The sequence below is a fragment of the Bos mutus genome, chromosome 5 (assembly GCF_027580195.1).
Source record: "Bos mutus isolate GX-2022 chromosome 5, NWIPB_WYAK_1.1, whole genome shotgun sequence".
NCBI classification, from domain to species: Eukaryota; Metazoa; Chordata; class Mammalia; order Artiodactyla; family Bovidae; genus Bos; species Bos mutus.
Window position 1 is genome coordinate 27064279 of NC_091621.1, and position 144179 is coordinate 27208457.

Genomic DNA, 144179 nt, shown 5'->3' on the forward strand with positions numbered 1-144179 from the left:
TGCCGCTATTGCCAGCTGAGCTTAGCTGCAGCCTTGAAATTCTTAACACAGAGGCAGCCCCTATCACTCAGTTAGGATTGACACTTAAGAGCAAACATTAGTCATCTGTAATTAGCATTCTATGTGAAGACTGAAATGTTAAAATATTACGCTCCTTTTAAGTGAATATAATCCGCTAAATATTTTCAAATTATCTTTACATCTAAACCTTTATATATTTTCAAAGAATCCTATAAGGTCAGTAGGTTAGGTATTTTTATTTCCTTTATAAATAGAACTGAGGGGCCCCAGGGTTTAAAGTCACACAGCAGAACTCTGGTCTCCTTATGCTTGTGCGTGGTTTCCATAAACCTCTGCAGGCTACGAGAGAGGTCAGAACCACACACCAGACACTGACCACAGCAGCTAGGGAGGTGGGGGCCTGGGTTAGCACCAAACCCGAGCAAAGATGAACTGCAGGTAATGAGTAATTCGTTACTATTAACAACTTTGAAAATAAATAGTGGAGAAACAGATGAAGCAGAGTTCACAAATATCATAACAAAAGCCATCATCCTTTTCAAGGTCAGGGCCTCTGGATGCCAAATATGTTTGTTGGTTACCGTAGCAACCATGACTGGCCAGCTATCCATTTGACCTATTCTGAAGTACTAGCTTTTTATTCGGGACTCCCAAGCTTGCAAAGAACAGAGTGCTCAACTGGCTTTCATATCTTTTCACACTTCCTTGTCACCTTCTCTGCAGTTGTACACAGGTTCAGTGACCAAGAAAAATAAAGCATTCACGTGACCGCCACAAAGTAGAGTACAAATTCCCACTGCTGTTCCATCCATTAGAAGTAAGCAGCTTATTCCATTGGCTATGGAGCAATTCTGATTGCCATCAGAGATAATGTGACCCCTGTCCTTGGCAAGCCAATTAATGGAAGTTCCATGGTAGGAAATAAGTGGAGAAAACTCATATTCCCAAAAGACTAGGCATGGCACTTGAAAATAGAGAAGACTATCAAGGAGATTAATCTTTCTGTAATGTTAAGGACCATGTTACAACATCAGTGAATGGGAAATTCACCTTCTCTTCATTCTCCCTCCCCACCACACACCACTAACTGCTCCACGTGCCCGCCACCCTCCTAAGGCATTCCCCTACAATCACATACCTAGAGGTTTATGTACCCATCTCTCTACCTTTTTACTCTAGTTTTGGAATAAAATGCTGTCTCACTGAACAATAAGCAAGTAAGCTGGCACGGGGGGAGCCATTCTCTGGCCAGAGAATTTCTTCTTCCTGATGTAGCACAAGAATGACCCTGGTAATAGATCTGTTCTACAATTTCTAGGTGCAGGGATGGAGTGGGAGTAGGGAAAATATAGAACACTGGGGTTGTGTTGTCAATCCCACCTCATTTAAACCTTACATTATCCTTCCCACCCTCCTACCCTAACATCACCAGATCCTGGAATCCAAAGCTCTGTTTCAATTAAGGGCAAGAATGTCCTTACTTTGCCTGGATCACTCCTCCTACTGCTGACAGATGAGATCCTAAGACCTTCAGATACACTAGGAGAGAGTAATTATGCAATAGCACACAATAATGTTGAAAGAGCATGGGCTGAAGTCAGAACACCAGGATCAGAACACGGTACTGGCCCCTTCCACTTGTTAATTATGTGTATGGACTCTGTGTCTAATTTCCTCTGCAGGATAATAATGGCTATCAAGTGTGATGTGCTCATGTGAAATTAACATAGCACCATGGTGGAATACCATCACTGCCAATTATAGATGCTAAAGAAGTAAAATGAGATGAGAAAAATAAAGGAAGTCTAGCCAAATAAAAGAAATAATACAGCAGCAAACTGCTTGTAGGGTGTGCCTAAGTACCACAAAACCCAGTAACAATTAGGTATCCTATTAAATATGTGCCAGACTGAGTCTGTTGCAAATTTAACTCAATTACAATAATCAGATTTATGCAGGGCCCTTTGCTCACAATCAAAAGAGAAAAAGAATCCCCTCCATCTCCATGCCCACTCCAGGAAGTGAGGGAAATGGCATCTCTAATGTGCCTTGTGTTACAGTCTCCTGAGTCTGCCAGTTGCCCAATGTCCACTCACACCATCTGTTTTATTCTGTGCTACTTACACACCTTCCAACTCTGTCAATTCCATGGATTCCCAGGTTTGGGCAAAGGGAAATAGGGATCCCTGTCCCTGTCTCTCAGGGACAGCTGACAACATGGCTTCCCTGAGGAGAACTGACTAATGCTGCACGGGAATGGCGGGCCTTCCCTAATGGGAAGGGCAAGGCAAATGGAATCCAAGCACGTAAGTGGGTGAGGAGGTAGTTTGCCCCGAAACGATCAGTGACAGGCAGAGTTACCCGTGGAAGAAGCCAAAAGCTGTGTCAGGTGTTGGGATTGCTGAAGGGAGAGAGTACCAAAGTCACAGGATTCAGAGGCCAGAAGGAAAGTGCCCCCAAAGGAGGTCATTCGATGACAAGGGCTGGGAGGCAGCAGGCCTTTCCATTAGCAGAGCTCTCGAAAGCTCTCCTTGTGGGGAGCCTCTCCTGCGCTTACAGGGCCTGACTCCTCACAGCAAGACTCAACTAGACCCCAAACAAGTCTAGTAGAAATGAACCAAGCTGGGCAAAATTTCCATTCCATCAGACCAAATGGCAGAGTTCAAGGGAAAGCCATGATTCCACATTCATGTTAAGACCACAGAAATATAAAGGATGTTCCCTCAGATTACCAAATCTGTATGGGATCTACTGTCATCTTAAAAATGGCAGCCAGCTCTGGACTCCACTTCAGGAGTGAGGTTTCCCCTCTCACTAGAGGAAATATGGACATCCAAACATAAGGACATATGTTAATGAGGGGAGTGTAGTCTTACGTTTGTTGCCTGGTAATGACTGGGTCCCAAAACATTAGGCTTGGAAGGAGTCTAGTCCTCCACACCCAACAGGGAGAATATGGGTCACAGGGTGAGGAGAGATCTGTGCAAGAACTCACCACGTGAATTATCCCCATCCTACCCTCCCCACCACACACAAATATTTTAATTATACGGGCCGGAGGAAGCACAAACTGGAATCAAGATTGCCGGGAGAAATATCAATAACTCAGATATGCAGATGACACCACCGTTATGGCAGAAAGCAAAGAAGAACTAAAGAGCCTCTTGATGAAAGTGAAAGAGGAGAGTGAAAAAGTTGGCTTAAAGCTCAACATTCAGAAAACTAAGATCATGGCATCTGGTCCCATCACTTCATGGCAAATAGATGGGGAAACAGTGGAAACAGTGGCTGACTTTTATTTTGGGGGGCTCCAAAATCACTGTGGGTAGTGATTGCAGCCATGAAATTAAAAGATGCTTGCTCTTTGGAAGGAAAGTTATGACCAACCTAGACAGCATATTAAAGAGCAGAGACATTACTTTGCCAACAAAGATGTGTCTAGTCAAGGCTATGGTTTTTCCAGTGGTCATGTATGGATGTGAGAGTTGGACTATAAAGAAAGCTGAGCACAGAAGAATTGATGCTTTTAAACTGTGATGTTGGAGAAGACTCTTGAGAGTCCCTTGGACTGCAAGGAGATCCAACCAGTCCATCTTAAAGGAGATCAATCCTGGGTGTTCATTGGAAGGACTGATGTTGAAGCTGAAACTCCAATACTTTGGCCATCTGATGCGGAAAGCTGACTCATTTGAAAAGACCCTGATGCTGGGAAAGATTGAGAGCTGGAGGAAAAGGGGACAATGGAGGATGAGATGGTTGGATGGCATCACTGACTCAATGGACATGGGTTTGGGTAGACTCCGGGAGTTGGTGATGGACAGGGAGGCCTGGTGTGTTGCGGTTCATGGAGTCACAAAGAGTTGGACGTGACTGAGTGACTGAACTGAACAGAACTGTGCTAATGCAGGGAGGCATATCTCAGTATCGTGTCAAAGCAAAGCTTTTAGTGGCTTCCCGTTGCCCTTGGAATGATATCCAAACTCCTGACCACAGCCTACAAGGCCTGGCATGATAGGGGCCCTGCCTGCCAGCCAAATGTCATTGTTTGGTGTCACTGGCCCCTTTGCTCACCCTGACCCAGCCCCTCTAGGCTGCTGTCTGTCCCTTTTCCCTGCCTCAGAGCCCTCTGCACCTACTGTTTCCTCCACCTGGAGCCTCTGACACCACCTGCCTTCACCAAGGGCTCTTTCACATCCTCAGGCCCCAGTTTAACATATGCTAAGAAGTTATCCAGGAAATACTTATTGAGAACCTGCAGTGGGCCAGGCTCAGCAGTGAACTGCAGAATCCTTGCCCTCCTGGAGCTTACATTTGAGACCAATAGTAAATAAATAAACCAGACACTGAAGAAAAGAAAGCACAGATACAGATAGGGGCTAAGTAAGAAGGAAGGTGATTATTCTACCTAGAGATTTTTTCCAATATTCTCTGACTCGTTCTTTGCTTCGTTTACAGCGTCCATCACACTGTGTAACTTTCAATATATAGGTTTGCTTGTTGTTTTTAATCTCTTCCCTAATAGAATACAATTCTGTGAAGGCAAGAACTACTACTGCCTTATTTTCTATGTATCCCAGCACTTATGGTTGGTGTAGTAGGTGCTTGATAAATTTGTTGAATAACTGGGTAACAAAGGAAGGAAACGGGAGGAAAGGAGGAAATGAGGTGAAAAGTAGGAACTAGAGGGAGGACAAAGGAATCAGAGAGCCAGGAAAAAGACAGAGAGTGGAAGGGGGTCTCAGTGGATATTGCCCTCAGGTGGACCATAAGTTATTCATGAGTGAGCGTGTACTATGTGTGTGTGAGAGAGAGAGTGTGTGTTGGTGGAAGTGTGGGAAATGAGGGTAGAGGTTGCCTTGAGTCCATCTAAAGGATTTATAATAGAATAAACAGAAATTTTAAAACTCTCTCACTTCCCTGAGAGGAGTAAACAGATGCTCAGAGTGATTATAGAGCCTAGTGGGGTCAGAATTAGGCAAGTCTGCATTCCAAAAATAAAACTGAGACACTGCCCGGGGAAGAGAGTGAGAAGAGGGACAAATGTTGTCCCTGTGTCCTTAGGGCTGCCTTTGGGAGGTACACGTTCTTGGAAAGCTTTTAATGGTTGAAAAGGAAGTGACTTTGGTGAGGATGAATGAAATGACTGCTCACATAAATTGCTGGTGGGAATATGAAGTGAAAAATAACACTTTGCCAAAGCAGTTAAGCAACATGTATTAAGAACTTTAAATGCCTATTGACCTTAACATTTTACATTGGATGTTTTAAGGAAATAATTCAAAATACAAAAAGGCTTTAAGCCCAAAGATAAACAAAGATACTTATAACAAAATTATTAACAAATTGTGGCAGGAAAAACAATCTCAAATGTCCAAAAATAGAAATTAATCAGGGTACATGCACCTGATGAAATAGTATGTGGTCATTAAAAATAAAGTTTACAAAGCTGGAGTAAAACTGAATATAATTTCTAAAATGTTAAAAAGTAAGATTAGAATCTGTATATGATATGGCCTCTAACAAAATTTACATGATTATGGAAAATGGAAAGCACAATATGATTAAAGCAAAGGTTAAGGGGAAATATTTCTAAGAATGTAAATAATAGTTCCATTTAAATTCACTTCAACAAATACTTCTTGAGCTGTGTGACATGAACAAGGTGCTGGGCTGTGCTTGAGAATAAAGAGATGCCCTCACAGAGAAAGGCTAAATACCACGTGGAGCCTCAGGATGGGAAAGATTCTAGGGAGGACCACCAAACTCAGATTTAGTAGGAAAATTGGGGAGGATGTTTCAGGGTATTTGTTGTTGTTCAGTCACTCAATCCTGTCCGACTCTTTGCGACCCATGGACTGCAGCACACCAGGCTTCCCTGTCCATCACCATCTCCTGGAGCTTCCTCAAACTCATGTCCATTGAGTCAGTGATGCCATCTAACCATCTTGTCCTCTGTCGTCCCCTTCTCCTCCTGCTCTCAATCTTTCCCAGCATTAGGGTCTTTTCTAATGAGTCAGTTCTTTGCACCACATGGCTGAAGTATTGGAGCTTCAGCTTCAGCATCAGTCCTTCCAGTGAATATTCAGGACTGATTTCCTTTAGGATGGACTGGTTGGATCTCCTTGCAGTCCAAGGGACTCTCAAGAGTCTTCTCTAACACCACGGTTCAAAAGCATCAATTCTTAGTTGCTCAGCTTCTTTATGGTCCAACTCTCACATACATACATGACTACTGGAAAAACCATAGCTTTGACTAGATGGACCTTTGTTGGCAAAGTAATGTCTCTGCTTTTTGATATGCTGTCTAGGGTTGTCATTGCTTTTCTTCCAAGGAGCAAGCGTCTTTTAATTTCATGGCTGCAGTCACCATGTGCAGTGATTTTGGAGCCCAAAAAAATAAAGCCTGTCACTGTTTCCCCTGTTTCCCCATCTATTTGCCATGAAGTGATGGGACCAGATGACATGATCTTGGTTTTTTGAATGGTGAGAGTTAAGCCAACTTTTTCACATTCCTTTTTCACCTTCATCAAGAGGCTTTTTAGTTCCTCTTCGCTTTCTGCCATAGGGGTGGCATCATCTGCATGGCTGAGTTTATTGATATTTCTTCCTGCAATCTTGATTCCGGCTTGTGCTTCATCCAGTCCAGCATTTCGCATGGTGTGCTCAGCATATAAGTTAAATAAGCAGGGTGACAATATACAGCCTTGACGTATTCCTTTCCCTGTTTGGAACCACCCCATTGTTCCATGTCTGGTTCTAACAGTTGCTTCTTGGCCTGCATACAAGTTTCAGGAGGCAGGTCAGGTGGTCTATATTCCCATCTCTTTAAGAATTTTCCACAGTTTGTTGTGATCCACACAGTCAAAGGCTTTAGCATAGTCAATGAAGCAGAAGGTTTTTTTTATACTTTATGTAGTTTTATATAGCAGAAGTATTTTTATACTTTATGTAGTTTTATATAGCAGAAGTATTTTTATACTTTATGTAGTTTTGTAGAGCAGAAGTATTTTTATAATTTATATAGTTTTAGGGGATAGTAGTATCTAAATTCTGCACCAGAGAGAGAAAAGATGAGAAAGATAAATACAGACAAGTGAACAGAGGAAAAGACCCAAGAAAGGTGGAGAGGATCCCAAGCAGAGTGAACAGCTTGTGAAAAAGACCAGAGGCAGCAAGAGAAGATGTGGCTTGTTTAAAGAATTAAAGGAAATTCCATTTGGCACTAGTATAACGTGATAGGGCTCAGAGGATAGGAAGCTGAAGAGACAAGCAGAGCCGATGCTGCTGAGGAGTTTGGACACTGAGGGCAACAGGAAGCCTTTGAAGTGTTTTAAGGTCTGTGTTTTAGAACGGTTTCTCCCTGGCCCTATGACTAGATTGGAGGGAAAAGTGCAGGTTTCAAAGCTGTTTCCCTAATCTAGGAGAAAAATAAGGATGGTTTTGTATTGAGGTAGAGGGATTATGGATAATTTTTCCACTTTTGTATTTTTCTGCCATTTTCAAACTGTATTTAACAAGCATGTGTTATTTTCATTAATGGGAAAAATAAGATGTTTAAAGGAAGATGAACTTTATGGTATTCTGCCTGAAAGTTCCTCCGAGCCTTTGGGACTGTCTGCTAAGCCCAGAGCCTGTGTCCATACAAGAATCCACACCCACATGCTGACCCAATGCCCTGGGAACCACCTAGTATCTCTACACAGAGAGGGTGGAATAGTCCATCTTCCAGGGACTCAAGGTATTTTGGGCAGAAATTGTAACAACATAGAAAAGAGAGCAATGGCTTGCGTTTCATACATAAAACCCAAGTGTTCATTTATTCACAAATGCACCTACAATGTGTTAGGCATGGTTTGAGGCACTGAACAAAATTACAAAGTCCTGGCTATAATACATTCTAGCAAGCAAGACTGGAGAAGGCAATGGCACCCCACTCCAGTACTCTTGCCTGGAGAATCCCATGGACCAAGGAGCCTGGTGGGCTGCCGTCTATGGGGTCGCACAGAGTCAGACACGACTGAAGCAACTTAGCAGCAGCAGCAAGCAAGACAGATCACCTACAAATACAAATCCAGCTAACTGTGTTCCCTATGTGATAAGGGAAGAGCCCTGTGCCCTCTTGCTACTTATTGGCAAGAATGGTTTAGGAAACAGAAATAACTGCAGGTTTGCTGATTCACACCCATGCCAAATGGGGCACCTGTTCACAGAGACCTATGCTGCTGCAGTTTTTTGTGACTAAGTTGAGTAACAGACCTTTCAGTATCAATTTCATATGTATGTATGTACATTTACAGATGTAACTCATTCCTCCAGTCTTCCCAGACAGTGGACACAAATGAGGTTACAATAACAACTCACATTTTATTAATGTGCTCTCCTGACCACTAAGGAGGCATCTTGGCAGTGTTTTCTTCCATGCTTCTATTGGGGGCATCCAAGGGCACCTCATGTGTGTTCACAAACAGGCTTTTTATATTCTTGTACCCCAGCCTCATCAGGGTTGTATGCTACACAAGCATCCGTTTGGAGCAGTATCTCATTGCAGCCCTCCATAAGAATTTGCTTCCCTGCCCAGGGAGCAGTTTTCAGAGATCCCCAAACAGCAACTGTTGAGGTAGAAAAATTCTCTTCAGAAGAGGAAAATAGGTAAAATGTCCCTTTCCCTTCACACTATGAAAAGACCCAACCTGAGCCCATGTTAAGTGTTCAGGACTCTGGAAGCCAGAACTCAGGAAGTGATTAACAATGTCTGGGTGCACTCTGAGGAGCATTTTCTCACCTGGTCCTGGCAGGTGAGATTGTTGATCGCCATTTGTCTCAAAGTTCAGTTCAGTCGCTCAGTCGTGTCTGACTCCTTGCGACCCTGTGAACCACAGCACACCAGGCCTCCCTGTCCATCACCACTCCCGGAGTCCACCCAAACCCATGTCCATTGTGTCGGTAATGCCATCCAACTATCTCATTCTCCACTGTCCCCTTTTCCTCCTGCCCTCAATCTTTCCCAGCATCAGGGTCTTTTCAAATGAGTCAGCTTTCCACATCAGATGGCCAAAGTATTGGAGTTTTAGCTTCAACATCAGTCCTTCCAATGAACACCTAGGACTGATCTCCTTTAAGATGGACTGGTTGGATCTCCTTGCAGTCCAAGGGACTCTCAGGAGTCTTCTCCAACACCACAGTTCAAAAGCATCAATTCTTCTGTGCTCAGCTTTCTTTATAGCCCAACTCTCACATCCATACATGACCACTGGAAAAACCATAGCCTTGACTAGACACATCTTTGTTGGCAAAGTAATGTCTCTGCTTTTTAATATGCTGTCTAGGTTGGTCATAACTTTCCTTCCAAGGAGCAAGCGTCTTTGAATTTCATGGTTGCAGTGACAATGTGCAGTGATTTTGGAGCCCAGAAAAATAAAGTCAGCCACTGTTTCCACTGTTTCCCCATCTATTTGCCATGAAGTGATGGGACCAGATGCCATGATCTTAGTCTTCTGAATGTTGAGATTTAAGCCAACTTTTTCACTCTCCTCTTTCACTTTCATCAAGAGGCTCTTTAGTTCTTTTTCACTTTCTGCCATAAGGGTGGTGTCATCTGGATATCTGAGGTTATTGATATTTCTCCTGATTCCAGCTCACTCAAAGAATTCCTTGTAAAACAAACAAACAAAAAAAACACCTTTATCTTCTGCTTGTAGACCCCTCTCCACTGACCACAAACCTAGTCCACAGGCTGGTCTGGGAAGCCCTGTGGTGGCCTCCTCAGTGCCTCTTACCAGCTCCAAGCCCCATGCACAAATCCCCACTCCAGCCAAGCAACTCAGCTGGGGCCATTCAGGGTCACCAAGTAGGCCCAGATGTGGCTAAATCTCAATTCAAGACAGGTAAGATGTAGAAAAATCCATTCAAAAAGATCAACATGGTTTGGGAAAGGATTAGGATAGAAAGTCCATCCTGTACCACTGAGAAAGAAGGGATAAACAGAGAGGAGAGCAGGCTGGGATCAGTAGTCTGCCCCTTAGGACAATGAGCAGCAGGATGCAAATGGCCAGCCCAGGGGAAATACCCTCCCTCCTTCCATCCTGCCTTGCTATGGGGCCTGCTACTTCTCACACATGACCTTCTGGTTTAGAAGCCTGCTATGGAGAACAGAAGGTCTCAGGGAATCAGTAAGTGAAGACAGAAGAGATATTGCCAAGAACCATCTCTAAATTTTAATTCTGGGCTGTCATCCAAATTTTCTTTGACTGCAAGTTTTGCTTTGTAGAGGTTCAATGTCCTTTCAGATGGCAGCTTTGGGGCCCTACCACCATCAGTTCTGATGCCACTGACTGAAGTTAGTTATTTACACAGGTAGACCTCAGTCCCCTCCCTACCTGCAACAAGCCAGAGATTCTGAAGGAAACTCCCAAAGACAGAAACATTAGTCTCAAAGCCAGTTCAAGTGCTGCTGCCTCCACGAAGCACACCTGGAGCTCCCACTCCATATCCAAATTCCTTATAAACTTTCTTCTTCCTATAAAGTTCTATAAGGCTGTTTTCTCCCTTTGCCCTGTGGTGCAGTGACTTCTATGCTTTTATTTCCCAAACTGACTTCTATGACAGTTTAGCACTAGGGGCTAAACTCTCTGTGACAGATGCCAGACTGTATAGCAGTAGCCCTCACAGCACCACACAGAGTCCGTTCTGTAACAGACAGCAGATAATTAGCCAAGTACATTCCCAGGAGACTACTTACAAAGGCCATTTTCCTTGGCCCTAAAATGGTAGGACCCAAGTTGTAGGGAAATTTTATCCAGTCTATTGTAGTCCTTATGGACAAGCCACAGAGGCTGTGATTCCTTGACTCAGCATGAGGGCTCCTCAGTCTTTCTGTGACTCCAGCAAAAGTGGTCAAGGATTTTCTGACACTGTCTTTTCTTCAAGTCCCTGCTGTCATGTATTATGGTAATATTTGGATGTTTTCCACAAAGGGATGATGACCTACCCAGAACTGATAACCCAGCCAGTCCAAGCATCTATGACATAAAGGCCTACATCTGTTCTGGTTGGTCAGGGCTGTCTCCCTGGCCTTCCCCACACATCCCTAGGGGCCAGTTTCCCTAAACTCCCTCTGAATGCTCCATTGCCTTTGTTTATCCTCTTCCCTCAGGCAGACCCATATTCATACCTTGAAGTCCAGCTGAAGAGTCACCTCCTGTGTGGAATCCCTCTGACCTCTCCTTATAGCAGGGAAAACATTCTTTCCTCTCCCTTCACCAAGCCCTCTGTATCCATTCTCCTACAGCACTTATTTTAGGCTGAAATTGCTTTCTGTTTCCATCTCCCCCACTTATGTAAGCTTACATTTCACTCATCTTTAGCAGATCCAGTAAGCACAATGCCTGGCAGGAGAAGGAGCCCCTCAGCAAACATTTCTTGAATGAAAGAATGGGCATGACCCTTGCAAATGTTTTCCAAAAACAGAAAGCAAGGAAATCCCCCAAAGCACTAAGATTAAAGTTATTATTTTGTTATCTAAATCATGTCTTGCTTTTTAAAGTTAAAAATAATAATGGCTAATATTTATCAAGAACTTGCTAGCACATGTTAAAATTCAAAGCAACCATCTGAAGTAGAGATTATCATTACCTTGTTTTACAGAAATGGAAACTGAGAAAGATTAAGAAGTGTGTCCAGATTCACATAGCTGGTAAGTGGGAGTCTGTTTGGTTTGAAAGCCTGCTTTCTCAGCTACCACACTTTCCACACAGCCCTTCCAATACGAATTACAGTATGAGCATTTTCCTATATCTTTAAACTGTATTTAATGTCTTTATAAAGAACAAGTTTCTACACATGATTGTAGTACCTTGCTACTCAAAGGGTGGTGTGCTCACCTGGTCACTTGTTAGAAATGCATATCTCAGGTTCCACCCCCAATCTACTGAATCAGAGTCTGTATTTAACATGACCCCCTAGTGAGGGTGTATCAGGGCTTCCCTGATCACTCAGTTGGTAAAGAATCTGCCTGCAATGCAGGAGACCCCAGTTCGATTGCTGGGTTGGGAAGATCCCCTGGAGAAGGGAAAGTCTACTCACTCCAGTATTCTGGCCTAGAGAATTCCATGGACTGTATAGTCCATGGGGTTGCAAACAGTCGGACTTTCTACTGAGATGTATGTGTGTTAAAGTTTGAGACGCACTGGTTTAGATCAGGAGTCAACAAACAACAATCCATAGGCCAAACCCAGCCCCTCCCCTGTTTCTGCACAGCCCATGAGCTAAGAATGGCTTTTATATCTTTAAATGGTTGAAATTTTTTTCAAAATGATAATACTACTTTATGACATGAAAATTACATGAAATTCACATTTCAATGTCCATAAATAAAGCTTAATTGAAACATTTTTTTTCCTATTACTTACTGCCCATGATTGCTTTGGCACTAATATGGCTAGTAAACTTGAGTAGTTATAACAGACTGTATGGGCCACAAAAATATTTGCTATCTGGTCCTTTACAGATGAAGTTTGCCAATCCCTTCCCAGCTCTATCCCGCATTCACTGCCACCAGCTCATAATGGGAGTAGGAAAGAGGGCAGCCAGCATTCGGGAAGACCAGAGAGGAAAGAGCATCATTAGGGAGAACCAGAGTTCAGTTGAGGCCAGAGGCTGCAGAAACTGCTGGAAGGGGATTTACCACTGAGTAGAAGTCCAGAGAAAGGGGTAATTGGGCTGAGTGTGTGGTGCGGTAAGACAGCGGTGGTTAGGGAGAAGAGGCACAGAGCAGTGAGAAGACCAGAGTACAGAACACAGCCGCTGTGAGGAGGGAGCTCCTCAAAGGTGCATGGGAAGGCTGGCCAAGGCCCAGGATGAAAGGTCAGGTGGAGCTCTCAGCTTCAAGGTTCCCCATGGAGTACAAGTGCAGTTGTTTTGAGACTGCTGCAAGTTGAAGGGTTGGGTGTGTCCTGGTTGTTGAAACTGGCAGACTTTTCTTGAGGTTTCCAAACTGTGAGGGTGAAAAGGCATTCTCATCCTTAAAAAGAAATTGTAATCTTGATGTGTATAGAGATGAAATTATCTCTCTGCACCTTTATCTTGAGATGGAATTTGGCTACCTAAGTAAGGAGCTTGTTACACATGCAGACTCCTTACCCCACCAGAAAGAGCTTCATTCAGTGGGAATCTGATTTTAGGATGACTAATACTTTGAGAACTACTGCTTCAGTGAATGAAAGAACTCAGGCCTCTGGAAGGAGTTGGCTTGAATAGGTCATGCTTCTGAAAGTGAACATTTATATGAATGAGAGATTGTTTCCTAATTTCTGATGGCATACAGGACATCAGGAAGAGGTAAGAGCATTAGAGAGGAATTGATGGGCTCTCTGTGCTAAACCAAGAAGCAGGAGAAATGGGGGTAAGTTTCAGGCACCTGGGAAACTCTAGGAAAGGCATTAGCTAGGAGAAGGCCTTGAAGGAGCTCAGGGACTAAAGCTAAGGGTTCTGATGCAGAGGATACCACCAAGTGAGATTCAGAGCACACAATGCCGTAGAGCAGAAATACCTGCCTCTCCTATGACATGGGGCTTCCCAGGTAGTGAAGTGGTAACGGATCCACCTTCCAATGCAAGAGACGCAAGATACCTGGGTTTGATCCTTGGGTCGGGAAGATCCCCTGAAGGAGGAATGGCAACCCACACCAGGGTTCTAGCCTGGGAAATTCCATGGACAGAGGAGCCTGGTGGACAGTCCACGAGGTTGCAAAGAGTCAGACATGACTGAGCGACTGAGCGCGCATACACACATGACTTGAGGATCTCAAGTAATTGACAGATGAGGATGCTCAGGGCTGAGTTACCAAAGGCAAATGGCAGATCTAATATGTATTTAGGTTATTTTCTGAACTTTCAAAACTTTCACCCCTATTCCACTGCTCCCAGTGTCTTTCACAACCGTCCCCTATATATTTATTTTCTCAGATGCTAGATGCAAATTAAATTATGGCACCGGCCCCTACAGAATCTCTGACACCAGGGTATATATGCAGGAGCAACTTATTTTTCACAAGTCACGAAATTAAAAATATCAGAGAGTGTGAATACAAGGCATTGTCTCATACATCAATAATTCAGTTTCCGAAAAAAGATGGATAGGGAGAAGAAGGTTAGGATAGGAAATTAGTGCTTTTTAAAATCTGCTTTAGACCTGTCGTGCAAAAGCAGTCATCTTTTCTGTTTTTCTGTGTTTCCATTCATTGAAGGAAACATGCTGGAAACAACCACATTTGAGGCACAGCATGAAACATCTGTCCAAACTGTTTTGGCTTTTCATTGAGACATTGGTTTGGTTTTTGCAGGCAGCACCTTGCTGTCATGAGACAAAAAAACATTCCCAGGCTCTTTAAGGTATTGTGTAGGGTTGCTATTGGGAACTGAGTGCACTTAAACGGATTCTCAGCCCACCCAGGAATATAGGTCTGACCCTTAAGGATAATAAGTCAGGGAGTCAGATCCAAGAAAGGCCGACACTCCCTGCCCAGTTATTTTTAAACCCCAGAGGCTGCTTCTGCATATGATATCACTTATGTAACTTCTTTTTGCAAGGACCCCTCTGCTTCCCCAACCCAGCTTCCACACCCATCCCACCCCATAGCATCAGCACAATGACACATGTGCTGCTCCACCCCACTGTGAATTTGGCAACAGACTAAGGATGTGGACATTGAGTAAATAAACACACAACAGCGAAATTGGCTTTTGTGCAACCAGCTTTCAGGAGTTACATTTTGTTCCTTTAGGTTTAAAATTTCAGTGCAATGGGATAAGAAAATTGCTCAAACTATATTGCAAAGCTGATTAGGAATTTCCATCATTAGAAGTACCATTATGTTATTTTGGGATAAAAGACTTTTTAATTTATACTGCAGCTTCCATGTATGAATATTAATCTAGAACAATCCTACTGGTTTCTATATGCTGGATTTATACATGAGTTTGATAAAAATCATATATTAAAACTTTTAAATAAATTCTAATAGTAATTAGTGACCATCCACTCTAAAAAGTGAGCACTAACTAATGGGATTTTGCTTCAAAGAATCTGGTCTATTAAACATGACATTAAATATTCATCTATTTAAAAAGCTGCAAATGTCAATGAAAGAACAAAGCTGTCAAATGCTAGGAGTGTTTCATTAAGAAACACTGATGGGATTTTGATGAAGTTGGGGACTCAGACAAGCTTTATCTGCCAGTGAGACAGCTATTCATATTTTTTTGTTGTTGTTAGCAAAATACCAGAAGAGCATAAAATAGCAATATGCTAACCTGAATTGAAATTTTTCCTTTTCTATATTTCTACAAGCCCAATCCTATAAAACCTTTATATAACTAAATTAGCATCTATTTTGATGGAAAGCTGTTGACATCGGTACTATAATTAATTTGATACCCATGGCCAGGCTAAGAGAGGACTAGAATGGATAATTGGAACATCTAGTCATTTAAAGGGTCATTTTAGCTGTTTCTTTTCATCTTCTATACAATTAAGTGTTTCAGATGTGTATGCTTTTGGCTGCAGGTAACAGAACATCCAAATAACAATGATATAAAAAATAGAGTGTTCCAGTTGTTTGACCCCGCCCCAAATTTAGTGGCTTAACATCTATTTACTCATGAATCTGCAATTTGAGGAGAGCTTTGGCTGCGTGGAAGTTGGGGGGGAAGGGCTTGTTTGCTCTCCTTGGCATCAGCTAGGGAAGCTTGAAGACTAAGGGCTAAAATCCTCTGAAGGCTGATTCACTCGTGTATTTGTCAGTTCTTGATGAAAAGAGAGTTCAGGCTGGGACAGCTGGGGCTCCCTGGGTATCTCAATCTCTGTGTGGTCTTCTGAAGTGGTTTCTCTAGCATGGCAGCTTCAGTGTAGACTGCTTTTTTTGTTGTTGTTGTACCAGGTTTTAGTTGTGCCATGTAGGATCTAGTTCCCTGACCAGGAGTTGAATTTAGGCCCCCTGCATTGGAAATATGGAGTCTTAGCCACAGGACCACCAGGGAAGTCCCTAGACTGACTTCTGACTTGTCAGCCTGAGGTTCTCAACTGCACAAGAGAGAGAGGGACTGATAACAAAACAGAAACTGTATCACCTTTTATGACTTGTGGAGTCATTCATTATCACTCCTACTGCATTCTATTTATTGGAAGCAAGTCATTAACGCTGCCCTGTATTCAAGAGAAGAGGAATCAGGCTACATCTTTGATAGGAGGAGTGTCAAGGAATTTGTAGCTACGTCTTAAAATCACCATGAAAGGATTTATTTTCTCCATATAATATCTATAGGGAAGCAGTTCTGTATAGGGTGGGGCTCCATGATGTAATAAAAATCAAGTTTTTTTCCTGTAATTCTGCTCTACCATTTTCAGTACACTGCCTCATTGTCTCAAAGTCACAAGATGACTGTTACAGATCCAAACATCATAACCATGTTTAAGACCAAAAAATAAAGAAGTAAAAAAAGTGGAAGAAGTAAAAAAAAAAAAAAAATCAGCTTCTAGCTCCCTTTTTCAGGAAATAAAAGACCCTTCCCAAAACCCTTCTCAGCAGAATTCCACTTACACTGCACTGGCTGGAACTCTGTTCGAAGGCCACCCCTTGCTTCAGGGGAGGTAAAAACAGTGACTATTCAGCTTCTCCAATCTCTATTGCAGAGGTAGGCAAGGGTGGAGAGATCTGAAAATCAGCCAAGCCGTGCTTTTGCCCTCTGTATCAGACCTATAAAACTCCTCCCATGACGAGAAGGAGTTTCAAAGAGCTGTTTCTCTTCCCTTAACCAAAATTAACAGTGAAATGACTCGAAAATGGTTAGCAGAGGGAAAATGCATCAGCTAATGAATGGAATCACTTTCAACTATATATTTCCAAATAGGATCAAAAGCTAAATGTTGAATTAAATGAATCATTTGTACAGTTTAACAGGAAGCAGAACTGGGTCATTACAGAAATATTTGCCAATAAGATAGGGAGGACAAAGAAGAGGCGAGACTACTAACTTCTGACAAAATGTTAAAGCTGCCTCACAGATTACCTTGGGTTCAGAGGCCCACGGCTAAAAATAATTTGGGAGCAGGGCAAAAAGGAACAATTACCTGATAACCCTAACCCAAATCTTATATCTTACTTTATGGAGCTTCTTTTTTTAGGCTTCTGTTGCCACTAGTGAATAAAAATAGGAAAATTACTGTGAGTTGATGGATTTTAGTTAAGCCAACAATTATTTGAATTTTAGCTTTAAAGATTTTATAACATTTAACTAAAGAAAAAAAAATTAAAACCCCTCTCTTTCCTCCTTGAAAGCATAGAGCTCCCTAAGTCTATTGACTTGTGCTATGGTGTCACACAAGAATAGAGAAATCGCACTACACAGGTATTTTCTGGTTACATACAAGCATTAACACATGACCCTAACAATAGCTAAGATTGAAGAATGAGACGACCAGATTTACTGACTCTGGTGGTGTCGTGAGGTCTTTTCTGGGTAAACTAGCAGACATTCATGAAAATACATGTATGAAAGGGCAAGAGCTGAACATGAAGAAAGAACATGCCCACAGTGAGAACATGCCCACAGTATCCCCTGGCATTAACTCCTAGTGAGTTTAGGGGAATAGTGAGTGGTTAATCCTAAAAAAAAAAAAAAAAAGGAATGGAGAATAAGAAACCTTCCCCTTCATAATGAAAAAATTCTGACATAAAGAAATTAAATAATTTATCCAAAGTGATAGGCCACATATGAAACAGAAAAAAAAAAAGCCCAAGCATTTACAAGCATTTACATTTATAGTTTAATTTGGAATAGAAAGTCATGCAGGTCTTTATTCTAAACAGTGACCAACTTGATCTAACACAAAATACATACCTCAAACAAAATCATATATTATGGGAGTTACCAATCCCTTTTATTATTTATAAGCTATTACTTTGTTTTCAATGTTTCTATCATCTGCAAAATTTAATTAAGAAGCAAAGAATCAGCTTATAGCAATCACCATTCCATATATTTATTACTCATATTCAAATTATAATCATATTATGATGACTCTTGATCCTCATAGAGTACAACAAAATAATAATTTGAACTTTTCCTTATTAAAAAAAAAGTTTAAAGACAGACTATAAGATACTTCTGATACTCCCAAGCATATAGCAAAATTCTAAAGTGCAGAAACTATCATAAACTTGTAACTCTCCAAAGCAACTGTCAAGTTCCAGGCTCAGGATAAGTGACTCATACTCTCAAAATTACTTTAGATAGTCAACATCTCTCACAAACTCATACATATTTTTCACGTATGAAAATATTTTGAGATAAAATATTTCCCACACTCATTTCTAACTAGAAATACCCACTGGTTTTGATTGAAAGGATTCATTAGATATTACTCAATTAGGTGACAACATTATTAGTCCCCATTAAACACTAATTTGCTTTTTATCCTGCAAAAACTAACACATATGTAAAATAGGCATTGGCCACTCCTGAAACGTACATCTGATGATAAGACAATAAGCAAGTTGATGGTAATTTGATACATGAGCTGTTGTTCGTTCCATGCCTCCTTTTCCACTGCCACTTTTGCCAGAAATGAAAATTAACAGCAAATGCATCTGTTTTCTACATTGTGTCCAACATCCTTATGTGTGGGACACACACACACTAGTTTAGATCAACAAACACTTATCAAGTATCTACTGCCAGGTACCAAGCTGGTATTGTAGACACAGTGCCAAAAGGGGCAGCCTCTGGCTGTCTTAATTCTCACTTGAGGTCATCATTTGCTAACTATATAGCCTCAGGCAAGTTCCTCAGTCTTTCTAAAACCTAACTTATTTATCTGAAAAATGAGAATACTAATAATACCTACTTCATGGGAGTTTTGTGAATATTAAATAAGATAATTCATATACAGAGCCTGGTATCTAGTGAGTGAAAAGAATTTTGCTATCATCACCACCATCATCATTATCACAGCATGATCTCTTAATCTTTATTTCCCAACTAGGGGAAAAGACACATAAACAGTTTTCTTTTTATGTTGTGCTGATCTCAGAGGACAGGTACTTCGAGGAATGTCTCTGAACTGAGAGCTGAAGGATTAGTAGAGTTAGCCAGATGAAGGAGAAAGGTATTCCAGAGGGAAGAGCTTGAGCAAAGTCACGGGAGCATATTGTGCACAAGAACTGGATGTGGTTTTCTATTATTAGACAGAAAGTTCAAAATGGGGAGTGGTCAAAAATGAGCTTCATAAGGAAGGTGAGAACCAAGTTATGGGAAGTCTTACACACCACTTTAAGACAAGTAGATTTCTTTCTGTAAACAAAGTTTCCTAAGCCAAGTTATATAAAACACTGGTGTTCACAGAGGTAATTCACGAGGTGTTCTTCAAAATAATAGCTTTACTGAAACTTGTGTCTGGAAATATTCTCAATGTTACCTCTGCTGAGGGATTCATAATGCATATATGAATTCAGGCTTACATATACATCAGCATACTGAAGGCTCTGAAAAGCCCTGCAATAAAAGGGCCTCATCATCTCAGGTTAACCTGATATTTTTAATTTATTTTACTGCAAGTCATCATTTTTACAGAATGCTGAGCTTTTTCTGGGTTTTAATCAGAATAGTGAATTAGACACTGTAGCTAAGTAAAATCACTCTAGCTACAGAGATGGATTTCCCCTGACTATAGAGTGTGAGTGAGATGATGATGATCCAAGGTGGAGGACATGTAAAGATTCAAGATATATTTAAAGGTAAAACTATCAGAAGTTTTACTGATAGAGTGCAGTGAGGGAAATGGCTGTACCTAGAGTTCTGGCTCAAGCCAAAAGAAGAGTAGCGCCACTCGCTTCAAAAGAACTATAGAAAAATGTGACATAGAGGAAGGAATGAGAGATAGGTAAGATAAAGAACTCAGTTTGGGACATGATAAGTTTGAAACACGCATGACATTTCCAAATGAAATTATAGGTGGCAATTAAGTCAACAAATGCTTGTTTAGCCCCAGTCTAAACCAGGGTCATCTGACAAATAATTCCCTGATCATCCTAGTCTAAACTTCAAAATTAATTTCAGATTCCATAATGCATTATATTAATTTTAACATCAGCATATTTACTTAGCATAATTTACTAAGATTAGCATTTGGTCATATTAAATAATTCAAAGTTTTCTTAATGCATTTCTAAATTAAAATATGCAGATGGACATATAAGATGAATCTCAAATCACTCAAGATAAATTAAATTCTTACTTAAAATATGGATCTGCAGTAGAACTACTGTCATAATTCAGATTGGTGTTACCAACCTATATAAATGAATTTATTTTTCATGTATGTTGTCATATATCATTTATTAAAACTGATACGTTTTCTTCCTATTCTAACCCTAAGCTGTATGAAAGCTTCACCTTTGTGCCCTGAGAGTCTGAAACAGTTGTTGACACACAGAAAATGTACATTAAAATTTGTTGAATAAAATTAATTAGAGCAGGTCACACTAGTAAATACAAAATAACAAATTTCCAACTCTACTCTCTCCCTAGTTGATCTCATCTACCTTGTTAACTTTCAATATGGTCTACAGGCTAATGACTTCCAAACTGTTATCAGCTCTACCCTCCCTTGAAAATCAGACTTTACTTTCCAGTCTTATTTGACTTTCCCATTTGAACATTCAACAAGGACCTTAAACATAATTTATCCCTGGTGACACTGCTAGTTGTCTGCTTCCATAATATCCATTCACCCCTTACTCCTTATTAAAATACCTTGTTTTATTTAGAGAAACAATGTGTCCAGCTAAAGAGCTCAGCTTCCCTTGCAGCTAGAGGTGGTCACCTGACATAACTTTGATCAATGAGATAAAAGTAGGGGTCTACTGAGGATCTCTGCAAAATTTTTTGCTTTCCTGACATAGACACCACCCTCTTCCTACTTTCAGCTTCCTCCTTCTCCCATCCAGAGTTCTGACACTATGCTTGGAGCTGCAGCACACCTGTTACATCAGTGGAAATGAAAGACATGATAAAGAAAGGCTTTCAGACCTTTCCCTTTCATACACATCTCAATTTCTAATGGCACCATCCATCTAGTAACTCAAGCCAAATAAAATAAAATCTAGGTATCCTTGATGCCTCCTTCTGGTTCTACCTCTAAACTATATCTTCAAACTCATCTTCTCTCCATTTCTGCCAAACAGCCAACCCATTGCCATAGCCGCCCACTGCACTCCCTCCTACAATCCATCTTCTACACCACACCCAGGGTGGTCTTTTGAAAACACATAGGTTACGTCACTCCCTATTTTAAAACCTTCCAATTGCTTCCTGTTTTGCTTATAATATCCACATGCCTGCCCATGGCTTACAGGGCTCTGCATGACCTGACCTCATCTTGTACCCATGCCCTTCTTACTATATTCAAGTTGTACCACCTTCACTTTACTCCTCAAAAGCATCAAATGTATTCCCACCTTAGGGCCTCTGTACCTGATGTTACCTCTGCTTCAAATACTTTTAGACCTGGCTCTTCCCATGATTGGCTTCTCATCATTCAGGTCTCAGCTCAAATGTCACCTCCCTAGGGAGGCCTTCTCTGACTACCTTATTTCCCCTGTGATTCATTATCCATACACCCTGTGTTATTTCCTTCATATGCTCATCATTTTCTGAAATTATCTTGCTTATTTAGTTGTCATCTTTTGTCTCCTTCTAGATTATAGTCTTCATGAGTACAGAAACTGTGTCTCTTATTCTCTGCTTCATCCCCACAGCTAGAACAATGTTTGGCACACAGTAGGCACTTGATAAATACTGTTTTTAATAAATGGATGAATTTTTTAAAAAACCAACATACAGTCTTGGACTCTTAGAAAACTGCCAGATTTTATGGTTTCAAAACATATGAATTTTCTTGTTTAAACACTTGAATAGCAAAAGAGAATTTTATATTTAAATAAAAGTTTATTCTAGCATATGAGTTAGAAATAACTGAATGTACTTAATCCTATTAACTATCCTCTATCATGTTTAAATATTTTTGCTTACCACATATAGTCTTGAACCTAGTTGTAGTAACATAATATGAGGTTAGATCCCTCATACAAGTTGCCAAGAGTCATGTTTTTATATGAAACAAGCCATTAGGAGTTTGGAAGGGGCCCAACACTCAAGTTCAAAGCTTCCAGATCCATTTACATGTGGTGGCGAGAGGGAAAGGCTGTCCTTCAGACCATTCCTATGGACAGCATAGAAAGCCAGGGATTTTTTTTTTCCAAACTCTTCGATTTCAATCCAGTGAAAATAAAGCATGTAGGAAAAATGTTCGAGGTTAATCAATATGGCCTCTGTAAGGGACAAATGCTTTCAAAACCACAAGGAGTAGGATATACATTTCTGATCACTTTTATTTCTAGATTTTTTTTTCAATAATTTTGAAGTTTTGGGGGATTTTACCAGTATTTTCATTAGTAGATTCTTAGTGTTGGAAGGAAAGGGAAAATAAAAGAGTTTTACACCACCACCCTTCCCGGCACCGCTACAGAGGCTGGAAACAGAGCAAGTTAAAAGGCTCAATGCCTGGAGTTCCCAAAGATGTTGTCATGTTACATCATGGACAACCCAGAACAGAAGAGGAGGGGAGCAGGTGCCAGGACAGGTCAGGGCACATACAGAACACCAGGTCCTAGGCGGCAATAAGGAACACTCACAAAGCAAGAACGTGCTCTTCCCTTGACTTCTTTCATTTCCTTTGTGTCTCAAAGTGTGATCCGTGAAGTCCTGGGGAACTCTGCAGGGGAATCCAAGAGATCAAAACTACTTTCATAATAATGTTTGAAGAATGATTTGCCTTTTACACTATGTGGACATTTATATTGATGATGCAAAAGTAATACTGGCTCAAACTGACAGTCCCTTAATAAATGTTGAAGAAGGAGCACCAAACTGTACCCAACAGACACCGTTTTCTTCACCAGCACAAACTCACAAATCAAAAGGTAAGAAAGCTAGTTTTACTTAAGACTGTCCTTGATGAAACATTAAAAGTCACTAATTTCATTAAACCACAACACTTCAGGATGGGTCTTAGTAATACTCTGACAAACTAGGACAGACACAGAGGAACATCTGCTCCATATTAAGGTGGAACCGGTATCGCCAAGATAAATGCTTGTTGTTATTATCGTTTGAGTTACAAGCTGAACTAACCATTTTTTTCATGAAACATCATTTTTACTTGAAAAAGCAACTTATTCAGATTTAGGAATTTGGCAGACATTTTCTTGAAAATGAACAAAATGAGCCTGTTATTTCAAAGAAAACATCTGGCAATATTTATTGACAAGTAACATTTAAGAAACTACCTCTTGCTGAGATTTGGGATCGTATCTATAATTATCCAAAAAAAGCTACTAAAATATTCCTCCCTTTCCAAATGCATACCTCCGTAACACCAGATTTTCTTCATATACTTCAATAGAAACATCTACCAGATTGAATGCAGATGCCAATATAAAAATCCAGTGTCTTTTATCAAGTCAGACATTAAAAATATTTGCAAAAAATATAAAATAATGCTGTGCTACTCACTGATTTTTTGTTTTGGAAAATAAATACATATTTTATAAAAATATGTTAATTTACCTATAATGGGTTTATTGTTTTCAAATGAATTAATAATATGTGTTTTTTAATGTCTTAGTTTTGATTTCTAGTATAGTTTATATTCATAGCTATAATCCCAAAAAACAAAAACTCTTTGGAATCCTCAATTTTTAAGAATATAAAGGAATCCTGAGACCAAAACTCGGTATTTAGACAGTTAAAATAGAAATTTCTGTCAGTAATATATAATAGAACTATGTCATAGAAATAGAAAAATGTGTAATAGAAATATATAGCAGAAATCCTACATTTCTAATAGCATAGATCATTTTCATTCTACTGCAAAAAAGAGGTAGCTTTTTTATACTGTTAAAGGAAAAATTCACACAGCAGAATCAAGGTTGCCACCTATCTTGTCCTCACAGTAACCAGTGGCTTGTGAGGGTCAAAGAGCTGTTAGTATGCAGTGGCAGATGGGCTAGTGGCACAGGAAAGAGCCAGCAATGCCTGGATTGGGAAATAAGAAAAGGTATGATGGGATAAAATGCTCCATTGCTTAATGGGCCTTTCTAATGAGGAGATCTGAACAATGAGAAATGTACTCTGATACAAGATTACTTTTTTAGATAAATTTGTGTTTTCTCTTCTGTTTTTCCCCTTTGAGGCCCTGATTCGTGTGAGTACAGATTCTCTGCTCTCTTGCCTCAGGGAAAGTTTGAGGTTGCAATATCTAAATTTCATTTTAAGAGGCATTAAGGAGAATATAGTTAAATCTAGGGAGGAATATCCCCTGTCTAAAATGAGAGTTTCTCTGGCTTGGTGGGGGAGACTAAGTCTAGGGCCGTCTGTTTCCTGCCTTACTTCCTGCCAGTACCCCCAAGAACCCAGCAGGACCTCAGAGAGACAATCAGTGTACCAAGAGGCAGACCACTGCCCAGGCTTCTCCAACCACAACAATGGCCTCCATGCACTAAAGATGGCACAAAGATGGCAGAAGGGAGGCCCTTAAAGGCTGCAGTGGCATCTTGCCAGTAACCTATGTGGCCAGATGGCTGATGCCTTTCTGGGCCCTAGGGTGTGTCAACTCTGCTTGAGAGCCTGGAACCTTGACACAGCCTCCAATGGAAACCCGAAGAACAAGGAGTTGAATTCCTCACTAGCCCTTCGGAATGTGAGGAGAGGGTCAAAGTTAACTACTGAATTAAAAGTAGAGAAGTATGAATATTATTTGGCAATAAAAAGGAATGACACAGTGACACATGCTACAATAAGGATGAACCTTAAAAACATGCTAAATGAAGTCAGTCACAAAAGGTCACATATTTTACAATCCCACTTATACAAAAGGTCCAGAATAGGCAACTCTACAGACAGAAAGTTGGTTAGTGGTTACCTGGAGCTGGGGAACTAAAGGGTAAATACTGAAGAGTGTGTGCGTGCAAGTCGTTTCAGTCATGTCCAACTCTTTGCAACCCTATGGACCATAGCCCGCTGGGCTCATCCATGGGATTCTCCAGGCAAGAACACTGGAGTGAGTTGCCATACTGTCCTCCAGGGAATCTTCCTGACCCAGCAATCCAATCAGAGTCTCTTACATCTCCTGCATTGGCAGGCAAGTTATTCACCACTAGCGCCATCTACGAAGCCCAAATACTGAAGAATAGGTGATTTTTTTTTTTTTTTGGAGAGGAGAGGGGTGATGAAAATATCATAAAATCTATTGTGATAATAGATGTACAATTCTGTGCCTATATCCAAGAATTGAATTTCATTCTTGAACAGGGTGAATTACATGGTATATGAGTTATATCTCAATAAAGCTGTTACCAAAAAAAAGTACAGAAGTCTGATCTCATGCCTATTTTACATACACCATGCTTTACAGTCATTTTATGAGGCTGCATCAAGGTGAAGTGGTAACTTCTGAACACACATATTGTACTGGCTTGGGCCCTAGTCGAAATGCCCACAGCACCAGCATTGCAGAAAGGTGTGGCACAGGGCAGATCGGGCTCCAGGGAACAGGGGAGGGGGCAACAAGTGGTCTTGGCAAGTGGTCTGTGTCCCAAGGGACCACACATGCCGCCAGAGCACCATCTTGGGGAACACTAGAGCAAGTGATATTCAGAGATGTGAGAGAACAACCAACATTAAGGATATCCCCAGCAGATTGCAACACCCCACCTCAGACAAGGGGTCCAGTTGCAGAATCTTGCCCCAGCACATGATTGTGATGAGGGCTGCAGCCCTGGAGAGACTGGGCAAGTTATCCAGGAAAGACCCAGCAGGGATTTAATTAGTAAATAATAATGTTAATAATATAAATATATAATTGATGCCATTTGTGTATGATAGTATGAACTATAAATCACATAAGCTCTAATAATAATGACAATAGCAAACACTAATTGTCAGGTACTGCTATATGTACTTTACATTTTTTAATTTACTAAATCTTCACAACCTCTGAAATCACTACTATTATCCTCCCCATTTTACAGATAGAAAATTGAGTCACAAAAAGATGAGGAAATTTGACCAAGCTCATTAGTAAGGGCAGAGCTGAAATTAAAACACAAGCAATATGGTCCCAGGACCTATCCTGACAACTCTACCATGTTGCGTTTAGGGTCGAGGCCCACTTACCACAACTGATTAACCAGGCCCGCAGGAACCAGGCTTGGTATTGAATCCCCTTCAGCATTGAACAAGAAATCTTTAAAGCCCTTCCCATAGAGGAAGGGTCAGTCCCAGAGCCCGGGCTGGGGCCGAGACTGCAGGGAGCCAGACAGGGAAGCAGGCAACCGCAGACACATCCTGTATTCTTCTTTTACAGTTGAGGAATCTGAGACTCGAAGAAGTTCCACAGTTTGCCTGAAGACTCAGTAAACAATGGAATCAGGAAAGGATCTCAGAACTCCTGATTCCAAGATGGAAGCTGTGAACTGGCTTTTAGAAATGGACTGGCAATGTCAAATAGTAAGTGAACTGGGCAGTGGGGTAGCAAAATGGTTAAAAACATGTGCTTAGTGGCCAGACTCCAGCTATGCCAAACACCTTATGATCTTGAAAGAGCTACTAACCTTTCCTATAAAACAGGTTTAGTAATAGTAGTAACAATATCTGCCTCTTGGAGTTGCTCTGGAAATTCTATGAAAAAGTTTGTGTGTAAAAATCTGATTGCCCAACATACAGTGAGTGACGTCACTCAGTCGTGTCCGAGTCTTTGCGACCCCATGGACTGTAGCCTACCACGCTCCTCCGTCCATGGGATTTTCCAGGCAAGAGAACTGGAGTGGGCTGCCATTTCCTTCTCCAGAGGATCTTCCTGACCCAGGGATTGAACCCCAGTCTTCCGCATTGTAGGCAGACGCTTTACTGTCTGAGCCACCAGGGAAGTCCAACATACAGTACCAACATACAGTAGGTTCTCAATAAGTGGGAGCTGTTTGAACAGCTGTTCCTCTTATCCTGCTCAGTGATGACAAGCTCTGAGGCAGCCCAGATCTTTCCCCTAAGCCATTTTACCTCCTTACACTTAATAGACTACAAGATGGCATAAACATAACTTTTATATGCACTGAGCATATATTCTGGCTCAGAATATCAGTGCTAAAAGGCACATTAGAATGTTGTTACTTTTCAGTCATGTCTGACTCTCTGCAACCCCATGGACTGCAGCACACCAAGCTTCCCTGTCCTTCACCATCTCCTGGAGCTTGCTCAAACTCATGTCCATTGAGTCGGTGATGCCTTGCAATCATCTCATCCTCTTTCATCCCCTTCTCCTGTCTTCTATCTTTCCCAGCATCAGGGTCTTTTCCAATGAGTCAGCGTTTTGCATCAGGTGGCCAAAGTATCAAAGCTTCACCTTCAGAACATCAGTCCTTCTAATGAATATTCAGGATTGATTTCCTTTAGGATTGACTGGTTTGATCTCCTTACAGTTCAAGGGATTCAACAGATGAGAAAATTGAGGGTCAGAGCAGTCACATATGTTGCACAAGGTTTTATAGCTAGTTACCAGGAAAGCAAAGCCAGATCTTTAATTTGCAATTTAAATTTTTTCAAAGCTGTTAGGAGAAGGTAGAAAAGAAGAAAACTTAAGAAGTGAAATTGTGATAGCTTCATGTAGCCCTTCAATCCTGAATGTAAGGCACAGGAAAAGACCTGCCACCCCTGAGAAAACCTTGACCACTAATGATGCTCTGGCCAAGCCTGTCCCCACTGTCAGCATGCACAGGTGAAGTGATGCTTCCCAGCCAGCAGGAAGTATTGCTTTCAGATATTCATCCCATATCAGCCCACCCTTAGTTGATGGTATAGTCTGTACTGAACAAAGGAAACTCGACCTTGGGTGATACACAAGAGAAGTTAACAAAGGGGTGGGAACCAGTATCTTGGAAAGCATATGGTAGGTATGGGATTAGTGTTAGTAAAAGGATCAAAGGAAAAAAAAAAAGTCCTTTTATAATTCTTGAGTGGATTGCCTTAACTTGCTAAAAGACTAGCTGAAAAGTGAATGAAATTAACAAGCAGGTGTTAGATGGGGATGCAGGGCATTAGAGACGGTATATTGAACTGAACAAGTAATAAAGAGCCTCAAGAATGAGGCTTGAGGAAAACAAATGTGTGTGCTTGCACATGTGCACACATATATATTTAGCTGAGAGTGCCTGTCTTCCCCCCTTTGCAGTTAATTTAAGAGCTGCCCTCAAAGGCAAATTAAATTGTGTCCACTGTGCTATTTACAAGCATTGAGGGAGGTCTGGGGGCATGATGGGAGAAGTGGTGGGAGTATGACAGGGCAAGGCAGTTAAGGATGAAGGAGCAGAGATTCCAAACTGAAATTGCTGGGTCCACCTGCTACACATTAATTATGCAACAATTACTGTCTATTTAGTGTCATTGCTGCATCTTTTAAGAAAAAGAAGTACATTTGGGAAACACTTGACAAATCTACTCACCAAAGAAAGAAAAGGTTAGAATTCAGTATATTTTTTAGCTACATATATTATGAAGAGAAACTAACTTGACCCCATTTGATAAAAACACAGTGAGTGACTACTGAGCAAAGAAATCAGCCCAAACATCAAAGTTTTCCATTGACTACAACCAGTGTTCTAGTCTTGTCTAATAGTTTTAAGTACCCAAATGATGTTAACTTGTGCACTGTTTTGCATTTTCAGTTAAAAAAGCACTTGGTACAAATATGTAAAGGAAAAATGCAATTAATATTGCAGACTACCCACTAGCATTATCCACTCTGACATTATACATTAACAAGATGGATCTCAAAGATCACAGGTCTTCCTGGAGATATTGCCTCAATAGGAGAACCACAAGGGTTATGCAAAAAAGAACTGTCCCCAAATTGAGGAACGTTGACACCAAATATATCTGTGTACTCCTTCTGATGAGTGATGCACACATGTTCACTTGTAACTACCACTCCAGAGCTACTATTCATTGCCTGCATGCCGGGGCCACCAGTTTTTCTATACATGAGGCTGAAGTTAGGTGCTCTGCTCAACTGGCAGTTTTCTTTTTTTGTGGAGACATCCTTGGGGAATCCCAGTTTTTGTCCATACTCTTATATCTCCTGGTCTTGAAATTTTGATGGTGCTTGTCCTTTTGTCTTCATGGAGCATTTGCAAGCTCACCTGCAATCTTCTCTAGCCTTCCTCTCCCTCAACTTTTTTCACAGATAATATTTTAGCTTGGTGGGAAACTATTGTTTGCCTAGGAGCTGCTGGGTTAACACAGTTTTGTTGGGATCTTCTGTGTTATGTTTATTTACATGTTTGTTTTTTTTCTGTTTACATCATGGTTTTGACCCACTTCAGTCATTTGGGGAACTTGTATTTAAATACAGACCCATGACTAGAGTTATGAGCACCACTTTCAAGATGTTTTTCTTTAGTCTCTTCCATATTTTAAACTGCCTTGGCCACATAAATACACATAGAAGTAACTGGAATGCAATTTCTGTATACCTCTACTAGCTATGTTGGTCTACCTCTAAGAAAAATGTTGTCAACTGTCTCTTGCTTAAGTAAACTAGGTAGGAGATCAGTAGCGGCTCTCACAAAAGGGGAGATGGAATTGGAGCCATCAACAGGATTAGATTTCACCACATTCTATTCCCTCTGGATCCAAAATGCCAACTCAATTGGCATCAAGTATCTTGGGTTTACAAGGTATGAGAAAGAACCAAAGGGTAATAACGTCTCTTACGAGAAGAGTGGAGATTACAGAGGGAGGGGACATGGGCACAAGTCTGTAGGCCTTGGAAGGGGGTTGTAATAAAAAGAGGGACTGAGGAGAGAAGGACCGACAATTTAGAACACCCTCTTCCCCAAACCTAAATCTTTTGAGCCCTTTCTTCTGTGTAGTACACGGGGAGAAAACTTCGGTTTAAATTGGCACTGCCTCTTTTCCTCTTCGGAGAAGGCGATGGCACCGACTCCAGTACTCTTGCCTGGAAAATCCCATGGACGGAGGAGCCTGGTAGGCTACAGTCCATGGGGTTTCGAAGAGTCGGACACGACTGAGCGACTTCACTTTCACTTTTCACTTTCATGCATTGGAGAAGGAAATGGCAACCCACTTGTGTTTTTGCCTGGAGAAGCCCAGGGAGGGAGGAGTCTGGTGGGCTGCCGTCTATGGGGTCACACAGAGTCGGACATGACTGAAGCAACTTAGCAGCAGCAGCAGCTTTTCCTCTTACACTGCATGGTTCTTTTTGAAACATATCTGATCCTAGGACCAAACTGTTATCAGGGCAAAAAAGAACAACCTCCAGATACTGCTGAACAGTGCAGTCTTTGCTGTAGTGATAAGGCAGCCCAGGGGCCCCCAGCCTTCCCCAAAGACCTGACTACAAAGTTCTTCCATCCTTCTCAGTGGAGAGGCTCAGTAAATTAAGCACTTCAGTGATCCACAAAATACTGAATCTTCCTGAATCTGCATGAATTTTGTCTTTCTGTTTCTAGAGCCCTTGGGAAACTAACATGTTGATTTGGAGGATTTCAGAATTCATGAGTTTCCTAAGAACCAATATGGAAGGGAGATTTATTTATCTACTGCTATTCTTTGGGATTGTAGAATTTCTGTGCCCAGGTTTTCTTAAAAAAAAAAAAAAACTTCAGAAAAATAAAAACCCTAAAGGGAAATATAGGAAAGCCTCCCGGACAAATGGCCATCCATAGGAATGCCTCCAGGACAAACAACCATTTAGGTTATACAAATGGAACATACTTACAGTATCTTAAATCTGATAGCGACTTAATCAGATGTAGGGAAAAGTGCACAGAACGGAATCACCAGCGGGATTTGCTAAAAGTGAAGATCCGAGGGGGCCATCCACTGAGATTCTGCAGTGGGGACCCCAAATCTATATGTTTCATAAGAACCACTGGAGCTTGTTGCAGGTGGTTCAGTGAACAAATTGTTAAAAGACATCAGCTGGCCCCAGGAGCCTCAGTTCCCACCTTCTCCTCTTGCGCTCCTTCCCTTTTCCTGCTCCCCTAAAACAGCTCTCATCAAGGCCACCATAACTCCCAGGTTCCCAAGTCTGTGATCAGTTCTCATCCACTCCTGCATGACCTAAAGGCAATAGTTGACCCAGCCGAGCACTCTCTCTCCTCTGAAGCATGTTCTCCACTTGGCTTAAAGGGCACTCCTCTCTCTTGGTGTCCCTTTCCCTTTCTATTTACTCTTTCTCAGTTTCCTTTGCTGACCTTACCTTTCTATTTCTAGATTTTGGAGTGCCCCAGGGTTTCAATGTATAGAACTTTCCCCTTCTCAACCTACACTCATTTCTTCAGTATGTTCACCCAGTGCATTGGTTTAAATGCTCTATTAATGCTGGGAATTTCCAAACGTGTGTTTATAGTCCATTCTGCTCTCCTGAGCAGTTATAGATCCAGTTGCCAACTCAGCATCTCCAGTTGGATGTCTAAGCAGTATATGATAATATGTACGAACACTCTGACTGATCCTTTCTCTCTCAAAACCTGCTTGTTCATCAATGTTTTCCAGCTTAGTAATGGGTAACTCATTTCTTTCAGTTGCTAAGTCCAAAAACCTTCAGTCACCATTGACTCCTCAGTTTCTTCATATTCCACATCTAAACCATCAGCAAATCCTGTCAGCTCTACCAGGAAAAACATCCAAATCCAACCACTTCTTGCCATTTCCAGTACTCTCAACCTGGTCTAAGCCATGATCACCACTGGGTTACTGCAGTAGGCTCCTAATTAGTCCCAGTCCCTGCTCCTCCCACACTCGGCAACTAGAGTGTGATCCTCCTCAAACAAAAGTCAGGTCACATCATGTCACTCCTCTGCTCAAAACCTTCCAAAGCCTTCTTGTCTCAAAGTAAAATCCAAGTTCCCCACAATGATCCACATGAAACTACATTGTCTAATCCAGTGCTACTTTCCCAACCTCATCTTGCCGCCTTAGCCTTTGCACTAGCTACTCCTCTGCCTAAAAGGCTCTTCTCCCAGGTACCCATGCTTGCTCACTCACCTCCTTTGGGTTTCTGTTCAAATGTCCTCTCTTTAGAAAGGTTACCTAAATATGGTAGGCAGTGTCTAAGATGATCTCCACCTCCTGGTATTCATCAGTTCAGTTCAGTTTAGTTGCTCAGTCATGTCTGACTCTTTGTGACCCCATGAATTGCAGCACGCCAGGCTTCCCTGTCCATCACCAACTCCCGGAGTTCACTCAGACTCACGTCCATTGAGTCGGTGATGCCATCCAGCCATCTCATCCTCTGTCGTCCCCTTCTCCTTCTGCCCCCAATCCCTCCCAGCATCAGAGTCTTTTCCAATGAGTCAACTCTTCGCATGAGGTGGCCAAAGTACTGGAGTTTCATATTTAGCGTCATTCCTTCCAAAGAACACCCAGGACTGATTTCCTTTACAATGCACTGGTTGGATCTCCTTGCAGTCCAAGGGATACTCAAGAGTCTTCTCCAATACCACAGTTCAAAAGCATCAATTCTTCATCGCTCAGCTTTCTTCACAGTCCAACTCTCACATCCATACATGACTACTGGAAAAACCATAGCCTTGACTAGATGGACCTTTGTTGGCAAGGTAATGTCTCTGCTTTTGAATATGCTATCTAGGTTGGTCATAACTTTCCTTCCAAGGAGTAAGCGTCTTTTAATTTCATGGCTGCAATCACCATCTGGAGTGATTTTGAGCCCCCCAAAATAAAGTCTAGACACTGTTTCCACTGTTTCCCCGTCTATTTCCCAAGAAGTGATGGGACCAGATGCCATGATCTTCATTTTCTGAATGTTGAGCTTTAAGCCAACGTTTTCAATCTCCTCTTTCACTTTCATCAAGAGGCTCTTTAGTTCCTCTTCACTTTCTGCCATAAGGGTGGTGTCATCTGCATATCTGAGGTTATTGATATTTCTCCCAGAAATCTTGATACCAGCTTGTGCTTCTTCCAGCCCAGCGTTTCTCATGATGTCATCTGCATAGAAGTTAAATAAGCAGAGTGACAATATATAGCCTTGACATACTCCTTTTCCTATCTGGAACCAGTCTGTTGTTCCATGTCCAGTTCTAACTGTTGCTTCCTGACCTGCATATAGGTTTCTCAAGAGGCAGGTCAGGTGGTCTGGTATTCCCATCTCTTTCAGAATTTTCCACAGTTTATTGGGATCCACACAGTCAAAGGCTGGTATTCATACCCTTATACAATTCCCAACACTTGCATGTGGGATGAATTTAGTGTCATGCCTCTAGCAAATAGAACTAGACAGTGGCAATGGATGTCACCTGCGAGAGTATGTCAGAAGAAGACTGTGGTCTGCATCTTGGGCACACTCATCTCTCCTTTGCCTGCTACTCTGTGGGAGGCCAACCACCATATAGACAGGCCCAGGTGGCAGGGACTAAGGGAGGCTTCCAGCCAATAGCCCGCAAAGAACAGAGACCCTCAATCCAACAGCCTGAAATGAACTGAATCCTGCCAACTCTTCCAGCTGACACACTGAATGGAATCTCTTGAGAGACTTGAAGCAGAGACACTAGCTAAGCCTTTCCCAGTTCCTAATACCCAGACACTATAAGTTAGTAAGTTTATGTGTGTGTGTGTGAAGCCATATGGATTGGGGTAGTTTCTTACTTGGCAATATACAATTAACATTTTGATCATCCTATATATTCACAAAATCCTGCTACCCTTGCCACCTAGTATTCCTATTCCTCTTACCCCCAGAACTTTCTACATAACCCTGAGCTCTCAAAACTTTGCACATTATCAGTTTGTTTAGTTCTGTCTCTACCCACTAAAATAAAAGCTCCATGAGGCAGGGATATTGGTAGGCTTTTTTCACTGTTATATTCCCAGCACCTAAAACATGCCTGGAACATAGTAGGCACTCAATAAAAATGCGTTGGGTGAACCAATGAACCTGAGTTAAGGGAAAGAGCTTCGTAAAATGGTGAAAATACAACTCACAAAGTTGTAGTGAGTGTTCAATAAGCAAAATACATAACACCTCTGGTTCTTAGTAGGTGATTAACAAAGTAAGGTTCTCCCTCCAAAAGAAACTTTCATCCAATGACATTAGTACAGACAGATAAAATTGTAGTATTTTTTCAGACTGGGATGCTTATTTGCATAATTCTTGGCAAAGAAGATGGGACAGCTCATTTAAACTAAGATACAAAGCATTATTAGTTCAGTGGCTGTTTTAATTGTGGGCATTACCCAACTTGTCTCCATTCTTCAGGATCTCTGAAAGCAAACAGCACTGCACTAAAATGTGAGCCACACCTTCAGTTTTCTATATTGTTCTATAACTCAGTTTCCTTTCAGCATTAAGGACTTCGAATTCATCAGAGAAGTTCTTTCAGACCTCTATAGGCTCTGAATTAGATTCTCACTTTGAGAGTCATTCAGGGAAAAATAAAAAATAGTTCCTTCTGTCACTCTTATTGAATAGCCTCTTAAAACCCCACTGTCTTCATAACCATTGCCAGACAATAAGATAATCCCCTGAGCAGTAGGCAATTATTACCATTTCAAGACCATTGTGCAGTTGCCTCTGAAACGAAATCACTGAGTTATATGATCTTCAGTTATTATGAACTTAGCCATTCTCCAGCAGGAAGCAGTGTAAGCAGACCATTTCTACAGAACAATAATGTTTAAAACTTTAATATCGGCCAAGCAATAGGAGCAATTTTCCTAACAGGATTGAACTAAGGATAAATATATGTCTGACAAGCTATTCAACTGCACCGATGTTTCTTGAAGCCTTCAGGACTGTATGTTGTTCATTGTTTTATCCAAATCTGGCACAGTTCCTGTTACATGAGTGGTACTCAGAAAATGTTTGTGGATTAGATAGATGAATAGGCAAATGAAAACATTATGATAAGCCCCTGAATGACTGTCTCCTTGTATAAGCTAGTCCACCTGGCTGCAGTATCTGGGTGGTCACTTCTTTCTTGTCTGAATCAACTGATGGCCTCACTCGTCTAAGTAGTTAAATAGACTTTCAAAAGCCTGACCTGCAACTCCTTAAACATGTATATTTGTCCTGATACTGCCACTCTCAGGCTTGGTCTCCCCATCTGTAAAGCTCACATAATAATATTTACCTCACAGGATTATTAAAAAGATTAAATTAGCTAACACGTAAACATAATACCTATAACAAACACACCCAGGCAATCAGTACATAATTGTTCATTAAACCTAGCTTTGTCCTCTATCTCTATGATCAAAAATATCCCATTTGACCTGTTCTTTCTCAGTTAGTTTTATTTCCCAAACCCCTGGGGAAAGGTTGGCCCTTGTATGGAGAAATTTATGCACCAGCCTAATATTTCTATCATTGTGTCTGCTAACTTCTTTTATTGAAAATTTTTCTATCTACAAAGTGCTGTTGAATACATTATTCTTTGAGCTCACAACCTAAAAGATTAGCATAACAAGAGCTGAGGCCCTGTTTTACAGATAAGGACACTGAGGCATAAAGAATTAAATTATTTACACAAGATCACATGATGGGAAAGTGGAGTCTTAGCCTCAAGCCCAGAACCTTTTCATTAAGCTGTATAGTCTCTAGCAAGTGAATTGAGGCAGAAAGCCAAGAGAAGAGCCCAGATACATTTGCCAGTCAATATTCTGCCTGAAGCAGCGCAAGTAACATAAGATACTGGGCAGGCAGCCCCTTCCGGAATCTCAAACCTGGGTCTTTATAAACTGACCTACCAGTAAACATCTATAACCCACAGTGGAAGGGAGCCTTTGAAAGGGTGGTGCCAAGCCTCCTTTCATTCATTCCCTTAGTGTCAGGTGACAGTGACAGGCATGGGCCACTCCCTCCAGTAATTGCTCTGGTGACAAAAATCTTGGAACTGAGAGATATTTGTGTGTTTGTGTGTGTGTGTGTGCACATCACAATCCTGTTTTACTGGTCCTCCAAATACAGAGCCCCAAGCTACCCAAAGGGGATCTTTTCTAACCCCCTCCCACTTTGTAGCACAGCCAGCTAGATCCAGGAAGGAGGAGTAAATTCACAATCGTTGACCACTTACTACGAGCCAAGCACTGTGCTAGGCCCTTGCTGCTGCTAAGTTGCTTCAGTCGTGTCCGACTCTGTGCGACCCCATAGACGGCAGCCCACCAGGCTCCTCCGTCCCTGGGATTCTCCAGGCAAGAACACTGGAGTGGATAATATATCATTCAGTTTAATGTTCAAAACAATCGCCATCTCCCTGTAGTGGACAAGGTAGTACCTTCCCAACCTCCAGTCCCTGTTTTCTTGGTAACCTTTCCAATTCTGTTAGGGTGCCCACACCTCCTCCACATAGTCCATATGTTCTAGAGAAGCTGACCTGCCCTACTCTTAGGAGGTGGGACAAGTGGATGGAATTAAGCTGATCAATATAAGCTCATCCTCTGGTTACAATTCAGGAAAGACATGTGGCTGATATTGGGTCAATAAGAAGTTTGCTGGGAGTATTGGAAAGAAGCTCAGTTGTCCCTCTTCTCTCCTTTCCTCTTCTCTCTCTTCCTAGAACGTGTGCTAAGTTGCTATGAAGGCTGGAAGAACCATAGTCATTCACAACCAGCCATAGGGTGATGCTGATGCCACAAAAGGCAGAGCAAAGGGGTAGGAAGAAATCTATTCTCTGATGATGTCATTGCACACTGACTCAACTCTATAAAGTTTTCCCCACTTCTTAAATTCTCTGTTATATGGGAGTCAAATTACAGCATTTATCAGTTTACCTAGTTTGAGTTGGGCATTCTATTACTTACAACATAGTCTTAACTGTATCAGTTAGGGTAAGGCTAGGCTGTCGTAACAAGGACACCCAACAATAATGAAATGGCTTAAAGAAGTCAGAGACCATTTCTCTCTCTTGTAACAGTGGACATGTATTCCAGGTGGGCCACAGCTCTGCTCCATGTATTCATTTAGAAATCCAGGATTTTCCAAGTCATTGCTTTCTTACCTGTGGTCTTGTCCTCAGTTCCATGGTCAAGGTTAGGGTGCTGTGGTTTCAATCTCATAAAATGGGGAAAGAGCATGGAGGAGTCTTATGTTTCAGAGCCAGGCGTGTCACACAGCACCTCTGCTCACATTGCTCTGGCAGGGGATTCATCCCTTGGCCACACCTGACAGCAAGGCAGACTTAGAAATAAGTTAGTAGCCATGTGCCTAGCTACATGTCTATTACCACAAAAGAAAATAAGAATGGATTTTGATGAACTGCTACAGTCTTAGCCACATTAACCATTATAGAACCCCCTTTATAGAGGAGAAAAGTAAGGCAGAGGAAACTTGCCTAAAGTCATATAACCAGTAAGTGGCAGAGCCAGAATTTAAACTTAAATCTCCAACTCTCATTCCTGCACATTCCATAAGGTAGACTCTTCTTGCTCTTCCATGTATATAGGTATCCCTCTCTACAATTCCAGTTCTTAAATAACATCGCCCACCATCAGCAACATATATATATAGGTATAGGTTACTAACCAGAGCTCTCTCAGTTGCCTGGTTCCCTGTAAAGGTTGCTGCTTCCTCCTTAACTGCCAACCAATACGTTCTTTCCCATTCTCTAGGGGAAGAGGTGTTGAAGGAAGGATTGAGGCAATTGCCCTGGGTCAGGCACACAGAAAAAGAGGGTCTACATAGTTATGCTCACCTGTAATGGTTGTTACTTGAGAACTTCAGAGGAAATCAAGAGACAAACTGAGGTCAGAAGCAGAGTTCAGAAAAGGTATGACGCGTAGAGGAACAGAGGAAAGCATACATGGAGGATGGATGGCCACAAAAGTCAATTCAAAAAGAGACTGAATGGAAAAATTGAGGATCTGGTACAGACTGAGTGAATTTAGGTCATTACAGATTTAGTCTGTGTCAGAGCATTGCTCTTATTAAAAAAGTATTACTTTCTAATTTGAATTGGCAGCACATTCTTTAAAAGAACAAAAGAAATACAAAGTAAAAAAGAAAAACTCTCTTCTACCCTATGCCCCAGGCACCCAATTCTTCTCCTCTAAGGGACTGATTATTATCAATTTCTTGGATATCCTCCTGGACATGCTTTATGTACATACAAGCAAATCTAGTATAAGTATTCTTTTTTCTCCTCTTCTGTTACCCAGTTTTTTGCACCTTAATTTTCTGCCACTTAAAATATCTTGGAGATCTTTCAATGTGTGTACATAAAGAGTACCCATATTGTTTATGGATGCATCATATGCCATTATATGGATATGCCATAATTTATTTAATCTCCTACTGATAGATATTTGGATTGTTACCAGTCTCTTTCTATTACAAATAATGCTGCAATGTAATCCTTAGAAACTTGTCATTACCTATATCTGTGAAAAAATCTGTAGGATAAATTTCTAGAACTGACTTTGATTCATCAAAGCATATGCCTAAGTGCTCAGTCCTCGGTCATGTCTGACTCTTTGTGATCTCATGGACTATAGCCCATCAGGCTCCTCTGTCCATGAGATGATCCTGGCAAGAATACTGGAGTAGGTTGCCATTTCCTCCTCCAGGGGATCTTCCGTACCCAGGGATTGAACCCATGTCTCCTGAGGCACCTGCATTGCAGGTGGATTCTTTACTACTGAGTCACCTGGGAAGCCCATCGAAGCATATAGATACTCATAATTTTGAAGGATATTTCCAAATAATCCTTCATTAGTTTGTAGCAATTTATTCTCCCACCAGTTATGTATGAGAGCACCTGTCCTCTCACACTCTTACCAACACATTCATTTTTTTATCATTACCAATCTAATTCATGAAAAAATGGGTGTTTGTATAAATTTAATTTCCAGTTCTCTTATTATGAAGCTTTTTTTTTAAAATATATTTTTTAAAGATTTGTGTCCCCTTTTCTATGGGACTATCTGTTTTCACATTTTGGAGGGGGTTGGCTATTGGTTTTTTTTCTTATTGGTTTCTTTATATGAACTTTTTACATATAAAGAAAATTAGCCATTGTGTGTGAAATGAGCTCCAAATATTTCCCCCTTTATAATTGTCTTTTGACTTTGCTTATGATGGGTTTGCATTGCAGAAAAGCATTTCTTTTATTCACTCTGAAGCACCTCATTTAATTGGGAGGAGCAACTCCTGAAACAAACCAAACTTCACTACACAGATAGGAAAGGAGTATGAACAGGAGAGAACTTCACTGTTGAAGGTTTCTTCCTGTTTGATTCCATCCTTAATTATTCCCTAATGATGATATTGTCACAGAATTCACTCCACTAAGGAAAATTAAGGTTACTGACCATGACTTCCAACAGTAACAGTGTGCAAAGGAAGTCAATTTCCTGCCCTTTGGCGTCCAAGCTAAACCATAGAGGAAAGTAATGTTCTAAAAATCCCCAGAGAACGTTGTTGACACATCAGTTTTCAATCTTTCTGAACTTACTTCCTCAATACAATTCAATTATGCAAGTTCTTCTTAGGTTGTTGTTCAATGAATGGCATTGGGCTGAAGAAGAATGAGTCTGTGGGTAGGTTATCAGATGGACAGGGAAAGAAATGGAGTAAAGGAGTAACAGAAAACATTACAGTGTAGGTGAGAGGGATTTCCTAAGAGGAATGAAAGTACATCTGCCACAGGCAGGCAATCAGATTTCCCCACACAGTGGAGGATGGAATTCTTCGCAGAAGGCCAAACATCAGCCTCAGCCGTGAACATTTCAGGACCCCAGAGACTGACAGTAGGGGATGGGGAAGGGGGATGAGTGAGGCCCCTTTTCAAGGTCTAGGAAGGAATGTAAGCAGCATTTCTTTAATGTCACCAAGCAGATGTGCTGAGACAGGCTTCAGAGAAGATACTGGTTCCTTCTGATTTCTCAGCCTCATCTGTGGCAGTTACTGAACACCCCAGTCTTACATCTTAGCTGGTCAGGGTCTGAGTGAATTCTGACTCTGCCTTGCTGGAGATTTCCCCACTCCTTGATGAGTATGTAGTCTAGAACTCTGGAGTTGTACTACTGTCTCTCTCTACGCTTTCCCCTTCCTGTAGACTTCACCTTTCTCGCCACCCTAAAGCACAATGCTGTGCAGCGTCAAGCAGGGAAGCCCTTCCAAGGCCTGGGCATCCGCCTGGCTTCCTGACTCCCATTCCGGTGCCTGTTCTTGCTGGAGCATTGCCCTGAACTTCAGCCTCTTTGGCAAGGACACTGACAGCCTCGCTGGCCCTCAGCCACCATCCTGTTCCTCTCAGCAGCTGGCCAGCATCCTGTTTCAACCTGAATAGCCCTCCTCCATGAACCTCTGCCACTCCCCTTCCTGACCACCAATTGGATAAGTGTTTCCATGATCCAGTGCTCAGTTTTGCCCCTGCTGTGCTCCCCTCCCTCCACTAGATGGGACCCCATGGACATCTGTACCAGCCAGGTCAAGCCCAGGTTCACTACACATAAAGACCAACTAACCCACTTTATTTAAGCATGTTTATTAACTCATGTAACAAGAAGTCCAGAAATGGGAAGATTCCAGGCTTGGCTAATTCCATGGCTCAAGTTGTCACTAAGGACCTATAGTTTCTCAGCTTTCTGCTCTGGCATTGCTACCATGTTGTCTATCCCTTTCCCAATATGGGCACAGCAGCTCTGAAAAATCAGTGGTGGGCTGGAGTCAGTAACCTCAGGTTCCCAGGAGCCAGTTACTAAATTTGCCAGTCAGTTGTTGAGCTGTTGGTAGCTTGAAATCAGTCATTATGAGAGAATTTATACCACAGAAATGGAAATAGGCAAATGCCACAAATCAGGGCTCTTTGTTTTTGGAGAGTGGGTTATCACTGCATGACATCATCATACAATAGTATCTAGGGACAGAATGGGTCTACTTCTCAAAACATCTTTTTTGAAAAGTAAAGAAACATCTAGAAACCTTACAGAATATTTCCCAACTCCTATCTCCTTGGCCTGACAGTGTCATGTGCCCATTTTTCAACCAAAGATTGGCAAATCAATAGGGTTATGATGACACAAACTGAGTACCTGAGAGCTGAAAATCAGGGTTCTCTTAGCTAGAAATAAGGTGGGAGATGGCTGTTAGGTGAGCAAATAGAAGGGTTTGTCACACACACACACACACACATACACACAGCCCATCTACTCAGCTGACTGAGAGCTTATATCTCTGCCCTGGCCCACTGTGGAGTTTCCAGTAGGTTTAAGGGGCATACGGGTTATGAAAGCTGAGATGTTTGCAAGCCTACCTCCGTAGAATAGTAAAAGACAACAACAGAAATCAATGAGGGGCAATTTTTTCTTAGGTTCTCAGCAAGCACCTGGCTTCTTTTAAGCACTATTAAATGAATAAAAATTATCCTGTGTTTCCACTCAGTAATGCTTTTCCTATAAAGAAATTCACATTCCAAAAGAATTAAATGTTAGCCAGGAAGAAAATGACATTAGTTTTTATGTGTTGACATGCAATTTAAATTGAGTTAAATACAAAACTAGATTCAGTTAAGCAGATCACTCAAAATTAACTTTTCTCAGTTCAGGCTAAACCTAATACTGATTTCTCTCCACCTTGAGTAGACTCTTAAGTTTGCTCACCTGAATCTTTTTTTTTTTTTTTTGAGTCGGTCCCTCTAAAGGTTTGTCTAAGGTTGCAAAACTTTTCATTGATATTGTGAAGACTCAGGCTCCATGCTGTCTGTCTTCATATGACTTTCATTCCCCACAGGAAGGGATCTTAAGCCTGCTCTCTGAAAATTTCAAGAAAGTGTCTAAATTGCCCATCTCTGCATCCTATCCAACTTCTTGTGCCTTTTCCCTTCCATTAATGAAAACAGAAATAGAAATCTTCTGACCACATATCCCTATGTTTGTCATAAAGAGTCAGGCTTAAATATATTAAACTTTTATACAAGCCTCTGTATGGTATAAAAACAAGTACAGAACTCAGTCTTCATCTTCAAAGAACTGATAGTCTGGTTACAAGTTACAAACAGAGAATGAGCACTATAAAAAGAAAAAAAAAAAAAACGACATTTGAGAAAGGGAGAAATCATTTTTGAGGAGGTGGCAGAAATTTTGTTTTCTTTATTAATGTTTTCCATGACTTTGTATGAAATTTTCAAATACACAGAAAAGTTGAAATAACAAGAAACACCATATCCCCATCAGTTAGATTTAACAACCATTAATATTCTGTAATATTATTTTCTACCTAAATATTTTGCTGTACTTTACCCTAAATACTTCAGCATACTCTTCTTAAAAAGGATATTTGCCCAAAACCCACAATAGCTTTATCATATCGAAGATTACTAATAATAGTTCTTTAATATCATCTAAAATCCAGTCAGCATTAAAAATTTCCCAATTTTTCCCCCAAATACCAAAAGCTGTTTTTATAAACCAGGTTCATATTTCATATTTGGTAGTTATGTCTCCTTAGCTTATTTTAATCTGGAAGTGTCTTTCATCATTTTTAAAATAATATTGACCTTTGAAGACACCAAACCAGCTCTCTTATAAACTGTCCCAAATTCTGGATTTGTCTGATTATCATTTCAAATTGTTGTTTAACTTGTTTTTCTAGTCTTTGTGTCTTGTTGAAATGAAAGCCTGATCAGATCTTGGCCGAATCAGTCCAAGTCCTAACTGGAAGCAGATAGCACAAAGAGTTTAACTGAAGGGAGCTGAGTGAAGGGACTGTTTACAGATGTGTGGACAGGCTGGAGAACACAGTGGTGGGGCAGCACGCAGGAACTACCACGCTGGAGGTGGAGCAGTGTTACTGAAGCATAGCAGGAGCCAGGGCTTAAGAAGAGGGGCCCCAACCAGAGGCGTAGATGTAAAAGGAACACAGCAACACCAAGAGTGCACCCAGGAGAAGAGTGAAGTGATAAGGAATAAACACCCCAAATCTCTTTCCCTTGTCCTTCAAATTTCCAGAGCCTCCACTGGCCACATCTAATTAGAAGCCAAAATGTGAGGAAGCCTGAGCCTGAGTGATTCATTGTGCAGAAGGGCATCACTGGGGGCACAGAGCAGGATATAGAGGTACCAAATGAATTTATAAGGGCAAATAGGGAATGACCAACACATAACTTAGACTTTTTTTGGCTAGAATGCTTCATAGGTCATGCCTTGAATTTCAAATTATATCAGAAGAGGAGAAGCACGGTGCTATCTTGTCTTGCCACTAGCAAAGCTAAACTTCACCAGTTAAAGTGATGACAGCCAGATCTCACCACTCAGATGTAAAGGTGTGTTTTCACTTTAACAACAAGCAAGTAATCTAAGCAGAGAGCCTCTGGCACCAGGGGGATGTGTTTTTGCCCCAACAACTTTTCAAAGAATCATTTCAACATCTCTTGATTCTGATCTGAATCAGTTATTTCACTGGGGTTGCAAAGTGTTGATTTTTCTAACTCTCTTATTGCATATTTGGTTGAACCAGGTGAAGTTTTATAGATTAAAAATGCATTGATATCAATAATTTCATTGGGTTCAAATTAAAATATTTATTACCTAGCATTTTTTAGGGAGGAAGTCTTTCTCTCCTCAACCAGGAAAAAACTACAGCTCCTCCTAAATAGACAAGGTAAATGTTTACTTCCTTTCCTTTATATACGATTGTCAAAATAAGAGCCACCACTGAATGAATGGGACTTCCCTTGTAGCTCAGTTGGTAAAGAATCTGCCTGCAATGGAGGAGACCCAGGTTCAATTCCTGGATTGGGAAGATCCCCTGGAGAAGGAAATGGCAACCCACTCCAGTATTCTTGCCTGGTGAATCCCATGGACAGAGGAGCCTGGCAGGCTATTTACAGTCCATGGGATTACAAGAGTCAGACATGACTTAGTGGCTAAACCACCACCACCACTAAATGAATAATGAGCTGCTGCTATTCCAATTGCTCTTCCTCATCTTCCTCCTCCTCTTCTCTCTCTCTCTTTTTTCTTTTCAATGCCCAAATTGTCCCAAATTTAGTAAACAGGAGCCCCTTCAAACTGACTCCTTAATAGGCCCCTGTTAGTCCTGGAGGATTTTCTTCCTTTCTGGAACTAGAGGATATCCCGGGCTTACCCAAACTAAGTTATGTTTCTCTGCCCCAGATCCCCAAAGAGTCTTGGCTAGTTTAGTGGAAAGTGATATTTAGTATAACATCTGTGCACTAGGTGTGCTCATTGCTTCTGAGATATTATTGCCTCTAGGCTTTTACAGTAGATGGAGCCCATACATATACATACATACACACAGGTTTTCCCTGATGGCTCAGAGGTAAAGAATCTGCCTGATATGCAGGAGACCCCTTGCAATGCAGGAGACGCAGGTTCGATCCTTGGGTCAAGAAGATCCCCTGGAGAGAAGGAAATGGCAACCCATTCCAGTATTCTTGCCTGGAAAATCCCATGGACAGAGGAACCTGATGGGCCATAGTCCATGGGGTCACAAAGAGTCAGACTAGACTTAGCAACCAAACCACAACCACCACATACACATATACCTTAAATCAGGAGCTCATATTAACATTTCCAATTCAAATTTAACATTACAGTGTAGTCAAGAATAGTTAGGGGGAGCAAGGGTTTGAGCTGACCTTGGGAGATATGTACAATATCTTTAAACAAACAAACAAACAATTTTTCTATAGTATGGCTTCCCAGGTGGCTCAGTAGTAAAGAATCTGCCTGCCAACCAGGAGACTTTGGTTCAATCCTTGAGTCAGCAAGATCCCCTGGAGGAGGAATGACAACCCACTCCAGTATTCTTACCTGGGAAATCCCATGGATAGAGGAGCCTACAGTCCATGGGGTTGCAGAGTCGGACATGATATATTGACTAAACAGCAGCACCAGCAGCTATAAGATAATATCATTTCCAAAGAAAAGCAAAACTAAAAAATAAGAAAAGAAAGAGAATGAATTTATCAATATTTTCACCATCTTAACACAACCATTTTAAATATTTTTATGTAATTCCTCAGTTGTTAGGATTTGAATAGAGAGAGAGATGACAGGGGAGATTCCAAAGAGGAGAGTGCATGTCTTAAAGTGTGTGCAGTACTTGAAACAGGTTTGTATGAGACATTCTTCATCTGTAGGTCTCTGTTCACACTGTACTTCCTGGATACATAAACTTTCCCCTATTTCTGCCTGTCGAAATCCTGTTCATCCTTCAAAGGCAGTTCTCTGATTCCCTGCCAAGCCTTATTCTATCTACAATGCATTTCTGTGGACCTGATACTACTTTTCACTTTATCTTTTAGAGGTACTTGTATAACTTTGTTATCTTCCTAACTGGTTGTCAAGCTCCTTGAAGTCAGGGGTTATATTTGGTTGTCATTATATTCTTTGAATGCAGAGTTCCAAAGAATAACAAGGAGAGATAAGAAAGCCTTCCTCAGTGATCAGTGCAAAGAAATATAGGAAAACAATAGAATGGGAAAGACTAGAGATCTCTTCAAGAAAATTAGAGATACCAAGGGAACATTTCATGCAAAGGAAAGTGAAGTTGCTCAGTCATGTCTGACCCTTGGGGACAAAGATGGGCACAATAAAGGACAGAAATGGTATGGACCTAACAGAAGCAGAAGATATTAAGAAGAGGTGGCAAGAATACAAGGAAGAACTATACAAAAAAGATCTTCACAACTCAGATAATCATGATCATATGATCACTCACATAGAGCCAGACATCCTGAAATGTGAAGTCAAGTGGGCCTTAGGAAGCTTCACTATGAACAAAGCTCATGGAGGTGATGGAATTCCAGTTGAGCTATTTCAAATCCTAAAAGATGATGCTGTTAAAGTGCTGCACTCAGCATGCCAGCAAATTTGGAAAATTCAGCAATGGCCACAGGACTGGAAAAGGTCAGTTTTCATTCCAATCCCAAAGAGGGACAATGCCAAAGAATGCTCAAACTACCGCACAATTGCACTCATCTCACACACTAGTAAAGTAATGCTCAAAATTCTCCAAGCCAGGCTTCAACAGTACATGAACTATAAACTTCCAGATGTTCAAACTGGATTTAGAAAAGGCAGAGGAACCAGAGATCAATTGCCAACATCCATTGGATCATTGGAAAAGCAAGAAAGTTTCAGAAAAATATCTACTTCTGCTTTATTGACTATGCCAAAGCCTTTGACTGTGTGGACCACAACAAACTGTGGAAAATTCTTCAAGAGATGGGAATACCAGACCACCTGACCTGCCTTTTGAGAAATCTGTATGCAGGTCAGGAAGCAAGTTAGAACTGGACATGGAACAATAAACTGATTCCAAATAGGGAAAGGAGTACGTCAAGGCTGTATATTGTCACCCTGCTTATTTAACTTATATGCAGAGTACATCATGAGAAACGCTGGGTTGGATGAAGCACAAGCTGCAATCAAGACTGCTGGGAGAAATATCAATAATCTCTGATATGCAGATGACACCACCCTTACAGCAGAAAGCAAAGAAGAACTAAAGAGCCTCTTGATGAAAGTGAAAGAGGAGACCAACCTAGACAGCATATTAAAAAGCAGAGACATTACTTTGCCAACAAGGTCAGTCTGGTCAAAGCTATGGTTTTTCCAGTAGTCATGTATGGATGTGAGAGTTGGACTGTAAAGAAAGCTGAGCAACTAAGAATTGATGCTTTTGAACTGTGGTGTTAGAGAAGACTCTTGAGAGTCCCTTGGACTGCAAGGAGATCCAACCAGTCCATCCTAAAGGAAATCAGTCCTGAATATTCATTGGAAGGACTGATGCTGAAGCTGAAACTCCAATACTTTGGCCACCTGATACGAAAAACTGACTCATTTGAAAAGACCCTGATGCTGGGAAAGATTGAAGATGGGAGGAGAAGGGGATGACAGAGGATGAAATGGTTGGATGGCATCACCGACTCAATGGACATGAGTTTGAGTAAATTCCGGGAGTTGGTGATGGACAGGGAGGCCTGGCGTGCTGCAGTCCATGGGGTCACAAAGAGTTGGACATGACTGAGTGACTGAACTGAACTGATATTCTCAAAGCTCCTTACTGGGTAGCTGACATATAAGAGGCTTTTAGTAAACATGTGTTACATTGAATTCTGGAGCATCCCAAAATGAATCAAACAAATTAGCACTGTATTTTCTTCCCAGGTTGTAGAAAACCTACATGACCATCTTTGGATGACCATCTTTCACCCTAGTTATTTACTTTTGAAACCTAGGGCTTAGATTACTTTTAATTGTGAAAATATACTCAAGATTACCTATTACGGTCCTTTCAGTTGCCTGGTAATGCTTCAATTTACTTTTAAGGCTGCTTCTAATTTTCAGACAACAATCTTAAACACCTTTAAGGAGAAGTTATTAGTTTTTAAATAGACATATAGAATGTTCCACATTTACATGTAAAAATGTCATTAGATTAAGAGGTGTGAAAAATGCTCTGATGGCTCATAAAGGAAGTGACTGAATTGCATTCATAGTAGGCTGTGAAGAAAAAGACACCTTAGATGTCTTTTATTGGGTACATTATTGTAAGAGACTAGTGGTCCCTTTCAGCTCTCTGATTTTAATTGAATTATATAAATTTACACAGTCCCACCTGTCTTGTGACTAAGCTCAATTGGTTTGGCTCTTAACCTCATTATTGGCAAATAGTAATTTCAGTAATACTTGACAACAAAGAAATCCACTGGCCTCCATTTTCTTGTCTATAAGATGGGAAACCTGAACTGATTAAACTCCATGGTCATGAGGCACTTCAACTCCATAAACCTTTTGAGAGTTTAGTTAGTTCAGGTACATGTCTTTAGATAGTTCAGGTACATGCTTGAAACTGACCTTTAGATAGGTTAGGTACATGCTTTCTATGATATTGACTGAAAATAATTTTTTTGTCTGTCTTCCAAATAGCTGATAGTTTTTTAAAAGAACAAATTTAGCTCTACTGAGTACCTTAAATGTCTAACACTAGTATTACAGCTGAGGAAAAGGGGAAGGACAGACAAACATACTGAAAGATATCTGGACATGGATTTGAATCCCAACTTTGGTACTTACAAGCTATATAACCTTGGGCACTTTCTTACCCCCAGTATTTGCATTAAAATTAGTTAACAGCCACTACCTCACAGCCATTAAAATGGCTACTATCAGAAACACAGAAAATAGGAAGTGTTGGTGCTACTGGAATAGCACCAACTATTCCAATACTGGAACTCCTGTGCCCTGTTGATAGGAATGTAAAACAGTACGGTATTGTGGAAAACAATATAGCAGTTCTTCAAAAAATTAAGAATAGAATTAGCCTATGACCTAGCAGTTCCATTCTGTGTATATACTCCAAAGAATTGAAAATAGGGTCTCAGATATGTGTACACCCATGTTCATAGAAGCATTATTTACAAGAGCTAAAACACAGAAGCAACACAAATGTCTATGGATGGATGGATAGCAAAATGTGGTATACACTTATGGAATTTTATTCAGCCTTAAAAAGGAAGAAAATTATGACATGCTACAACATGGATGAAACTTGAGAATATTATGCTAGATAAACCAGTCACAAAAAGACAACTACTGTATAATTCTGATTATGTGAGGTACTTAAAGTAGTTAAAATCATAGAGACAAAAAGTGAAATGGTGATTCCAGGAGCTGGAGGGAGCGAGGAATGAGAAGTTATTAATTAATAGGTACAGAGTCTCAGTTTTGTAAGATGAAACAAACTGGAGATGGTGGTGGCAATAGTTGCACAATATGAATTTACTTTGAAGAAGGGCATGGCCACCCACTCCATTATCTTGCTTGGAGAATCCCTCTTTCCTTTATCAAATCCTGTGACACAAGCCTTCATCTTCTACTGATTTCATTTGTCATTAAAGTCTATGCCTTGTTGGAGCCTTAAACTCAAGTCTTAGGCCATATGAAATTTCTGGCTACCAACCTAGTTAGTCCTCTGGATTTCTGTACTTAACATTTTTCCTTTGATGTTGCAGTCTAGGTTAATTGAGTTTGTGCTTCCTTTGATGTCATAGGTTAGATTTACTGGGGTAGTAGTTATGTTACTTACCTCTCTATGCCTCAGTTTCCTTCTTTGTAAAATGAAACATGAAAAGAGGTCAGGGCAGTAGATGACCAAGGAGTAAGGAAGTGGATGCTCAAAATTTGAGGAGAATAAAGACCACTGGACTAAGTAATGCTTCCAGTGAGAAACATCAGAACATTTTCACACTACCTATTTATTACTGAGTTTAATGCAGTCTAACGCAATGCACTCAAGAGTTTATTATGAAACAAAAATCACACCCCCCAAACGTCATCATAAAGACCACAGCATGGATTAGAACAGTACCATAAACCAGTAAGGAACTAACAAGAATCTGGTTTCTAGTTCAGCTTTGAATAAATAAGCTAGGTTGCCATGGAATATTTACTTACCTCTCTGAGCTTGCCTCTTCTCCCTGTAAAACTGGGGGGTTGAATCAGATCTGGACTGTAAATCTCTTTCTGCATTTATATTCTATGTTTCCAAACAAGATATAGTCAGACCTTCAGCGAAAACTAAAAAGAAAAGTTAAAGCAAGGTGGGGGGAACAGAGAATGACCAGAATTCTATTTGAGATGGCACAGGAGATGTCTCTGTAAGGAGATGACATTTGCACAGACTGAAGGAAGTGAGAGAGTCAATATGAGGATATCTGAGCTAAGAGGGGTCTAGACAAGATCTCTATCAGTGATGGTGCTCAGTTCTGTTGCACAGTGTGACAAGAACTCTCATTTCCTATCAAATTTCCCATTCCTTTCAAGAGAGAACCATCACGAGATCATGCCAGCCCAGGATAGGTCCTGAGGGAGCTAGATGAGGCACAACTGGGACTGAATGCCCAAGATAAAGGGTGTAGTCTAAAAGTCATGCCTTTGTGGCGGTCAAATCCAAATGAGCAGATCCAAAACAAGTTATCAATTTAAAATGACCATTGAAGAATGGAATTCTGGGGCTTAAATGAGTAGAGAAAAGAGAGAAGTTGAAGTCCTAAGAAGTCAAGTTGTAAAACAGAAGTTGTCCCAGAGTGATGTTTTTCAAATTCAGAGTAATGACCCATTGGTGAGTTACTACATCAATTTAATGGGTCATGATGAGCTTATTTTAAAAATTAAACTAGAAGAGAATGGATTTACTAAAGCACATCACATAGAAGAAGGGCAAGTGACTGTTCTGTGAAACTTTTGTTTCAGTTATATGCATATATATGTTAAGTCACTTTGTAAAGTTTACTTCTCACTGTGAGTCATGGTCAAAAAAATCTGAAAGCCAGTGGCTTAGAGAAATTCCAGATATGGAGTACAGATAGCAGTGGCCACTTTTCATTCAAAGATTTATTTGGGTGGGCCAAGTTCATTTAAAGGGGCCAAAGAAGAACATTAAAACACTGTTCATGGGAGAATAAATGCAGTCTTTATGGAAACATTTTATTGATATATCCCAGAATGAGTACTTTCATTTTCACAAATCTATCCTGAAGTGATAACCCAAAACATGCAGTCTTATGCACTGAGATTTCATCACATTATTTATAGAAGTGGAAAATTGGAAACACCTAAAAGTTCAACTTTAGAAGAATGGATAAATTATTATACACCCTGCATCAACTCTCTGAAAATGACCTAGAAGGAATGGGGATCTCACTAAAAAAAGAAAAACTAAACAAAATAAAAAATGAAAATTATGACTGAATCTGCTCAGAGGTTACTGTGGGTTCACTTTCCCATCCACTGGCTTCCTCACTCCTTGGTCATCTGCTCCCTGACCTCCTTGCAGGTTTATGACCGGGTGTCTTGGCCCCATTTGTCATCTACCCTGTGGATTTTGGAACTCTAGTTTTTGGACTACGCTCATTTGAAATTTCTGTGTCTTAACCAGTTCTAGAATCTCATTATTTGTTGGTGTCCTATCCCTACCACCTCTTGTCTCCTCTCTTCTTCCTAATGAACATGTCTTCTCACTGGACCTGCCTGATACTGAAACTTCACCCATTAGGAAGGGCAGGGACTTCCCTGTGGTACAATGGAAAACCCACCTGCCAGTGCAGGAGACACAGTTTCAATCCCTGGTTTAGGAAGATTCCATATGCCTTGGAGCAACTACCCTTATGGCAGAAAGCGAAGAAGAGCTAAAGAGCCTCTTGATGTAGGTGAAAGAGGAAAGTGGAAAAGCTGGCTTAAGAGTCAAAATTCAGAAAACTAAGATCACGGCATCCAGTCCCATCACTTCATTGCAAATTCATGGGGAAACAATGGAAACAGTGACAGACTTTATTTTCTTGGGCTCCAAAATCACTATAGATAGTGACTGCAACCATGAAATTAAAAGACACTTGCTCCCTGGAAGAAAAACTGTGACAAACCTAGACAGCGTATTAAAAAGCATAGACATTACTTTGCCAACAAAGGTCTGTCTAGTCAAAGCTATGGTTTTTCCAGTAGTCATGTACAGATGTGAGTTGGACCATAAGAAGACTGAGTGCCAAAGAACTGATGCTTTTGAACTGTGGTGTTGGAGAAGACTCTTGAGAGTCCCTTGGACTGTAAGAAGATCAAACCAGTCAATCCTAAAAGAAATCAATCCTGAATATTCATTGGAAGGACTAATGCTGAAGCTGAAGTTGATGCTCCAATACTTTGGCCACCTGATGCGAAGAGCCAACTCATTGGAAAAGACCTTGATGCTGGGACAGATTGAAGGCAGGAGGAGAAGGGAACAGCAGAGTATGAAATGGTTGGATGGCATCACTGATTCAATGGACATGAGTTTGAGCAAAATCTGAGAGATAGTGAATGACAGGGAAGCCAGGCATGCTGCAGTCCATGGAGTCGCAAAGAGTCAGACACAACTGAGCAACTGAACAACAATGGAGAAACTAAGCCCATGAATCACAATTACTGAGGCTGCACTCTAGAGCACAAAAGCTGCAACTACTGAGCCTAGGTGCCTAGAGCCTGTGCTTGGCAACAAGAGAAGCCACTGCAAGGAGAAGCCTACACACCACAAAAAAGAGTGGTCCCCTTAGCCCCCTCTAGCTGCAACTAGAGAAAGCCCTTATGCAGCAACGAAGACCTATCACAGCCAAAAATATAAAAAATAAAAATAAAGGAAGGGCAAGAAAATGGGATATATCTGTATATGTGAACATTGTTCAGCCACTAGAATTAATTTTCATAAATAATTTTAATGACATGGAGAAATGTTTATAATATCATTGTGGCTGGGTCAAATGCCAAGACCTAGGTCTAAAGAGAAACCAAGGGTTTAAGAAGTGACCTGGGTCTTGCCGGGCTCTCTTTACTGTTGAACAGTGTGTGAAAGCACAGGAGGAGGAAGTAGTTTCTTAGCATAAAAAAGTCACTCTTATTAGTTCATAGGAGTATGGCCAAAGTTACATAAATAATATGCATAATAGATTTGGGAAGTGTTTAAGGAAATGAGTCCTCTAGATGCAGAACTTGTTTACATTTCAGATACACCAGGAGACAAAGCAGAAGTCAGAAGTTGAAGACCTCTGCTCTCTGACCTTCTCCAGCAAAGAGAGGCCATTCCCTCCTACCCATCACTTTGTTACCATGGCCACCACCCACAAAAAGTACAGCTTTGGACCTGAAATATTGGGTAAGCATAATTTTTAAGTGAGAAGAGAGAAAATGCAAATGCCCTCCCAGGGCTTGAGAATAGCAAGTGAACAAAGCTGAGTGTAAGAAAAATAGGAGTGGTAGGGACTAGGATGGCGAAATATGTGGGCCCTCAGTTCAGTTCAGTTCAGTTCAGTCGCTCAGTCATGTCCGACTCTTTGCAACCCCGTGAATTGCAGCACGCCAGGCCTCCCTGTCCATCACCAACTCCCACAGTTCATCAAACTCACGTCCATCAAGTTGGTGATTCCATCCAGCCATCTCATCCTCTGTCGTCCCCTTCTCCTCCTGCCCCCAATCCCTCCCAGCATCAGAGTCTTTTCCAATGAGTCAACTCTTCGCATGAGGTGGCCAAAGTACTGGAGTTTCAGCTTCAGCATCATTCCCTCCAAAAGAAATCCCAGGGCTGATCTCTTCAGAATGGACTGGTTGGATCTCCTTGCAGTCCAAGGGACTCTTAAGAGTCTTCTCCAACACCACAGTTCAAAAGAATCAATTCTTTTTAATGGCTGAGTAATACTCCATTGTGTATATGTACCACAGCTTTCTTATCCATTCATCTGCTGATGGGCATCTAGGTTTTTTCCATGTCCTGGCTATTATAAACAGTGCTGCGATGAACATTGGGGTACACGTGTCTCTTTCCCTTCTGGTTTCCTCAGTGTGTATGCCCAGCAGTGGGATTGCTGGATTATAAGGCAGTTCTATTTCCAGTTTTTTAAGGAATCTCCACACTGTTCTCCATAGTGGCTGTACTAGTTTGCATTCCCACCAACAGTGTAAGAGAGTTCCCTTTTCTCCACACCCTCTCCAGCATTTATTATTTGTAGACTTTTGGATCGCAGCCATTCTGACTGGTGTGAAATGGTACCTCATAGTGGTTTTGATTTGCATTTCTCTGATAATGAGTGATGTTGAGCATCTTTTCATGTGTTTGTTAGCCATCTGTATGTCTTCTTTGGAGAAATGTCTATTTAGTTCTTTGGCCCATTTTTTGATTGGGTCATTTATTTTTCTGGAGTTGAGCTGTAGGAGTTGCTTGTATATTTTTGAGATTAGTTGTTTGTCAGTTGCTTCGTTTGCTATTATTTTCTCCCATTCTGAAGGCTGCCTTTTCACCTTGCTAATAGTTTCCTTTGTTGTGCAGAAGCTTTTAAGTTTAATTAGGTCTCATTTGTTTATTTTTGCTTTTATTTCCAATATTCTGGGAGGTGGGTCATAGAGGATCCTGCTGTGATGTATGTCAGAGAGTGTTTTGCCTATGTTCTCCTCTAGGAGTTTTACAGTTTCTGGTCTTACGTTGAGATCTTTAATCCATTTTGAGTTTATTTTTGTGTATGGTGTTAGAAAGTGTTCTAGTTTCATTCTTTTACAAGTGGTTGACCAGTTTTCCCAGCACCACTTGTTAAAGAGATTGTCTTTAATCCATTGTATATTCTTGCCTCCTTTGTCAAAGATAAGGTGTCCATATGTGCGTGGATTTATCTCTGGGCTTTCTATTTTATTTCCATTGATCAATATTTCTGTCTTTGTGTCAGTACCATACTGTCTTGATAACTGTGGCTTTGTAATAGAGCCTGAAGTCAGGTAGGTTGATTCCTCCGGTTCCATTCTTCTTTCTCAAGATAGCTTTGGCTATTCAGTTCTAATGAGTTGGATGAAACTGGAGCCTATTATACAGAGTGAAGTAAGCCAGAAAGAAAAACACCAATACAGTATACTAACGCATATATATGGAATTTAGAAAGATGGTAACAATAATCCTGTGTACGAGACGGCAAAAGAGACACTGATGTATAGATCAGTCTTATGGACTCTGTGGGAGAGGGAGAGGGTGGGGAGATTTGGGAGAATAGCATTGAAACATGTATAATGTCATGTATGAAACGAGTCGCCAGTCCAGGTTTGATGCACGATACTGGATGCTTGGGGCTGGTGCACTGGGACGACCCAGAGGGATGGCATGGGGAGGGAGGAGGGAGGAGGGTTCAGGATGGGGAACAAGGTATACCTGTGGCGGATTCATTTCGATATTTGGCAAAACGAATACAATATTGTAAAGTTTAAAAATAAAATAAAATTTTAAAAAAAAGAAATTATGTGAAATAAAGCATCTAGACTGTAGTTATAAAACATAAAAAAAAAAAAAAGAATTCTTCGGCGCTCAGCTTTCTTCACAGTTCAACTCTCACATCCATACATGACCACAGGAAAAACCATAGCCTTGACTAGACGGACCTTTGTTGGCAGAGTAACATCTCTGCTTTTGAATATGCTATCTAGGTTGGTCATAACTTTTCTTCCAAGGAGTAAGCATCTTTTAATTTCATGGCTGCGGTCACCATCTGCAGTGATTTTGGAGCCCCCAAAAATAAAGTCTGACACTGTTTCCACTGTTTCCCCATCTATTTGCCATGAAGTGATGGGACCAGATGCCATGATCTTTGTTTTCTGAATGTTGAGCTTTAAGCCAACTTTTTCACTCTCCACTTTCACTTTCATCAAGAGGCTTTTTAGTTCCTCTTCACTTTCTGCCATAAGGGTGGTGTCATCTGCATATCTGAGGTTATTGATATTTCTCCCGGCAATCTTGATTCCAGCTTGTGCTTCTTCCAGCCCAGCATTTCTCATGATGTACTCTCCAACTTCCCTGGTGACTCAGTCGGTAAAACGTCTGCCTGCAATGCAGGAGACATGGGTTCAATCCCTGGGTCAGGAAGATCTCCTGGAGAAGGAAATGGCAACCCACTCCAATATTTTTGCCTGGAAAATCCCACGGATAGAGGAGCCTGGTAGGCTACAGTCTGTGAGGTCGCAAAGAGTCCGATGCAACTAAGCGACTTCACTTTCACTTTCACCTTGCCCCAAAGGCAGCTGCTCTCAGATCCCATCATCTGCTGCCCTGCAGGAATGTGGCCCCAGTGTTGTCAGATATTTTTGACATTTGACAAAATGATATTTTCAGCATCAAGAGATGCTAGAAGTCTAGGTTTTTATATGAAAAACATTTTAAAATAATGTGTAGGCCAAACAAAACATGTCTCAAAGCCTAACACATAGTACACCAAAATATGAAGAGCTGCTGAGTGATGGGACTTGAAGTCATTTATTATTTTTATTTTTAAATTTGCATGTTCTAGAACCATAATAGTGAACATGCTATTACTTTTATAATCAGAGAAAAATTGTTACATGTTAAATTTTTAAAAATTAATTACTAAAGAGTTAATAAATAATTACTAAAAATTACTAAATGGCATTAAAACAACCATCAAACAACAAATGGTACAGGAACTTGCTCTGGGTGGATGTTTACATGAGACTAAAGTTTTATAATATGCTTTCCTTCAAAAGTTTGCAATATATCAGGAAGAATTTCAGCCTAAGCATAGCAACACACTAAGCCTCAGGCTTCCTGATTCTCAGTTTGTGGTCATGATCCTTAGCTACTGTTTCCAGATCAGGGTTTATGAAAACAAATGGTTTGTTCCATAATATTATCAGCATTTCTATTTGATTAAGTATTTAGCCTAGACTCTCCTTGTTTTGACTAGATGTTGAAAGAAAAGAGCATGTAATGCTTCCTTCAGAGTAATTATAGGATAGTCAGCTTCAGAGAGAGTGGTTATGAGTATTAAATCAGTTAAAACTTGTAATACGCTTAGATGAATGTCTAACACAAAGCAGCCATGAACTGTTAGCTGTCATTGTATTATGACTGCTCCTAGCATTTTCATTGTTGTTATTTTTATCATTATTATTCAGAAAACAGCAGCTAAAAATGATCATTTTTTGCTAGGGAGTAGAAGTGGTATGAGAGGGAAAGAAAAGAAAGGGACATATAGGAAGGGGAGACTAGTGAAAGAAAGAAAAGGCATTTCTGATTTGGTGTTTCTTAACTTGGAAGACAAAAAGGAGTAAATTGAAGAATTGAAACTGATGAGTCTGAGGCATCAGGGTAAGGGTGGTGGGCTCAGAGTGAGGACAAAGCTGGTGGGATGCAGCAAAGTACTATATATCTATTAGACCTTGATTTCCCTAAGTCCAGGTGATACCCACTATAGACCCATTATGAAATTAATTTAGTTTGTAATAATCCATATTTTTATGATGAGAGAGAACGGACCAGAGCAGAACACAGTAGTGCAAATAGTGAAGACAAGTATTGCTTATTGAAAATTTGTTTTTTCTTTTATGTGGATGTATGTATGTGGAGTTGAGTCATGGCAATCAAAAACTTTCAAAAGTCTTTTTACTAGACCAAGGTGAAGGCTTTCCTCTGCATTGTGATCCTTCTTTAAAAGAGGGGAAATGTGTGTGTATGTCTGTGTGTGTGTGTGTGTGTGCACATGCATGCATGAACACACATACATCAATTACCCTGAAAGAGTTTCAGAAAATGGAACTTTTTAAGAGAGCTGAAGAAATCCCCACTCAAATGGAATGCCCTAGATATAAAGATATTATTCCAAGGGCAAACTGTTAAGTAACAACTAGTGTTTATTAAGACCTTAACTGCACTACAGGCACTGGGCTAAGTACTTCACATTTAATCCTGCCAACAACAAACACTATGAGAAAAAAACAAACTCCAGCAATACAAGAAACCCCTGAGATCAACATACACTACATGTTTACAACCTTGCCTGTCTTCTCTCCTTCCCTCCTTCTCTTTCTCTCTTCCAGTTTCTTATCTCAGGAAAAGAAAAGAATGGTAAAAAGAGAACAAAAAAGAAAAACCATGAAAATAAAACAGATGGGAACAACAGGAGAGGAAGAGAGAGGAAGGTGATGAAAGGGAAAAGGAAGTATTGAACGCGGAAATGCTATACCATCTGCCTCTGAGAGGTTATCATTTTAAATATAAAGCCTTCCATGAAGCTCTTTAAGGGGACTTATTCTTTAAGGTAGGGTTGAGAAGGGCCAAGGTTGGGTGGGTGTGCTAAAACCAAGCCCTACTCCTTCATTCTGCTCAAGGTCAGCCTTGGCTGCAAACATTCATCAGATGTGGCCTGACAGCCAGTCTCAGATAGACTGCTTCTGTGAAACCAGTTCGAGGTATTGATGTTAGCATCTTGTGCAGAAGTAGCCTGAAGTCATGCATTTTCTCCTCTCAGAGGAGCCCTCTATATCTATTTGATTTCTGTGATGCATGCCAGCAGGCTTTGGCTCAATGTTAATGATTTTATTCCCTTTGAATTCCTGTGAGATTTTATTCCTTTTGGTTTCCAGGAGTTACATGCCACTGTGATTTCAGCCCAGTCACACTTTTGCTGTGATAAAAAGAAACTATGGGGAAAGCTTGCTCTGTATCCTCTGCCTGATGCTGCTACCAGACATGGTTATTAAGACTTCCTTTCAGAGAATGCACAGAATAGATTCTGTTTCCAGGGTCCTGGTCATGTGCCTTTACTGTCAGATAAACTGAAAACTCTAAACCATTTGTCAGTAAAGCGACTATACTCCAATAAAAATTAATTTTAATAGATAAATGAAATTATACCTAAGAACAAAAAATTAAATAAAAATTATAACTAAAAATATTAAAAATAAACCATGTGCTATTCACATATACTTTCTACCTGGAGAAGACCCCTTGTGGCTTGAGTCAGGTGGACTATGATTGGGTAGACAAAATTGTTGTAGTTAGTGACCTAGCTCTCACTTCTTAACCATTACATTACATTACAAACAACCAGTTGGTAAACAACTTTATTGTTAGGTATACTTCACCAGCATTTTTGTCATTGCTATCATTTCAATGTTTTGAACTAAGGTTTTGTTTGTTGACTGGCTGCCCCTCCCCCGCACACATACACAAAGACACAGTCATGCCCTTTCTTCATTGAAGTTAAGGGGCTAGGTTAGGAACACATCTACTTGAACTGATAATTAAGCTATCAAGGTAAATTGAAGGTAAATTTCTAGTTTATGAAGAAATACCAGATTTCAGAAACTCAATTTTCAATCTTCCTGACCCCAAAGAAATCATGAAAGTATCCCCTTTTGCTTTTGTATCTTCCACCTGGGACCCAGATTTTATCTGTGTCAATGACACTCTAAATATAGGATCTTTTAGTGACTCAGGTCATGCAGAGGCATAAAACTTCAGGCTGGGGCACCAGACCCTCATCCAGTCTTTGAAAGCACCCCAAAGCGTCTCAAAATATAATGAGGGCAGCAGCAGAAAAAAAAATAAAAACCTCTCAAATCAAAATTAATTTTAATCTACTTTAATTAAATGCCTTTTAGCACTCTGTAGAGACAGATGACAATTACAAAATCAAAATCAAAATGCAAGTGATTCTCTTGTTTTGTTGCCAAGGTCTAGCTGACCTACTTTTAAGTTGCCCTGCAAAATGTGGCCTCCACCCACTGCCCCTCCTTCCTGTCCACCACCCTTCTGACCTCTGTGCCTCATCTCCCTTCTGGTTCTGCTGGGTTTTTCACAGACTCCTCCTTCTCCTCTTACTTTTGTCTGTGGAAGGGTCCAGAAGCTGGTCTTGACATTCCCCTCTTTCCTCAACCTGCTGATGAGATACCCATCCTCATGGCTTCTCCTGTGTCTCTCTTGAAAAGAAACACCCAAATCTCTAGACAGGATCTCACATCAACTCTCCAGTTCCTTTAATCCAGGGTGATCACTTGACCCCTTTGCTGGGACAGTCCCATTTATGTCTGTCATTCCAGCTTATTAATAGTGCCCACTTTGACTCTCAGAAAGGTCTCAAACAATATATTATTTAGTCTTCCTACTCAAGAGTAAGGATTTCTCCCTGACTTTACTTGATCCAACGTTTCAGTACTCCACTCTTCTTTTTCTGGAATGCTTGTCTTCTTTCCCCGCATTCCCATTTCTGTTGGCAGTTCTGTTGCTCCTCCACAGCTCAGAGGCTGGAAGCCTTGGTGCCTGGCTGACCCCTCCCTCCCCATCCCACCTTTACCATGCACAGCACCAAGCTCAGAGGAATGGACACATCTCCTGTGTCACTCACCAGCTCTGTGCTCTGTCTCCATGCCTTGGTATGATATTGTCCTTTGTAAAACAACGAAGACAGTACTTTCTGACAGGGTCCTTGCAAGGAGTAAATGAGGCCGTTTCTAAGGGAGCACCTGCCACCGTGCTGACAATGCAAATCTGATGACTTCTTAGATGCACATTCGATTCAACCCATATTTACTAAGCACCTCCTATATGCCAGGCACTGTTCTAGGTTCTGCAGATGCATCAGTGAGCAAGCCAGTCAAAGATATCTGTCCTTATAGAGCTAGCATCCTAGTGGAGAAATTAGACAACAAATAAAGAACTCGTGTCAGGTGGTGATAGGGAAGGAAAAGCCAAGCAGAGTAAGGTGGACAGAAAGTGTCAAAGTGAATGGAGAAATGTTGCTATTTTCAGAAGGGTGGTCAAGGAAGATGTCATTAATAAGATGACATTTGAGCAGAGACTGAAAGGAGCTGAGGGAATTAGCTCTGCGGCTGTTTAGGGGAAGAACAGACACAGGCAAGTTCCCTGGGGCAGGACCAGGCCCCATGTGTTTGAGGACCAACAGGGAAGGTAGCTTCATGGAGTGGAGGGACAAGTAGGCACCAAGTAGAGCGTGGAGTCAGAGGTAACGGGAGCCCATTGGGTGCAGCCCTTGTAGATTCTGGTGAGGAGTTCAACTTGTCCTCTGACCAAGACTGGAGCTGTTGGACAGTATGTGCAAAGGCGTGACTGTCTTGAGAGAAGTCTGCAGGAGGTGAGGCCAGAAGCAGAGAGACGTTAGAGGAGATGCAATAATCCAAGCAAGAGATGATGGTGGCCTGGGCCAAGGCAGAGGCAGCCGCAGTGGTGAGAAATGAAAACCTTCCCTTTGAAGTCTCTTGGATTTCCCACTGCATTTCTGTCTCACAGCCACAGCTCTGGCCCTGGCCTGCATCACCTAACACCTAATTATTGCAATAGCTCCTTCCTGTCCTCACTGGATCTCCTACCCGTTTCTCCCTCTCTCGCTTTCATCGTATCACTTCCCAGCTCAGAGAGAGCAGTTGGGCCCTAGCAGTTAGACACCAAATCCAAACTCCTCCCCCAGCTCTCAAGAGTTTCCACTGGCTTTTATTTATTCAGTGTTCTTTCTACCATAAACCAATCCCAACCAGTGTACCATGAGTTCAGTAGCAGCTCAGAAACTCCCTGGCTTCCTACGTAACCAAGAGATTTGTTATTCAGCATGCAGTTCAAAATGAAGAGTAGTTCTTTTCCTTGAAAACTACTTTTAGGTGTGATTACAGCAACAGATGATAATGGCTGACATTGTGTTTACTTAGTGCCAGACACTAATCTAGGAACTTTACAAACAGCATTCTCCTTTAATGCCTACAACACCTCTAGAACACCCCTATGCGATGGATATTACTATCATCATCCCCAATTTTATCGATGAGGAAACTGAGGAACAGAAACAGTAAGTAAATTGCCTTACCTCACAGACGCAGAAATGGGAAGAGGTAGGTGTGGAGCTGGGGTTTGAATCTAGAAAGTCCAACTCCAGGGTCAGCACTCTTAGCCAAACCCTGTATTGCCTCCCATATTTGGACATTCTGTCTCAAATTTCTTAATGTGAATTGTTAAATTGTCAGTGTGAGTACTGCAGGACTCTCATTACCACCCCCAGGCCTTGGCTTAGCCTCTTCTCCGCCTCCCCACCAAGCTCTGCCTTGCCAAGTCCCACCCAGCTCTCAAGTAACTCAACCTCCTGTTCTTCCACAAACCTTCTCTAAGCATATTAGACCTCGCTGACCTTCCATTCTCCAAGCTATTTGAAATCCATTGCAAATCACCATGTTTTCTGTTTGTTTTTCTTGTATCTTCCCAACTGCACTGCAAGCTGCTTATGTAGAGCAGCTATAAATTATATATCTTTTTATATCTTCACAATATGTAAAGCAATTCTGGGCCATTCAGCTCAACAGACATTTTAAAATAAAGCCTAGAGCAAACCAGATCCTGAATAGGTCCTAGAAACACAGTGAAGACAGTGCTTAATAACCTTTCTTGCCCAGTTGGGAGGATCCAGGAAAAATGCTTCCTGAAACATAATCATTTATTCCAATTAACCCTTTGGCATAAATGCCATCAGTGACACTATTCATACATGGTTTTCATGTTATTTCAGTAAAAATTCATTGAGTACCTACTTTGTCCTACTTTGTGTAGAATGCTGTGCCAAATTCTTGTTCCAAGAGGAAATAAGACAAAATCCCAGTCAGAGATTTCCCAGTCTGTACTACCAACTCCCAGTCTATGTTGCCATCTGTCTTAGAGCATAGTTAGACATAAAGAACAGAGCAGTCATTCAAATCTGCTTTACGTGAAAGAGAATATAGGAAATCTCACGGAAGAGCAGTATAAAAGGAACATCAAGGCCTGTGGGTGACTGGAATAAAGAAGGACCTAAAAAGTTATTCTCCCTCTTTCTGTCCCCCTCCCCCTCTCTCTTCATCAAACTTATCCCCAGATTGCCTCCTTCCATTCTGTCTTCACATGATCCATCATGGCTTTCACAAAATGCTATTCTCAGCCTCCAAACACCTTCATGGAGGACTTCCAGGAACAATGTCACTGTCTATTCCCTAGCCTTTCCCTATTCAATCTCAAATGTCCAGCAAGAGAATCCAACAGGTCCACTATGTGATAGGTTTCCAAACAGCTATATCTGGGGAATAGGGAAAGGATGCACAGGTCGTGTGGAATGGCACACAGGGCTTCAGGGGACCACTCTTCCTGAGGCAGAACCCAAACCTGTGGAATGATATCTTCTGTAGAATATAATGTGATCCATGGTACAATAGTTGCTCTAGAACACAGATGCACCTCAAATTCACATTCTGTAGACTTCATAGATTCACGGAATTAGAGAAGAGTAAGGATTGTAGGAATCGCTTGACACAACCTTCATACTTGTGCTCATACATGCTTAGTCACTCAGTTGTGTCTGACTGTGCAACCCCATGGATTATAGCCAGCCAAGCCCTTCTATCCATGGGATTTTTGAGGCAAGAATACTGGAGGGGCTTATTGTTTCCTCCTCCAGGGGATCTTCCTGACCCAGGGATCAAACCTGCATCTCCTGTGTCTCCTGCGTTGCAGGTGATTTTTTACCTGCCAAGCCATCAGGGAAGTGGGTACTTGTGCTCAGTGGAAACCAAAGGCCAAGAGTGTTAGGGGTACAGCCCTGGGTAGATTCTATAGTCTTTGACTCCTAAAGTGCTTCCTATCTCATGGCCAACATTTATCAAACCAGCAGCCCTTAAAGATCACCTCTGACATGTAGGTACCCAAAGATAGTCTACAAATCATTTTGTGGGTTTATTTATTCTTTTAGTATAATTTCAGTACCAACTTAAGCATTTTCACATATATTATCTTATTTTGACCTCATAATAATTAGGAGAAGAATCTTTAAACCTATTTCATAGACGATAAACTGAGACTCAAAGAAGTCAAGAGACTTTCTTATAGTTTATATAGTTAGTACTGGGTAGGCCCAGGATTTAAGCCCAGTCTGCTAGTGCACATGTGCACTCAGTTTTGTCCCACTGTTAGTGATCCCATGGACTGTAGCCCACCAGGCTCCTCTGTCCATGGGGATTTTCCAGGTAAGAATACTGGAGTGGGCTGCTGTTTCCTACTCCAGGGAATCTTCCTGACCCAAGAACTGAACCAGTGTCTCTTGCATCTCCTGCATTGGCAGGTGGATTTTTACCACTGCACCACCTGGAAACCCCATTAAACCCTGTCCATCTGACTCTAAACCTTTGCTGATTCTGTATGCCATGGTGCCTCCACTCTTCAGAAATCAGTTAGGTGTTGATCAAAAATAAGGAACTAGAGGGGACTTCCCTGGTGGTCCAACAGTTAAGAATCTGCCTCGCAATGCAGGGGACACAGGTTTGATCCTTGGTGGGAGAACTAAGATCCTACATACCATGGAGCATTAAGTCCACATGCCCTGGAGGCTGTGTGCCACAACTGAAAAGTCCGTGTGCTGCAATGAAAGACCCTGCAACTGAAACCCAAGGCAGTTATAAATAAATAAACATTATAAATAAATGTTTATAAAAAAAAAAAAAGAAGGTATTGGAAAATCAGACTGACAAGTTCAAAGGTCCAAGGAATTAACATGTACAGGAGTGGGGTGCTCACCAATGGACACAATATCCTCCATATCTGACAGTCATGACTTCTAGCACTTCCCTCCTTCAGCATTCATGCCTCCATAACAGAAGACGAAAGGACAAGAGCATTTTCCAAAGAACAGATCAATTCCATTTGAGGGGAGGGGAAAGCTGGTTCTCACATAAGATTGTTTTTTTTTTGCAGCAGTGATTCATTCTATCAAAGGCATCACTGCTGCCTTTGATATGGACACTATCTTTATCAGCCCCTTTGGAGTCAATCTTGAACCCATGTATAATTTGATTAGCCAGGTGAAATTCTTCACAGTTCTCTAAACAACTTCAAATGCTTCTGGATAACTTGAACTTATGTTCTTGGGACCAAAAAGAAGTGACGCACCCAATGTTTAAATCCAGGAGTGGCTGCAAAGAGTAGTACTTCAAAGAACTCCACTCGAGACAATTTCTTAAAATGTGTATATTTTTACTGCCTGTTGACTTATGGTTCTTTGCCATGGTGAGGATTTATTACCCTTTAAAATGCAATTCTGGACTCCAAATCTATTGCATACTCTGGTTTCAAGAAACCCTGATAAAGTCCTCTGAACAATTCAACTGAGGAGAGGATGAGTAACCTTCTCAGCTTGCCCAGGACTGAAAGAGTCCTAGGGATTTGGGTCATTCCATTCTAAAATCAGGAAATTTCTTGGCAAACCAGAATAAACTAGCCACGCTAATATACAGATGATTTTGAAGGGTAAATCTTTTGTCTTACTGTCTGTAGAACCAATGAGCAATGCAGGATGGATGATAACTGTCCTTTCATGTCTTTCTTTAAACATCATATTTTTATAGGGATGCAGAAATCCCAAAGTATAAATGTGTGACAATAAACACAATAGATCAAACAGTGATTCTTAATACCTCCAAATGCATGTGAAATACAGCAAGCAAATGAAGAGCAAAACTGCCACAGGTGACAATGATTCACTTCAATATGTAAAGGCCTGGCAGGGACGTCTACATAAAAGGGAGTCTCTAGCAGTCAGCTCTCTGGTATTTGATTCATTGCTATGAATCAAAATGTGCCAGATTTCACTCTTCTAATGGTGAGGGGCAGGGGTGCTTCAGTCCCAAGCTCCTTGTCCAGACTCTTACCTCGGCCTACATCCACCAGTGGTAGAATGGTCAGCCCAGCTGATATGCACATTAATTAAATCTTCAGTAGCGGCTGAAGAGAGGAAGCCAAGCCTGGTGAGAGCCTAAATTTCTTTAATCCTTTCTGAAGAATATAAAGAGTTAAAGTTTTACCAATCTGGCCTCTAAAAATTCCTTCAAATCTCAGCCCTGCCGTGTTAATTGATTGATATCATTTATAAGTAATCTAATAATGTTTAATATTTTAAAATGGGAGTTGTTGAAAATATATGGCCATACTAATATCTATTGAAGAATATTTTTGTAATTATCATATATGATTTCAGGTCAGGATAGAAATCTGTTTTGTTGTTTGAACAATCTTCAGATACCTTATTTTAGCATTTATAATAAGATGGATTTAGAAAATGAGTAGTTTTGAGCCAGTGGATGATGCTGAATTATAAATTCATCATCCCACAAATATACTCCAATCACAGTGCTAGATGGTAGGAGGAAAGAGAAATAGTGGTGAACAGAGAAATGGTGCTTGCCCTCCCCCACTGGCTTTGCATTTAGTGGGAAGCCTGATATAAACAAGTAAATAAATATGCAAAAATAATTTCAGACTGTGATAAATAAAAATTAATATAAATCTACTTTCAGGTTTCATATCATTTTATCTATAGCTCTTTGAAGCATTTATCACAGCCTATGAAACCTCAACATCATATATTATTCAACAACAATTTTTTTTTTCTCAACTCAGTCTTTGTTACTTCCTGCTTCATTAAAAAAAGCCTTCATGAAGAATGATTTAACATTACATCATAATTTTCCTATCAGAGGAACTACATTATCCACCTTAGGCTATTAAAAATTCTTCATTACTTTTTATCATTTTATTCAATACTTTAAAAACTTTGGAGACAATTTACAACATCAAAATGCCAGGCCTTACAAATAAGTTAGAAGTGCAGTTTCTCACCACTCATGAGGCCTCCTTTCCTTGCTAATAAGGTTAACACCTGTTCTTTCTGGTTCCTGGTTCCTAGAACAAATAGAAGAATAAAGAGAGAAATCTGTTCTGTCTCTCTAAGTACCAATACAACCAGTGCCGCATGCTGGAGAAGGGACATGGAAAACAAAGCTGCATTAAGGGCACAAGAAGGCCCAACTGGCTTCTCTTGAGAGAACAGTCTTAGACTGGCTGCCCCTCCCTACCCAGCCTCCATGCCTCCCTCTGTCCTTCCCCGTAGTGACAGCTGCCACCCCCACCCACCCCCGCCCAACCTCCATCTTTCCTAAGAGCCTTCTCCTCAGGTAAGTTTAATCTTCAAGCAGGACTCAAACTCCCTCATATAAATGTGTCAGAGATTGATGACAATAAAGATTGATTTAATAAGAATCAAAGTCGTTAAGAAATGAAACTCTGAGCATAAGGTCTAGCACTGGTGAGTGACGGAGGTAGTATCTATTTGGCCAGCCCTGGAGAATCCCAGGGATGGGGGAGCCTGGTGGGCTGCCGTCTATGGGGTCGCACAGAGTTAGACATGACTGAAGCGACTTAACAGCAGCAGCAGCAGCAACAGCAGAGATCTTGCCTAGGCTTCCCTGGTAGCTCAGATGGTAAAGAATGTGCCTGCAATGCAGGAGACCCAGGTTTGATCCCTCAGTTGGGAAGATCCCCTGGAGGAGGGCATGGCAACCCATTCTGCTACTCTTGCCTAGAGATTTCCATGGACAGAGTCTGGCAGGCTGCAGTCCATAGGGCTCCACAGAGTCGGACACAACTGAAGCAACTAAGCAGCAGCAGCAGAGAGCTTGCCTAAAAACCAGCTGGAAATAGGACTCTGGTTGCTTCTGATGCAAATAGTGTGGCATTCCACAGTCATGATACAACATCAAGTAACACTGTTTTCTTTTTTTTATTGGAGTAAAATGCTTTACAATGTTGCATTAATTTTTGCTGTACAACAAAGTGAGTCAGCTGGTATATACATATATCCCCTCCCTCTTTAGCCTCGCTCCCACCCCTTTCCCATCCCACCCCTCTAGGTCATCACAGAGCACCAAGGTGAGCTCCCTGTGCTATATAGCAGCTTCCCACTGCTGCTGCTGCTGCTAAGTCGCTTCAGTCATGTCCTACTCTGTGTGATCCCATAGACAGCAGCCGCCAGGCTCCACCATCCCTGGGATTCTCCAGGCAAGAACACTGGAGCGGGTTGCCATTTCCTTCTCCAATGCATGAAAATGAAAGGTGAAAGTGAAGTCGCTCAGTCATGCCCGACCCCCAGGGACCCTATGGACTGCAGCCCACCAGGCTCCTCCATCCATGGGATTTTCCAGGCAAGAGCACTGGAGTGGGGCGCCATTGCCTAGCTAACTATTTTACACATGCTAGTCTATATATGTCAGTGCTTACCTTCCCAGTTTGTCCCACCCTTCCTGTCCCCCCAGTGTCCACATGTTTTCAACACATTATAGAGTGACACCCAGGCAAACTACTCAACTGAAAAAAATATCACTGTAAACACACTCAGTCCATCTTGGATCATCTTGTGTAACAGTTTTCCAATGTACTGAAATGTCTCCATCTAATGTATTGTTCAGATTTAGATTTTTTTGTGTGCTGACATTTGTCTGTCCCTCTAGGCAGCACTTTCCTCTGAGTCAGTACATGGGAAATATTTTCAGACAGCCTCTTGACTATTAAGCATAAATTAATCTTTCCAGGAGTCATTACAAATGTTTTGTTCTGAATGCCTTTAATGTGATTATTGTGGATAATAATAATAGCCATTATGTAACTGGATATTTCCCACATACCAGGTGCTCTTCCTCACGTCGCTGCTCATGCTCACAACAGCCTCCACATTTGTTATTATTATCCCTCTTTCTGGAGTTGAAGAAATCACCCAAGGTCATACAACTGCAAAGAAACTCTTCTAAAAAAAAGCCTGTCAAGGTTTTCATTCCTGCACATGTTAGGGACAATAAAGCAGGAAAGGTACTGTGTTCTGGCTATTACATGGGGCACGTTAAGGCACCAGGTTAATAGATAAGTACCTTTTAAAACCTCTGTGTTCTCTGAAGAATATTTATGAGTCTGGAGGTGAGTCAAGAATGAAACAGCCTATTGAAGAATGTAAGAACTATAATCAGCGCTATGGGACTCAGCAGAAACGGCTAAAACAGAGGAAAGACAGTTCCAATTTAGACTCACCCTTTCCAAAAAGCAGGCGATAATAGAGCACAACCTGACTGGCAACCACAGGTTTAAAGCAAGTGATGTCAGGACCAACCCTCCCTGGCAAACCCAACCTGTCCCAGACAAATTTTCAAGCGCTCACTCTTTACTGGGTGTTATTATTAACCTTGATATCATAGGATAAAGCAGGGATTCAGTCACCAGCGACCCGGGGGCGGCTTAAGTATGGGTCTCCATTCTGTCCTCCCTCCCACTCGCTCCATCACTGCTGCCGGCAAATCAGCCTAAAAATAGTCCTAACTACCACTGGTATACATCATCCCAATCCACAGAGTCCTTTCACATACCTTATTCCATTTAACCCTGTGAAATAAGTATTATTAGTAGGCCCATCTCAAATGGAAGATGGTTCAGAGAGAAGTTGTAACTTTATTTATTTTTTTTTATTGAAGAATAGTTGAATTACAATGTTGTGTTAATTACTGCTGTACAGCAAAGTGATTCAGTTATACATGTATACATTCTTTTTCATATTTTTTCCATTATGGTTTATCACAAGATATTGAATACAGTTGCCTGTGCTATATAGTAGGGCCTTGTTATTTATCCATTCTATATATACCAGTCTGCATCTGCTAATCCCCAAATCCCAATCCAAGCCTCTCCCACCCACCTCCTCCTTGGTAACCACCAGTCCATTTTCTATATCTCTGTTCTGTTTCACAGATAGGTTTATTTGTGTATGACTTTACTTTAAATTACTCTGCCAAGAAGGACCAGATCCAGAACCACGTCCAAGTTTTCTGGGTCCTCTCTCTAATTCAAAAGGAGACCAAATGAAATCCCACCAAAGAAAATGTGGCATGTGATATCATTTGCTCTACTTTATCTCCAGCTTTAAGATTAAAATTAATAACAGTCTAGTAGATTTAACGGTTTCCTACCATTAACCTACCCACCTTCAACAAACACATCTAAGCCCCACAGGACTAATATCTTGTAACTTAATTTCATTCATGAGAGTTTGAGCAGAACATTGCTCTCCATCAGTTTCTCTTCCCCTGCCCCCAGAGGTTTATAGATAATGCACATGAGCATCAGTGTTAGATGTGTACACGAGAAGATAAATCCTCCTACCTGTCCTATGTAGGCCTGGGGTTGATTTTCACTGCTTAGTTACAAACTTCTGAGGGAGACAGCTTTTATAAAGCACACACACACACTCTCAGTGTTCTTTGTCTCTACAGTACAGGCAATAGTACTCAGTCTAACTATTAAGATAGAAGCTCATCCTCAATGGAAACAGCTTCTGTTCATTTAGAAGTGAAAAGCAAGAGAAGAATTTTAAATGACTACAATGACTACTTAGGTTAATGGTCAGTAATCCAAGAACCAATGATCAGGTTTGTGGATTTTCTCTGTTCCTACATTGCCTCCTCTTATTGCCTACTTGACATTTTAGTCTTCATTATTACCTCCTGCAGAGGGTGTTAAAGAAAAAGAATGGATGTGAGATTCAAAATAAAACTTTAATGAATGATTATTAAGCACCTTCTTTGTGCCAGACCTGTTTTTCTAGTCCCCCTGTCCTGGACGCAGGAATCTGGTCAAAGGGCCCTCAGCCTGAGCTGAGGATTGGAGACTGATCACCTCCTCTTGGCAGAGAACTCGAATTCTGGTTCTGGTCTGGTCTGATTTCTGGTGGGGCCGAGTTCCAGTCCTCCCTTCTCTGGAGGCCCAGGGAAAAGTCCCATAACGCCTGGGTATCTGCAGGTGGCAGGAGACATCTGTAAGGCCACCCTTTTCACCCCCTTCTCCTGCCTCCTCCCCCTTCTTCTTTCAACCTGGCTTCCTTTCCTCCCTTGAAATCTTTGATGTTAGTACTTGGATCTGAAGTTCTGTGTCTCTATAAGAGGTTTTCTGAGAGACTGTATTTTTGTATTTAAGGGCTTTGTATTTAAGGGCTCTGGTGGTGCAGAGGTTAAAGCGTCTGCCTGCGATGTGGGAGACCTAGGTTCGATCCCTCGGTCGGGAAGATCCCCTGCAGAAGGAAATAGCAACCCACTCCAGTATTCTTGCCTGGAAAATCCCACAGACGGAGGAGTTTGGTGGGCTACAGTCCACGGGTCGCAAAGAGTCGGACACGACTGAGCGACTTTGTTTTCACTTTCACTTTGTGCCAGACACTGAGATAGGTATGAGAGTCCTAATTAAGTAATACATGGTCCCTGTATGTGGATTAGTACAATAAATGCTTCACTAAAGACATGTATAAAATGTTATGAAAACTCTGGTAAAAGAGCAATTAGCCTGGAAAGAAGGGTAGGAGATAAAAACAACAGATAAAATAACACTTCTGATGGGACTTGGAGATGTTGAAGTCTAAGAGGAAACAAGGGAGGAAGGATGAGGAGAAAAGAGGGTGAACGGGGACAGAGGATTGTAGGCAGCAGGGTTTAGAAGTATGCATGTGCTCTGAGAACAACGGGTCTTTGATATCGCCCTAATGAACACAGGAGACAGATGACACTGGGGTGATTTCATGAAGGGCTATGTGGATGGTGACCATATATCCTGGTTTCTCTGAGTTAGTTCCAATTTATGGCACAATTTCATTTATTATGCTATTTTATTAAATACTATTTTAGTGTAATTATGATAGCACTCCCTTTTACTCTCAAATGTATTTTGGTCTGGGCAATAAATTGTAGGTCATGTGTATCAGACTCTCCTCCGTCCATGGGATTTTCTAGGCAAGAGTACTGGAGTGGGTTGCCGTTTCCTTCTCCAGGGAATCTTCCTGACCCAAGGATCAAACCCAGGTCTCCCGCATTGTAGACAAACTCTTTACTGTCTGAGCTACCAAGGAAGTCTTCACCCACGGCAGACATTACTAAATTATCGTGGTATACATTCCTGGGAAAGCCCACACTTGTATTCTGAACCTTCTTAGAAGTATCGCTCCAGACATAGATTGAAACTGGATGTACATATTCCTTCCACAGTATGGGCCAGATAGGGTACAAACTGGCAGCTCACAAACTATATCTAGATGGCATTTGTATTTTGTTTGGCCCACACTAGATTTTCTAAAATCCTAAAGCCAACATTTACTATCACAAGATTTAACTTAGAAATCTATTTTTCTGGCTTTATGTGAGAAATGGAAAAATCCAGCAACATAGGACCTGTGTCCCACCATACCGACAACTGGCTGAAGCTGGATGGTAATACTACTATTTTGTCCAAACGCTACCTGAGTTCATCAGCCAGCAAGATGTCCTGCAGTGATCCTTGCTTCTTAGCACCCACACCCATGTAGTCCCCTCCCACACTCTATCCAGTCTGGTAGATATAACCAACAGAACAGTACAGAAGTGATACCATACCACTTCCATGTCTGTGTCATATATCGATGTCACAAAACACACTGTGACTCTGTCTCTCTTGTGTCACTTGCTCTGGAGGAAATCTGCTGGCATGTTGTGAGGAGAGGAGCACATGGTGAGAAGGTGCAACAGCCGTGTGAATAAACCTATTTGAAGTGGATACTCTAGCTCCAGTCAAGTATTCAGATGACTGAAGTCCCCATAGACATCTTGACTGAAACCTCATAAAAGATCTGAGCGAGAACCACTCAGCTAAGATGCTCCCAGACTCCCTACACTCAAACACTGTGTAAGAAATAGGGTTTGTTGTTTTCAGCTGCTAAGTTTTGGAGCAATTTGTTACACAGCAGTAGATAATTAATACACCAACACAACTGAGTTTCTTACAATCTACTTGCCTGTACCAATTCTGTTCCTTACATTACGCTAAAGACAGTTGCGGTTACATCCGGGCTGTAGAGGAAGTAGTATTGTTGAGGATTCTAAGCAAGAAAATGAGATGGTTAGATCTGGCTTTCCTCATAGTAAAACTGATGGTAAGAGACTAATGTGTGTTGTTCAGACAAGGTTAATACTTAACACTGGCATGTCTGAAAAGGCAGAGTCAGAAGGAGGTTCAAGTTTCCTGAGAAGCTTATGAATAGATCTTGCAACCTAACACAGTGGGGATGTGATACTGTATTATGTCTAAGAGAGTAAGCTCTAGAATGAGAATATGTGAGTTAGAGCCCTTTATGAGAATATGTGAGTTAGAGCCCTTTATATACAAATTTTATATAAATTTTTCAAGTTACTTATTACAAATAGCCTTTGGTTTCCTTATCTGAAAAATGGGACTTGGAATGCATTCGGCTGCAACTAATTGACTGGCCACTAACAAAGGCTTCAAAAATTATTTTTCTTACATAACTGGAAGTACAGTGGTAAGCAGTTGCTGGACACAGTTTGTCTGTTTAACAATACCATCAGGATCCCAGATTTTTCTGCCTTTTAACTCTACCTCTCTTAGCATGTTGGCTCCTTGCTTTATGTTTCCAAGATGGCTACTGCTGGTCCATCACATTTATACCTAAGGCACAAAAAAATGGGGATAGGCTAAGAGCGTTACTCTAGTCTGTGTGTCCCATTTCATCAGGAAAGAATAAAACTTCCAAGAAGCAGGCCCCACCCACAATCTTCTGCTTACATCTCATTATCGGATGAGAACTGGATCACAAAGCCACTTAGTAGTGACAGAGGCTGGTAAAGTGAGTATTTAGTTGGATACACTAAAACCCCATGAAAAATTTGGTTCTGTTAACAAAAAAGAAGAGGGGATAATGAATATTAGATATTCAGTTGCCCTAAATGGTACAGTCAACTTCAGATTATTGATATAAGGGTTACAATAAACTGAGGCATGCTTTAGAATATAGTGCCTGGCATGTATTAATAGTAAGAGCACAATAGATGGTAGCTACTGAAATTACAATAGTCCAGGCACAACTTGCACTAGATTCAACCTTGCACTAGAACATGGCATAGGGAATTATTCTGACACCCAGTTAAGCTGAAATTCTTGAAAACAAAGACAGGTGAAACTGTTAGTGAAAAATAAAAGAATTTGGCTTTGTTTTTTATTACCTTTATTTCTTCTTTCTTTTAGAACCACTGACGTGTGTCTATTTTCCACATCATCATCTCTTTTCTTTCTAGTTATTTTATAATTGTGTGCCTTTGTTAGAACTTCAGTACTTTATTTTTTTTTAAATCTAAGGGAAATATAAAATTCGTGTTCTTAAATCTAATTGATAAAAAACCTGTTACAGAAACTTTACCTCCTAATTAATAGCCTGCACAATTATATAATCATATAATGCTGGGCACTGTGATGTGCTCTTTGCATATCTTTGTTTTCTTTCTTTTTCTATATAAATTTATTTATTTTAATTGGAGGCTGATTACTTTACAATATTGTAGTGGTTTTGCCATACATTCATATATTTGTTTTAGAGACAGCTTGCCAGTGGATAACTTTCTATGAAGAAATAGAAATATCTCCTCTGTTCATGCTAAAATTAATTGCAATACTGTAGTCATATGATATGAAATGTTTCTAGAACTACTAGCAGGCAACACAACTACCAGGAACCCAATGACACATTTAGCTGAACCCATCTCCAGGCACTTTCAGGGCGGATCAAACAATCGGTGGACCCACCATACATTTTTCTAACCACAGAAAGTGGTTTAGAGGCCAGGATTCAAAAACCATTGGCAGCTGTGTAATTACATAGTGTTAGAGACCAGAGAGGTAAGTGGCGTGGGATATAGACTGAAAGGGAAAGGAAGGAATTGGAATATGATACCCCCCATTTCAAGCCCTCATTACACCCTCCTGGTCCTTCCCAAACACACTCCTCTAAAATTTGCTTAGTAAGGGGAAAAAAAGTGAGCAAAATTACAGAAGAGAGCCTTCCAAGTTCTTTCTAGATATGTACAGCATCGTTTAGCCTTTCTGTATTTTCCATTTTTTTATTATAAATATGTATCACATTTGTGATCAGAGGAAGAAAAAGGACAGAATATTACAAAACAGGGCAATAAAGGATTAAGTGGCCTAAGTTCCTTTATGTCTCTGACCTGATAGGGTCAAAGCAATTCTCCCCTCTCCCTCATGAAATTTGAGTTTCCACCCTAAAGTATGAAATATCATTCCTTTACCTTTCACTGCTTCAGTTTATGATAAACTCAGGGTCAGCAGTTACATGACTGACCTGGAATGATTTCGCATTGCTGCATGTGGCGCCAGGCTTGGGGCAATGAACTGGAGCAAATGACTGTGTAAGCAGCTTCTGGAAAGACCAAATTGTAGAGCTGCTACAGACAACTTACTCTCTTTTGTTATTTCTGATTAGATCTTTTCATTTTTTTGTTGTTGTTTTTTCTTAGAGGAGGCAAGGGTGTTTCATTGAAGCTTGGAGGAAATGGCTGAATTTTAATGGAATCTAATTGGCTCCCATGGTTATCTCAAAGGAGCTGTGGTCATAAAAGTTAATTAAATTAGATTCATTTGCATATTCAAGACCATTCCCTTCCCTTACTTTAAAACCAGAGAAAGAGAAGATGTGTCCCCTGCTTCCTGAACAGGACACACAGCAGTGTCCAGATCGCTTTCTTTGTATGCTGGGAATTATTCTAAGTGGCAGTTTATTTTTTTAATCCTCTACGTAGGTGAGTATCAACCCAAGAGTTAAACTGGTATGCATTGCAGTTCTTGTTTTCAAATACAGAGCTAGTCTTTTATAGAAAGAGCTTCTCCGTGCTCAAAGACTGAGGTAATTTTTCCAAACAAAAGGTGAATTCAGAATGTTCAGTAGATAAGAAACGAGCAACAGATACAGCCCCAGGACTGGCCTGTTTGTGTGTGTCCTGGCATGTTTATCAGCAACAGCAGTGTCTATAGCTTTATTATGGGTCAGAGGGATGGAACAATGGGACTTTACAAGTAGCTGTCTAGTCTAACCTGCTGCCTGTGGTAGGCCCAAAATAACCAGCTGAAATGGAACTCTGGCCTGTTTTCTGAAGCCTCTGGGGAAGGCTTCCTCTATATTCCAACCCATTTTTAACAATCCTTAATATCACACCAGAAAGCATTCCCTTGTGTCAAACCTATAACCCCTCTGCTCCTGATTTAGTGTTGATCCTGTGCGGGCAGTGCAGGTGTGGGCAGTCAAGTTCAGCCCCCACCCCAGCACCTACCTTCTTTGAACATTTCCTTGGGACATCAACGAGTGCCTAGGTCAGGCTCAATGGATTAAAGGCAGCGTGTGCCCTACTTCCCCCAGCCACTCTTGCCTGTTAATACACAAAAAGGTATATCATTAACATCATTCAGTTTATGATAAACTCAGGGTCAGCAGATATTGAGTGACCTGGAACGATTTTGCATTGCTGCATGTCTTCCTATGAGGGAAGACAAGGTTGATTTTATTTTTAGTGCTTTTTTTTCTTTAATGAACACAAATATGCCAGGCACTATGCTGAGTTCTTGAGAAACAACGGTGGACAGGACAGACCAAAGCCCTGCCCTCATGCCTGAAACTCAGACATACTACAAAGTAATTACAAGTGGAGTGAGCATTTCAAAAAAGTGCTGGTTACTAAGAAGTCACACAACAGGCTGAGCTAACATATTAGGAGGACAGGGGAAAGCTTTCTGGATAAAGTGATATTTCACCTAGAACCAGAAAGAGAAATAGGATTTATCAAAGTGGGGAAGGGCATCCATGGCAGAGGGACAAGCATATGCAAAGGCCCTGTCAGAGAAAGAATGGCCTGTTTGAGTGTGTTCAGAGTGTCCAACTCTTCATCTGGAAAATGAGGAGTTTAGCTGTGGACCCCTCCTAATTCACATTCTGGAATAATTTAGCAAATAGTCCCCACACAGTTCAGTTCAGAAGTGGGTCACATTAGTAGCAAGCTAGCCTACATTTGGGAGTAAAAGGAAGAGCTATTCAGACACAAGCCATTAGGCTTTCTCCAATTCATATTTTTTTTATTGTGGTAAAATATACCTAACATAAAATTTAGCATTTTAACCACTTTCAAGTATAAAATTTAGTGGCGTTGATTACATTCAGTTTGTACAGCCATCACCACTATCTATTTCCAAACTTTTTTCACCCCAATTGACTGCTATTTTTACAGTGAATATAGTTTCTCTTTTTTTCCCCAGTTTGATTGCAATAGATTGACATACAACATTGTATTAAAGGTATACAACATCATGATTTGATATATGCATATATTATGAAATGATTATCACAATAAGTTTTGTTATCTCCAGTTCACTTTTAAACGAGGCTGGGCAAGTCTACAAGTGTCCTTACAACCCATGAACTTGATTGTCTGTCATGACTCCTGATTTGGACCTTAAGAGACCAGGCACTGCTCTCAAAGTAAATGATGCTTCTTACACCTTGTATAAAAATGAGTACAAAGGAGGCTTCCTTGGTGGTCCAGTGGTTAAGATTCCACCTCGCAATGCAGGGGACACAGGTTCAGTCCTTGGCCCAGGAAGAGCCCACATATTGTGGGGCAACTAAGCTCCAGCACCACAACTACTGAGCCTGCACTCCAGAGCTGGAGAACCTCAACTACTGAAGCCCACGTGCCCTAGCGCCCATTCTCTGCAACAAGAGAAGCCACCACAGTGAGAAGCCTGCTTGCAGCAACTAGAAAGCACACCCCTGCTCTCTGAAACTAAAGAAAGCAGTCACACAGCAACAAAGACCCAGCACAGCCAAAAGTAAGAATTAATTACATTTAAAAATTTTTAACTGAGTACAAAGGGTAAAGATAATCTGTTCAGTAAAAGTCTACGTAGTTGTCTGCTCCCTCCACCTCTAGCAAAGTCCTCTTGTTCAAGATCCTAATGCTTAATACCCCAAATGTACTGAGCCCCACCTGTGTGCCTTGCACTGAGCTAGTTGCTTTGCACTTGCCATTTGACAAGTGGTTGATATTATTCCCGTTTTACAAATAAAGAAATAGGCTAAGTGAAACCAGACTTTCGACCCAAGTCAGTCTGCCTTAAAAATTTGGTTTACCTTCTCTACCTAACTGCTTTCCCAAACATAGCCAGAGGGGAGACCTGGGAAAGGGGGTTGAAAAATGAAGGAGAGCAAAGAAAGACAGAAATTGAATCCAAGCTCTCACTGATCAGCCTACCTCAGACTTGTGACTGGTTTTGTCACATACCTTCTAGCATCTCCACTTCAATTTTTCTTCTCTCTCTAGCCCATGGAATTGATAGTATTTACTGCCCCACTTTTCAAGGATAACATGTGGCTCAATTACTTAATGAAGTCCTTAGAGCATCATGGTGTTTAGCAGGCAGAAAGGCTTAACAGCCCAAGGAAGGGCTGAGCTCCCCCTACCTTAGGGGGTAACAGAAGGCCCTGGAACTATGAGGACAGGTGAACTGCCCACCCTCCAGAAGCCTTTGCCATGAGTCTTGAGAGAACCAAAAATAAACGTTAAGACAAGGGAATGGTCGGGTAAATTAATATGAAGAGTTCAGATTCCATTTTCTTTTTCCCTCAAGAAGTGTGCAGTGAGAAATGGGTTAAAAATACCAATAGCCAACTGATACTTGTCTTATAAAAAGAGCATCCTGTATTATACAAGAAGGCTATAAAAAAAAGGCGGAAAAAAAGTCAGAGCAATGACAGGAGCAAACATACTAACACCACAGGAATTTTAAAGGCTCAAAAGAAAACCATATTGTGATATAATTTTTAAAAAATAGGATTCTAAATGTGAAGATTTTATCTTGGTTTGCAGGGCCCTCTATGGCTTACCTCTCCAGCCACATCTCTTCTGCCACCATGAACAACTCTAAAGAAATGCTTGAACTCCTTTTATTTGCTCTCATCCTCTCTAGCTGTTTCTCTCAGGCCCTTACTTCCCTTCTCTGACACGTTAGACTAGGCAGAGTCTCGCTATTTATACCTTCTAACAGTTCTGTGCTCACCTTATTATTATCCTTGTAAATACTGTTGAACATCTGCTTTCCTGCTAGATCTGCCCTCCAAGGGCAGAGTCCATGTCTGCCTTGCTGATTGCTATACTGCCAACCTTAGCATCAGATCAGATCAGATCAGATCAGTCGCTCAGTCGTGTCCGACTCTTTGCGACCCCATGAATCGCAGCACGCCAGGCCTCCCTGTCTATCACTAACTCCCGGAGTTCACCAAGACTCACGTCCATCGAGTCAGTGATGCCATCTAGCCATCTCATCCTCTGTCGTCCCCTTCTCCTCTTGCCCCCAATCCCTCCCAGAATCAGAGTTTTCCAACGAGTCAACTCTTCACATGAGGTGGCCAAATTACTGGAGTTTCAGCTTCAGCATCATTCCCTCCAAAGAAATCCCAGGGCTGATCTCCTTCAGAATGGACTGTTGAATCTCCTTGCAGTCCAAGGGACTCTCAAGAGTCTTCTCCAACACCACAGTTCAAAAGCATCAATTCTTTGGCACTCAGCCTTCTTCACAGTCCAACTCTCACATCCATACATGACCACAGGAAAACCATAGCCTTGACTAGACGAACCTTTGTTGGCAAAGTAATGTCTCCGCTTTTGAATATGCTATCTAGGTTGGTCATAACTTTCCTTCCAAGGAGAAAGCATCTTTTAATTTCATGGCTGCAGTCACCATCTGTAGTGATTTTGGAGCCCAGAAAAATAAAGTCTGACACTGTTTCCACTGTTTCCCCATCTATTTCCCATGAAGTGATGGGTCCAGATGCCATGATCTTCGTTTTCTGAATGTTGAGCTTTAAGCCAACTTTTTCACTTTCCACTTTCACTTTCATTAAGAGGCTTTTGAGTTCCTCTTCACTTTCTGCCATAAGGGTGGTGTCATCTGCATATCTGAGGTTATTGATATTTCTCCGGGCAATCTTGATTCCAGCTTGTGTTTCTTCCAGTCCAGCCTTTCTCATGATGTACTCTGCATACAAGTTAAATAAACAGGGTGACAATATACAGCCTTGACGTACTCCTTTTCCTATTTGGAACCAGTCTGTTGTTCCATGTCCAGTTCTAACTGTTGCTTCCTGACCTGCATACAAATTTCTCAAGAGGAAGATCAGGTGTTCTGGTATGCCCATCTCTTTCAGAATTTTCCACAGTTTATTGTGATCCACACAGTCAAAGGCTTTGGCATAGTCAATAAAGCAGAAATAGATGTTTTTCTGGAACTCTTTTGCTTTTTCCATGATCCAGCGGATGTTGGCAATTTGATCTCTGGTTCCTCTTCCTTGCATAGTTGTGAATAAATGAATGAATACTGGTGGCCATCTAGGTTTCAATCGCTAACATCATGACAAGCAAGCAATGGTTTCTCTAGTTCTTGTATCTGTCAAAGTTTAACAAGAGAAGCATAACCAGTGAGAAGTTTTTATTTTTTTAATCTGTCCATTTATTTATTACAAAGAATTGTCTTACACAGTTGTAGGAGCTGGCTCAGCAAGTCTGACATCCACAAGACAGGGTGTCGAGAAGGGACATCACAAGTAGGCTGGGAACCCCCAGAGATGAATTTGGTGATGATAGTATCCTGTGGAAGCCAGAGCTCTTGGTCCTGGAGCTGCATGCATACACTTGGCCCAAGAGTGAGTGGAACTGCGGAAAGAACCAGCTGGAAAGACAAGCAATTACAGGCCCAGCTGCAGCTCCATATAGGCAAATGAGCAGATCAGCAACAGCATGTGTGTTTACTAGAACATAGAAGAAGATTCTAGAACTTTTAAGCTCTGCTACATGGACTCTCTGATTTCAGGAAGGTTCTAACCCCTCTTTTTAAATGCCTTCTCTGAACTGGAAAAAGCTGGTGAAAAGGTCCAAACTTCTCTACTTGGGGTGTGACATACAATATGTTGACCACAGTTAACACTGCTGTATGGTATATTTGAAAGTTAAGATAGTAGCTCTTAAGAGTTCTCATAACAAGGAAAAAACAAAAACAAAAAATGTGTATCTATATGAAATAATGGATGTTAACTTATTGTGGTAATCTTTCACAGTGTATGTATGTCAAATCATTATGCTATACACCTTAAACTTACACAGTGCTGTGTCAATTATATCTCAGTAAAACTGTAAGAAAAAAGCTTTCCTCTGATTGAGTTACCTAGAGCAATCTCCCTTATGATTAAAGTCAACTGATTCTGAGCTTTAATTACATCTCAAAATCCCTTCACCATAGCATCTAGATTGGTGCTTTGTTGAACAATTGGGAGAAGGTATATGTGTGCTACAAAATAGCTGCCCACCTCCCTTTCATTCTCCATTTTTTGCAAAAGACTCTCCCTTATAGCCCACCATCACCAGAAACATACTGAAAGGGAATTCTGGAGGATGTAATTCAGCGTAGCCAAGTGGGCACATCACAGGTCATACAGTAAGACAACTATCTTCTTAACCTTCAGTTTGACCCTGAATAAAAAAAGGAGTAACAGAAGCTAGTGATATTCAGAAAGGGGAGGGATTCCTTTGCTAGCAGAAGTAGTGCAGAGGCAAAGAAAATGAGCTCATCTGGATAGGAGTGCAGAGCTCACCATCCTAGAAGGGCATGTTCCCAAGAAGTGAAGGAGGTACAAGGGAGCTCTTGTAGCCAGAATGCCAGGTCATAGACATGTATTCCTATGAAAAGTTGAGGATCCCCCATTCCAGGTTTCCAAGTTGGAATATAGGAATTCATCAGTGAATGTCTGTTGAATGAATAAGTCAATCAATCAACAAATGAATGAATGCCTCCTTCAAACTCATTTATTAAAAAAAACTTAAGGCCCTAGGTGAAACATTGTGGACTCTCATGGAAGGTCCCTAGGAATGGAAGAGATGGAAGACATACAAGGGTCAAAGAGCCCAGGCTACAGGCCAAGGGCTGTCTTAAGAAAGGTCACTTGACTGAAAGAGAGCAAATTATCTGTCGTCAGTCCCTTAGTGGGCACTGGATACTTCCCTGTTGCCATTTCTGCATTGCCAGAGCCACACATGCACACAGGACACAATAGGCTTTGTGCAGCTTCCAACACAAAATTAGGAGCCAGAGCTGAGTGTCTAGCTGACAGTGACAGTTTGGTGATTACAGAAACCTAAGTGTGGTATATCTTGAATAATCAATGACTGAATCATGTGCCTTTAAGCTTAGCCTATGCCAAATGCCTCAGGGAGAGGTTTAAAAACACTCAGAATTTGCTCACTGGCTTAGAGTGATTGAGTTATGCTGTGGGCCACGGTAAATTCCTTGCATGGCTAAAAATAGATAAAGGGCAATTCAGTAACCCAGGGGAATTTTATCTGCCTCTTTCATGCGTCCAGAGATGCTGCTTACGTAAAGCCAAAATAAGCACCACCAAAAGGGCACTGAGAGAGATGGATAAAAGGTGACAATTCAAACAGAAACCAAGAAAACAAGCAAAGATCAGGACGAGTCCCTGTTGCAAAGATCTGAGCAAGAATTGGGCCTATGAAGATGATACAGTACTTTGAACTTTCTAATAGCTTCTAAGAGGCAAATTTAGAAATCTCTTCCTAGAGAAAGCCAGAGGCTCCAGCTGTTCTTACTCTACACATCAGGCATAGACCTTCCTCATAGGCTCTCAGGGAATTACACTTCACCCTGGCAGAGCACACCCGTCTCCCTTCTAGAAACACTGGCTCCTCCCTGACTCAGGCAAAGCACCAGAAAGTCAATTAAGAACCATTTTAAAGTGTGATTCAAGCAACTCAGAGATAACCAAAGATACAGAAAAGTTCCAGGAGTTTCCCTTGGCCAAGTTTACCACCGAGTTATTTTATTATACAAGTGGTTTTTAAAGGAAATCATTTATCATAAGGTTGCAGGAAAGGTCTATTTCTGGTCTTCAGGCCCCCGCCCCCCCCCTCCGGTGGAAATAGTCTAGGATTGGCTGAAGGTACCTCTGAGAGGCTGGAAATTCAGTTCTTGGTCAAGTGTGTCACTGTTTTAAAACATTCTAACAAACCCAACAGCACCATCTGTAAGGACTGCGTAATTTGCAAAATTTCTTGCTAAATCAGCTGGCCAAATGCAGAGCCAATTACTTTGGCTTCCATACAACACCATGCTGCAGTCGGGAAGTATTTTAAGTGGATAATAAGTAGTCTCTTCTCTCAATGACTATATTCAAATAACTTCCACTGCCTAAAATATGCGAAGTTCCCAGTCAAAGCTGCCTTTGGAACCCCTGCCCCTTAACTTAGAGCTTTAATCTTCACGGGGAAGTAGGGGGTGGGTAATTAGATCTCCCTTCTCCAGCAATATTTTTAAAAGCATTTGTCTAGCAAAGACCTCATACACTTCCCAGCTCACACATTCACATGCACAGCAGCACACACACAACACACTCAAAACACACACAGCTCACACTAGTTCTGAGATATGCAAGGCTTACTTACACCTTGCATCTAAGAATGGCAGCCAAATTTTCCCTTTATTTAGTTACAATATCTAAAATTATTTGGGGACAAAAAGCGGCCTTTTATTCTTAGTAAGGATTTACAGATAGGAACTATTTTTCTGCCTTTTTCCCCTAAGAAAAAGTTTCTGTTAGTTTTCCATGGACAATATTCTCTGTCTGTGTGTGTGGAGGCGGGGGCGGGCAGTGAGTAATAATAAAAATGGCAAACAGAAGTGCCCTATGTGAAGAAATCAAATTCAATACTCTTTATAGCCCACCTCCACTACCTCCATCTCTGTAAATTAAGGTATCAACAGATATGCAATAAATGCTTGCTCATTGGATTTATTAAGTGAGCTTCTCCCCCAGGTTACTTTAGAATCTTACCGCTCAACCTTCAGGCCACTAACACCACCACCAGCATCACAAGCTTGTCAGAAATGCAGACTCTCAGGCCCTACCCTAGACCTCCTAAATCAGAATCTGCATTTTACAAGATTTCTAGGAGACTGGCAAGCTACAATCCATGGGATCACAAAGAGTTTGACATGACTGAGCAACTAACACTTTCACTTCACTAGGACATTTGTAAGTAAACTAAAATCTGAGAAGCACCATTCTGAATACATCTTGATTCTTACACTGTTACTGTTAGTCTAGTAAATTCAGTCACTTCTCAAAGACTGTGTCTTGCTCAGGGACGTTCTCCTGGAGGCGAGTGAGGAAGAGCTGACGTTATCCGGACTAACTGTGTGCCAAGAGTAGAGAGCACAGAATTAAAGTGATGCGAGTGACACAGCCAGCAAGGGATGGAGCTCGGTCGGAACCCAGTCTGCCTTCTGGGTCCACATCTTCCATCACTAGGCCGCTAGGCCAGGGGCTGCTAGTCAGCAGAGGCACTCACTAATGGCATTTGGGGCCTGGCAATCTTGTGGGACTGTCCCACATTCTATAGGACTTTTGACACCCCAGCCACCACCCACTAAGTGCACGGAGACACCCAGTATCCTGACAACCTAAGAAACCCCCACGTTTTACCTGACACCGTGGGGGCGGCACTAGTTCATGAACCAGTGTTGTATGGCATTCGTGTCGTGATTCGAGAAACTACTCTCTTGGGATTTGTTTCTTTCTTTACACCTTTTTTAACCTTTTTATAAAATTCTTTGACATTTGATTTTTCATTTCAACAGAAGGATATAACTATTGCCAGCCTAATCTATGCAGACTAAAATATAAGATCCTTGCCTTCTAGCAACTGACAGTCTCATCAGGGAAATAAGGCCTCAACAATTTAAGGCATTCAAGGATTAAGTCAAGAAATGACACACACACTCAAAAGACCTAGATTCATATTCTGGTTTTATGCTATTTATTACTTGTGAGCTGTCCCATCTGTAAAATGGGGACTTTATTAAATAATGCATGTGAATATCCAACACAGTGCCTGCAGCTAATACATGCTTAATAATGATAGCCATGCCCTCAATCACAATTTCCTCCAAATCAGTGAAGATATAGGACAATAGTGGGATGGAGAAAAGATGAAAATCTTTTGGAGCTTGCATTTACACAGAATGCCCTGGGGATTTTTGGATTTCTTCAGTATCATGACTTTCAAAGAAACGCAAAACAGTATAAGCCTACAGAAAAGTTAAACTTCCTGCACCCAGGAGACAGAATATATTTATGACTAGTCAAGGTCTTTACGAAGCCTGAAAAAATAAATATTAATACATGGCACTGCTATTGGACATATTTTTAATTTTTATTTCAATTCAAATCTGTCATCTAATTTATTTCCAGTTTCACTAAAATGCCTTTTAAGCCCAGACCTTGGCTAAATCACACAGCTCATAAATAAGTGTCCACATAGAAATGTGTTTAGTTCTTCAGTTTTACAAAGTCCACAATTTCAGCATAAAAGAGGACAAAAAAAGGATCCCAAAATATCTTAAAACAGCCAAGAAGTTTTGCTACTACTACTGAGTTAAAATAGCTTGCAGCAAAATTCTTGTTTCTACTGCTTTTTACCAAAAGGACTATAACACTTGGCAGAAAAGAATAATTAGCAAAATCAATTAATTAAGGCCTTATCAACACTCCTCTTGTCACCACACTCACACTTTTGCTGTAAATAAGCTTTTGTGCCTTCATTAGAGTCATTAGCTCTTCGTATGTAAATAATAATGTTCTCGAATTTAAAATGATTAAATATCAGAGAAAAATTTCAGTCCACCCTTTCTGATCTAGCCAGGATATTAAAAACACAACATTATTGTCTTACTTAACCTAGCAAATTCAACACAACCAAATATATACTTCCAAGTATATACTTCCAAATCCATTAATTTCCAGATTCACCTTCCCTCCTGAGGATGTAAGCCAGAATGCTATCTTTGGTTATCACATGGACACACACACGCGTGCACGCGCACACATACACACACTATAATAATTAAAGAAACCACCCATTTCCTTCCTCCTGAGTTCCAGGAAGCCATGTTATTTCTGTGGACCATTTCTATTTGCCAACTGTTCTCCAGAGCTTCTAAGGGAAAATAAAATGTACTAGGAGCTACTCTTTAAATGACAGCCAAGAACACACCTCCCTTCAGAGGGAAAAGCACCATACTTTTTGCTGTTGTATTTATGGACGTGTTAAAAAACTGTTTGTCTAATTATCTGTTTAATAGTTTTCCCCCAGCAACCTGTAAACTTTATGAGAGCAGGGAAAAGCCAGGTGGTTCCTTCTTAATGCATGTGTGTTGGTGTGTGTGTAAGACATACAGTCTGAGCATCTCATTAAAATCCTGACAGATTTAAAGTCCCACAGTCACCTGAAAAGAAATATTTGAAGGAGCTTCTAGTCTGTACAGGTGGGTAGATCCTTTGCATCATTCCCCTCTTATTTTGTCTCCTCTAATTACCCCATTTAAGTTAATGCTTCCCATCTTCCCTCATACCACACTGTTTACAATTGGCTTTTTAAAAAGTTTGTTTACATATTTCTCTCTTCATTTTAACTTCTCAGTGTGTTCACCTCTTCCATTTACCCCGAGGAAGGGGGCGGCTTCTTCCACCATTTTCCTTCTTCAGTGTTAACAATGCTGAATTAGCAATATAATCTCTAACAAACAACCATTTCCCACTGCTCAACCCCTGGTCTTATTATAACACAAGATAGACATATCTCAACCAAGTGTCATACACAGATCATTTTGTCATGAGACAAGAGGTAGGAGGTCCTTATTTCCTTCTGATATGAATCCAAGGCAGATATCTTCTGTCTCCCAAAAGGGAGCCGAGGCGATACAAAGCCCCAGAGCAACTCCTTTCCCTCTCAAATCCCTCCCAGAAGACCAAATTACTTTGTTAGAGAAGCTTCAAGCCGCCTCAAACCCCAAACAGGATGAAAGCTTTAGCAAGGTTTGTGTAACCGACACTTATTTTCCTCACTACAACCAACACAAAAAAATAATCTCCCCTTCCTGCTCCTCAGATGATGCCCTTCACTTCCTGTCCAGGTCAGATTCCGGCACTGGGGTCCACCCAGGGCGCCACTTCCTGCCGCTTTAGAGCACTCTTCATTTCCTGTGACCTTACTGCCAGTTTGCTCCTTGGGCTCGTGTGCTTCTGAGCCTGTCACATTGTTTGTTTACATCTTGCTTGTGCTTTACTCCTTCCGAATTTATCTCCCAGACCTGTTTGTCTCTCCTGGTTCTCTGCCCATTCACCAGCCTCACCCTTCCTTCAAACCAGCTCTTTCACAGAGTGATTCAATAACTAAAGCCAGAGCTTTTTAATATCCTGTTGACTCTGGTTTGCTCTATTAGCTTAATGGTAAAAATCACCACCACCTGCAGAATTCTCTCTTTTAAAGGCCTAGAACTTCACACTTCATTAGGAATATTTTATATCTGAATTGCACTGCTTATCAATTTGACAACCCACACCAGCATTCTTGCCTGGGAAATCCCATGGACAGAAAAACACGGTGGGCTACAATTCATGGGGCTGCAAAAGAGTCAGACACAACTGAACAACTAAACAATCAACTGTGAGCCATACCTTTGTTTTTTGTTTGCTTGTGTTGTTTGTTTTAACACAGCAAAATTGAACCTACCAGCTACCTCCTCTGACCTCCTAGGTTAAATTAGTTCCTCTAGTATTCTTTCTCATAATACGCTGTGTCGGTCAAGTCCTACCCCAAAGCCACAGGTGCAAAGTCTTGCACCAAGGCCACAGAAGTGGAGTCCAGAAACAAGGTCATCTCCAGAACTGACTGAGCCCTTTTGTAATCATTGCCACAAGCCCCTCAATCATCACCAGCCGGCTTTCTGACCCCAAATTAGGCAAGAATGCCCACCCCGCTAGTAGTCGCCCTATAGTACCCCAACCAATCACCTAATGGCAACTTTCCAGCAGAAATTTTCTAACTTAAGGCTATAAATATTGGCTACTAACCCACGAAAAGAATCAACTCTCTCTGGTCTGTCAGGCCCAATGTGCTTGCAGTGCCCAAATTATATCTGCTCTCTGTTCTTAATAAATTCACTCTTTCTGAAATGCTCTGTGTCTGGAAATTCTTTTCCAATCCGTGTTCAGACTGCCTCAACATCCTTTACTTGTTGTATTTATGGGTGTGTAAAAAACTGTTTGTCTAATTACCTGTTTAATAGTTTTCCTCAGCAACCTGTAAACTTTATGAGAGACAGGGAAAAGCCAGGTGGTTCCTCCTTAAGCTGTCCTCTCTTCTGCCCTCCTCATTTTCTGTTGCCAGCACAAACACAGAGCTTGGCACATATTAGATGGTTGAGAGAAACATATCAACTGCACCATGCACTCACAAAAAGAAAATGGGAGCTATGGGAGGCGATGGATACGTCAGTTAGCTTAATTGTAGGGAATATTTCACAATGTTTACATATATCAAATCATCAAATTATATACCTTAAATATATATACTTAATAATTTTTTTTTCTTTTTTTTGGTTGAGCTGGGTCTTGGTTGCTGTGCACAGGCTTTCTCTAGTTGTGGCAAGTGGAGGCTACTCTGCATTCAGTTCCTGGACTTCTCATGGTGGTGGCTTCTCTTGCTGTAGAGCACAGGCTCTAGGCACACAGGCTTCAGTCGCTGCACCACCGGGGCTCAGTAGTTGCGGCCAACAGGCTCAGTTGCTCTGCAGCACGTGGAATCTTCCCAGATCAGGGATCGAACCCGCCGTGTCCTCTGCATTGGCATGTGGATTCTCATCCAGTGTACCACCAAGGATGTCCAAATATATATATATTTTTTAATTGCCAATTATACCTCATAAAGCTGGAAAGAAAAAAATGCATTTTGAATGGACAAATGAATGGATGATACCTTTCAATACCACACCTAGTTCTTATCTCCAACCACGTGGCAAGTTGGCCCTGGTAGGACCAGGGAAGCATATGGCCAGCCCCTGGTTGATTATATGGACAATGCTTCTGAGGTCCTTCCTGGAACAGCATTCAGGGCACGGTCCTGGTGGTAAGACTGTGCTTAACTGCAACAATGCCTCTTTCTTTAATATTTTCCAGGAAAAAATAACCTTCCTTTATAAATGTTCTCTGTCTTTGTGTCAATGTATTAAACTGACATCTCTGGGCTCTGTGGTGACAGGTTTTGCCATATATACAGGAAATTCTTCTTCAAACGTGAATAGAAGTTGGCAAAAGATTGCTTTGCTGCACTGCTTTGCAAAAGCCACTAATGTGAGATGAGTTGCACAATAATAAATTATTCAAGTCATAAATGTGAAGAAATCAGTTCATCATGATCAATATAATTTAAAAGAATTGGTGTGTGGGATTCAATTTTTATAATATAATTAGTTTTTAAATATTCAAGTTAAGGGAACTAAAATCATCATGAAAAGTATTGTCTCCTGTTTCTAATAGGAAAATACTGCATTTTGGTCTTTATACTAACAAATCTAAATTATGTTTTTTCACTTAGATAAAAATTCCTTTTTAAAAAATATTAAATCATGTCTTACTGGTGATACTAAAGTTGAAAGGTGTTTGAAGAATGATGGAAAGCTAGCTAAGGCCATTTGCTAATGAATTTGAGTCGTCTCATTATGTGAACATTTATTTTTTCAATAATTATAAGTTGACAATTTTGAGAATTGTCACCTCTAAACCACAAAGAACTTTTTTTAAACTGTTGAATTTTCTAATTAGAAACTTCAGATTATCACTCTACTCATATGTCCAGCATAAGCTATGTCATTTCCTTACCCTCATTTTTGTGTTCGCTGCTGCTGCTGCTGCTAAGTCGCTTCAGTCGTGTCGGACTCTGCGCAACCCCACAGACGGCAGCCCACCAGGCTCCCCCGTCCCTGGGATTCTCCAGGCAAGAACACTGGAGTGGGTTGCCATTTGTGTTCTCTACTGGCCAAGATAATATATGGCCTCCAATTTTCAGATTCTTTGCTTGGAGAAGTGGTATTTACACACCTCATTAAAAGTATATACTCAATATACAACATAATAACTTTAAACATTGTGATCAACTGTACTTCCGTTTTTTAAAAAAGTATAGACTCAACAAGTCCTTGTTGTTTTAATACAGGGTTTCTCAACCTGGGCACTTTCGACATTTGGACCAGATAATTCTTTGTTGTGGGGGCTAACCTGTAGGATGTTTGGCATATCCTTGCTCTCACCCACTCTACCTGCTTGGTCTCAGCACCTCTCAGTTGTGACAACCAAAAATATCTCCAGACATCGCCAAAAGTTCATGGGCAGCAAAATGGCCCCCAGTTGAGAACCATTGTTTTAATACTTCCTTCCAAATAAGAAGACACTATTAAGTCAATACTTTTCTCCTTTAGTCTTTATCAATAATACTAAAAACCATTCACTTAACATATACTGTGTGCCAAATAAGCACTTTATTGTTAGTAATAATCATTAACTCCTCACCACAAAACTATGACGTAGATAGTATTGGCTCCATTTTACAGAAGAGGAAACTGAGGATTGGAAAGGTTAAATCATTTGTAAAGGTACAGTTAAGGAACACTCTAAAATCCAACTGACACGGGAGCCCATTCTTTTAATACTGTACCCAGTAGGTCTGACCCAATCAGGTCAAGAGCTGTAGTCAGAATTCCCAAGTTCAGGTTCCAGCTATACCACTGCAATCTTGGGGAGATCATATAAACTTCCTGAACCACAATTTTCCATATGTAAAGAGATATCAATTATAATTTATATCACACAGGATTGGGAGGATTTAATGAACTAGCATATGTGATCAGCTCAGCAGTCATAAAGTATTATTATTCTATAAATAAAAGTATATTAATCTTCTGATATACTTTTACTTCAGCAAATTGGCTAGAAAAGGAAAGGCAATTTAAACAAAATTCCTAAAAAACCAAAAATAGTTGTGGCCACTATTATAAAACTTAACCTCTCTGCTTTGCAGGAATGACACATTTTAAAGAAATACATTGCTAAATCTACTATAAAACTATATTTTATAATATTCCCACTTTTGTCTGAGTTTCTCTTCTTATAAAACAGACCTTATAAAAAATATGCATTAAAAAAAAAAACCTGGAATAGATCTCTGACCATTTCCTTCAGTGGGTTTTTTCTTTTTTTTTTTTTTTAACTGGGTTTTTTCAAAACAATAATTTTAAATGGTACCTCCCTGTCTACCCTAATTAAGCATATTGGCAGCAGACAAGTATTCACTCTTTTTTGGACATGGAGTACAGCACTATGTGCGTTATCCTCTTTGGGACTTGTTTTTCTCTCATGACAGATTAATACTTGTAAGAAATTTTAAAATAAAAATAAATTTTCACCCATTTTTAAACATGTGGTACAAATGTCCCTAAAGCCCAAAGGCAATCTCAGGGAACCAACTTTGGCATTCCAACGGTCCAACTGATCTCCACCAAATATGGCAGCAAGTTCCCAAGATTCCTTTGGAGATGCAGGAGCCATTGGCTCCCTAAATATGCCAGGTGTTTCTGCCTTAGATTCACTTCTGTAATAGAGCATCAAAACGTTAGCTTCATGGGGGAAGGGGGAGATGAATTGTCTTTGGTTCACTGTTACCAATATCTTGGATAGTGTGTGACATCTATTATGTACTCTCAAATTGGTTTGAATCTTAGATCCACCAATCCACCAATTATAAGCTGTGATTCTAGGCAACTGACTTAACCTCTCCAGTCCTCAGTTAACTCATCTATAAACTAGGGTAATGGAGAAGGCAATGGCACCCCACTCCAGTACTCTTGCCTGGAAAATCCCATGGACCAAGGAGCCTGATAGGCTGCAGTCCATGGGGTCGTGAAGAGTCAGACACGACTGAGCGACTTCCCTTTCAATTTCACTTTCATGCATTGGAGAAGGAAATGGCAACCCACTCCAGTGTTCTTGCCTGGAGAATCCCAGGGACGGGGGAGCCTGGTGGGCTGCCGTCTGTGGGGTTGCACAGAGTTGGACACGACTGAAGCGACTTAGCAGTAGCAAACTAGGGTAATAATAGTCCCTACTCATAAGGATATCACAAATAGCACTTTAAATACTACTGTTAAAGTATCAGTACTGTGCCCACCACAGTAAGCACTCAGTATTTTAAGTTAGTTACCTGTTTCATTGCCTCTGCTTATAATCTCTTCTTCCCATCCTTCTCTTTATTCCTGGCTTGTTCCTCTTTTAGGATCTCAGCTCAAACATGCTCTTCCACTCTGCAGAATTCACATCCAAGGGTACTGCCACCAAGCTCTCACTCTCACAATCTATTTTAGTAAAGATTCTTCAGGAAGCTGATGATCCACAAAATGAGACAACCCTTTCACACTATAACCCTTGGTTTCAGTCACTCATTAAAACAAAAGACATTTCTATCACCTTATCACTAGGGAAATTCCAAGGGTTTTAGGAGCTCTGTGCCAGGAAGGAGAATTAAAAACCAAATTTCTTTCTTTTTTACCATATGACGTACTAAGTTATTGCATCAGTTGAGGATGCTTTTAGCTGCAAGTAAGAGCATGCCTAAGTAATGTTGTTGTTTAGTCACTAAGTCATGTCTGACTCTTTGTGACCACATGGAGTGTAGCCTGCCAGGCTAATAGTTAACTTTAAAAGAAAGGATTTAATGTTTTCACAAGCAAGAAATCTGGAGACCTTTCTTGGCTAGTGTGGGTTCAGTAACTGAGCACAGGCAGAGCTCAGGGGCAGGACTGTAGTTCTCTTAGGCTCCTCCTAAGTCATGAGAAAGCTATAGCAGCTCAAACATCATATCCTCATGCAATGTGTCTCAAAGGCAGAAAATAGGCTACAGAGAAGAACAAAGAGTCTCTACTTTCTTCCTCTTATCAGGAGGAAAATATTTCCCAGAACCCCCTGGTATTTAATCATTCATTTGTTCACTCACTCAACAAATATTTATTTAGTGGCTCTTACATGCTATGCACTTTTCTAGGCACATGAGATACATCAATGAACACATAAACAAGTATCTTCATCTTCAGAAAGTATACATTCCAGAAGGATACAGAAACAACAAATAAACATAATTTTAGAAGTTAAGTAGTATGTTAGAAACTAATAAGTGCTGTGGACAAAAGAAGAATTAGAGCAGAGTAACAGGGACTGGGAATGTATTTAAATAAGGTGATCAAGGACCTCAAAGAAGGGAATATCTGAGTAGTCTTGAATGAAGCAGGGAACTATGTAAGGGGAAAGCATTTGAGAAGAGAAAATAGCCAGTGCTGAGGAGGACAGTTCTGGGATATGTGTGGTCCAAGAGGGAGGCCAGTACAACTAAAGCAAGGCGAACCAGGGACAGGGTGGTCAGAGATAGACTCAGAGAGCTACTGAAGGGGGCCTGGTCATTTAGGGCCTTATAAGCCAAGGCAAGGAGTTCCCTGTCCTGCAGAACAAGGGGTGACCATATGATGTCTGCATATAACCAGGATCTGTTAGCAAAAAAGGGGTGGGGATGCAAGTCTAGGGCTTTGGGGGAAATTGCAAGCCAGTAATGAACAGTCTGTCTCAATAATAGGGTATGTGGATAAAACTTTTAATATCACAAAGTGGGTTAAGAATCTGCCTGCAACGTAGGAGACACAGAAGATTTGTCTTTGATCCCTGGGTCAGGAAGATCCCCTGGAGGAGGAAAATGGCAACCCACTCCAGTATTCTTACCTGAAAAATCCCACAGACAGAGGAGCCAGTCCAAAAGGTTGCAAAGAGTTGGACATGACTGAGCAACTAAGCACATATCACAATATCTCAAAGAGAAGTAATAGAAATTTGGAAATTCCAAATGGAAATTTGGAAATGTAATCAAGCCTTTTTTTCTTTAGTAAGACTATTTAAAATCTCATAAGAAAAATCCACCATCATTAAAGTTAATGAAGAAATGCATTTTATGCAGAATTTGAATTTCTCCCTTTTCCTGATTATCCGGGTAATTCTGTTTCTTGCCTCAAATCCCAATGCCCCTGCTTTGTCAGTGGAGACTGAGACCTGCTGTTACAACACAGGATGCTTTTGTAAATTGACTCATGCCTTCAAGCAGTGTAGCAGAGTGACTCAGAACATGCCACATCAGCATCAGACTCCCTGGCTGCCTATCCAGGCTTAACCATTTTTTGCCTTAATTCTTCTCATCTGGAAAATGGGAGGGATGACAATAGCAGTACGTAATCAGGTTTGTGGTGGTGCATAAAAAGCACTGAAAACAATAGTAGACCCACAGTGTGTACTTATTTATTAATTAGCTGGTATTAGTTAGCTGTTATGCAGTAATTTGCCAGGTTACCTAGAGATTTGCTATCTTTGCTCTGGCTGCTGCAGCAAAAATTTCTCATCTGCAAGCATAAAACTATGAATTCTGGGAGCTTGGTGGGCTCTGCCTTCCAGCGGCCCTCTATAGATGAATTACCTGGCAGCCCTCCTATCTCTAGGGATATACTCACCACATCCTCTTTAAGATGATGGGAATTGATTTTTATCTTTAATTTTTGCTTACAAATAATTCATCTGTTATGAGAAAAATAACAAGCTCCAAAGGGAAAATGCAGACACTCATCTGTTCCTGTACTGCCTTGAGTCAAAGGATAGTAATTATTAACACCAATAAGCTTAATGAGAAACAAGTTGCAAGTTATAATTTCTATTTAGACTATCCATTGAGGTCTAACTGTACCCATGGTTCAGTTCAGTTCAATTGCTCAGTCGTGTCCGACTCTTTTTGACCCCATGAATCACAGCACGCCAGGCCTCCCTGTCCACCACCAACTCCCAGAGTTCACTCAGGTTCTAAAATTCAGTTAAACGCCATCTCGTTACCTATCATATTAGTCAGGATTCTTTCTGATGCAAGTAACTGAGAGCCAACTAAAACTAACTTAGAAAACAAAAGTGGGGAGGTGGGAGTGGGGATAGAAATTTATTGGCTCTTGCAACTTAGAAGTCCAGGACATTCTGGCTTTAGGTGTAGCTGGATCAGGCTCAAGTCTGATCAATACGGTTCTCTGCCTTCGGGCTCTGTTTCTCTCTGTTGTGCTCACTTTCTTCTCTCCAAGTGAGAATTAATGTCATCAAAACGAAGGATAACAAGGGAAAATGTATGTTGAGATGGTCAAAGCAATGGCTACCACAGTAGATGATATCCTGATTTATACATGATTGTTAATAAAGAAATGAATTAAATAGAGACCTACTCCCTTAAATAATCCAAATTCTACCCATTATTCAGGGTCTGCCAGGGAGACTTCTCTAATAACCTCAGCCTCTAGTGATGTATACTATATCAAAACTCTGAACCATTGTCTGCCTGGTTTATTTTGCAAAACAGCAATGAGTTGCTTTGTATTATTAACTTTATATATATATAAATATGGACATATATGTTTTATATCTCCAACTCAATTCTTTTTACAACATCAATTATTTTTTCTTATTATAAAAGTTACATATATTTCAAATTATACATGGTGGATTGAACACTCATATTTGTCATAGATTTCCCCCAGCCTCCCCTGCCACATACCCAAGTGAGGTAGAAGGATTTTATTTAAGGCATAAACACACAAGGACAAAGAGGAAGCAAAAGCAGCAGAATATTGGGAGCTGGAAAGTCAAGGAACTGAAACAGCTTTGGGAGAAGCACAGAAGTAAGCTGCTCTGGGCTACAAAACCCCAGAAAGGCTTAGGAATGAGAGGTTCCAGATACCTCTGAAAGTGGGGATCGGTGAGGGGGGCAGGGGTGGGGGTGGGGGAGGCCTAAAGACAGAAGGTTTGGTTGAATGTCCATATGAAAGCATTCTGTTCCCCAGCCAGCCCTCTACCCAGAGGATCAGGGCAATTGCCCCTCCCCAACCTAGTAGAAACCAAATGGGAGGTTTCTCACATCTCTAGCACTTATGATCTGCAGAGGTACTCTCTGACCTTAGAGGTTTCTATGCTTTTTATGATGGAGTGCTTTTGTGGGATCCTCAGAGCACATCCATTTAAGCCTTCTGAATAGCCCCTAGATATGGGCAATGCCTCTCTTCTGACCTCCGATTCCTCTCTCTGACTCAGACCATCCAGGATCACACCTCATCTACCAGAGTCACAATTCTCTTTTTGGCCATCTTCTTTAGCAGGATTAAAAAATGGCTCCAACTTGTTTTGCTCCTATGAGTCCCATCTCTAGACAATAAGATACTCAAGCTCTTGCCAGTAATCATGAATGAAATTGTAGCTTATTCCCTGTGAAGACTTGTCTCTCTTTGCTGTGCCAGCAGCAGGTGGCTCCAGCCTTGATCTCTTGCCCTCAGTATTTTCAGCACAGAATCAGTGACTATCCCTTTGCCCTCAAACCTCATAGGATTTCTGTTTTTCTCTTGAATGGCCCTGATTTGCAAAGGGAGGTAAGTCCTCCTCCATTTCCTCTCTAGTGGCCAGGGGAGAGACCATACAGCACACATTATCGATGCTCTTGGAAGGAGACTTCCCTCCCACTCTGATCTGTAGCTCTTTGATATCCTGGAAGTAGATAATGAGCTCGTGAAACCAGTTTTGAAGCATCTTCTTTGCAAGCCCGGCACATGTCATCTAGCATCTCACTTTGAAATATGGTACTACTTGGCATCTATTTTTTCCAACTCAAACTTTGGGGACTTACTGGCAATCAAGGCATGAAAAGTTTCAGTTTGATAAACAGCGATGATGTGTTTGAAAAGTGGTGGTGGTGGTTTAGTTGCTAAGTCATGTCTGACTCTTGCAACCCCATGGACTGTAGCCTGCCAGGCTCCTCGGTCCATGGGACTCTCGAGGCAAGAACACTGGAGTGGGTTGCCATTGAAAAGTGCTATAGTAGAATTACCTCACACAGACAAGGACCACTCCTTTTCCTGGAGTAATTGGGGAAGATCTCACAGAAGAGGTGATACTTGAACTGCTTTCTAGGCAGTAGGTATACTATGTGCAAAGCAGGAAGTTATGAGAAAGGCGTATTCTGTGAAGGGTGCAATGAGGTGAGAGCACAGGGTGTGTGCAGTAATGGTGGGAGATGAACCTCAAAAGCCAGAAGTTTCGTGTGCCATGCTAAAGAATTTGGCCTTCTTCTGAGTACCAAAGGAAGCTACTGAAGGGGACCTGGTGAGGAGACGTCTGACTAGTTCAAGTAACTAGGAGGACCAAGTGAAGCCTAAGCTGAAGGGAGAAGAGACCAGGCAGTTGAGTAGATAGGAAGGGATTACAGTGGAGACCTGGGATTCTAGCTGTTGCACCTGCTTCTTAATTATCTGCACTTAATTATTATTATTTTGACTTCTAGAGCATTATGCTTGTGGAGACAACTCTTGGTTCTGCTTTATTTTCCTCTGAGGTCATACTTTATTTTTAGAAGTGCATTCTATGCAAAATATATGTAAAATAAGCTCAGACCAATGGTTCCAAGGGCTTCCCTGGTGGCTCAGACGGTAAAGAATCCACCTACAATGAAGGAGACCTGGATTCAATTCCTGGGTCAGGAAGATCCCTTGGAGGAGGTCATGGCAGCCACTTGCCTGGGCAATCCCTGGACAGAGGAGCCTGGTGGGCTACAGTCCATGGGGTCACAAGAATCAGAAACGACTTAGCAACTAAACCACCAATAATTCCAGAAACAAGACTATGCAGCCCCTGAGAAAAAGAAAACCTCCAAGGTCTTGTTTCTAATTGGATTCATCTTTATGAAAAGTCACTTGAGAATTATTTTAAAAGTCAAAAAAAGTGGATAAGTCTGCCACAAAGCAACCACTTTCCAGACAAAAAAATATTCAAGATAATAACCAACATCTGAATTGCATCCACTAATTATTTGCTTGCATGTCTTGTTTTTTGATAGATTATTTGGAAATAATCTTATCCCTGATGCTACTCATTTCTCCCAAACACTACCACACATGGGTATATATTATTTTCACTGAAGTGTTGGGCTAGTTGTCTCCTAAAAACGCTGAGACAAATAATAGCTACATCACATAAATCCAGACTAGTTCATGCAATTTGGCTCCATGCTAGTAAAGTAATGCTTAAAATTCTCCAAGCCAGGCTTCAGCAGTACGTGAACCGTGAACTTCCAGATGTTCAAGCTGGTTTTAGAAAAGGCAGAGGAACCAGAGATCAAATTGCCAACATCCGCTGGATCATGGAAATAGCAAGAGAGTTCCAGAAAAACATCTATTTCTGCTTTATTGACTATGCCAAACCTTTGACTGTGTGGATTACAATAAACTGTGGAAAATTCTGAAAAAGATGGGCATACCAGACCACCTGACCTGCCTCTTGAGAAATTTGTATGCAGGTCAGGAAGCAACAGTTAGAACTGGACATGGAACAACAGACTAGTTCCAAATAGGAAAAGGAGTACGTCAAGGCTGTATATTGTCACCTGCTTATTTAACTTATATGCAGAGTACATCGTGAGAAACACTGGGCTGGAGGAAGTACAAGCTAGAATCAAGGTTGCTGGGAGAAATTATCAATAACCTCAGATATGCAGATGACACCACCCTTATGGCAGAAAGTGAAGAAGAACTAAAGAGCCTCTTGATGAAAGTGAAAGAGGAGAGTGAAAAAGTTGGCTTAAAGCTCAACATTCAGAAAACTAAGATCATGACATCCGGTCCCATCACTTAATGGCAGATAGATGGGGAAACAGTGGAAACAGTGTCAGACTTTATTTTTGGGGGCTCCAAAATCACTGTGGATCATGATTGCAGCCACGAAATTAAAAGACACTTATCCTTGGAAGGAAAGTTATGACCAACCTAGATAGCATATTGAAAAGCAGAGACATTACTTTGCCAACAAATGTCCATCTAGTCAAGGCTATGGTTTTTCCAGTGGTCATGTATGGATGTGAGAGTTGGACTGTGAAGAAAGCTGAGTGCCAAAGAATTGATGCTTTTGAACTGTGGTGTTGGAGAAGACTCTTGAGAGTCCCTTGGACTGCAAGGAGATCCAACCAGTCCATTCTAAGGAGATCAGTCCTGGGTGTTTATTGGAAGGACTGATGCTAAAGCTGAAACTGCAATACTTTGGCCACCTCATGAGAAGAGCTGACTCATTTGAAAAGACCCTGATGCTGGGAGGGATTGGGGGCAGGAGGAGAAGGGGACGACAGTGGATGAAATGGTTGGATGGCATCATCAACTCAATGGACATGGGTTTGGGTGGACTCTGGGAGTTGGTGATGGACAGGGAGGCCTGGCGTGCTGCGGTTCATGGGGTCTCAGAGTCAGACATGACTGAGCGACTGATCTGAACTGAACTGAATAATATTAATATTTTTCACACTTACAAGGCTAAGGATACCTTTTTCTCAACATTATTGTTTCACCCTTGTATTTTCTTAATTGAATTCCCTATTGCCTATAATATCAGCCTTCACCAAACATGTTAATCGTGTTTTCAGTGGGATTATGAGATTTTTCTTAATTAAACATGAAGCAAATTTTAATACTCAAATCTCACTAGAAAAACACAGAGGCTTCTTGTTAAACAGTTTCTATTAAAGGTCCTTCCTCTTACCAAACTTGATTGTAGATCGGTATCAATCAAAAGCCCTTGGTCACATGACCAAAGTTTCCCAGGGAGTACTCCCCCAAGTCCGCTGTCATCTTACAGGAAGTGCCCATGACTAGGTTCAAGTGCTGCTTTCTAAACTCCCAACCTCACCTGGACTCCTTGAAGGCCAAACTGTGTCATTTTCATCTCAGTCTCCTCTGAGCCCCACATCAGGCCTGGCACACAGTAGGCCTTCAATACATTTTTGTTGTTTTATTGAATTTTAATAAAACACAGCCAGACTTCTTAAAAATCATATCATAGATGTTTTGGAAGGTCTTTTTTTTTTCCTTTGGAGTTTATTCACAGTCAGGAATTGTTTTATTGCTTTTACAATAAAAATTAAATCAAGAAAGACTCATTTCTAGAAGGAAATGGCACTTGGGTGATTTGGGGCTATTCCATGTCTTCCCTTGACTCTGCTTTGGTCTTCTACTGAGCAACTATGCCTTTAGCTTTAAACAAAGAAAAAGAAAAGGAGAGGAAGAAGGTTAGGAATATTGGGTCAGTTTTTATGAGGAGAAAAGAAACACTACTATTGTCAGAAACTGGAGGAAACATTTGTTGAGCCTGCTAATTCAGGTGTGACTGCAGGACCAAGTGAATGAGTTGGAAGATCCTGCTTTGGAGAGGACAACCTATGAAGGGCAAGGAGGCCTAACTTCTAACTTGCTGACTAGTACTGTGCTTAGTTGCTCATACCTAACACTGAGACCCCATGGACTGTGGCCCACCAGTCTCCTCCGTCCAAAGGATTCTCCAGGCAAGAATACTGGAGAGGGTAGCCATTCCCTTCTCCAGGGGATCTTCCCAACCCAGGGACTGAACCCAGGTCTCCTGCATTGCAGGTGGATACTTTACCATCTGAGACACCAGGGGAGCCGCTACTTGTATTAAAAGATTTCTAAACTATCTAAATAATCCTCCAACATTCCATTTATAATTTAAAAGCAGAACAGATGTGTTGAAAATATTCATTTTAATGTGATTATTAGTTTGGGGAAATTTTTCATAATAGAACAGATTTTGTGTTTTTGCATAGATTTCACATAATCCAGATATTCTTGGATAATCAATGTGCATTTATGACAGTTTTATAGGACTTGTTAAAGGACTTTTATAGGACTTTATAGGGCATGTTAAATTATTTGAGAGGATTACAGCTGCAGCTTTATCTTGTTGACATGTTATTGATCATGATTATATTTTATTTGATTCTACTAAGTCCTTGTTGTTGTTCAGTCACCCAGTCATGTCCGACTCTTTGCAACTCCATGGACTGCAGCACGCCCGGCCTCTCTGTCCCTCACTATCTCTCGAAGTTTTCCCAAGTTCATGTCCATTCCATCAGTGATACCATCCAGCCATTGCATCCTCTGATGCCCTCTTCTCCCTCTACTCTTAGTCTTTCCCATCACTGGGGACTTTTCCAATGAGTCAGATGTTCACATCAGATGACCAAAATACTGGAGCTTCAGCATCAGTCCTTCCAAGGAGTATTCAGGGTTGATTTCCCTTAAGATTGACTAAATTTATCTCCTTGCTATTCAGGGGACTTTCAGGAGTCTTCTCCAGCACCACAGTTTGAAGGCATCAATTCTTCGGCTCTCTGCCTTCTTTTCAGTCCAGCTCTCACGACTGTAAATACCCACTGGGAAGACCATAGCCTTGACTATACGGACCTTTGTTGGCAGAGTAATGTCTCTGCTTTTCAACACACTGTCTAGGTTTGTCATGGCTTTCCTGCCAAAAAGCAATCATCTTCTGATTTCACAGCTGCAGTCACCATCTGCAGTGATTTTCAGTTCAGTTCAGTTCAGTTGCTCAGTTGTGTCCGACTCTTTGTGACCACATGAATCGCAGCACGCCAGGCCTCCCTGTCCGTCACCAACTCCCGGAGTTCACTCAGATATCACGTCCATCGAGTTGGTGATGCCATCCAGCCATCTCATCCTCTGTTGTCCCCTTTTCCTCCTGTCCCCAATCCCTCCCAGAATCAGAGTCTTTTCCAGTGAGTCAACTCTTCGCATGAGGTGGCCAAATTACTGGAGTTTCAGCTTTAGCATCAGTCCTTCCAAAGAACACCCAGGGCTGATCTCCTTCAGAATGGACTGGTTGAATCTCCTTGCAGTCCAAGGGACTCTCAAGAGTCTTCTCCAACACCACAGTTCAAAAGCATCAATTCTTCGGCACTCAGCCTTCTTCACAGTCCAACTCTCACATCCATACATGACCACTGGAAAAACCATAGCCTTGACTAGACGGACCTTTGTTGGCAAAGTAATGTCTCTGCTTTTGAATATGCTATCTAGGTTAGTCATAACTTTCCTTCCAAGGAGTAAACGTCTTTTAATTTCATGGCTGCAGTCACCATCTGCAGTGATTTTGGAGCCCCCAAAAATAAAGTCTGACACTGTTTCCACTGTTTCCCCATCTATTTCCCATGAATTTTAGAGCCCCCCAAAAATCTAGGAATATATATTTATGGCTACAAAATGATAACAGGAAATGCTATAGGAAGGAGGAGACTGACTGGCAGATTGTAAGAAGGATAATCAGCAAAGACTTTCCAGAGAAAAGAGGCTTCAATCTGTTATTTGAAGGAAAGGAAATGAAGATGAGAAGATATAATGTAGGTGGTTAATTATTGTTATTTAATGTCCATTGAGCAGAAAGTGTTTTGTTTCTTACCCAAGTCACTCTCCTTTACCTACTCCAGTTACTCACACCAGGTAACAGAACACTCATGGCATAAAGTGAACCTATCTGTTTGTCCTTTATAATATAACAAGACATTATTGATTACCTACTATGACCCAGGCACTATCCTGGGTGTTAGAAAATATAAAGACAATTGTAACTTGGTCTTTGTTCTCAAAAAGCTCATAATCTAGTAGGGGAGACAGATAAGTAGATACAGTGCAGTAAAGTAAATGCTATAACAGAGATAGCACTGGAAGACAAAGAAGCAGATATTAAATCTACATTTGTGTCACAAAGAAAGCTCTCCAAGAAAGCACATGAAAGAATGAAGATGAACACAATCAAAAAGAGGCCCTGCTGGGCCTGTCAAGGGCAGCAAGTGCATTCTACTGCCCTGCCACATGGAGAGAAGAGCATTCATCTAAAGGATGCTAGTGCTCCATGGAGAAGGCTCAAAGCCACTGTGCTTCTTCCACCAAGGCTAACACTCCCCCACCTAGCACCACTCCTCAGCTGGACATCCCTAGTGGTCTCACTGGTGACAGACCCAACCCCGCGTTCCTCCTCTGAAATTAAGTCAGAGGAAACAATGAGCTCTTTCTCGGACGTAGAGCATGAGGTCTGAATACATGTGAGGTTTGGTAATTCACAACATTGTACCCCCACCCCTCGCATCTTTGGAAATAATGAAGTAGGGGTGCAGGTTATGGCCACTTCTCAGCTCATTAATCCCAGCACCACCCCCTCCCACTCCCTCTCCAATTCTCCCTTCTGTGACCCAGCCCAAAGAAGCCTTATCTCTGCTACTATTCTTTTAAATCTTAATACAAGAATCAAGACGTTTCCAGCTTAACCAAGAATTTGATACCTTTGTCCTCTGACTCTATCTCTACTGAACTCCTAGGTGGCCAGATTAGGGATGGTATGGTGACAGTGTTGGGGGCAGGGATGCAAGAGTCCATAGAATGAAAGCAGAATATTTTTTTTAATCTACTGGTATTTCATCCATCTTGCACAGATGGCTTTGATTGTCTATCAGATGAAGCAGTTGCTGCTGTCCAGAACTGCAACTGAAGAAAACTCTTAGCATGCTTGAGAACTGAAAATTGAATAATTAGATCCACACCTGAAATACATCATGGGGTAAACAAGCTTTTTAAGGGGTGACCTATATTAGAAAATGAAATACCAATTGCAATCAGAAGAAAAAGAGTTCCAAAGCCCAAACTTTATTTATGTGTATTATATAGACTCAGATGGTAAAGAATTTGCCTGCAATGCAGGAGACCCAGGTTCATTCCCTGGGTTGGGAAGATCCCGTGGAGAAGGGAATGGCAACCCACTCCAGTATTCTTGCCGGGGGAATTCCATGGACAGAGGAGCCTGGTGGGAGTAACAAAGAGTCAGACATGGCTAAGTGACTAACATGCACACACAGATGACTTTGCTAATATGCATTGTGCTGTGTCTAATCTTGGAGATTCATAAAGGCACATGCTTATGGTTTGTGTATCTATGGTATCGAGAGCTCTTTGTTTCTATCATATTATAGATATATTATCAGGAATATGGACTTCCCTGGTGGCTCAGACACTAAAGAATCCGCCTGCAATGTGGGAGACCTGGGTTTGATCCCTGGGTCAGGAAGATCCCCTAGAGAAAGGAACAGCTACCCACTCCAGTATTCTGGCCTGGAGAATTCCATGGACTGTATATTCCATGGGGTCACAAAAAGAGTTGGACACGACTGAGTGACTTTCACTCACTCATCAGGAATATATGATCTTTTGATTCAATTCAGTTAAGCAAATTCCTCTGATATAAACTAATTCATCCTGGTTTTTGGCAGTGACTGGCCAATCTCCTACAGATCTGGTAATGATAAGAAAGGGCTCTTGTGTGTGCGCTTTATCATAACAATCCTGTGTAGCAGCCACATGCACAAGGATAAATCTTCCCTGATGCCCCTCCCCCCACCCTGGAGTAGATCTCTAATATATAAGTCCAGTATTTACAGTAGCTGCTGCTATACAGCTGCCAGAATAGCTTTTAAGTGACTGCTTCTCTTTACTGCACCCCACTCCAGTACTCTTGCCTGGAAAATCCCATGGACGGAGGAGCCTGGTAGGCTGCAGTCCATGGGGTCGCTAAGAGTCGGACCCGACTAGGCGACTTCACTTTCACTTTCCACTTTAATGCATTGGAGAAGGAAATGGCAACCCACTCCAGTGTTCTTGCCTGGAGAATCCCAGGGACGGGGAAGCCTGGTAGGCTACCGTCTATGGGGTCACATAGAGTTGGACACGACTGAAGTGACTTAGCATCTCTTTACTGGTTCCATCTATCTCCCCAAACTCTATCTGGTATGTTGGAGTCCTCCAAGGTTCAGTGCTCTGGCCTCTTTCTTATTGATTTATCTGTCTGTCTAGGTGATCTCATTTAGCCTCAAACTTCTAAAGCCAGCCCAAGCCTCTCCTCCAAACACTGCATACTCATGTGTAGCTACCTCCTTGAAATTCTTCCATGGAAGTATCTCAGACTTAAAATACACAAAATAGATTTCCTAAGTCCCTACTACCACCTACAAACATACACACACACACACAAAACATGCCTCCCATAGTATTCCTTCTCTCAATAAAAGGCAACTTCATTCATCCAATTTTTGTGGTTTCTCAAGCTGAAAACCTTGGAGTCATCAGTAATTCCTCTTTCTGTCATATCCACTCTATTCCCAGGATTCAGTGACATCTGGCCCTTACCTCTGCCATCACCCTGAACCAAGCCATTGTCGCCCCTCATCTGGATTATTACAATAGCTGGCTAACTGGCCTCATTCCTTTCCCATAGTCCATTCTCCCCAGGGTAAACAGAATGAGTGTCTTAAAATAAGTCCAATCAGATCAGTTCTTTGCTTATAATAAAATCCTAAGTACTTTACCAAAACTTGTAAGACCATGCATGATCTGCCCTTCCTTGACATTGAAGCTCTGAACTTGTCTCATCTCCTCAGTTCCCCCCACACTCACTTAGCTCCAACTGTGCCAGCATACCTCAAACATGGCACAAAACTGCCCTGCGACCTTTGTACGTTCTCTCTGCCTGGACTGTTCTTCCTTGAGGTAACCTTTATTGCCTTCAAGTTTCTGTTCAAATGTCACCTTATCAGCGATGTCACTGACAATTCCATGTCAAAAGCAAAGCCCTCTGCCCAGTCTTCCCCTTTTCCTCCACCCAACTTTATTCTACATAGTGCTTATCACCTGACATTACATTTCTGTATCTGTCAGCTGTCTCTCCACACCGCTGGATTTGGTCCATGAAGATAGGGATTTGGGGTGTTTTACTCTCTATCCTACCCACAGCAAATAGACCAGAGATTGGCACTGGATCCATACTTTTTTTAAAAAAACCTGTTGAATAAATAAATGAAAGAATTTCAGAGACCTTAAGACATCGTGTTCCCTAATGCCTGGCCACACGGCTGCTGGCTGAAGCTGGAGGATGTTCCTTTGGAACTGCCCTACTTCAGCCAAAACAGCTCCTGATAACCTGAGTTCCATGATAAGCATTGACAATACATCTGGAAACATTCTCCTGCCCTGGTACCCAACTCAGGAGGGCCTGCACCTGGAATATCACATGCAGCTTTAGCTGTTATATCTCAAGACAGGTCCAAATAAAAGCAAGGAAAAGGAAAGGACTGCCAGAATAAGCAGTAGGATATTTCAGTCTGGAGTGACAAACGATGAAGAATTATAATCAAAATCTAGAAAATAATGTGATAAAGCCCCAAATGAACTTGTATACCAAAGCCACGATATTTTAAAAAATGGTGGGAAACCCTTTAGAATCTGGACAGTAATACAATGTGATAGAAATTTTATGGGCAATGAGATAGATACACTTGTGTTTAAACTGAACATTTAACTGCATGATCTTGAACATGAACTAGTACATGCATATACAAGTAAGATCATGGTACCTGTGTCTTCCTCTGTCATAAAGAAAACACACCTACAAGGCACCGACTATTACCTTTCTGTGATGAGAAAAATAAGTAAAAGGAAGGGGGTTTTTTTCCCCCTTGTTTTTTATTGAAGTATAATTGACTTACAAAAGGAAATATTAAAGCAGAGGTAAGTTTAAATAAGTTTTGTTATAGAAGAAACAGGTGAATTCATGAGATAGAAAATATACATCTTATATTCATTCTGCATTTTACAATCTTCAGACTGTTTTCACTGGCTTTATCTCCTTTGACCCCCACAAGCTATCTCATAAAGTAAGAAAGGTAGATATTATTAAACACATCTTACAGATGAAGAAACTGAGGATATGTTTTTTAGATCCTCTTAATACAAGTTTAGTGATTTTCCACTGCTCCACAGGATCTCCTTCTAGAATTTAAATCACTTCTCAGAAAAGCTTAGTCAAGATTTCCCTGGTGGTTCAGTGCTTAAGAATCCACCTGCCAATGCAGGGGACATGGGTTTGATTCCTGTTTTGAGAACTAAGATCCCACATGCCACAGGGTAACTAAGCCACAACTAGACAGCCTGTGCTCCTGATAGAGCCAGTGAGCTGCAACTTCTGAAGCCGTGGTACTCCAGATCCCGAGCTCCGCAAGAGTAGCCTCACTCAGCATCTAGAGAAAGCCTGCGCACAGCAACAAAACAGCCCCAGGCAACACAACAAAGACCCAGCACAGACAAAAAAGGAAAGTTTAGTCCCTAAGGAGTCACTCATCGTGGGTAATTAACGAAAACAAAAATGTCTGAAGATTTAGTCTGTAAGTCAAGAACAATCAAACTCTTTCTCAGCACACTTCTAAGGCCTGTTAAGAAAATATTCAACTGGAAGAGACCTGGCTCTAGTTCTCCAGACCAAGTTTCTCAGACCACTGTTTGCTACCCTTAACTGGGCATGAACATAGTCCATCAGGAGGCGTGCCCATGGAGACTTTCCTCCCGCCTCTGGTTTGGAGGGCATTTGGTGGGGTGGGGTGGGCATGCTATTCTGCATTCCCGAAGGTGGGGACAGACTTGGAAGTTTGGGTCTTCAGTCACAATAGTCCCAGTTACCAGAAACAGCTAGATCGAATTTTTAACATCTGTTTCCACAGCTTCAAATGTTCACCATTTGTCCCAAGTCTTTAAACAAATGCCAAACTAGGATATTCAATTATTCAGTCAGTCTAATAAGGAATCAGTTTATGCTGAAGTTCAGTGCTGAGTTTGTGTAATTTCACATTATAGGTCACAGTGAAAGCTTTACACAAGCTTGTAGCTGCAGTCAGGAAGAGTCTTGCCTTGCTTTGTAATTAAATTAGTATCAAGGCAGAACTGATCTTCAAAGGAGAAAAAGCCAATCACAACATACAAGTTTTGGGAATGAAAAATAACAGAGAAACAGCATCCATTCATCCATTCAATAAATATTTATTGTGCTCTTTTGAAGTGGCAGGCACCATCCAAGATATTGGGAATATAAGTGGAAAGGAAACAGTCCTTGGTCTCAGGAGCCCAGAGTTTGGTGGGCAGATAGATCCTGCATGTCTAGATCATTTACAACACAATGTAATAAATATTATGATGGAAAAAAATTGGAACATACAGTGGGAGTTTATGCTGCATGAATCTTGACTGTTGCTAGGAGATATCACCTCAGTAATTAGAGTGACCTACTCATCCAGTTAGCCTGGAACTTGCCTGGTTTTACCACTGATAGGCCCATGTTCTGGGGAATCTCCCAGTCCCAGGCAAATGGGAATGGTTGTTCACCCTACCTGTAATGCTGAACCCCTACCCTGCAAAAAAATGTTATTTTGCTCTCTTTGCAAAAGATCGCGTTCACTCTGAGGGTCACATGGGATCAGAATGACCTCATCAGACTGAAGACTTAGTAGCTGATGGAAAAATCAATGACTTTTCATGACTCTGCCAGACACAAATGAATCAGCCTTCCATGTTAACAGAGCTCAGACATGGTTTCCCTGGCCCTTGACTAGAGTCCTAAGCCATCTGTTTCACCAGCTTGAGTGTGCATCTATTCATCTATAATACTGCAAGAGATGTGGTATCAGTCAGTGATGTCACTAAATCTTGGTAATGGATAGTCACAGAAACTTATCTGCAATGTAGGTCAGGGGGGCCATACTGTTCATCTCCCTCACTCCAGGAACCAGGTAGATGGACAGACATCTCCACCATTGTCTGTCTCCAGATCAGAGGGAAAGATAAACAGACTTCCTGTGTAGGAAAACATTTTTTCATCATCCACCAGCAAAACCTAAAACAATGCCAGCTGACTTTAGGCTTTTTTGTTACAGCAGCATACCCTGGCTTATCCCAACAGATAAGCGTCCCCTATGGTGCAGATCTGACCAGTAGAGGAACTAAGAGTGGTGAAGAATGCTTGGTGACCTCTTAAGGGGTGATGTGAATTCCCTGGAACAATGTCTCCTCAGATTACTCATATAAACGGTCTTGTTTAGAAACCAAATTTAGTGTTGAGGTTAAGGTTAGGGTTAGGGTGCTGCTAAGGAGCCAAAACTGCTGGTGTATCCTTTAATAAAAACTTGTCAGTTGCTCACAGAAAAACTTCTCCCCACAGCCAGAGACTAGCTGTGGTCCCACCCAGCTGTTTTTCTGACAAAAAATGAGCAGCTGGTCACAGGACCAGAAAGTGTGGTTGGCACAGCAATGCCCCTCCCTGCTACTGAACAAGACAACTATGCTGCATCATTCTCATGTTTTTAAAATGGACTTTTTAAAGCCACTGGATCATTTGGAACAGATTTTCAATGAGTTTTATAACATTTTAACTTTATTCCCCTCCATTTGAGTTTCATTGTAAGTTTCCTGTTCATGCTAAAGATAGTCATAAACAAATTCTGTGGTATCTCAAAAAGGGAAACATATGTAAAGTCCAATTACGATCACTTTTCTCTGAGAGTGGAAGCGTTCTGCTTCTTATAAAGTGATATTCATTAAAAAATTGCCCTCTGACAAGCAATAAACGAAACATCCAAGCTAGCGGCCTTTCCTTTACAGAAATCATTAGAAAGAACTGTGTGAATAGCCATAACATCCAATTATAGGATGAGCAGCAAAAAGGATTTTCCACTAGGGATCATCCATCAGGAGTTTCAACGTGGCTGAAACTTTTTTATAACGGAAGTCATCCATTAAGTTCTGATGAACATATGCAAAACATATTGCCCCTATAACTGGAACATCAAAAAATTCTGACCTTTTACTTAAGTGAAATGAAATGTTTATCATAGTCTGATGGTCCTTTAAAAAAAAATCATAAAGGTTTCATTGTGTTTAGATGACTCCCGTTATGATCTTGCTTGGAAATGAGCTGTCCTATAGCAGGAGTTTTATGGTGACGATTTCCTCCTTTGCTCAACACCGCAATTACTTGGCTGTGCTCTTATGTATTAAAGCACATTCTCTAGAGTTCAATTTAGTTCATTTCACTCTTGATGACACTAGGAGTGAAATTTCAGCATACTCTCATAAGGATCCATGGACAGGAAATTGTCCAACAGAGAAACTCCAGTGAGACAACAAAAGACTAGCTTGCATCTGAAGTTGAAGATGTTGGATGGGAGCCGACAAGGTGTCATGGGAGCCAGGAGACAAGCATAGAGGAAGTCGTTCCTGGAGATAGGGAGAGAGTCTCTTGGGCAGCACTCAGCCCAGGAAATAAGTACCTCTCCTAAATGGCAGCCCAGTCCAGTATTCTTGCCTGGAAAATCCCATGGACAGAGGAGCCTGGCAGGCTACAGTCCATGGGGTCGCAAAGAGTCGGACACAACTGAGTGACTTCACTTTCACTTTCCTATTGTTAGAGGTCTCTTAGGTCCCTCCTTTGTTCATGGGCAGAGGACCTTCACAGACTTACAGGCACTGGGAATTCTAGAGGAGGCATTTTATGGAGATTCCCAAAATGCACTCCAAATATAAAGGACTACAGAGCAACATTACCTGCAATACACAAATCAGTCCTAAAAAGGAACAGAAAAGGAATCAATATTTCCAACATGATCCCTAAGTTTTCATGAAAGGATTGAAAGGAATCAGAAACTATGCTCAAGATTTCAAAAAAATCTCATTCACTTACTTGTTGATACCTTCAAAAAGTGTGTTTCAAGGTCCTACTTGAAGCTACAAGTAGCTTCAAGGTCCTACAAGGAGCTACAAGGTCCTACAAGGAGCTCTGTTAGGCCCTGGGAATTAATCAGCAAAAGAGACAGCCCTTGTCTCTGAAAGGATGAAGCTTATGTTCTACTGGAGTTGTTCAGCATTATACAATGACTCTCAAAATCAATTATTTCATTAAACTTGTAGTAATTGTTGTAAAAGATAAATATAGTAGGGTATCATAGAACACAGAGAAGGCAATGGCACCCCACTCCAATACTCTTGCCTGGAAAATCCCATGGACGGAGGAGCCTGGTAGGCTGCAGTCCATGGGGTTACTAAGAGTCAGCCATGACTGAGCGACTTCACTTTTACTTTCCACTTTCATGCATTGGAGAAGGAAATGGCAACCCACTCCAGTGTTCTTGCCTGGGGAATCCCAGGGACGGGGGAGCCTGGTGGGCTGCCGTCTATGGGGTCGCACAGAGTCGGACACGACTGAAATGACTTAGCAGCAGCAGCAGCAGCATAGAACAGAAAATATTACCTGGTCTGAAGTCCAGGGAGGGCTGCACTGAGGACGTGTTGTAGAAATTGAGAGCCACCAAAGGAGGGGCCATAGTGACGTAGGCAAAGAGGTGAGGGAAGAACACCGGAAAGAATGCGAAAGGCAAAGGCCCTCGGTGAAAAGGAGAATAGCACTCTCAAGGGGTAGAGGGACAGCCAGGTGACTGGAGCGCAGATGATGGATGAGCAAGTGAGGAGAAAGCAAGGCTGTGAAGGCCATCAAGGGCTTGGGGCCTGAGCTGGGAGAAGTGAAATGGTTGACTGTTAAATTATACAAGTAATAGAAATTATGAGGACTTCCCTGGTAGTCCTGTGGTTAAGAATCTGCCTTGCAGTGCAGTGGAAATAGGCTCAGTCTCTGGTTGGAGAACTAAGATTCCACATATCTTGGGGTAACTAAGCCCAAGCTGCAACTAAAGAAAAACCCACGCACTACAACAAAGACCTGAAGCAAACAAATAAATAAACAATTAAAAAAAATTGTATTACTTGTGATCAAATAAGAAATCAAACAAATTACATAATACAAAAGAAGATGAAAAACTCCATGAGAAGAGACTCCTTTCTCCATCTACCCTCCACCTCAGTCTCATGTTAGAAGTAGCTACTATGAACAGTTTTGTGTGTGGCCTTCCAAATCTATTGCTATAAAAATATTTTAAAGGGAGAGTTGCTTTGAATTATACTTACATAAATTACTTTATGGCACCCCACTCCAGTACTCTTGCCTGGAAAATCCCATGGACGGAGGAGCCTGGTAGGCTGTAGTCCATGGGGTCGCAAAGAGTAGGACACGACTGAGCGACTTCACTTTCACTTTTCACTTTCATGCATTGGAGAAGGAAATGGCAACCCACTCCAGTGTTCTTGCCTGGAGAATCCCAGGGACGGGGGAGCCTGGTGGGCTGCCATCTATGGGGTCGCACAGAGTCAGACACGACTGAAGCAACTTAGCAGCAGCAGCAGCAGCATGTATATTATTGTGAACATTTTCTTTTTATTTAATAATGTGACTTGAAAACCTTTCCATACCTTCCTATTTAGCTCTCCCTCATTCCCTTATTTAACTATTATATTAATGGACTGTTTTCAAGGTTGCAAGTAGTATTGCAGAAGCCTTCCAGAAGTATGGCTTCTAAGCCTGATTGAAAACTCCTTCTCTGACTCTAAACATTAGAACTTCTCAGCCAACTATGGTCAAAACAGAAGGCATAGAGAGTAAGGGCCACCACACTGGGGAACATGGAAGTTCAACAGACCTGGGACCTGAACTTGTTGAATCCCAAGTTCAACAGAACCTGGGATTGGGACTTGGTGGTAGGGTGGGTGGAACAGGCAAGGAGAGGGAGCAGACATAACATACTGTCTTTTAAAAGCAAAATAATAATAGTAATAATGTTTTCAATACATAGCTAAGCTCAAAAGGTGAAGAAACTCAAAGGTACCAGAAACACAGAGAGATTGCAAAGCCACAATGGAAAGGTCAGTCTTGATTAGAGGTAGACACCCAGGCATCAGAGGCCTGAGGTTTTCATGAAAGCAGGAGTAAAAGATAAGACCTCAGGCCTATAAGAACAAAGCTCCTAAAGACCTATGATTATCAAACGGTTGTCAATGAAAAAGTATCTGAAACACAGTCTACAACTCCAGAGTAGTCATGGGTAAGCTCACCATAGCCCAAGACCTCTCTTGGGAAAAAAAACATATCACCTTGTTAAGATGAAACTTCAAGCCTGCACCAAGGTATGTAGGAACCCCAAGGCAAAAAAAATTACCATAAAAACTTTCACATGGAAAAATGTAAAACAATACTGGAAGACTATAAAGAAGATATAAATCAATGTAGGAGTGTACCATGTTCAAGGACGAGAAAATTTAATGTTGTAAAGATGTCAGTTTTCCTCCAATTGATCTAGGGACTCTGTGCAATTCCAATTCACAATCTCAGCAGCTTTTTTTTTAATGTGGAAGCTAACAAGTCAATTTTAAGATTATATGGAAAGGAAAAGGTCAGAAATACCCAAAACAGTCTTGAGGATGAAGGTGGGAAGACTTATTCTACCGGATATCAAGACTTAGCATTAAGACAGTATGGAATTGGCATAAGGCTAGCAAATTTTTCACTTTTCACTTTCATGCATTGGAGAAGGAAATGGCAACCCACTCCAATGTTCTTGCCTGGAGAATCCCAGGGATGGGGGAGCCTGATGGGCTGCCGTCTATGGGGTCGCACAGAGTTGGACATGACTGAAGCGACTTAACAGCAGCAGTAGCAGCAGCAAATTTTTCAGTGGAACAGAGAGTCCAGAAGATATTCATGGATATATGATCAAGACAACATTATAGAGCAGTGGAGAAAGAACAGCCTTCTCAAGAAATAGTTCTGGGTCAATTGGGTCAATCTTCATAGAAAAAAACAAAACTTAACTTCCACACTTCCACTATACCCCATCTTTTTCCAGATGGATTATAGATCTAAGTCTGAAAGGTAAAACAATAAAACCTATAGGATTTAACATATGGGAGAATATCTTTATGAACTTAAAGCAGGAAAGAAGGAAGAAATAGGACGAAAAGAACAAAAGATGTCTCTCCAGCAAAAGCAAAAGCCAGCAAAAGCAAATGCAAAACCAAAACACCTCTGTTGAGACTTATCCACAATTCAGAAGACACATGACTCCAAAAATACAAAAGAAAATAAACAAAAAATACCCTCTAAAGATTAGCTCTCAGTAAAACTGCAAATCATACACAGAAACAAATGCCCAACTGGAGCTGCATTAAATGCACAGAGTATCTTAAAGATAATTGGCATCTTTAGTATAACAGATAACCTATTAAGTATTTACTATGTGCCTGGCACTGGGCTGAATGCTCTAAACAAATCATTTAATTTAGTCAGATCGTTTTACTTGATTCTCATACTTGATACATGAGCTAATATTATTACTCTCCATTTACAAACAAGGAAGTTAAGCCTTAGAAGAGTGAGGCAACTTTCCTGATTTGACCAGGAAGGAATTGGTGGAGATGGCATTCAAACTCACCACCACCTTAAACTTCCTGTGTAGAAACATGGAGTGTATTTTCATGGATTCAGGTTTTACTTTTCTATCTTTCAGTAACAGTTTAGAACTTTTTTAAAATGTGAATTTACATATTTTTATTAAGTCTGTTTCTAGGTATTTTATAATTTTTTCTGCTTCAGTGAAGCAGATCGTTTTTGCCATTACATTTTCTAACTGGTTTCTGCTAGAGATTGGGAGATCTATTGTTTTTTTTGTTTTGTTTTTTTTATCTTGTCTCTGACTACCAAGCTGCCTTGTTAGTTTCCTAGCTGATTCTCATGGCTATTCCAGGTAGTCAAGGTGAGGTATGTAAATAATGACAGCTTGCTCTCTTTCCCCTGACCACCTCATTTGCCAATATATGTGCATTTTACAGCATAGGAAAAAGTTCATAATGTGGTACTGGAGGCAAGGGGAGTCTTTAAAACATTTCAGAAAGAAAGAACTCTCTTTTGAGCACGAAATTATGAAACAGCTTGACACATTCCAGAAATTGGGAGTAGTTTGACATGTACCCTACCTCTGACTATAAGGTAGGGTACAGATGAGGAAAGCAAGAGATGGTAACTTGAAAGGTAAGACAGGGATCTTGAAGAATGACAAGCCATTAAAAGACATTAAGCATGTGGCATGATAAGAATTCGGCTTCCCTGGTAGCTCAGCTGGTAAAGAATCCTCCTGCAATGCAAGAGACCCCAGTTCGATTCCTGGGTTGGCACGATCCCCTGGAGAAGTGATAGGCTACCCACTCCAGTACTCTTGGGCTTCAGTGAAGGAGACCTGGGTTCGATCCCTGGGCTGGGAAGATCCCCTGGAGGAGGGCATGGCAACCCACTCTAGTATTCTTGCCTGGAGAATCCCCGTGGACAGACATGCCTGGTATGCTACAGTCCATGGGGTCGCAAAGACTGATTTGCAAACACGACTGAGCAACAAAGGACAGCACAGCACAGCATGACAAGAATTACGTTTTAGAAAATTTAGAATTACATTTATAAAAAACCCCCAATGTCACCAGTGTGGAGACTCAATTGAGGAAAGTAATACTAAAGAAGTGGAAAAAAGGTTGGGAAACTAAAACAATAATACAAGCAAGTGATAACTTATTTGTGGAGTAATGGGAGAGGGCATGTATCTGTGAAAATGGAATTCCTACTCATTCAACCTCCTTCAAGGTGTGATCTTGAACCAGTTAGTCAATCTCCCCAAGCCTCAGTGCTTCCAATCTGTAAAATTAGGATAATAACATTAACGGGGCATGACTATGAAGTTTCAGATAATGTATGTGAAGTACACTAAAAAATGGTGGCCCTTTATTATTGAGCTTTACAGTAGCAGTGAGAATAAAGTTGAAGTCACAGATTCTAGAAAGGGATCTCCATCTAAGTGCCATACCAAAGCTATCACTTCCTCTTCTGAGTTATCAGACTTACAAATCATTGAGGAAAATAAAGCTGTGTATCAGCACCCTTTCAGCCACATGCCTTTCCCACCTCTCCTGGGCTCTTTGCTTTCTCTTCTCCCTGCTCACACTCCACATTTAAGACTACTCTGAGTGCTGGATTTGCATTATGAAATAGCTGGAGTGCATGGCTCAAAAATTAGTATGCCAGCTAAACAATGAAAACAACTAAACAACCCAGTTAAAAGGTGGGTAAAGGGTTTGAAAAGGCATATCTCATTTCTCCCATGAAGATATACAAACGGTCAACAAGCATACAGAAAGATACCATCATTAAGAAAACATAGATCAAAACCACAATGAAGTACCACTTCATACCCATTAGGGTAGCTATAATAAAAATTTAAAAAAAAAAACACAGAAATAACAAATGTTGGCAAGGCTGTGAACCATCTGGAACCTTCTACATTGCTGGTGGGAATGTAAAATGGTTCAGCCCTTTTGGAAAACAGTTTGGTGGTTCCAGAAAAAATTAAACATAGAATTATCAAATGACCCAGTAATTCTACTCCTATGTATATTCTCAAAAGAACTGAAAATATGTGTTCAAACAAGTCCAGGTACACACTTGTTTGGCCTGGCATGGCCTGATTATTTATGTTCCCCAAAATCACACGTTGGAATCCCAATACCCAATGTAAGGATGTTAGAAGGTGTGACCTTTAGGAGATGAGGGTGGAGCCCTCATGAATGAGATTAGTGTTCTTATAAAAGAGATTCCAAAGAGCTCCCTAGCCCCTCTACCATGTGAGGATACAACAAGAAGTCTATGACACAAAAAAGGGTGCTCACCCAACCATGCTGGCACCCTGATCCCAGACCTCCAGCACTAAAGGACAATAAATTTCTGTTGTTATAAGCTATTCAGTCTGTGGTATTTTGTTAAGCAGCTCAAATGGACACCTGTTCACAGAAGCACTCTTATAATAATTAAAATGTAGAAGCAGCCCAAACGTCTATTAATATGTGATATATATATTAATGGAATATTATTTAGCCATGAAAAGAAATGAAGTACTGATACATGCTACAACATGGATGAAACTCGAAATAACATCATGCTAAGTGGAAAAAAAAAAAAAGTGCCTTTTCCTGGTGGCTCAGATGGTAAAGAATCTGCCTGCAATGCAGGAGACCTGGGTTCGATGCCTGGGTTGGGAAGATCCCTGGGAGAAGGGAATGGCAACCCACTCCAGTATTCTTGCCTAGAGAATCCTATGGACAGAGGAGCCTGGTGGGCTGTAGTCCCTGGGGTCACAAAGAGTCAGACACGACTGATGGACAAACACTTTCACTTTCAAGTGAAAAAAAAAGGCCACACAAAAGATTATACACTTTATTACTCCATTTCTAATAAATATCCAGAATAAGTAAATTCATAGAGACAGATCAAAGATTGGTAGTTATCAGAGGCAGTGAGAAGGGAGAGTGAAAAACAATCACTTAATACATATGAGGCTCCCCCTTGGAGTGATGAAAACAGCACAGAACAGGGGTGACCATGGCACAACACTGTGCAAATACTAAATGCCCTGAAAGTGTTCACATCGCAATGGTTCATTTTATCTTACTGTCACCTCAAGGTACATAAATAAAGTATATGTGTATTTTAACTGTTACGAAAGCCTCTTCACAGAAAGCGGATGTAACAAGTTCACAGCCTCTAGTCACCCATGAATAAAAGGTAGTTTGCATTAAACCACTATGGTACCCATTCCAACCAGAGTCTTTAATGCCCAGGCATTCTTTATTGTTTAATAACACCGACAGCCCCAACTGGAGCACTGCAGTCTCCTACTGAAGTTATTACTTATAACTAGTTGCAAACTTCATTGGGAGCTCTTATTTTTCCTCTCCATTATCTTGTCTTCTCACAGTCCCTCTGAACACTCCCTGCCTTGGGCAAAAGTCTCCAGGGGCCTTTTGCATGCAATTTTTCTCCTGCTGAGTTCCTGAATTTTCTTTGACTGATGCCTCTTTGAAAGACCTCACATACTGTTATATGAAACTAAGTCTTTTTTGTCTAGACTATAAGCTCCATGAAGGTGGGAGCTCCTTTGGTTCACCACTATACTTAGCACAGAATGTAAAAAGAAACTTAAGTATTAGAAAAGGAGACCAACTAGAAACTAGCTAATACTTTTCTTATGTCGTCACTCCCTCCCCAGTCAAACCACCACCTGGGCTCCCATATTAACTGATAAAACACAGAATCCTTCTCAACCTCTTCCACCTGCAGCTCTTCCATCCTGTTGGTTGGTTACTGCCTGATGGTAAAAATTCTAGTATAGTAATTCAATATAGTTTGAAAAGTGAAATAGCATTTTCATTTGTTTCTTTCTACTCAGAATTCAAATTGCTTAATTAGTTGCATTTAAAAAAAAAAGATAGAGCATTAAATACCCTCTCACTTTACTTTTTTTCTTTTATTCAAGGTGACTCAATTCTGTCCTGTTACTGACTTCCCTGTAAATGATGCCAGTACTGGAAGCTGAGATTGTATTTTATTGCTCTACACAAACAAAGCATTAATCTGGCCTTAAGGCTCAAAGAAAGACTCTAAAGGTAATAATTACAGGCAAGTGGTATCCCAAAAGAAAAAGATGTTTTGACACTGTTAAGAATCACCATGCGTGGGTGCCTCCTGAATTGAACACAATACGTAGGAAGAATATCAGTTTACTAGTCAGAAAGTTTGGGGTTTGAATCTCAGCCCTGCCATTTACTGTGCAAATTCGAGCAAGTTATTAAATATCTCTGAACTCAACTTATTAATCTTTAAAAATGGAAACAATGATTAAGTCATAAGGTTTTTACATGCATGAAATATATTATTGATTTAAAGACTTACACATGAGGCTCTCAATTAATAGCCATTATAATTCATCACACTAAGCAGAACTCATCAGTGTGAAATTTCACTGATCTCTTGTTTACACACACATGTATCTCCTTGACTCATCTTCAGGCTGACTTAATAATAAAACTGTCAAAAGAGAAAAGGAAAGCAAACAGTATAATGTACCAAAGCCATGAGAACAGTTCTCAAAAACTCTTAATATATATGGACTCTGTTAGACCAAACAGGTCATTTTAACCATATTTACCACATGTAATTGATGCTTTTGAACTGTGGTGTTGGAGAAGACTCTTCAGAGTCCCTTGGACTGCAAGGAGATCCAACCAGTCCATTCTGAAGGAGATCAGTCCTGGGTGTTCATTGGAAGGACTGATGCTAAACTGAAACTCCAATACTTTGGCCACCTCATGAGAAGAGTTGACTCATTGGAAAAGACTCTGATGCTGGGAGGGATTGGGGGCAGGAGGAGAAGGGGACGACAGAGGATGAGATGGCTGGATGGCATCACCAACTTGATGGACATGAGTTTGAGTGAACTCTGGGAGTTGGTGATGGACAGGGAGGCCTGATGTGCTGCGATTCATGGGGTTGCAAAGAGTCAGACACGACTGAGCGACTGAACTGAACTGAAACCATTTTTCTGCTGCTTTCCTTATCACAACCCTTAATTTTCTATCACAAATACACACCCATGTTTCCACAACATACATGGATCCCCATCTGGTTTTAGGATATGAAAACCAGTTTTAATTTTTTTAAAAAAAGAAAAGAACTTCCAAGAATTATGCTTTTCAACCACTGTCTGACTTTTAGGAGGCCCAGAAATGACTTTTATAATAAATTGAATTTAAATTAATTCAATAACTAGAGGATGCTTATTACATTCCTGCCCTGGAGGAAGCCATGGCAACGCACTCCAGTATTCTTTCCTGGAGAATCCCCTGGACAGTGGAGCCTGGTGTGCTACAGTCCATGGGGGTCACAAACAGACATGACTGAAATGACTGAGCACACACACACACACCCTATATTCCTGACCCAGAAGTGATTCAGAGGTAAATGCAATACAGTCTGTGCCCTCAGGTAGCTTACAGTCTAGTAAAAACTTGGTAAGATCAACAAAGCAGCAGTTTGTTCCAACTTATTCTTCCAACAAATCCACTTTATCCCAGGATAGCCTGTTCAGTGGATCTCACAGAAACAGTTCAGACAAAATCAGTTGGAAACAGTAGAGGGAATTTTCTAAATTCTTTGGACAAGTAATCTGACTTTCAGATCAGATCAGATCAGTTCAGTCGCTCAGTCGTGTCCGACTCTTTGCGACCCCATGAATCGCAGCACGCCAGGCCTCCCTGTCCATCACTAACTCCCGGAGTTCACCCAGACTCACATCCATCGAGTCAGTGATGCCATCCAGCCATCTCATCCTCTGTCATCCCCTTCTCCTCCTGCCCCCAATCCCTCCCAGCATCAGAGTCTTTTCCAATGAGTCAACTCTTCGCATGAGGTGGCCAAAGTACTGGAGTTTCAGCTTTAGCATCATTCCTTCCAAACAGAATAAAAGTTTTCTGAATTATCTCTTGTGGTTGCCTCTGTGTTTGTATTCACTAGGTAGTTACTCAATTATCCTTTCCTATGCAGATGGCACCATTGTATATAAAACCATGACAGAGAAGTGCTGGCAAGAATATTTGCAGAACAAGGTATTTCCAATTTTGTACCAAACATGATGACATTTAAGCAACTCAAGGGAAATAAATTTATACACTGTGCTAGATATTCCATGCTAAAAATTTTTATGTGGTATACTAGGTAAATTCCACATAAAATAGTTTTCCCTAGGAAGCAAAATGTTCAGGAAGACACCCTTGTTGGTTTTTTATTTTCTTTTCAACTCAAAGGTTAATCCAAAATTTGACCTTATGCACAGTACCAGCGCACAACAGAGCCAGACACTTGCAAATGAATGTTGCTCTCTGGTAGCTAAGCCCTCTTGGGGGAGAGAAGGAATGTTACATCAGTTCCACTCCACCACTGGGGAGCTCTTTATAGTCCAGCAGTCTAATGAAAACCCTAGTGACCTGGAAAGTTAATGTGATATGCTTTTCAGTGTCTTATTGACACCCAAGGAATAACTCAGGATCAAATCTAAGGTATGTGTATTTTCTCTCTCTCTCCCATTCAATATGAAGGCCAGAAAGAATTACATGGTCTATATTTATTCAGATTCTTGTATTACACAGCTGATAATTGAGACACTGCAAAATAATAAACTTGTACTAGAAACACCTTCAGAAAAATGACCAACCAAATTGTGGAGATAATTACAGTCCAACAACAACCCCACCCCCACCCCCCAAAAATCACAGTATTCCTCCCCTTAAAAATTTAATGAAATTCAGAGGTTATGTCAGAAAGTGAAACCAGTAGAGTGGAAAATGTAGTCTGAAAGACATTTAAATGTCAGTTACATATGTTATTAAAATGATAGCATAATTATTACTGGTATAAATGTGTGTCCTGGTTTACAAGGCTCCTCTCTTTTTGCACTTGGATCCACAAGGACTCCACTGCCTTCAAGAAGACTCTCCTCACTGTTCTCAGACCAGGTTAGGGGCCCTTTCATGTGCTCCTTATCTTACCATTTGTCAAGTAAGCCTGGCAAGAATTCTGTAAGATGCAGTTTTGATCACCACTTTACAGACAAAAAAACTGAGTCCAGAGAAACTGAGTTTCTCATCAAACCACAACACAGAGCCAGGAACCAAACTCCTATCAAATGATTCCAAACCCCATTTTCTGACTGCAGGTCACAGAGCAAAAGACTTCTCTTCCACTTACTCTACGATTGCAACTGCTAAACATTAAGAAAGTAGGAAGATGAGCAATTGTCTCTATTGACTTTGGGCAAGAAAGAGAGTGCATTTGAGTAATTAAGACAAGAGTGCATTGAGCATTGATGTGTTCCAAACCCTTGGCTGAGTGCTGAGTGTGTTCTCTCATTTCATTCTCACATGTTGTGAGATACAAATGTGATCAGTACTGTGCTTTACATTTTATAACTCGAGAATCTGAGGCTCGAGGATGTTAAATAATCTGCCTAGGTCCACAGTACTAGAAGGGGCTTCCCAGGTAGTTCAAATGGTAAAATATCTGCCTACAATGTGGGAGACCTGGGTTCAATCCCTGGATTGGGAAGACCACCTGGAGAAGGTAATGCAAACCACTCCAGTATTCTTGCCTGGAGAATCCCCATGGACAGAGGAGCCTGGTGGGCTACAGTCCATGGAGTCGCAAAGAGTCAGACACAACTGAGTGAACAACACATACACACACACACTCATACACACACACACACTCATACACACACACACAGCACTAGAAAGTAAGAGAGCCAGGCTCTCTACCCAGGTTTCTGACTCTGAGTCACTTGCTGAAACATCACACATGTTGCCCACTTCACACCTGGCTCACCTTTTCCTTAGATATTTAGGGGGAAAAGTGTAGGCTACAACGTGAGGGCTGTCCTAAATTAGCATAATAACTGCTGAGTTTTCCCCACCCACCTTTTTTTTTTAACATATATAGACATACACTGGGCTCCCCTACTGGCTCAGTGGTTAAAGAATCCGCCTGCCAAACAGGAGACCTGGGTTTGATCCCTGGGTCAAGAAGATACCCTGGAGAAGGAAATAGCAACTCGCTCCAGTATTCTTGCCTGGAAAATCCCACAGACAGAGGAGCCTGGCAGGCTACAGTCCATGGGTTCACAAAGAAGTCAGACACAACTTAGCAACTAAACAGCAGCAACAAAGACATACACTAAGAACCTTCTGAGTTTCAGCAAACTCTGAGTGACAGTGAACGACAGGGAAGCCTGGTGTGCTGCAGTTCACGGGGTTCCAAAAAGTCAGACACAACTTAGCCACTGAACAATAGAAACGAGAACTTTTTGGAGACTTGGGTTTGGATTCTGGCTTAGTCACTTACTAGATGGAGTGACTGTTCACATTATTGAACCTGCAAAATTCAGTTTTACCATTTGACAAAAGAAGCTAATATGACCCAACCAAAAGGGGAGTTGTACCCAAAGGAAAATCACATCACACGAATCATCTAATATACAACCTAGTGGTCAGAGGTCAACCAATAAATATCAAACCTGTCCCTTTCCTTTTCCCTGGCTTCTACCTTTAAATATAGGAATAAATCAAACACACACTAACACAAAAAGCTTCACTTATTCATTAACTCACTCATTCATCTTGACATATTGTTGACCTTTCTTGAATCTTTCCAGTTAGTGAGATTTTAAGATGACAACTTCCTAAAACTATTGAGGTGTTTTTTTTTTTTTTTTTCAGTGCTATACCTGGATGGCAACAGTCTCTTGAACATTATTTTTTTCTGAGTTTGTAGAAGTGCACAAATTTATCTGTATTTTAAACATAATATCCATGACAGCTGCTGCCACTAAGTTGCTTCAGTCATGTCCGACTCTGTGCTACCCCATAGATGGCAGCCCACCAGGCTCCTCTGTCCATGACAGATATACTCTTTAATTCCACAATCATCAAATAAGTGCCTCCTAGACCAAGAACCATCCTTATACCACCCCTACCCCCAAGGAGCACATAGTTTATTGGGTAAACAAACACAAGAATAGCTAAGACACTGTGTTGTAATGATGCCATAATAGAGGCATATACCAAGTTCCATGAGACCAATTAACCCTGCTCAGAGTGTAGGGACTGGTTCACAGAGAAGGTGACATTTGCATTCAGCCGCAAAGAATGAGTCAGCTTCGCCAAGAAATAATGAGCATTACAACATCAGAGTCAAATTTCAAGGAGGGTATCTGGTTAAAATTCTGACTACAACAATGTCACATCAGAGAAAATTCTCTCCTTTAGCTTGGTCCAGATAATGAAAGGCAAAAAGCCATGATGACTTTTAGAGTTAACCTGCTAAAGTCACTCGGTGATGGTTTTATAAAGCAAATGTGTGGTGGCTAACTATCCCAAAGCCACCATAGTATAGCATTTAGATTTCTAGACAGTGGGAATTTCTCCTTTGAGGGCTCATAAATAATGAATATGTGTTATAGTAAAGATTATTGAAGATCGTAAGCCTTCTTTTTTCATATGTAGGATTGGTAGCTTTTAAAATATTGATGCATTTGTGCAAGTTACTTGAATTTTACAGTAAACTCAGGAAAGAAAACGTCAACATAGGACATCAGGCCCTGGGAGGAGACAACCTGGCTGATGGTCCCTTCCCTCCACTGACCAAACTTTGTTTCTGGGTCCAGCTTGTGCCTGACTGCCTTGCCTGTCACAGCAAATCCTCACCAGAGACACCCATGTTATAGAGACAGCTTGACATGCCATTTCCTCAGATAACGCCAGACTACTTGGGTTTATAGGATTCTTGATCTTATTTCTACTTGCTCTGGTTACGTAATGAAAATAGGTTCAACCTTATAACAAACCTTGGAGGAAGCTAATGTCCATTTTTATTTGGTTTAAGATGAAGGAAGGAAAGGAGGGAGGTCTGTCCTATTAAATAGTAACTTTCCCCAAGTCAATGGTTAGTTGAAACATTCGATCTCTATAACCACTATGCCTAACTCATTCTTATGATTTCAAGTATTTTGTTCTTTGTCCTTAAGCTAAAATTATCACATTTTACAAAAGCTTTTCCTTATACCTCCCATCATTTAGTTTTTAAGTACCTTGTGAAATAGATATTCTTGTGGTCTCCATTTTTCAGAAGAGAAAATTAAACAGTCCCTCTCACCCACTATCACCCCTTCCCTTCACTACTAAATTTTACTAAACTTTCCAGATAAGTCTTCATTTTCTCCAGGAAGACTTACTTACTAACATCCTTGGCCTGGGTAGCAGAAAATCAGTTGACCAGGAGCTTGGGGTGGTCAGAGCCCCACAGACCAACTACTTCAAGGCTTGAGCTGTCCCATTCATTCTCCCCCCATGTCCTATGAGTAATATAATTTTCCATGTTCCAAGATATGAAAAAGACTGAGAAGTCCCACCATAGGAGAATGGCTAAGAGCATGGATTTTGAAAGACTACTTAGCTATGTGACTTTGGGCAGTTATCTAACTCATCTGGGTGTCAGTTTCTCCATCTGGAAAATGGAGGTAATAGAGAGCACTTCCTACTGTGTAAACTATCTCATTTGCTTTTCAAAACAGTCTAAAGGTAAGTACTGTTATTCTTCCATCATACAGAAAGGAGACTGAGGAACGGGAAGGTGAAAGCCACGCAGATAACATCACCCACTCTCATCCCCTCCCCTGCTATCTCCACCACGTCAACACCAAGGGACTTGCAGACCTGCCTCTATGGAATCAGAGCAAAGGAAAGAGATTTGAGGAGATAAATGTTGTGGTTATACTGCTGGGAAAAGGGGATATCAATTTCCCGTCACCATTTCCTACGAAACATGGTTTCTGCACTTGACCATGGTCCCAAGAACTGATTGACTACAGAAGGTGGACAGAATTGGGAGCTACACCTTGTCATAATCGACACTGCACGGAGGACAGAGAGGCATTTGAATCAAGGCATTACAGTAAGATGGGTAAACTTTTCACGGGGTCACCAATGCTTAGGGACACTGCACTGCAGTGAGTCCCTTTCTGATGGGGCACAATGAAGGCCCCCCATGGTCTCACCTATGAAATATGGAAATTGTGATGCTTTCCCCATTGGGCTGTCATGAACACTAAATGAGGTAATGTGAGACTCTCTCTGCATTGCTGACCCACGATTAATGTTAGCTCCCTTGCCACACTTCTGTTACCCAGTGTTTAAAGCCTAGATAAATACTTTGAGTGTGGGAAGAGAGGGGTAGCTTTTCATAATGTCAGATTCAACTTAAAAAGAAAAGTCTGTGTTTGCAGAGTTCTATCACCCTGGATTACCAAGCAGAGTTTGAAATTTATTAACCTTTTTAGTCATTTGTGAGCACCAGAAAGAGGACTTTTTTGAATAATCAAAAAACTTTCCCATTCTGGCAGCCAAATAAAAGGAGGCCAGGTGTTCAGGATTAAAAATGCATTACCCCCACCACTGACTTTCTGGGGATGGTGTCAAGTATTTTCTCTTTCACAATATGTACCAATTCTAAAGCAGAGAAAGAGAAGGGGGAAGCGAACAGAGGTGATAAGAGGAATTCAGGAAAAGTGGGGGTGGATAGAAAAGTGGAGGGTGAAAAGCAGCACAGAGAAGATGGAGGAGAATCCTATTTTTAACCAATTATAGTCCTCTTAGCTCCCCTTAAAAATAGATCCTCTTCCTGCCCACAATGAATTTGGTGGGCAGTATCTAGGGCTCCCACATTAGTGTATCTATTTGGAGGCACTGATACCGCGTATCTTTTGGGCAAAGCTGGGCAGGCCTTTTAGATACACACCACCAAGTTTCCTCTAAAAATGTTTCTAAGAAAAGTGTCCACATCCACACAATCATTTTTTTAAAATCATCCTCAGGATAAACCCAAGGCTATTTTCTTGAAGGAAAACTAATTTCTGGTTGCTAATGATACTACTAGCATACATTTTGAGTGTGTGCTCTCTGTGCCAGGCACCAGACTAAGCTCTTAACACTGATGTAGTCTTTCAGCAGGTGGGGAAAATGCTGCTTGAGAAGCTAGACAACTGAACCAGGGCCACAACGCTCCTAGGTGATAGAATTAGCATTCCAGCACAAGTCTACCTTCAAACCCTGACCTTGTCGTGCATGTGTGCGTGGTCTCTCACCGACTCTTTACAACCCCATGGACTGTAGCTGGCCAGGTTCCTCTATCCATGGGATTCTCCAGGCCAGAATACTGGAGTGGGTAGCTGTTCCCTTCTCCAGGGGATCATCCCAACCCAGGGACTGAACCCAGGTTTCCTGCATTGCAGGCAGATCCTTTACCATCTGAGCCACCAGGGAAATCTCTGCCCTATTACCTGCTTTTGAAACCTCAGTGGCTGCCATTCCATCATCCAGGCTAAACTCTGACGCTCATCAGAGAAACAGTCCATAGGAAAGGCAAAAACGAAGATAGAGCACTGGTTGTAACAGAAGGAATTGTATTGCAACAAGCCCTTCAAATTTTGTACACAACAAGCTCACGGTGCACTGTGAGGCCATTATGGAGCCCACAGATACTTCAGAAAGGCTTCTGTAATTTCAGAGTTTAATAATATGAAATTAGACCCAGAATCCTCAAACAAAGCCATTTCAAAACTACAATACCCCTGGAAATGAGCACTTCCATTAGATTTGAGACCATTATGTATCCATCTCACTGTGAGGGAAATAGATGCTTTTATGTTGGAACAAATACAAAACATCAGTACATTTTCATCCAGTACAATTTCCTAAACTCCTTCTATCCAATTTCCCAATTTTGTCAGATATTTGAAACTGAACTAAAGCTCTCCTCTTGGCCCAGTTTCTAATTCACTTTAACTCTGCAACAAGATTATTCTCAGGTTTTTATGAGTCCTATTGCTTAGATAGGGCTTGGGTTTCCTTATTTCAACAAAATGTCAAAAAATATGAAGCAATGCTCCAGAAACAAACTTTTGTTATTTTCTCTATAATATAGTCATTGATTCTTTATGCTATTTTTGCTCAGTATATGAGTATACACATTATAAAGGTGATCATCAAACAATTACAAATCCACTACAATCAACAGCTTCTGGTACTTAGGCCATGAGAAATATCTCTAGAGATCACAAATAAAAGTTATTTATGTAAGAGATTAAGCATCCTAGTATTCTAAATACAAATAAAATAATTCCTCAACCTTATGTATATGAAGAAGGCTGCATATACCACAATCAGGAAAAGTCACATATTTTACAAATACAATAAAGTGTTTTCAATCCTTCAGCCATCCTCAGTTATGAAAAATCCTCCAACATTTATTGTGCAGTTACTATTTATAAGATATTCTCTAAGATGTCATTGGGGTACTGGGATAAATAATAAATACATGGGTCACTACCTTCAAGAATCTTTCAGTCTTGTAAAGGTGGTAAGAAATGTGTTTGAAGATATAAAGAAATCTGTATATGACACAAATAGAAAGATATACCATGTTTTTGCAATGGAAGAATTATAGACTCAGTGCAATCCCTATCAAATTACCAATGGTATTTTTCACAGAACTAGAACAAAACAATTTTAATTTATATGTTAACACTAAATAACCCAAATAGCCAAAACAATCTTTAGCAAGAAAAACAGAGCTGGAGGAATCATGCTCCCTGACTTCAGACTACACTACAAAGCTACAGTTATCAAAGCAGTATGGTAATGCACAAAAACAGACATATAAATCAATGGAACAGAAGAGAAAACCCAGAAATAAACCCACACATTTGTGGTAATTAATCTATGACAAAGGAGGCAAGAATATACAATGGAGAAAAGACAGTCTCTTTAATAAGTGACACTGGGAAAACTGGACAGCTACATGTAAAAGAATGAAATTAGAACATTCTCTAACACCACATGAAAAAATAAACTCAAAATGAATTACAAAGCTAAATATAAGACCAGATACTGTAAAACTCCTAGAGAAAAACATAGGCAGAACACTATGACAGAAATCACAGAAATATTTTTTGGATCCATCTCTTGCAGTAATGGAAATAAAAGGAAACAAACAAAAGGACCTGATTCAATTTAAAAGCTTTTGCACAGCAAAGTAAACCATAAACAAAATAAGAGACAACCTATTGCTGGAGAAAATATTTTCAAACAATGCTACCAAGAAGGGATTGATCTCCAAAGTAGACAAACAGCTCATACAGCTTAATATAAAACAAACAAATAACTCAATCAAAAAATGGGAATAACATACAGGAATATGAAAAGATGCTTAATATCACTAGTTATTACTGCAATGATGCAAAGTGGGCATCACTGTCATTTTCTATGAGCAAATCAAAAGTCAAAAAATTATGGACAAACAATGTCCCAGACTCTAATTAAATATCAAGACTTCAACAGTATCATAATGTATATAAGAAAAATGAAGACTAAGAAAAGGTCAAACACTTTGCTGATTAAGAGGTTCTTAATGCTCCAATACTTTGGCCACCAGATGCGAAGAGCTGACTCATTTGAAAAGACCCGGATGCTGGGAAAGATTGAGAGCAGGAGGAGAAGGGGATGACAGAGGATGAGATGGTTGGATGGCATCACCGACTCAATGGACATGGGATTGGGTAGACTCCGGCAGTTGGTGATGGACAGGGAGGCCTGGCGTGCTGCGGTTCATGGGGTCGCAAAGAGTCGGACAAGACTGAGTAACTGAACTGAACTGAACTGAATGCTTTCAGGGTTCTTAAGATTTCTGGAAAGTCCTAATGGTGAAAGACAGTGAAAGAAAGGAGTTAAGAGTGGGAGATGTTAAGGGAGTAAAACCCAGTTTTAGCTGAAGCTCAACAGTCAAAGAGAAGGGAAAGATGAAATAGTACTTCAGTGGAGCGACAAGCCTGAGAGGAAAATGGTTCTGTTTCTTGTTTGTGAGGTGGAATACACCCCTGCATATTGGTGGAAGGAAAGAAAGGGGCCAATGGAGAAGAGCGGAAAGTACAGAAGCAAGATCTGGAGCTTATAGGAGAAGATGTGCTCTTTTCCTTCCCTCTGTTGTCTGCTCCCTGAGCTCTGCTTGAAGCAAGGGCTCTAAGGGCTGGTCGATGGCCAGGCTAAGCTGATATAATCACTGCTATAAGATATTAATAATGAATGAACGTTATTTCTTCTATGCGTTATTTTAATAGCCCTTTTTAGAGGACTGTTGGAAAAAGACCAACGTATCTTTCCAAAGGGTATTTTTAAAATGCATAGTTACTACAAAAAAGTATCGCTGCACAGTAAAAACCAATATATATCTCATTCTTCTAACAGAATGTGTCCTACAAAGAAGAAAAAGGTGAAAATATTATTAAAAATAGAATGGTTTTATACTAGGTCCAAAATTCTATTGTGAAATGACCTAGACCTACATTACAGACAAAAAGTTCAAATAGAATAATAGAAGTTCCCACTTAGTAAGAACTTACTATATGTTAGGTCCTATGTTAAGCATTTCATATGCATTTAATCCTTATAATACCTTATGAAATGAGTGTTATTACCTTTATTTTATGCTGAGTGAAAGGAGTCTCAGAGAATTTATATCCCTAAGATATAATTGCACTATTCTATACCAGTTTTTATAAATCAATTACGGCATCACTGACTCCATGGACATGAGTTTAGGCATGATCTGGGAGTTGGTAATGGACAGGGAAGCCTGGCGTGCTGCAGTCCATGGGGTCACAAAGAGTCAGACACGACTGAGCAACTGAACTGAACGGATTCATCTATACTAATTGTTAACCATGTTCTGAGAAGTGCTAGGTACTTCCTAGTCTCACGGCAGCCATGTAGTTGTGTTTTTATTATCCTTAATACAGAAGCAAATCTCAGGGCCAGAAAAGTAGCCACAGGATACTTGAGCCCATCCTTTAAACCCATATGCTTTGATGCGTACATAGATTTTAAAAAATGAAATCAAGGAAAGACTCTTTAATTTAAATATGATTTCACAGGCTCATTTAACATATCCAACAAGTATGAGCCAAATCTCTAATTCCTTGACAGGAATAAAGTAGAGTATAAACATCCAAGAATGAGCATGTGGTCTCTAGCATGTAAGCTTAGTAGTGTAGTTAAAAATCTTTTAAGTCAAAATCAAATGTCAGTCATGAGACACTGAAGTGTGATATGTTCCGTACTTTTCCCTTCATAAAACAGTCAGTAGTTGATGTTCCAAAGGAAAAGATGTGTTTGCCCTATGGTGCATTTCACTATTAGTGTCCAAGTGCACGTTGGCTTAGGCCTTTAAATGGCCCTAGCTCATCCCTTTTCCCTGAATTCAAAAATAATAACCAGAATAAAAAAAAATAGTGCAAAGCATCTCTCAGCAAACCAATATCATTATTCCATTTAGTAGAAAGAAGACACATTACACTAAAAACATTCTGAAGCCGCATTGCTTTGGATTATACCTAGGCTTTTCTACTTACTTACCCATGTGATCTTTGATGTTATTTTTCCCCCTCTCTGTGCCTCATATTCTCAACTGCAAAATGGGGATACAATGATAATTAAGAGAGTTAACGTATACAAAGCCTGGCACATAGTAATGAGCACCTACTGCTGCTGCTAAGTCACTTCAGTCGCATCCGACTCTGTGCGACCCCATAGACGGCAGCCCACCAGGCTCCCCCGTCCCTGGGATTCTCCAGGCAAGAACACTGGAGTGGGTTGCCATTTCCTTCTCCAATGCATGCAAGTGAAAAGTGAAAGTGAAGTCGCTCGGTCGTGTCCGACTCTAGCGACCCCATGGACTGCAGCCTACCAGGCTCCTCCGTCCATGGGGTTTTCTAGGCAAAAGTACTGGAGTGGGGTGCCATTGCCTTCTCCGAATAAGCACCATATAAATGTTAGTTATTACACACACTTGATATAAATGTTAGTTATTACACACACTTGGATGTTTATAATACTACTTGTGATTACCATATTCTCAGTTTACTCTTGCCTGGATGGATAAATAAAAATTATAACTTTTTAAAAGGCATGTTCTCAGTGTTCCTCTGGTGCATTCTTGCAGTGCTCCAGGAAAAAGAAAAAAAAAAACTCTTTAGGAAGACTTTCTTCATCTCTCTTGCCATCAGGCCTGGCTCTACCATTTGCTGGGCCCAGTGAAAAATGAAAATGCGGGGCTTCCTGCTCAAAACTGAGAATTCCAAGATGGCAACAGCATGAAAGTACAGAGCCCCTCTAAGCGCAGGACTTTGTGGGTACACATCACATGCCCACAAAGCTGACCCTGCTGGGCATCTTTTCTTCAGCAAGAAGGTAAGATTCAGAAAGCACTCTAACTTCACTCAGTTGTTTATTTCTTAGAATATTTGTTACTAACCCTACCTTGTCCAGGAAAAAGTTTAAGGTATTAATAATTCTCCTTCTATGGAAATAGTCTGAGAATCAAAATATTCTTCAGAAAATCAACTTCCTATTCCAGGACAGATATTCAGTATCTCATTAAATGTAACTGCTCTCCTGGAATGTGGGAATATCAATCTCTGAGTTAATAAGGATTCTCTCTGTTCAGGTGGCTCAGTCAATAAAGTGTCTGAGACCTGGGTTCAATCCCTGGGTCAGGAATATGCCCTGGAGATATATCCCCTTGAGAAGTATACACTCCAGTACTCTTGCCTGGAAAATTTCATGGACAGAGGAGCCTAGCAGGCAAGGATAGGACACGACTGAAAAACTTCTTGGGGTCCCAAGAGTAGGACACAACTGAAAGACTTCACTTTCTTTCTCTCTCTCTGTTCAGTGATAAGTGCAGAAACCTTTCCTGGACTGGGAACTGTCCCCCGTTGCCTCAAAGCAGGGGTGGAGCATCAGTGAAACCTGAGGCACAGGAGTAGGTCCTCACCTCCAACCAATAGCATGAGTCCTGTACTAACAACTACAAGTTTTTATTCCCTTTGAGAGAACCAACTGAATTTTTTAGCATGCTTTTTCCCTTGCAGTTTTTTGCAAATTACAAGTTTCCTAAATCATTCAAGAATATTCAAGGCAGAAATCTATTCACCTTAGTTCTATATCATTATTAGTGATAATATCAATTGAACAAAAAGAAAAATGCCAAGCCCCTTTTCTTAATGAAGAACCTTGATTTTATTAGGTTCGAAGAGCCTAATACTATATGTTAAGTCCTATGTTAAGCATTTCATACACATTTAATCCTTATAATACCTTATGAAATGGGTGTTGTTACCTTTATTTTATGCTGAATGAAATGAGTCTCAGAGAATTTATATCCCTAAGATATAATTGCATTATTATAGAAAAGGATAAGCCTGTGCATTTCAAAACCATCTAGTGCTTAGCCTAGATTTATCCCACACGTCCTCCCTCTGGGCAGCAGCAAGGAGAAGCTCAATTGATAAAGGACCCAATGTTTACTCAGTCTCTTCGGAAACCTCTTTGAACTGAAAGCTGGGGAGGAGCCACCATTTGTTGAATTCAGTTGCTCCATTATTTTAACCTAGGCCCCCTTCAGAACTCAGCATTCTTGAATCTTCAGGAGTTGTTTAGAAGCAAGAGAGGGGTGGTTTTTGCCACTACTGGCAGATATTAATCACACTAAAATAGTAATACCTGCTTAAATCAGCTCATTTTCTCATGCTGTTCTTTATCAGCATTTGAATTTGAGCTGTGGTTGGCAAGGCCAAAGCCAGGAAGCCAGACAGCCCTATAATCAGATCATGGAATAAGGCCAGGTTTCAGTTATTGAAGCAAAAGGAACCTTGAGTCCAAAGGTAGATCCCAAAGTAAGAGCATATGCAGGATAGAAGAACCAAGAAGTAGAGCCAAAGCAAGTCCACATGCCAGGGCACATATTCAAGCAGTAGCGGGGCAGGTGAGCAACAGAAAGCAATATAGCATGTGATTGCCAGGCAAGCATATATGAATGGTGCCCCATTTTAAAGAGCAGAACTTATATAACTCCAACAACCCTGAGTAAAGAAGGTATCAGAGAGAAACCAGTATTCAGGACAAAAAGCACTGTCTGGAGGGATGGTTGTATCCATGACTCCTTGGTTGTTGCAAACAAAGTACAAACTTGAGTACTGACGACCTCGATCACAAAGATTAGAACGTAGTAACATAATGAGAGAGCTAATGCTACCTCAGAAAGCTACTGACCCAGAGCTTCTAATAAGTTCCCTGCTTAGGAAAAAGAAAGACTGGTCCCAGGAGATTTGGCTGGAAGGACCTGTAGGGAAAGGAAGTAATGACAATGGTGTGGAGGAGTTGGCTCCTATCTGCTCAAGACAGCCAATTGTTAAAATGTAAGGAATTCTGTAAGGCAACTGTTAAACAGTTATTAGTAAAAATTAAATTATACAAAGTTCAGTTCAGTTCAGTGGCTCAGTTGTGTCTGACTCTTTGCAACCCATGGACTGCAGCATGCCAGGCTTCCCTGTCCATCACCAACTCCCACAGCCTACTCAAACTAATATCCATCATGTCAGTGACACCATCCAACCAGCTCATCCTCTGTCATCCCCTTCTCCTCCCACCTTTAATCTTTCCCAGCATCAGGGTCTTTTCCAATGAGTTGGTTCTCCACATCAGGTGGCCAAACTATTGAAGTTTCAGCTTCAGCATCAGTCCTTCCAATGAATAGTCAGGACTGATTTCCTTTAGGATGGACTGGTTAGATCTCCTTGCGGTCCAAGGGACTCTCAAGAGTCTTTTCCAACACCACAGTTCAAAAGCATCAATTCTTCAGTGCTCAGCTTCTTTATAGTCCAACTCTCACATCCATACATGACTACTGGAAAAACCATAGCTTTGACTAGATGGATCTTTGCTAGCAAAGTAATGTCTCTACTTTTAATATGCTGTCTAGGTTGGTCATAGCTTTTCTTCCAAGGAACAAGCATCTTTGAATTTCATGGCTGCAGTCACCATCTACAGTGATTTGGGGGCCCTAAAAGATAAAATCTCTCACTATTTCCACTGTTTCTCCATCTATTTGCCATGAAGTGATGGGACCAGATGCCATGACCTTAGTTTTCTGAATGTTGAGTTTTAAGCCAACTTTGTCACTCTCCTCTTTCACTTTCATCAAGAGGCTCTTATAGTTCTTCTTTGCTTTCTGCCATAAGGGTGGTATCATCTGCATATCTGAGGTTATTGCTATTTCTCCGAGCAATCTTGATTCCAGCTTGTGCTTCCTCCAGCCCGGTGTTTCACATGATGTACTCTGCATATAAGTTAAATAAACAGGGTGACAATATACAGCCTTGACGTACACCTTTCCCGATTTGGAACCAGTCTGTTGTTCATGTCCAGTTCTAACTGTTGCTTCTTAACCTGCACACATATTTCTCAGGAGGCAGGTCAGGTGATCTGGTATTCCCATCTCTTTAAGAATTGTCCACAGTTTGTTGTGATCCACCCAGTCAGAGGCTTTGGCATAGTCAATAAAGCAGAAATAGATGTCTTTCTGAAACTCTTGCTTTTTCGATGATCCAGCGGATGTTGGCAATTTGACCTCTGGTTCCTCTGTCTTTTCTAAATCCAGCTTGAACATCTGGAAGTTCACGGTTCATGCATTGTTGAAGCCTGACTTGGAGAATTTTGAGCATTACTTTGCTAGCGTGTGAGATGAGTGCAATTGTGCAGTAGTTTGAACATTCTTTGGCATTGCCTTTCTTTGGGATTGGAATGAAAACTGACCTTTTCCAGTCCTGTGCCCACTGCTGAGGTTTTCCAGATTTGCTGGTATATTGAGTGCAGCACTTTCACAGCACCATCTTTTAGGATTTGAAATAGCTCAGCTGGAATTCCATCACCTCCACTAGCTTTGTTTGTAGTGATGCTTTCTAAGGCCCACTTGACTTCACATTCCAGGATGTCTGGCTCTATGCGACTGATCATACCATCGTGGTATCTGGGTAATGAAGTTCTTTTTTGTATAGTCTTTCTGTGTATATAAATTTAAAGACATATTAAAATCAAATGTAATAAACACTCAAAATTCATCATTTCCTAATTATTTTGCTACATTTACATACTGTGTAAATACATACAGACTACATTTACATACTGTGCTCATCAAGTCATTTGTGTCTATTTTAATGTGTGGGGAGAATATTCTTTAATGGTATAATACTGTGCATCTCTTTCTACATCCATATTCAGTAGTAACATCACATTGGTAGCTTGAAACTGGTTGTGACAGATAAGAAATATGGTCAATAATATTGTAATAATTTTGTATGGAGACAGATGTTTACTAAACTTATTGTAGTGATTATTTCATAATGTATGCCAATGTCAAATCACTATGTGGCATACCTGAAACTAATATAACATTGTACATAACTATTTCAATTATATATGTATATATATATATAATTTTTTAAAGACTGGCTGTGACAGAAACATGTATACCATGGGAATCAAAACACAAAACAAATCAGAGCTTTGGGCAGGGAAAGGAAAGGAAGAAGCTGTTAAACATATATACTAGCACACCTCTGGTTAGTGTCCCCATTACAGAGTTTGAGACTTGAAGAATGTAATATTCATGGTTGTGAAAAGAATAAAGGATTTTGTGACTGCTGCTTGCAAATTTCTAAACCTAGCATATAGCAGTCTTCATGATCTGACCCCAGTCTTCCTGCACAGGTTTAGCCCAGATCCTCTATTTTCTGGCCTCAACCATCATATAACACATTAGGTTTTCTCATGCCTCCATTTATTCAACAGTTACCGAGCTCCTACTGAATACTGGGCACTGTGCTCTGGATTGAGGGTTCAGGAATGTAAGGAATCCTTCCTGCCCTCAGGGAGCTCACAGTTTAGCAAAGAAAAGGAAGCAACAAACATACACATGTGAGGATTAAATGTAATCATAAATGTAAGGCATTTAGTGTAAAGTTGATGATACAGAAATGCTTTTACAACATTTGTCTTTATATTAAGTATTAGCCAAGTGAAGACAGAGAAGGCAATGGCACCCCACTCCAGTACTCTTGCCTGGAAAACCCCATGGGCAGAGGAGCCTGGTGGGCTGCAGTCCATGGGGTTGCGAAGAGTCAGATACGACTGAGCGACTTCACTTTCACTTTTCACTTTCATGCACTGGAGAAGGAAATGGCAACCCACTCCAGTGTTCTTGCCTGGAGAATCCCAGGGATGGGGGAGCCTGGTGGGCTGCCGTCTATGGGGTCGCACAGAGTTGGACACGACTGAAGCGACTTAGCAGCAGCAGCAGCCGCCAAGTGAAGAAGGGAGTGAGGAATGTTTCTGGTAGAGGAAATGGTGCATGCAAAAACCTAGAGGATTAAAAAATTATGACATGTTTCCTCAAATGCATTTTTTAAAATACAACTGTTACCCAAAACAACAGCAAAGTGGGAATTTACCATCTTTTTAAAAAATGGTTGTTTCTGTAACTTTCTATAGCTACCACTCCAGTTGTATGACCTAAGAATCATCTTACAGTCCTTCCTTCCACTCCATGTTATTCAGTCACCAAGTCCTGTAGGTGAGTGCTCCTCAGCCACTGAAGACCTTAAAGTATTTTGAATAGTCATGACAAAATATATTATTGGGTTTTTGAAAGATGGGTCTGGAAACAGTAATGATGGATGCATTGGGAATGAGGAGAGACAAATGAGCCTAGACAGACTAGTTTGGAATCTACTGCAGCAACCCCAGCAAAAAGATGGAGAAGAGTTGGAGAGAAGACTGGTTCCATAGACACGAAAGAGGTTGAAGTGTGAGAACTCTGCTGAGCAATGGGAGTGGGGAAGATAATTTCCATATTTTTGTCTTGGTTCACTGGGGCCAACCGTTGATCAGAAGAATAAGAGTAAAGAGTGGGTTTTGGAGGGAAATTACACACACACTCCTTCCTTTCTGCTCAGTAGCAAATTCAAAGCTTCACACTTTTCTCAAGTCTCATAGGAGAGCCCAACAGAGAATCTCACTTGTTTATCCTTCAGGGAAAAAGAAGTCATCAAGCAAGAATCTCTCCATTTCCTTATTCCTTAGTCCTACTGACTAGCTCTTCTGTATCTTCCTTCACACCCCAGTAGAAGAGGTTGCCCCCTCGGGTCTCACCCAACCCTATGCCCTTGGACCTCAGCCCCAGTGAGAGTCTCTCCTCGGAACCTTTCCCTTTCCTTCATTAACTCTTTCCCGCAGCACATAGCTTTCAAATGTACTCAAATCCTCTACCTTTTTGCTTATTCCTTGTTTCTCTTTCTTTCTTCTTCTTTGTCTTTTTAAGAATATTTCTTTCTTTGCTGGGCCAGACCTTAGTTGCAGCACTCAGGATGTTCAGTCTTCACTGATGCATGTGAACTCTTATTAACTGTGGCATGTAGGATCTAGTTTCCTGGCCAGGGATTGAACCCCAGACCCCCCAGCACAGAGTCTTAGCCACTGGACCACCAGGAGAGTTCCTAATCCTGGCTTTTCTTTCACCTTTCTTCTCTAAGATAAATCTCCACTGCTAACTTCAAGTTACATTTGCAATACATTATCATTGTTAAAAGCTCAAAAATACACGGAATATGAAGGAGAAATCATTTGTAATTCCACTATCCAGAAATAGTTCTTGCTAATGGACTGGTATATTTCTTTCTTTCTAGTAATTTTTCTGTGCATATAACCAAGTATGCATGAATGTCTACTTTATAAATATGTTCACTGGAAATTCTACATGTTTTGCCATGTTATTAAAATTTTTTTCCATAAACATTATGTTAAACGATATATAAAGCATCTATTATCTGGCTTAAATGTGTTTAATTACCTCTCACTTGAATTTTTTTTAATTTTTCTAGTAATTTGTTAACATAAATAGCACCAAGTATTATAAACATCTTTATTCACATTTCAGATTGTTTCCTTAGAATAAATCTGTAAAAGTGGGACTCTTGTGTCAAAGAGTATAAACATCTTTTAAGGTTTTGATACATAGTACCAAATTGCTTTCCAGAAAGCTTGTGCTAAAATACATTCCTATACACTCTGCTTTTGCTAGATTCATTATCATTTTCTTTTAAAAAGAATTTTTTTCACTTAATGATCAAAAATGAGATTTGATTTTGTTCTGCACTTCTTCAATTAAAACTGTTGATCACTGAACTGTTCACTTAAAAACGATTAAGATGATAAATATTATGTGTATTTTACCACAATTTAAAAAACTGAAAAAAGTAAGGTTAGGCATTTTTAATATTTATTAATTTCTACTTTCCCTTTGGTGAAATATGTATTCTTGTCCTTTGTCCATTTAACTATTGGACTCAATAGTTTTCTTATTGATTTTTATGAGTCCTTTATACAGTAAAGGCATTAAATCTCTTGCTGTCAAATTTATTGAAACTATTTTTCCCTATTAGTTTCTCTTCATGTAAGTTTGTTTATGAGCTTGAATGTTTATGGAGGAGAGGGTAGTATAGACACATTTTAAAATTTATTATATTCAAATCTTTTAATGATTTCCTTTGGGTTTTCTTCCATTTCTATTATGCTTAAAAAGTTCTTTACTAGTCAGCCATCAAGTAATCATTCTTCTGCGTGATTTTATTACAGATATTGTTCTCCAGTCCTAGGTGTAAAACAAAATGAAAACATTTATTCTCTATCTCAAGGAACTCCACGAGACAATGAAGGAGACAGACATATACACAGGTAAAAACAAACATGTAAAAGATTGGCAAAGAAGTGTTCACCCGACTTAACAGAGGTTCATGACTAGGTCAGGGGGCCAAATTTGCCTAAAGCAGTTCATCTTGTGATTTTATCATCAATTAATTTTGGACCGTATAACACATGCACAAAATTGTGCTATTTCTAGAAATATATGAAATGGGAATATGATCGCCCATTCCAACTAATCAGTGCCTTCTTCCTGACTTGGAAGGTTTTAAAAGCAATGACTCATAAAATATTTCCCAGGCAACTGTCCATCCAGTTTCTTCCCACAACTCTGAATTTGTCAGCCTGTCTCAATTTTGCCTAAGAAATTAAATCTCCATTTTAGTTTTATTAGCACTTTTACTGGTTTGCTGTTTTTAAAAAGAAAACATGCAAATTATAATGAAAATAAACAAGAAATGAAAAGTCTACAATGACGATGATTTTTAGTAAATGACCATTAGTAAAGGTCTCCAGAAATTATTCAGAACAGATAGGTGTGGCAATCACTTGTGAAGGAAGCCTTCATAGAAATGCTTCCGGTTCTAGGAAATATTGAGTCTCATTCATTGATAACAGGAGTACAACCTTGCTATAGGATAATTTTTTTCAATATGAGTTAAGAGGCTTAAAGGGGTTTTAATTTTGGGGGGGGGAGGGTTTAATTTTTGAAATAATAATTCCATTTCTTTAAAACTATTTTAAAGAAATCAGGGATTTATATATCATTATAGTGATATGTATGGCAAATATTCTAAACAGCCTCAGAAATAAAGGAAAAGATTAGATGAATTATTAATAGAGCTGTACTAAAGAAAACTACATAACCATTCAAAAAATGGTTTCCTTTGGGTTTTCTTCCATTGAAGAAACAAAATTTTTTATGTTTTTAAAAATTCTTATGTACAATGACATAAGAATATGCTTTGGATAGTGCAAGATGAAAAAAATCAGGTTACAAAAACTATGTATGGTTGATTCCAATTTAGATATAAAAGAGACTGGAAGAAAATACACCAAAATAGTTTTCTCTGGCTAGTGTGATTACAGATGGTCTTCACATTCTGGATATTCAAAATTTTCTACAATAAACTAAGTTCTATAGGGGGAAGGAGCTATTTTCTATAAATGTTTGCCCTGTGCAGTAAAAAGTCAATCCTTGTGATTGGCTCTGAGAAGGCCTATTTCCACCTACACTATTTCCAGAAAATAGGAAATGTTTAGAGGTCTGGAGCATACTGAATGCTTCTATGGAAAGGATAAAAAAAGACATGCTTCATACCTGAGAGATGTTCCATATTCATCTCTGGTCCCACCCAGGTCTTACAACATTCTCTATAAAGACCCATCATTTCTTACGGAAAACAACAAAAACAGAAAAATGCATTGAGTGTCCACAATATGCCAGGTAATTTTACATGCATTATCTTATTTGATCCTCACAGAAACCTATAACGTCGACTTTGAATATGTCTAGGCAACTTACCCAAAGTTATAGATAAATATTAAGTATTAGAGCCAAGATATGAAATGTAGGCCACTGACTCCAAGTCAAGAGCTTATCATAACTGCCTCCTTTACCTGCACCTGCATATCCGGAGTATTTATACATATAGTCCAAAAAGTGTCCATGCTGATTCAACTACTTGTCAGCTTAGGGAAATAAGACATTCGTATTTTTCACTAATCTGTTAAGTATGTGATTATTTATATATTATATATAAATATTGGCTACCCATGTTTTATTTAAGCTCTGGTCCCCATTATCATCAATACCAAAACACAAGTTCCAAACTTTTTCATGAAGAACAGATACATGGTTCTTCTCAAATAACAAGCCTTCCCTAACATTTTTAAAGGATTTGTTTAAAAAGAAAAACTAAGTTACAGATTGTGTATTTAAATTTGTCTTTCCAGATTCACTTCTTTAAATCACTTTCCAAGTAACTAGAGATATGTGTTTATCTTTCTGGCAATCCCTTTGTACTTACCATCCCTCCCCAGTCCCCCATGCTTCCTGCCGCACCAAAGAAATCAATCTCTCTCATCTCAATTAATCCTAGACTAAAACCAATTTGAAATTTTTGTTCAACATTCTAAGACTGGCCCAGTTCTGCTTTAATCATTTACCGTTTCTCTTATTAGTGATGTATATGTTCTAAATTATTTCACACTTCTCCATATATCATCTCGTGTTTGTTCTCCTTCATTTTATTTCTACCTATTTATATTATACATTTCTCAGGAATCATGACTACTTCTTTTTTCTCTTAAATCACCCCACACACTTTATTAAGTGTTATGTACATTTCTTTATTTGATATGTACATAATGGGTCTCCAATAAATGCTTGTTAACCAAATGTTCCCAGCTTACTCCTGTTCACCTACAAACACATATTCCCAAGAAAATCAACAAAATGCAAAATAAATAGGTGAAGAATAAAATACCACACTTTGAATTAGCATATAAGCCTATGCTCTCTTTCACTTTACTAGGTTCTCTTAGGCTGGGGAAAAGAAGTATGGTATGTCTCCTAGCTTTTTTAGGAATTTCAGAATTGATGGCCAATTTCAGGGTCTGTCATTGTGACTGAGTTATCAGTGGAAATATTATGAAAGTTCAACTAATTACATTAGTTTGGTCTTTTCTGTTAAAAAAAATTAGTAATGTGCAAAAATATCACCAAGTATTAATCTAGCCCTAAAGCTGCTGAAGGTTTCTTAGTAAAAAAAAAAAAAAAAAAACTTATCTGAGGTAAAAGCTTTTATATATAAGAATTTCTAATAACTAAATGTATGACCTTATTCAAATCATTTAACCACTTGAGTAGCAATTTCTTCTTCTACACCTTACATGGATGGTTGTAAGGATCCTATGAGGTAATGTATGTGAAAGCACATTATAAACTCAGCTGAAATATACAAACATGAGCTTACTTTTTTAATGCAGAGTTCCCCATATGCTCTTTCAGTTATGATTTTAATATTTCTGATTATTTGTGAGGTTGATGGTTATGCTCCCCATTAATGAGTGACAACACTTTCTTGTCTTCATTAGGACCATTTCCATCTCCTTGCTTCCTGCTGGCTTTATTGAATGATAATCACCACAAACCACATGCTCTTTAAAAATAGACCTGTTTTAGCCACTGGTTATCACAGTCTGAACCTTTTATTCTTCTAGTGCAGACTGTCCCCTCAGGTACAGTAAAAGAACTGTATTCAATTAAAATCCTTGCACAGTCCTAAGTGGACAGATAAATAAGTCCATTTAACTATGCAAAATAAACTGTGTTCCTTAAACAAGTTTTCATTCATTTTTATCACACACTATCACTTTCTCTATCAAAACTTTGCTTTAAAAAAAAAAAAAAACTTTTCTTTTTTAATTGGTTCTGGCAAAATTCCAGATATACACTCTTCCCAATGCTTAATTATTTGACACTACACTTTCCAAAATATCCCTAAGTAATTAGAGGAAATGGAAGAGGGGAAAAGGTGTGAAAAACATTAGACGAAATATGGTGCCTTGAACACATATTTCCAGCTGTCTCTCTCCTATTATCTTATCGAAACAATCCAGGAAATAAAAATATATCTATGTGAGCAAACCTACATCAGCAGTGGGAACGGAACTGGGGCAAAGGTACAAACATTTACTAGCAACATTCAAGACAATCTGCTAGACATGGGGCAGACTAATATGCACTTAAGAAGGAACCCTTGTGTCCAGAGGGGCTTAAGAACAGGTGATCCCAGCAGCCACTTAATACTAATTCCTCACAAGGAGGGACTAAGACTGAAGGCAAGACTAGAAAAGTCAGGGGCATTCAAGCAAGCCACCACAGAGGCTCTTAGGAGAGTACTGGTCCGAGAGAGTATACAGATGGGCTTGCTCTTAACACAGACATGTGCATTTTTTTAACCCAAATATATGCTCTGCTTTGGATATTTTCCCATAATGTATAGATCTACTGCACTATTGCTAATTTTTCAGTCACACTACTGTATAACTGTATCACATCTGTGTATACTGCTGAAAGAACAGTTAACTAAATTCCAAAAAGTAAATTGCTAATCTAAAGGTGTGTGAATTTCACTTTGATTAATACTGCCAAACCGCCTTCCTTAAAACATCAAAGCCACCTGTTTCGCACCACCAAAGTATGTGTCAATATTTACAAATCCTTACCAATTACCATACTTTAATTCTTTAGTTTTCATGTTATCTCCATATTACAATCTTAAAAAAAATTTCTTTTTAGCCACTCCAGAGGGCAAAAGGTGACATTTCATGTTCTTTTATTTTTCTTTTCTTGAATGACTCATGAGGTTGAGCATATTTTCACACATTTGTAAACCACTGTATTTTTCCTGTGTGAAATTTCTACTTTTTTATTTTGTTTATTGTTCTCTTGGGTTTTTTTTTTTTTTTTGGTTTATAAGCAGGAGAGTAGTTTAGAGAACAGAAGCTGGAGCCAACCAACTGGATTCAAATCCCATCTCTGACCCTTAGCAGACATGACACTGGAGAAGTTAATTAAGCTCTCTGTACTTGTTTCCTCACCTATAAAATGATAAGGCTAGAACCTATCCCATAAGGCTACTGTGGGATTTTGAATGGCTTAAAATTAAAAAGCACTTAGAATAATGCCAGACACAGAGAGAAATGCCTGATAAATGCTAGCAATTTATAGGAGTTTATTGACCAGGACTGACAGGAATCATTTATCTGCAGTGATTATTTTCTTCCACTCTACCTCTACTCTTTTTCATTTTGTTTTGTTTTAATCTGTCTTCAGTTCAGTTCAGTCGCTCAGTCGTGTCCGATTCTTTGCGACCCCATGAATCGCAGCACGCCAGGCCTCCCTGTCCATCACCAACTCCCAGAGTTCGCTCAAACTCACATCCATCGAGTCGGTGATGCCATCCAGCCATCTCATCCTCTGTCGTCCCCTTCTCCTCCTGCCCCCAATCCCTCCCAGCATCAGGGTCTTTTCCAATGAGTCAACTCTTTGCATGAAGTGGCCAAAGTATTGGAGTTTCAGCTTCAGCATCATTCCTTCCAAAGAACACCCAGGGTTGATCTCCTTTAGAATGGACTGGTTGGATCTCCTTGCAGTCCAAGGGACTCTCAAGAGTCTTCTCCAACACCACAGTTCAAAAGCATCAATTCTTCGGCGCTCAGCTTTCTTCACAGTCCAACTCTCACATCCATACGTGACCACTGGAAAAACCATAGCCTTGACTAGATGGACCTTTGTTGGCAAAGTAATGTCTCTGCTTTTCAATATGCTATCTAGGTTGGTCATGGTTAATCTGTCTTAAAGTGTACTAAAATTTTTTCCTTTTTATAGAGTTAAATCTGTCAATCTTTTCCTTATAGAAAATGATTCTTTTTTTAATTGAAGTATATTTGATTTACAATGTTGTTAATTTCTGCTGTACAGCAAAGTGATTCATTTATACATACATGTACCTACTTTTTCATATTCTTTTCCATTATGATTTATCACAGGATATTGAATATGTTACTGTACTATACAGCACAATACTATATAGTCCTAATATATTATACAGTAGGGCCTTGTTGTTTATCCAGTCTATATATAATACTTTACATTTGTTAATTGCAACCTCCCAATCCATCTTGCCAGCCCTCCTTGGAAACCTAAGTCTGTTCTCTATCTCTGTGAGTCTGTTAGACAAAGATTCTAGTATCGTGCTCAGAAAAGTAATTCTCACTCCAGGATTTTATAAAGACTTCTTCCACATGTCCTTCCAATGATTTTATAATTTTCTTTTGACATTGGGCTCTTTAATCAATTCAAAACTTATTTTTATAAGCTGGGTAAGATAGGACAAACTTTACTCTTTTCTTCATGGATAGCCAATTGTCCTGCTCCCCTTCTACTTATTAATTTGAAATACTCAGTACATCAAAGTTCCAACTGGAATTGCATTATTTCCATATCACCCTGGAGAAGATTGGTAATTTTATAATGAGTTGTCCTATCTTAGGACATAGTAGTTTCTCTGTTTATTCCAATCTTGCCTTGTGTCCTTGGTTAAAGTTTTGTGGGTTTCCTTTATAAATCTTACCCATTTCTTGCTCATATATTCTTAAACACTTCTTTAATTTACCAGTTGAATTTACTAATTAATGAATTACATTAATATATTTTCCAGTGTTGAATCATCCTAATTGACTATGGGGCTCCA

The 144179-nt window shown here is 40.6% G+C and overlaps 1 long non-coding RNA gene across 1 annotated transcript; it reads left to right on the forward strand.

Annotated features, from left to right (window-relative positions):
- The first annotated feature begins 26516 nt into the window (after nucleotides 1-26516).
- LOC138987816 (uncharacterized) lies at nucleotides 26517-117770 on the forward strand. Its single transcript, XR_011464110.1, has 3 exons — nucleotides 26517-26642; nucleotides 52668-52815; nucleotides 117201-117770. It is a non-coding gene; the product is annotated as an uncharacterized lncRNA (long non-coding RNA).
- The last annotated feature ends 26409 nt before the right edge of the window (nucleotides 117771-144179 follow it).